The sequence below is a fragment of the Strongylocentrotus purpuratus genome, unplaced genomic scaffold (genome assembly GCF_000002235.5).
Source record: "Strongylocentrotus purpuratus isolate Spur 01 unplaced genomic scaffold, Spur_5.0 spur5_scaffold_1, whole genome shotgun sequence".
Taxonomy (NCBI): Eukaryota; Metazoa; Echinodermata; class Echinoidea; order Camarodonta; family Strongylocentrotidae; genus Strongylocentrotus; species Strongylocentrotus purpuratus.
This window is the reverse complement of record NW_022145594.1, coordinates 39885333-40029511: the sequence shown is the minus strand read 5'-3', so window position 1 is coordinate 40029511 and position 144179 is coordinate 39885333. Positions and strand designations below refer to the sequence as shown.

Here is a 144179-nt window from a genome sequence, read left to right as displayed (position 1 = left end):
ATAATGCTGTCATTGTTGCAATGTCAGGAATGCTATTATTACCTCTTTGGCAATCCACGTATTTGCCAAAAGTATTTGCTCAATGAAGGGAGGGTCGGATTTTTTTCTTCAATTCATTAATTGATGCCATGTCTGAAAGAGCTGAGTAGTTTGTTACGTAACTATTCAAAAATTTCAGGTGCAAGCTATTGAAAAGCCAAGCTTCCTTTATTCATTGGTGCCCTTTTGTAGAATTCGTAGCGTATACTAAATTGAATAGACCCGTGTTCTATTCATTATGCTATGTCAGGGCAGTGACCTATTGTCATATCACTTTAAGTTAAAGTCAGTAGTTCGCAGAATAAATGAAAATAACATAAAACCTCCCTAATATATCAGTAATATCAGTAACTGAAAGAAAAAAAATAGGGGCAATCTTGACAACATCGGACTACAAAAATAATAATAAATATGCCTCCCGAAAGCGTGAAATCAGTAAATCGGCATATTTTGTAAAGTCATTAACATGTAGAAAGTGTTAACAACAACAAACGAACCAGAGAATAGCAGTGAGGCAAAGTAGTCTCGTGGATAAGACTGAGCGCTTCACAATGCAATGTATCCGGTTCGACTCCCAGTTTCTCCTTTATTTTTTTTAAAATTATTTTTCTTCACCCCATGATATTGACTTCCCATCTCTTTTTTAAAGGGGACACCCCCCCCCCCCCACTTCCTAAACAAAGGAGTAAATGACATGTGATACTATTTTCCTTTTTTTAAAAGCGACTTTTTGAATTACTTAGTCGTTAGAATACATCTTTTGCTACATCTACAACTTCGACTCCCAGTTTCTCCTTTATTTTTTTTAAAATTATTTTTCTTCACCCCATGATATTGACTTTCCATCTCTTTTTTAAAGGGGACACCCCCCCCCCCCCCCTTCCTAAACAAAGGAGTAAATGACATGTGATACTATTTTCTTTTTTTTAAAAGCGACTTTTTGAATTACTTAGTCGTTAGAATACATCTTTTGCTACATCTACAACTTCGACTCCCAGTTTCTCCTTTATTTTTTTTAAAATTATTTTTCTTCACCCCATGATATTGACTTTCCATCTCTTTTTTAAAGGGGACACCCCCCCCCCTCTTCCTAAACAAAGGAGTAAATGACATGTGATACTATTTTCTTTTTTTTTAAAAGCGACTTTTTGAATTACTTAGTCGTTAGAATACATCTTTTGCTACATCTACAACAATAAGTATCAATATGAAAAAATACATAGAGATTGGCAGTGTGACACATTTAGTCTAGCGGACAGGCAATTGCCTGGTAACTGTAAGGTATCGGGTTCGACACCCAGCTAGTGTTTTTTTTTTAATCTTTGAAAAAGAAAAAAGTCTTTTGCTACATCTACACGATAAGTATCAATATAAAAAAATACATAGAGATTGGCAGTGTGACACAATAGTCTATTGGATAGGAAATTGCCTGGTAACTGGAAGGTATCGGGTTCGACACACAGCAAGTGCTTTTAAAAAAAAATCTTTATAATAGAAAAAATTATGTTAAACCCCTTTTTATCTCACTCAAAGTCCATATTTATTGCTATTTTTTTAATTGATTGATACAATTTTTTAAATTTTTTTATAATTTTTTGTGGTGGGGGTCGTCAGCTAGCTGGCGGTCGTCAGCTAGCTGGCGGTCGTCAGCTAGCTGGCGGTCGTCAGCTAGCTGGCGGTCGTCAGCTAGCTGGCGGTCGTCAGCTAGCTGGCGGTCGTCAGCTAGCTGGCGGTCGTCAGCTAGCTGGCGGTCGTCAGCTAGCTGGCGGTCGTCAGCTAGCTGGCGGTCGTCAGCTAGCTGGCGGTCGTCAGCTAGCTGGCGGTCGTCAGCGTGGCCTGCGGCCGGTAGCGGTAGCCACAGAGCCATGTCCATTTTTAAAACTAGATTCAAGAGCCTCCTATTGCCAGGTCAACAACGTTTTTTTACATATTCAATCATAATTTCCTCGTTTAAATCACTCTCTACTGTCCCGTACTATCCTTTTCCTGCCTGTAAACAACTCATTTGCAGCATGCATGCAATGAACGGTGTTTTACTCCTCCTATAAATTTAGTAAAAGCGCCCTAATCTTGCACGAGGTGAGACAAAGGGCCTTTTACATTTGAAAGCATTTAACCCACCTCGCCTGTGTACCCGAGCAGAATTAAATAGAGCTCAACAATAAAAACCCACAGTCTTGGGTCAAGAGGTCTATATTGGTTTATTTATTTAGTTATTTGTTTTAATTGACAGTGTACTATTACATATCAGGTATATTAGATACTCTGTTTTAAATACAATCAATTCGACTGTCGAGCAATGAATTTTCTTCTGCTTGTTGTCCTGAAATCATATCTAATTACTGGTTTTTAAAACGGTATCATTTGAATTTCCATTTTCCAGCATTATTTTTGAACTGTCCCGAAATTGTTTTCCTTTCTTGAAATCAGACTACAGCCCCAGCCTATTCTTTTCTTATGCATGGATAAAAAGCTTATTCAGTAGGCTACCTTTAGGGACAATACTTTAAAATAATGCTGTCATTGTTGCAATGTCAGGAATGCTATTATTACCTCTTTGGCAATCCACGTATTTGCCAAAAGTATTTGCTCAATGAAGGGAGGGTCGGATTTTTTTCTTCAATTCATTAATTGATGCCATGTCTGAAAGAGCTGAGTAGTTTGTTACGTAACTATTCAAAAATTTCAGGTGCAAGCTATTGAAAAGCCAAGCTTCCTTTATTCATTGGTGCCCTTTTGTAGAATTCGTAGCGTATACTAAATTGAATAGACCCGTGTTCTATTCATTATGCTATGTCAGGGCAGTGACCTATTGTCATATCACTTTAAGTTAAAGTCAGTAGTTCGCAGAATAAATGAAAATAACATAAAACCTCCCTAATATATCAGTAATATCAGTAACTGAAAGAAAAAAAATAGGGGCAATCTTGACAACATCGGACTACAAAAATAATAATAAATATGCCTCCCGAAAGCGTGAAATCAGTAAATCGGCATATTTTGTAAAGTCATTAACATGTAGAAAGTGTTAACAACAACAAACGAACCAGAGAATAGCAGTGAGGCAAAGTAGTCTCGTGGATAAGACTGAGCGCTTCACAATGCAATGTATCCGGTTCGACTCCCAGTTTCTCCTTTATTTTTTTTAAAATTATTTTTCTTCACCCCATGATATTGACTTCCCATCTCTTTTTTAAAGGGGACACCCCCCCCCCCCCCACTTCCTAAACAAAGGAGTAAATGACATGTGATACTATTTTCCTTTTTTTAAAAGCGACTTTTTGAATTACTTAGTCGTTAGAATACATCTTTTGCTACATCTACAACTTCGACTCCCAGTTTCTCCTTTATTTTTTTTAAAATTATTTTTCTTCACCCCATGATATTGACTTTCCATCTCTTTTTTAAAGGGGACACCCCCCCCCCCCCACTTCCTAAACAAAGGAGTAAATGACATGTGATACTATTTTCTTTTTTTTAAAAGCGACTTTTTGAATTACTTAGTCGTTAGAATACATCTTTTGCTACATCTACAACTTCGACTCCCAGTTTCTCCTTTATTTTTTTTAAAATTATTTTTCTTCACCCCATGATATTGACTTTCCATCTCTTTTTTAAAGGGGACACCCCCCCCCCCTCTTCCTAAACAAAGGAGTAAATGACATGTGATACTATTTTCTTTTTTTTTAAAGCGACTTTTTGAATTACTTAGTCGTTAGAATACATCTTTTGCTACATCTACAACAATAAGTATCAATATGAAAAAATACATAGAGATTGGCAGTGTGACACATTTAGTCTAGCGGACAGGCAATTGCCTGGTAACTGTAAGGTATCGGGTTCGACACCCAGCTAGTGTTTTTTTTTTAATCTTTGAAAAAGAAAAAAGTCTTTTGCTACATCTACACGATAAGTATCAATATAAAAAAATACATAGAGATTGGCAGTGTGACACAATAGTCTATTGGATAGGAAATTGCCTGGTAACTGGAAGGTATCGGGTTCGACACACAGCAAGTGCTTTTAAAAAAAAATCTTTATAATAGAAAAAATTATGTTAAACCCCTTTTTATCTCACTCAAAGTCCATATTTATTGCTATTTTTTTAATTGATTGATACAATTTTTTAAATTTTTTTATAATTTTTTGTGGTGGGGGTCGTCAGCTAGCTGGCGGTCGTCAGCTAGCTGGCGGTCGTCAGCTAGCTGGCGGTCGTCAGCTAGCTGGCGGTCGTCAGCTAGCTGGCGGTCGTCAGCTAGCTGGCGGTCGTCAGCTAGCTGGCGGTCGTCAGCTAGCTGGCGGTCGTCAGCTAGCTGGCGGTCGTCAGCTAGCTGGCGGTCGTCAGCTAGCTGGCGGTCGTCAGCTAGCTGGCGGTCGTCAGCTAGCTGGCGGTCGTCAGCTAGCTGGCGGTCGTCAGCTAGCTGGCGGTCGTCAGCTAGCTGGCGGTCGTCAGCTAGCTGGCGGTCGTCAGCTAGCTGGCGGTCGTCAGCTAGCTGGCGGTCGTCAGCTAGCTGGCGGTCGTCAGCTAGCTGGCGGTCGTCAGCTAGCTGGCGGTCGTCAGCGTGGCCTGCGGCCGGTAGCGGTAGCCACAGAGCCATGTCCATTTTTAAAACTAGATTCAAGAGCCTCCTATTGCCAGGTCAACAACGTTTTTTTACATATTCAATCATAATTTCCTCGTTTAAATCACTCTCTACTGTCCCGTACTATCCTTTTCCTGCCTGTAAACAACTCATTTGCAGCATGCATGCAATGAACGGTGTTTTACTCCTCCTATAAATTTAGTAAAAGCGCCCTAATCTTGCACGAGGTGAGACAAAGGGCCTTTTACATTTGAAAGCATTTAACCCACCTCGCCTGTGTACCCGAGCAGAATTAAATAGAGCTCAACAATAAAAACCCACAGTCTTGGGTCAAGAGGTCTATATTGGTTTATTTATTTAGTTATTTGTTTTAATTGACAGTGTACTATTACATATCAGGTATATTAGATACTCTGTTTTAAATACAATCAATTCGACTGTCGAGCAATGAATTTTCTTCTGCTTGTTGTCCTGAAATCATATCTAATTACTGGTTTTTAAAACGGTATCATTTGAATTTCCATTTTCCAGCATTATTTTTGAACTGTCCCGAAATTGTTTTCCTTTCTTGAAATCAGACTACAGCCCCAGCCTATTCTTTTCTTATGCATGGATAAAAAGCTTATTCAGTAGGCTACCTTTAGGGACAATACTTTAAAATAATGCTGTCATTGTTGCAATGTCAGGAATGCTATTATTACCTCTTTGGCAATCCACGTATTTGCCAAAAGTATTTGCTCAATGAAGGGAGGGTCGGATTTTTTTCTTCAATTCATTAATTGATGCCATGTCTGAAAGAGCTGAGTAGTTTGTTACGTAACTATTCAAAAATTTCAGGTGCAAGCTATTGAAAAGCCAAGCTTCCTTTATTCATTGGTGCCCTTTTGTAGAATTCGTAGCGTATACTAAATTGAATAGACCCGTGTTCTATTCATTATGCTATGTCAGGGCAGTGACCTATTGTCATATCACTTTAAGTTAAAGTCAGTAGTTCGCAGAATAAATGAAAATAACATAAAACCTCCCTAATATATCAGTAATATCAGTAACTGAAAGAAAAAAAATAGGGGCAATCTTGACAACATCGGACTACAAAAATAATAATAAATATGCCTCCCGAAAGCGTGAAATCAGTAAATCGGCATATTTTGTAAAGTCATTAACATGTAGAAAGTGTTAACAACAACAAACGAACCAGAGAATAGCAGTGAGGCAAAGTAGTCTCGTGGATAAGACTGAGCGCTTCACAATGCAATGTATCCGGTTCGACTCCCAGTTTCTCCTTTATTTTTTTTAAAATTATTTTTCTTCACCCCATGATATTGACTTCCCATCTCTTTTTTAAAGGGGACACCCCCCCCCCCCCACTTCCTAAACAAAGGAGTAAATGACATGTGATACTATTTTCCTTTTTTTAAAAGCGACTTTTTGAATTACTTAGTCGTTAGAATACATCTTTTGCTACATCTACAACTTCGACTCCCAGTTTCTCCTTTATTTTTTTTAAAATTATTTTTCTTCACCCCATGATATTGACTTTCCATCTCTTTTTTAAAGGGGACACCCCCCCCCCCACTTCCTAAACAAAGGAGTAAATGACATGTGATACTATTTTCTTTTTTTTAAAAGCGACTTTTTGAATTACTTAGTCGTTAGAATACATCTTTTGCTACATCTACAACTTCGACTCCCAGTTTCTCCTTTATTTTTTTTAAAATTATTTTTCTTCACCCCATGATATTGACTTTCCATCTCTTTTTTAAAGGGGACACCCCCCCCCCCTCTTCCTAAACAAAGGAGTAAATGACATGTGATACTATTTTCTTTTTTTTTAAAAGCGACTTTTTGAATTACTTAGTCGTTAGAATACATCTTTTGCTACATCTACAACAATAAGTATCAATATGAAAAAATACATAGAGATTGGCAGTGTGACACATTTAGTCTAGCGGACAGGCAATTGCCTGGTAACTGTAAGGTATCGGGTTCGACACCCAGCTAGTGTTTTTTTTTTAATCTTTGAAAAAGAAAAAAGTCTTTTGCTACATCTACACGATAAGTATCAATATAAAAAAATACATAGAGATTGGCAGTGTGACACAATAGTCTATTGGATAGGAAATTGCCTGGTAACTGGAAGGTATCGGGTTCGACACACAGCAAGTGCTTTTAAAAAAAAATCTTTATAATAGAAAAAATTATGTTAAACCCCTTTTTATCTCACTCAAAGTCCATATTTATTGCTATTTTTTTAATTGATTGATACAATTTTTTAAATTTTTTTATAATTTTTTGTGGTGGGGGTCGTCAGCTAGCTGGCGGTCGTCAGCTAGCTGGCGGTCGTCAGCTAGCTGGCGGTCGTCAGCTAGCTGGCGGTCGTCAGCTAGCTGGCGGTCGTCAGCTAGCTGGCGGTCGTCAGCTAGCTGGCGGTCGTCAGCTAGCTGGCGGTCGTCAGCTAGCTGGCGGTCGTCAGCTAGCTGGCGGTCGTCAGCTAGCTGGCGGTCGTCAGCTAGCTGGCGGTCGTCAGCTAGCTGGCGGTCGTCAGCGTGGCCTGCGGCCGGTAGCGGTAGCCACAGAGCCATGTCCATTTTTAAAACTAGATTCAAGAGCCTCCTATTGCCAGGTCAACAACGTTTTTTTACATATTCAATCATAATTTCCTCGTTTAAATCACTCTCTACTGTCCCGTACTATCCTTTTCCTGCCTGTAAACAACTCATTTGCAGCATGCATGCAATGAACGGTGTTTTACTCCTCCTATAAATTTAGTAAAAGCGCCCTAATCTTGCACGAGGTGAGACAAAGGGCCTTTTACATTTGAAAGCATTTAACCCACCTCGCCTGTGTACCCGAGCAGAATTAAATAGAGCTCAACAATAAAAACCCACAGTCTTGGGTCAAGAGGTCTATATTGGTTTATTTATTTAGTTATTTGTTTTAATTGACAGTGTACTATTACATATCAGGTATATTAGATACTCTGTTTTAAATACAATCAATTCGACTGTCGAGCAATGAATTTTCTTCTGCTTGTTGTCCTGAAATCATATCTAATTACTGGTTTTTAAAACGGTATCATTTGAATTTCCATTTTCCAGCATTATTTTTGAACTGTCCCGAAATTGTTTTCCTTTCTTGAAATCAGACTACAGCCCCAGCCTATTCTTTTCTTATGCATGGATAAAAAGCTTATTCAGTAGGCTACCTTTAGGGACAATACTTTAAAATAATGCTGTCATTGTTGCAATGTCAGGAATGCTATTATTACCTCTTTGGCAATCCACGTATTTGCCAAAAGTATTTGCTCAATGAAGGGAGGGTCGGATTTTTTTCTTCAATTCATTAATTGATGCCATGTCTGAAAGAGCTGAGTAGTTTGTTACGTAACTATTCAAAAATTTCAGGTGCAAGCTATTGAAAAGCCAAGCTTCCTTTATTCATTGGTGCCCTTTTGTAGAATTCGTAGCGTATACTAAATTGAATAGACCCGTGTTCTATTCATTATGCTATGTCAGGGCAGTGACCTATTGTCATATCACTTTAAGTTAAAGTCAGTAGTTCGCAGAATAAATGAAAATAACATAAAACCTCCCTAATATATCAGTAATATCAGTAACTGAAAGAAAAAAAATAGGGGCAATCTTGACAACATCGGACTACAAAAATAATAATAAATATGCCTCCCGAAAGCGTGAAATCAGTAAATCGGCATATTTTGTAAAGTCATTAACATGTAGAAAGTGTTAACAACAACAAACGAACCAGAGAATAGCAGTGAGGCAAAGTAGTCTCGTGGATAAGACTGAGCGCTTCACAATGCAATGTATCCGGTTCGACTCCCAGTTTCTCCTTTATTTTTTTTAAAATTATTTTTCTTCACCCCATGATATTGACTTTCCATCTCTTTTTTAAAGGGGACACCCCCCCCCCCCCCACTTCCTAAACAAAGGAGTAAATGACATGTGATACTATTTTCTTTTTTTTTAAAGCGACTTTTTGAATTACTTAGTCGTTAGAATACATCTTTTGCTACATCTACAACTTCGACTCCCAGTTTCTCCTTTATTTTTTTTAAAATTATTTTTCTTCACCCCATGATATTGACTTTCCATCTCTTTTTTAAAGGGGACACCCCCCCCCCCCTCTTCCTAAACAAAGGAGTAAATGACATGTGATACTATTTTCTTTTTTTTTAAAAGCGACTTTTTGAATTACTTAGTCGTTAGAATACATCTTTTGCTACATCTACAACAATAAGTATCAATATGAAAAAATACATAGAGATTGGCAGTGTGACACATTTAGTCTAGCGGACAGGCAATTGCCTGGTAACTGTAAGGTATCGGGTTCGACACCCAGCTAGTGTTTTTTTTTTAATCTTTGAAAAAGAAAAAAGTCTTTTGCTACATCTACACGATAAGTATCAATATAAAAAAATACATAGAGATTGGCAGTGTGACACAATAGTCTATTGGATAGGAAATTGCCTGGTAACTGGAAGGTATCGGGTTCGACACACAGCAAGTGCTTTTAAAAAAAAATCTTTATAATAGAAAAAATTATGTTAAACCCCTTTTTATCTCACTCAAAGTCCATATTTATTGCTATTTTTTTAATTGATTGATACAATTTTTTAAATTTTTTTATAATTTTTTGTGGTGGGGGTCGTCAGCTAGCTGGCGGTCGTCAGCTAGCTGGCGGTCGTCAGCTAGCTGGCGGTCGTCAGCTAGCTTAGCTGGCGGTCGTCAGCGTGGCCTGCGGCCGGTAGCTGTAGCCACAGAGCCATGTCCATTTTTAAAACTAGATTCAAGAGCCTCCTATTGCCAGGTCAACAACGTTTTTTTACATATTCAATCATAATTTCCTCGTTTAAATCACTCTCTACTGTCCCGTACTATCCTTTTCCTGCCTGTAAACAACTCATTTGCAGCATGCATGCAATGAACGGTGTTTTACTCCTCCTATAAATTTAGTAAAAGCGCCCTAATCTTGCACGAGGTGAGACAAAGGGCCTTTTACATTTGAAAGCATTTAACCCACCTCGCCTGTGTACCCGAGCAGAATTAAATAGAGCTCAACAATAAAAACCCACAGTCTTGGGTCAAGAGGTCTATATTGGTTTATTTATTTAGTTATTTGTTTTAATTGACAGTGTACTATTACATATCAGGTATATTAGATACTCTGTTTTAAATACAATCAATTCGACTGTCGAGCAATGAATTTTCTTCTGCTTGTTGTCCTGAAATCATATCTAATTACTGGTTTTTAAAACGGTATCATTTGAATTTCCATTTTCCAGCATTATTTTTGAACTGTCCCGAAATTGTTTTCCTTTCTTGAAATCAGACTACAGCCCCAGCCTATTCTTTTCTTATGCATGGATAAAAAGCTTATTCAGTAGGCTACCTTTAGGGACAATACTTTAAAATAATGCTGTCATTGTTGCAATGTCAGGAATGCTATTATTACCTCTTTGGCAATCCACGTATTTGCCAAAAGTATTTGCTCAATGAAGGGAGGGTCGGATTTTTTTCTTCAATTCATTAATTGATGCCATGTCTGAAAGAGCTGAGTAGTTTGTTACGTAACTATTCAAAAATTTCAGGTGCAAGCTATTGAAAAGCCAAGCTTCCTTTATTCATTGGTGCCCTTTTGTAGAATTCGTAGCGTATACTAAATTGAATAGACCCGTGTTCTATTCATTATGCTATGTCAGGGCAGTGACCTATTGTCATATCACTTTAAGTTAAAGTCAGTAGTTCGCAGAATAAATGAAAATAACATAAAACCTCCCTAATATATCAGTAATATCAGTAACTGAAAGAAAAAAAATAGGGGCAATCTTGACAACATCGGACTACAAAAATAATAATAAATATGCCTCCCGAAAGCGTGAAATCAGTAAATCGGCATATTTTGTAAAGTCATTAACATGTAGAAAGTGTTAACAACAACAAACGAACCAGAGAATAGCAGTGAGGCAAAGTAGTCTCGTGGATAAGACTGAGCGCTTCACAATGCAATGTATCCGGTTCGACTCCCAGTTTCTCCTTTATTTTTTTTAAAATTATTTTTCTTCACCCCATGATATTGACTTCCCATCTCTTTTTTAAAGGGGACACCCCCCCCCCCCCCCACTTCCTAAACAAAGGAGTAAATGACATGTGATACTATTTTCCTTTTTTTAAAAGCGACTTTTTGAATTACTTAGTCGTTAGAATACATCTTTTGCTACATCTACAACTTCGACTCCCAGTTTCTCCTTTATTTTTTTTAAAATTATTTTTCTTCACCCCATGATATTGACTTTCCATCTCTTTTTTAAAGGGGACACCCCCCCCCCCCACTTCCTAAACAAAGGAGTAAATGACATGTGATACTATTTTCTTTTTTTTAAAAGCGACTTTTTGAATTACTTAGTCGTTAGAATACATCTTTTGCTACATCTACAACTTCGACTCCCAGTTTCTCCTTTATTTTTTTTAAAATTATTTTTCTTCACCCCATGATATTGACTTTCCATCTCTTTTTTAAAGGGGACACCCCCCCCCCCTCTTCCTAAACAAAGGAGTAAATGACATGTGATACTATTTTCTTTTTTTTTAAAAGCGACTTTTTGAATTACTTAGTCGTTAGAATACATCTTTTGCTACATCTACAACAATAAGTATCAATATGAAAAAATACATAGAGATTGGCAGTGTGACACATTTAGTCTAGCGGACAGGCAATTGCCTGGTAACTGTAAGGTATCGGGTTCGACACCCAGCTAGTGTTTTTTTTTTAATCTTTGAAAAAGAAAAAAGTCTTTTGCTACATCTACACGATAAGTATCAATATAAAAAAATACATAGAGATTGGCAGTGTGACACAATAGTCTATTGGATAGGAAATTGCCTGGTAACTGGAAGGTATCGGGTTCGACACACAGCAAGTGCTTTTAAAAAAAAATCTTTATAATAGAAAAAATTATGTTAAACCCCTTTTTATCTCACTCAAAGTCCATATTTATTGCTATTTTTTTAATTGATTGATACAATTTTTTAAATTTTTTTATAATTTTTTGTGGTGGGGGTCGTCAGCTAGCTGGCGGTCGTCAGCTAGCTGGCGGTCGTCAGCTAGCTGGCGGTCGTCAGCTAGCTGGCGGTCGTCAGCTAGCTGGCGGTCGTCAGCTAGCTGGCGGTCGTCAGCTAGCTGGCGGTCGTCAGCGTGGCCTGCGGCCGGTAGCGGTAGCCACAGAGCCATGTCCATTTTTAAAACTAGATTCAAGAGCCTCCTATTGCCAGGTCAACAACGTTTTTTTACATATTCAATCATAATTTCCTCGTTTAAATCACTCTCTACTGTCCCGTACTATCCTTTTCCTGCCTGTAAACAACTCATTTGCAGCATGCATGCAATGAACGGTGTTTTACTCCTCCTATAAATTTAGTAAAAGCGCCCTAATCTTGCACGAGGTGAGACAAAGGGCCTTTTACATTTGAAAGCATTTAACCCACCTCGCCTGTGTACCCGAGCAGAATTAAATAGAGCTCAACAATAAAAACCCACAGTCTTGGGTCAAGAGGTCTATATTGGTTTATTTATTTAGTTATTTGTTTTAATTGACAGTGTACTATTACATATCAGGTATATTAGATACTCTGTTTTAAATACAATCAATTCGACTGTCGAGCAATGAATTTTCTTCTGCTTGTTGTCCTGAAATCATATCTAATTACTGGTTTTTAAAACGGTATCATTTGAATTTCCATTTTCCAGCATTATTTTTGAACTGTCCCGAAATTGTTTTCCTTTCTTGAAATCAGACTACAGCCCCAGCCTATTCTTTTCTTATGCATGGATAAAAAGCTTATTCAGTAGGCTACCTTTAGGGACAATACTTTAAAATAATGCTGTCATTGTTGCAATGTCAGGAATGCTATTATTACCTCTTTGGCAATCCACGTATTTGCCAAAAGTATTTGCTCAATGAAGGGAGGGTCGGATTTTTTTCTTCAATTCATTAATTGATGCCATGTCTGAAAGAGCTGAGTAGTTTGTTACGTAACTATTCAAAAATTTCAGGTGCAAGCTATTGAAAAGCCAAGCTTCCTTTATTCATTGGTGCCCTTTTGTAGAATTCGTAGCGTATACTAAATTGAATAGACCCGTGTTCTATTCATTATGCTATGTCAGGGCAGTGACCTATTGTCATATCACTTTAAGTTAAAGTCAGTAGTTCGCAGAATAAATGAAAATAACATAAAACCTCCCTAATATATCAGTAATATCAGTAACTGAAAGAAAAAAAATAGGGGCAATCTTGACAACATCGGACTACAAAAATAATAATAAATATGCCTCCCGAAAGCGTGAAATCAGTAAATCGGCATATTTTGTAAAGTCATTAACATGTAGAAAGTGTTAACAACAACAAACGAACCAGAGAATAGCAGTGAGGCAAAGTAGTCTCGTGGATAAGACTGAGCGCTTCACAATGCAATGTATCCGGTTCGACTCCCAGTTTCTCCTTTATTTTTTTTAAAATTATTTTTCTTCACCCCATGATATTGACTTCCCATCTCTTTTTTAAAGGGGACACCCCCCCCCCCCACTTCCTAAACAAAGGAGTAAATGACATGTGATACTATTTTCCTTTTTTTAAAAGCGACTTTTTGAATTACTTAGTCGTTAGAATACATCTTTTGCTACATCTACAACTTCGACTCCCAGTTTCTCCTTTATTTTTTTTAAAATTATTTTTCTTCACCCCATGATATTGACTTTCCATCTCTTTTTTAAAGGGGACACCCCCCCCCCCCCCCCTTCCTAAACAAAGGAGTAAATGACATGTGATACTATTTTCTTTTTTTTAAAAGCGACTTTTTGAATTACTTAGTCGTTAGAATACATCTTTTGCTACATCTACAACTTCGACTCCCAGTTTCTCCTTTATTTTTTTTAAAATTATTTTTCTTCACCCCATGATATTGACTTTCCATCTCTTTTTTAAAGGGGACACCCCCCCCCCCCCTCTTCCTAAACAAAGGAGTAAATGACATGTGATACTATTTTCTTTTTTTTTAAAAGCGACTTTTTGAATTACTTAGTCGTTAGAATACATCTTTTGCTACATCTACAACAATAAGTATCAATATGAAAAAATACATAGAGATTGGCAGTGTGACACATTTAGTCTAGCGGACAGGCAATTGCCTGGTAACTGTAAGGTATCGGGTTCGACACCCAGCTAGTGTTTTTTTTTTAATCTTTGAAAAAGAAAAAAGTCTTTTGCTACATCTACACGATAAGTATCAATATAAAAAAATACATAGAGATTGGCAGTGTGACACAATAGTCTATTGGATAGGAAATTGCCTGGTAACTGGAAGGTATCGGGTTCGACACACAGCAAGTGCTTTTAAAAAAAAATCTTTATAATAGAAAAAATTATGTTAAACCCCTTTTTATCTCACTCAAAGTCCATATTTATTGCTATTTTTTTAATTGATTGATACAATTTTTTAAATTTTTTTATAATTTTTTGTGGTGGGGGTCGTCAGCTAGCTGGCGGTCGTCAGCTAGCTGGCGGTCGTCAGCTAGCTGGCGGTCGTCAGCTAGCTGGCGGTCGTCAGCTAGCTGGCGGTCGTCAGCTAGCTGGCGGTCGTCAGCTAGCTGGCGGTCGTCAGCGTGGCCTGCGGCCGGTAGCGGTAGCCACAGAGCCATGTCCATTTTTAAAACTAGATTCAAGAGCCTCCTATTGCCAGGTCAACAACGTTTTTTTACATATTCAATCATAATTTCCTCGTTTAAATCACTCTCTACTGTCCCGTACTATCCTTTTCCTGCCTGTAAACAACTCATTTGCAGCATGCATGCAATGAACGGTGTTTTACTCCTCCTATAAATTTAGTAAAAGCGCCCTAATCTTGCACGAGGTGAGACAAAGGGCCTTTTACATTTGAAAGCATTTAACCCACCTCGCCTGTGTACCCGAGCAGAATTAAATAGAGCTCAACAATAAAAACCCACAGTCTTGGGTCAAGAGGTCTATATTGGTTTATTTATTTAGTTATTTGTTTTAATTGACAGTGTACTATTACATATCAGGTATATTAGATACTCTGTTTTAAATACAATCAATTCGACTGTCGAGCAATGAATTTTCTTCTGCTTGTTGTCCTGAAATCATATCTAATTACTGGTTTTTAAAACGGTATCATTTGAATTTCCATTTTCCAGCATTATTTTTGAACTGTCCCGAAATTGTTTTCCTTTCTTGAAATCAGACTACAGCCCCAGCCTATTCTTTTCTTATGCATGGATAAAAAGCTTATTCAGTAGGCTACCTTTAGGGACAATACTTTAAAATAATGCTGTCATTGTTGCAATGTCAGGAATGCTATTATTACCTCTTTGGCAATCCACGTATTTGCCAAAAGTATTTGCTCAATGAAGGGAGGGTCGGATTTTTTTCTTCAATTCATTAATTGATGCCATGTCTGAAAGAGCTGAGTAGTTTGTTACGTAACTATTCAAAAATTTCAGGTGCAAGCTATTGAAAAGCCAAGCTTCCTTTATTCATTGGTGCCCTTTTGTAGAATTCGTAGCGTATACTAAATTGAATAGACCCGTGTTCTATTCATTATGCTATGTCAGGGCAGTGACCTATTGTCATATCACTTTAAGTTAAAGTCAGTAGTTCGCAGAATAAATGAAAATAACATAAAACCTCCCTAATATATCAGTAATATCAGTAACTGAAAGAAAAAAAATAGGGGCAATCTTGACAACATCGGACTACAAAAATAATAATAAATATGCCTCCCGAAAGCGTGAAATCAGTAAATCGGCATATTTTGTAAAGTCATTAACATGTAGAAAGTGTTAACAACAACAAACGAACCAGAGAATAGCAGTGAGGCAAAGTAGTCTCGTGGATAAGACTGAGCGCTTCACAATGCAATGTATCCGGTTCGACTCCCAGTTTCTCCTTTATTTTTTTTAAAATTATTTTTCTTCACCCCATGATATTGACTTCCCATCTCTTTTTTAAAGGGGACACCCCCCCCCCCCACTTCCTAAACAAAGGAGTAAATGACATGTGATACTATTTTCCTTTTTTTAAAAGCGACTTTTTGAATTACTTAGTCGTTAGAATACATCTTTTGCTACATCTACAACTTCGACTCCCAGTTTCTCCTTTATTTTTTTTAAAATTATTTTTCTTCACCCCATGATATTGACTTTCCATCTCTTTTTTAAAGGGACACCCCCCCCCCCCCACTTCCTAAACAAAGGAGTAAATGACATGTGATACTATTTTCTTTTTTTTAAAAGCGACTTTTTGAATTACTTAGTCGTTAGAATACATCTTTTGCTACATCTACAACTTCGACTCCCAGTTTCTCCTTTATTTTTTTTAAAATTATTTTTCTTCACCCCATGATATTGACTTTCCATCTCTTTTTTAAAGGGGACACCCCCCCCCCCCTCTTCCTAAACAAAGGAGTAAATGACATGTGATACTATTTTCTTTTTTTTTAAAAGCGACTTTTTGAATTACTTAGTCGTTAGAATACATCTTTTGCTACATCTACAACAATAAGTATCAATATGAAAAAATACATAGAGATTGGCAGTGTGACACATTTAGTCTAGCGGACAGGCAATTGCCTGGTAACTGTAAGGTATCGGGTTCGACACCCAGCTAGTGTTTTTTTTTTAATCTTTGAAAAAGAAAAAAGTCTTTTGCTACATCTACACGATAAGTATCAATATAAAAAAATACATAGAGATTGGCAGTGTGACACAATAGTCTATTGGATAGGAAATTGCCTGGTAACTGGAAGGTATCGGGTTCGACACACAGCAAGTGCTTTTAAAAAAAAATCTTTATAATAGAAAAAATTATGTTAAACCCCTTTTTATCTCACTCAAAGTCCATATTTATTGCTATTTTTTTAATTGATTGATACAATTTTTTAAATTTTTTTATAATTTTTTGTGGTGGGGGTCGTCAGCTAGCTGGCGGTCGTCAGCTAGCTGGCGGTCGTCAGCTAGCTGGCGGTCGTCAGCTAGCTGGCGGTCGTCAGCTAGCTGGCGGTCGTCAGCTAGCTGGCGGTCGTCAGCTAGCTGGCGGTCGTCAGCTAGCTGGCGGTCGTCAGCTAGCTGGCGGTCGTCAGCTAGCTGGCGGTCGTCAGCTAGCTGGCGGTCGTCAGCTAGCTGGCGGTCGTCAGCTAGCTGGCGGTCGTCAGCTAGCTGGCGGTCGTCAGCGTGGCCTGCGGCCGGTAGCGGTAGCCACAGAGCCATGTCCATTTTTAAAACTAGATTCAAGAGCCTCCTATTGCCAGGTCAACAACGTTTTTTTACATATTCAATCATAATTTCCTCGTTTAAATCACTCTCTACTGTCCCGTACTATCCTTTTCCTGCCTGTAAACAACTCATTTGCAGCATGCATGCAATGAACGGTGTTTTACTCCTCCTATAAATTTAGTAAAAGCGCCCTAATCTTGCACGAGGTGAGACAAAGGGCCTTTTACATTTGAAAGCATTTAACCCACCTCGCCTGTGTACCCGAGCAGAATTAAATAGAGCTCAACAATAAAAACCCACAGTCTTGGGTCAAGAGGTCTATATTGGTTTATTTATTTAGTTATTTGTTTTAATTGACAGTGTACTATTACATATCAGGTATATTAGATACTCTGTTTTAAATACAATCAATTCGACTGTCGAGCAATGAATTTTCTTCTGCTTGTTGTCCTGAAATCATATCTAATTACTGGTTTTTAAAACGGTATCATTTGAATTTCCATTTTCCAGCATTATTTTTGAACTGTCCCGAAATTGTTTTCCTTTCTTGAAATCAGACTACAGCCCCAGCCTATTCTTTTCTTATGCATGGATAAAAAGCTTATTCAGTAGGCTACCTTTAGGGACAATACTTTAAAATAATGCTGTCATTGTTGCAATGTCAGGAATGCTATTATTACCTCTTTGGCAATCCACGTATTTGCCAAAAGTATTTGCTCAATGAAGGGAGGGTCGGATTTTTTTCTTCAATTCATTAATTGATGCCATGTCTGAAAGAGCTGAGTAGTTTGTTACGTAACTATTCAAAAATTTCAGGTGCAAGCTATTGAAAAGCCAAGCTTCCTTTATTCATTGGTGCCCTTTTGTAGAATTCGTAGCGTATACTAAATTGAATAGACCCGTGTTCTATTCATTATGCTATGTCAGGGCAGTGACCTATTGTCATATCACTTTAAGTTAAAGTCAGTAGTTCGCAGAATAAATGAAAATAACATAAAACCTCCCTAATATATCAGTAATATCAGTAACTGAAAGAAAAAAAATAGGGGCAATCTTGACAACATCGGACTACAAAAATAATAATAAATATGCCTCCCGAAAGCGTGAAATCAGTAAATCGGCATATTTTGTAAAGTCATTAACATGTAGAAAGTGTTAACAACAACAAACGAACCAGAGAATAGCAGTGAGGCAAAGTAGTCTCGTGGATAAGACTGAGCGCTTCACAATGCAATGTATCCGGTTCGACTCCCAGTTTCTCCTTTATTTTTTTTAAAATTATTTTTCTTCACCCCATGATATTGACTTCCCATCTCTTTTTTAAAGGGGACACCCCCCCCCCCCCCACTTCCTAAACAAAGGAGTAAATGACATGTGATACTATTTTCCTTTTTTTAAAAGCGACTTTTTGAATTACTTAGTCGTTAGAATACATCTTTTGCTACATCTACAACTTCGACTCCCAGTTTCTCCTTTATTTTTTTTAAAATTATTTTTCTTCACCCCATGATATTGACTTTCCATCTCTTTTTTAAAGGGGACACCCCCCCCCCCCCACTTCCTAAACAAAGGAGTAAATGACATGTGATACTATTTTCTTTTTTTTAAAAGCGACTTTTTGAATTACTTAGTCGTTAGAATACATCTTTTGCTACATCTACAACTTCGACTCCCAGTTTCTCCTTTATTTTTTTTAAAATTATTTTTCTTCACCCCATGATATTGACTTTCCATCTCTTTTTTAAAGGGGACACCCCCCCCCCCCTCTTCCTAAACAAAGGAGTAAATGACATGTGATACTATTTTCTTTTTTTTTAAAAGCGACTTTTTGAATTACTTAGTCGTTAGAATACATCTTTTGCTACATCTACAACAATAAGTATCAATATGAAAAAATACATAGAGATTGGCAGTGTGACACATTTAGTCTAGCGGACAGGCAATTGCCTGGTAACTGTAAGGTATCGGGTTCGACACCCAGCTAGTGTTTTTTTTTTAATCTTTGAAAAAGAAAAAAGTCTTTTGCTACATCTACACGATAAGTATCAATATAAAAAAATACATAGAGATTGGCAGTGTGACACAATAGTCTATTGGATAGGAAATTGCCTGGTAACTGGAAGGTATCGGGTTCGACACACAGCAAGTGCTTTTAAAAAAAAATCTTTATAATAGAAAAAATTATGTTAAACCCCTTTTTATCTCACTCAAAGTCCATATTTATTGCTATTTTTTTAATTGATTGATACAATTTTTTAAATTTTTTTATAATTTTTTGTGGTGGGGGTCGTCAGCTAGCTGGCGGTCGTCAGCTAGCTGGCGGTCGTCAGCTAGCTGGCGGTCGTCAGCTAGCTGGCGGTCGTCAGCTAGCTGGCGGTCGTCAGCTAGCTGGCGGTCGTCAGCTAGCTGGCGGTCGTCAGCTAGCTGGCGGTCGTCAGCTAGCTGGCGGTCGTCAGCTAGCTGGCGGTCGTCAGCTAGCTGGCGGTCGTCAGCTAGCTGGCGGTCGTCAGCTAGCTGGCGGTCGTCAGCTAGCTGGCGGTCGTCAGCGTGGCCTGCGGCCGGTAGCGGTAGCCACAGAGCCATGTCCATTTTTAAAACTAGATTCAAGAGCCTCCTATTGCCAGGTCAACAACGTTTTTTTACATATTCAATCATAATTTCCTCGTTTAAATCACTCTCTACTGTCCCGTACTATCCTTTTCCTGCCTGTAAACAACTCATTTGCAGCATGCATGCAATGAACGGTGTTTTACTCCTCCTATAAATTTAGTAAAAGCGCCCTAATCTTGCACGAGGTGAGACAAAGGGCCTTTTACATTTGAAAGCATTTAACCCACCTCGCCTGTGTACCCGAGCAGAATTAAATAGAGCTCAACAATAAAAACCCACAGTCTTGGGTCAAGAGGTCTATATTGGTTTATTTATTTAGTTATTTGTTTTAATTGACAGTGTACTATTACATATCAGGTATATTAGATACTCTGTTTTAAATACAATCAATTCGACTGTCGAGCAATGAATTTTCTTCTGCTTGTTGTCCTGAAATCATATCTAATTACTGGTTTTTAAAACGGTATCATTTGAATTTCCATTTTCCAGCATTATTTTTGAACTGTCCCGAAATTGTTTTCCTTTCTTGAAATCAGACTACAGCCCCAGCCTATTCTTTTCTTATGCATGGATAAAAAGCTTATTCAGTAGGCTACCTTTAGGGACAATACTTTAAAATAATGCTGTCATTGTTGCAATGTCAGGAATGCTATTATTACCTCTTTGGCAATCCACGTATTTGCCAAAAGTATTTGCTCAATGAAGGGAGGGTCGGATTTTTTTCTTCAATTCATTAATTGATGCCATGTCTGAAAGAGCTGAGTAGTTTGTTACGTAACTATTCAAAAATTTCAGGTGCAAGCTATTGAAAAGCCAAGCTTCCTTTATTCATTGGTGCCCTTTTGTAGAATTCGTAGCGTATACTAAATTGAATAGACCCGTGTTCTATTCATTATGCTATGTCAGGGCAGTGACCTATTGTCATATCACTTTAAGTTAAAGTCAGTAGTTCGCAGAATAAATGAAAATAACATAAAACCTCCCTAATATATCAGTAATATCAGTAACTGAAAGAAAAAAAATAGGGGCAATCTTGACAACATCGGACTACAAAAATAATAATAAATATGCCTCCCGAAAGCGTGAAATCAGTAAATCGGCATATTTTGTAAAGTCATTAACATGTAGAAAGTGTTAACAACAACAAACGAACCAGAGAATAGCAGTGAGGCAAAGTAGTCTCGTGGATAAGACTGAGCGCTTCACAATGCAATGTATCCGGTTCGACTCCCAGTTTCTCCTTTATTTTTTTTAAAATTATTTTTCTTCACCCCATGATATTGACTTCCCATCTCTTTTTTAAAGGGGACACCCCCCCCCCCCCCACTTCCTAAACAAAGGAGTAAATGACATGTGATACTATTTTCCTTTTTTTAAAAGCGACTTTTTGAATTACTTAGTCGTTAGAATACATCTTTTGCTACATCTACAACTTCGACTCCCAGTTTCTCCTTTATTTTTTTTAAAATTATTTTTCTTCACCCCATGATATTGACTTTCCATCTCTTTTTTAAAGGGGACACCCCCCCCCCCCACTTCCTAAACAAAGGAGTAAATGACATGTGATACTATTTTCTTTTTTTTAAAAGCGACTTTTTGAATTACTTAGTCGTTAGAATACATCTTTTGCTACATCTACAACTTCGACTCCCAGTTTCTCCTTTATTTTTTTTAAAATTATTTTTCTTCACCCCATGATATTGACTTTCCATCTCTTTTTTAAAGGGGACACCCCCCCCCCCCTCTTCCTAAACAAAGGAGTAAATGACATGTGATACTATTTTCTTTTTTTTTAAAAGCGACTTTTTGAATTACTTAGTCGTTAGAATACATCTTTTGCTACATCTACAACAATAAGTATCAATATGAAAAAATACATAGAGATTGGCAGTGTGACACATTTAGTCTAGCGGACAGGCAATTGCCTGGTAACTGTAAGGTATCGGGTTCGACACCCAGCTAGTGTTTTTTTTTTAATCTTTGAAAAAGAAAAAAGTCTTTTGCTACATCTACACGATAAGTATCAATATAAAAAAATACATAGAGATTGGCAGTGTGACACAATAGTCTATTGGATAGGAAATTGCCTGGTAACTGGAAGGTATCGGGTTCGACACACAGCAAGTGCTTTTAAAAAAAAATCTTTATAATAGAAAAAATTATGTTAAACCCCTTTTTATCTCACTCAAAGTCCATATTTATTGCTATTTTTTTAATTGATTGATACAATTTTTTAAATTTTTTTATAATTTTTTGTGGTGGGGGTCGTCAGCTAGCTGGCGGTCGTCAGCTAGCTGGCGGTCGTCAGCTAGCTGGCGGTCGTCAGCTAGCTGGCGGTCGTCAGCTAGCTGGCGGTCGTCAGCTAGCTGGCGGTCGTCAGCTAGCTGGCGGTCGTCAGCTAGCTGGCGGTCGTCAGCTAGCTGGCGGTCGTCAGCTAGCTGGCGGTCGTCAGCTAGCTGGCGGTCGTCAGCTAGCTGGCGGTCGTCAGCTAGCTGGCGGTCGTCAGCGTGGCCTGCGGCCGGTAGCGGTAGCCACAGAGCCATGTCCATTTTTAAAACTAGATTCAAGAGCCTCCTATTGCCAGGTCAACAACGTTTTTTTACATATTCAATCATAATTTCCTCGTTTAAATCACTCTCTACTGTCCCGTACTATCCTTTTCCTGCCTGTAAACAACTCATTTGCAGCATGCATGCAATGAACGGTGTTTTACTCCTCCTATAAATTTAGTAAAAGCGCCCTAATCTTGCACGAGGTGAGACAAAGGGCCTTTTACATTTGAAAGCATTTAACCCACCTCGCCTGTGTACCCGAGCAGAATTAAATAGAGCTCAACAATAAAAACCCACAGTCTTGGGTCAAGAGGTCTATATTGGTTTATTTATTTAGTTATTTGTTTTAATTGACAGTGTACTATTACATATCAGGTATATTAGATACTCTGTTTTAAATACAATCAATTCGACTGTCGAGCAATGAATTTTCTTCTGCTTGTTGTCCTGAAATCATATCTAATTACTGGTTTTTAAAACGGTATCATTTGAATTTCCATTTTCCAGCATTATTTTTGAACTGTCCCGAAATTGTTTTCCTTTCTTGAAATCAGACTACAGCCCCAGCCTATTCTTTTCTTATGCATGGATAAAAAGCTTATTCAGTAGGCTACCTTTAGGGACAATACTTTAAAATAATGCTGTCATTGTTGCAATGTCAGGAATGCTATTATTACCTCTTTGGCAATCCACGTATTTGCCAAAAGTATTTGCTCAATGAAGGGAGGGTCGGATTTTTTTCTTCAATTCATTAATTGATGCCATGTCTGAAAGAGCTGAGTAGTTTGTTACGTAACTATTCAAAAATTTCAGGTGCAAGCTATTGAAAAGCCAAGCTTCCTTTATTCATTGGTGCCCTTTTGTAGAATTCGTAGCGTATACTAAATTGAATAGACCCGTGTTCTATTCATTATGCTATGTCAGGGCAGTGACCTATTGTCATATCACTTTAAGTTAAAGTCAGTAGTTCGCAGAATAAATGAAAATAACATAAAACCTCCCTAATATATCAGTAATATCAGTAACTGAAAGAAAAAAAATAGGGGCAATCTTGACAACATCGGACTACAAAAATAATAATAAATATGCCTCCCGAAAGCGTGAAATCAGTAAATCGGCATATTTTGTAAAGTCATTAACATGTAGAAAGTGTTAACAACAACAAACGAACCAGAGAATAGCAGTGAGGCAAAGTAGTCTCGTGGATAAGACTGAGCGCTTCACAATGCAATGTATCCGGTTCGACTCCCAGTTTCTCCTTTATTTTTTTTAAAATTATTTTTCTTCACCCCATGATATTGACTTCCCATCTCTTTTTTAAAGGGGACACCCCCCCCCCCCCACTTCCTAAACAAAGGAGTAAATGACATGTGATACTATTTTCCTTTTTTTAAAAGCGACTTTTTGAATTACTTAGTCGTTAGAATACATCTTTTGCTACATCTACAACTTCGACTCCCAGTTTCTCCTTTATTTTTTTTAAAATTATTTTTCTTCACCCCATGATATTGACTTTCCATCTCTTTTTTAAAGGGGACACCCCCCCCCCCCCCACTTCCTAAACAAAGGAGTAAATGACATGTGATACTATTTTCTTTTTTTTAAAAGCGACTTTTTGAATTACTTAGTCGTTAGAATACATCTTTTGCTACATCTACAACTTCGACTCCCAGTTTCTCCTTTATTTTTTTTAAAATTATTTTTCTTCACCCCATGATATTGACTTTCCATCTCTTTTTTAAAGGGGACACCCCCCCCCCCCTCTTCCTAAACAAAGGAGTAAATGACATGTGATACTATTTTCTTTTTTTTTAAAAGCGACTTTTTGAATTACTTAGTCGTTAGAATACATCTTTTGCTACATCTACAACAATAAGTATCAATATGAAAAAATACATAGAGATTGGCAGTGTGACACATTTAGTCTAGCGGACAGGCAATTGCCTGGTAACTGTAAGGTATCGGGTTCGACACCCAGCTAGTGTTTTTTTTTTAATCTTTGAAAAAGAAAAAAGTCTTTTGCTACATCTACACGATAAGTATCAATATAAAAAAATACATAGAGATTGGCAGTGTGACACAATAGTCTATTGGATAGGAAATTGCCTGGTAACTGGAAGGTATCGGGTTCGACACACAGCAAGTGCTTTTAAAAAAAAATCTTTATAATAGAAAAAATTATGTTAAACCCCTTTTTATCTCACTCAAAGTCCATATTTATTGCTATTTTTTTAATTGATTGATACAATTTTTTAATTTTTTTATAATTTTTTGTGGTGGGGGTCGTCAGCTAGCTGGCGGTCGTCAGCTAGCTGGCGGTCGTCAGCTAGCTGGCGGTCGTCAGCTAGCTGGCGGTCGTCAGCTAGCTGGCGGTCGTCAGCTAGCTGGCGGTCGTCAGCTAGCTGGCGGTCGTCAGCTAGCTGGCGGTCGTCAGCTAGCTGGCGGTCGTCAGCTAGCTGGCGGTCGTCAGCTAGCTGGCGGTCGTCAGCTAGCTGGCGGTCGTCAGCTAGCTGGCGGTCGTCAGCTAGCTGGCGGTCGTCAGCTAGCTGGCGGTCGTCAGCTAGCTGGCGGTCGTCAGCGTGGCCTGCGGCCGGTAGCGGTAGCCACAGAGCCATGTCCATTTTTAAAACTAGATTCAAGAGCCTCCTATTGCCAGGTCAACAACGTTTTTTTACATATTCAATCATAATTTCCTCGTTTAAATCACTCTCTACTGTCCCGTACTATCCTTTTCCTGCCTGTAAACAACTCATTTGCAGCATGCATGCAATGAACGGTGTTTTACTCCTCCTATAAATTTAGTAAAAGCGCCCTAATCTTGCACGAGGTGAGACAAAGGGCCTTTTACATTTGAAAGCATTTAACCCACCTCGCCTGTGTACCCGAGCAGAATTAAATAGAGCTCAACAATAAAAACCCACAGTCTTGGGTCAAGAGGTCTATATTGGTTTATTTATTTAGTTATTTGTTTTAATTGACAGTGTACTATTACATATCAGGTATATTAGATACTCTGTTTTAAATACAATCAATTCGACTGTCGAGCAATGAATTTTCTTCTGCTTGTTGTCCTGAAATCATATCTAATTACTGGTTTTTAAAACGGTATCATTTGAATTTCCATTTTCCAGCATTATTTTTGAACTGTCCCGAAATTGTTTTCCTTTCTTGAAATCAGACTACAGCCCCAGCCTATTCTTTTCTTATGCATGGATAAAAAGCTTATTCAGTAGGCTACCTTTAGGGACAATACTTTAAAATAATGCTGTCATTGTTGCAATGTCAGGAATGCTATTATTACCTCTTTGGCAATCCACGTATTTGCCAAAAGTATTTGCTCAATGAAGGGAGGGTCGGATTTTTTTCTTCAATTCATTAATTGATGCCATGTCTGAAAGAGCTGAGTAGTTTGTTACGTAACTATTCAAAAATTTCAGGTGCAAGCTATTGAAAAGCCAAGCTTCCTTTATTCATTGGTGCCCTTTTGTAGAATTCGTAGCGTATACTAAATTGAATAGACCCGTGTTCTATTCATTATGCTATGTCAGGGCAGTGACCTATTGTCATATCACTTTAAGTTAAAGTCAGTAGTTCGCAGAATAAATGAAAATAACATAAAACCTCCCTAATATATCAGTAATATCAGTAACTGAAAGAAAAAAAATAGGGGCAATCTTGACAACATCGGACTACAAAAATAATAATAAATATGCCTCCCGAAAGCGTGAAATCAGTAAATCGGCATATTTTGTAAAGTCATTAACATGTAGAAAGTGTTAACAACAACAAACGAACCAGAGAATAGCAGTGAGGCAAAGTAGTCTCGTGGATAAGACTGAGCGCTTCACAATGCAATGTATCCGGTTCGACTCCCAGTTTCTCCTTTATTTTTTTTAAAATTATTTTTCTTCACCCCATGATATTGACTTCCCATCTCTTTTTTAAAGGGGACACCCCCCCCCCCCCCCACTTCCTAAACAAAGGAGTAAATGACATGTGATACTATTTTCCTTTTTTTAAAAGCGACTTTTTGAATTACTTAGTCGTTAGAATACATCTTTTGCTACATCTACAACTTCGACTCCCAGTTTCTCCTTTATTTTTTTTAAAATTATTTTTCTTCACCCCATGATATTGACTTTCCATCTCTTTTTTAAAGGGGACACCCCCCCCCCCACTTCCTAAACAAAGGAGTAAATGACATGTGATACTATTTTCTTTTTTTTAAAAGCGACTTTTTGAATTACTTAGTCGTTAGAATACATCTTTTGCTACATCTACAACTTCGACTCCCAGTTTCTCCTTTATTTTTTTTAAAATTATTTTTCTTCACCCCATGATATTGACTTTCCATCTCTTTTTTAAAGGGGACACCCCCCCCCCCTCTTCCTAAACAAAGGAGTAAATGACATGTGATACTATTTTCTTTTTTTTTAAAAGCGACTTTTTGAATTACTTAGTCGTTAGAATACATCTTTTGCTACATCTACAACAATAAGTATCAATATGAAAAAATACATAGAGATTGGCAGTGTGACACATTTAGTCTAGCGGACAGGCAATTGCCTGGTAACTGTAAGGTATCGGGTTCGACACCCAGCTAGTGTTTTTTTTTTAATCTTTGAAAAAGAAAAAAGTCTTTTGCTACATCTACACGATAAGTATCAATATAAAAAAATACATAGAGATTGGCAGTGTGACACAATAGTCTATTGGATAGGAAATTGCCTGGTAACTGGAAGGTATCGGGTTCGACACACAGCAAGTGCTTTTAAAAAAAAATCTTTATAATAGAAAAAATTATGTTAAACCCCTTTTTATCTCACTCAAAGTCCATATTTATTGCTATTTTTTTAATTGATTGATACAATTTTTTAAATTTTTTTATAATTTTTTGTGCTGGGGTCGTCAGCTAGCTGGCGGTCGTCAGCTAGCTGGCGGTCGTCAGCTAGCTGGCGGTCGTCAGCTAGCTGGCGGTCGTCAGCTAGCTGGCGGTCGTCAGCTAGCTGGCGGTCGTCAGCTAGCTGGCGGTCGTCAGCTAGCTGGCGGTCGTCAGCTAGCTGGCGGTCGTCAGCTAGCTGGCGGTCGTCAGCTAGCTGGCGGTCGTCAGCTAGCTGGCGGTCGTCAGCTAGCTGGCGGTCGTCAGCTAGCTGGCGGTCGTCAGCTAGCTGGCGGTCGTCAGCTAGCTGGCGGTCGTCAGCGTGGCCTGCGGCCGGTAGCGGTAGCCACAGAGCCATGTCCATTTTTAAAACTAGATTCAAGAGCCTCCTATTGCCAGGTCAACAACGTTTTTTTACATATTCAATCATAATTTCCTCGTTTAAATCACTCTCTACTGTCCCGTACTATCCTTTTCCTGCCTGTAAACAACTCATTTGCAGCATGCATGCAATGAACGGTGTTTTACTCCTCCTATAAATTTAGTAAAAGCGCCCTAATCTTGCACGAGGTGAGACAAAGGGCCTTTTACATTTGAAAGCATTTAACCCACCTCGCCTGTGTACCCGAGCAGAATTAAATAGAGCTCAACAATAAAAACCCACAGTCTTGGGTCAAGAGGTCTATATTGGTTTATTTATTTAGTTATTTGTTTTAATTGACAGTGTACTATTACATATCAGGTATATTAGATACTCTGTTTTAAATACAATCAATTCGACTGTCGAGCAATGAATTTTCTTCTGCTTGTTGTCCTGAAATCATATCTAATTACTGGTTTTTAAAACGGTATCATTTGAATTTCCATTTTCCAGCATTATTTTTGAACTGTCCCGAAATTGTTTTCCTTTCTTGAAATCAGACTACAGCCCCAGCCTATTCTTTTCTTATGCATGGATAAAAAGCTTATTCAGTAGGCTACCTTTAGGGACAATACTTTAAAATAATGCTGTCATTGTTGCAATGTCAGGAATGCTATTATTACCTCTTTGGCAATCCACGTATTTGCCAAAAGTATTTGCTCAATGAAGGGAGGGTCGGATTTTTTTCTTCAATTCATTAATTGATGCCATGTCTGAAAGAGCTGAGTAGTTTGTTACGTAACTATTCAAAAATTTCAGGTGCAAGCTATTGAAAAGCCAAGCTTCCTTTATTCATTGGTGCCCTTTTGTAGAATTCGTAGCGTATACTAAATTGAATAGACCCGTGTTCTATTCATTATGCTATGTCAGGGCAGTGACCTATTGTCATATCACTTTAAGTTAAAGTCAGTAGTTCGCAGAATAAATGAAAATAACATAAAACCTCCCTAATATATCAGTAATATCAGTAACTGAAAGAAAAAAAATAGGGGCAATCTTGACAACATCGGACTACAAAAATAATAATAAATATGCCTCCCGAAAGCGTGAAATCAGTAAATCGGCATATTTTGTAAAGTCATTAACATGTAGAAAGTGTTAACAACAACAAACGAACCAGAGAATAGCAGTGAGGCAAAGTAGTCTCGTGGATAAGACTGAGCGCTTCACAATGCAATGTATCCGGTTCGACTCCCAGTTTCTCCTTTATTTTTTTTAAAATTATTTTTCTTCACCCCATGATATTGACTTCCCATCTCTTTTTTAAAGGGGACACCCCCCCCCCCCCCCACTTCCTAAACAAAGGAGTAAATGACATGTGATACTATTTTCCTTTTTTTAAAAGCGACTTTTTGAATTACTTAGTCGTTAGAATACATCTTTTGCTACATCTACAACTTCGACTCCCAGTTTCTCCTTTATTTTTTTTAAAATTATTTTTCTTCACCCCATGATATTGACTTTCCATCTCTTTTTTAAAGGGGACACCCCCCCCCCCCCCCCACTTCCTAAACAAAGGAGTAAATGACATGTGATACTATTTTCTTTTTTTTAAAAGCGACTTTTTGAATTACTTAGTCGTTAGAATACATCTTTTGCTACATCTACAACTTCGACTCCCAGTTTCTCCTTTATTTTTTTTAAAATTATTTTTCTTCACCCCATGATATTGACTTTCCATCTCTTTTTTAAAGGGGACACCCCCCCCCCCCCTCTTCCTAAACAAAGGAGTAAATGACATGTGATACTATTTTCTTTTTTTTTTAAAGCGACTTTTTGAATTACTTAGTCGTTAGAATACATCTTTTGCTACATCTACAACAATAAGTATCAATATGAAAAAATACATAGAGATTGGCAGTGTGACACATTTAGTCTAGCGGACAGGCAATTGCCTGGTAACTGTAAGGTATCGGGTTCGACACCCAGCTAGTGTTTTTTTTTTAATCTTTGAAAAAGAAAAAAGTCTTTTGCTACATCTACACGATAAGTATCAATATAAAAAAATACATAGAGATTGGCAGTGTGACACAATAGTCTATTGGATAGGAAATTGCCTGGTAACTGGAAGGTATCGGGTTCGACACACAGCAAGTGCTTTTAAAAAAAAATCTTTATAATAGAAAAAATTATGTTAAACCCCTTTTTATCTCACTCAAAGTCCATATTTATTGCTATTTTTTTAATTGATTGATACAATTTTTTAAATTTTTTTATAATTTTTTGTGGTGGGGGTCGTCAGCTAGCTGGCGGTCGTCAGCTAGCTGGCGGTCGTCAGCGTGGCCTGCGGCCGGTAGCGGTAGCCACAGAGCCATGTCCATTTTTAAAACTAGATTCAAGAGCCTCCTATTGCCAGGTCAACAACGTTTTTTTACATATTCAATCATAATTTCCTCGTTTAAATCACTCTCTACTGTCCCGTACTATCCTTTTCCTGCCTGTAAACAACTCATTTGCAGCATGCATGCAATGAACGGTGTTTTACTCCTCCTATAAATTTAGTAAAAGCGCCCTAATCTTGCACGAGGTGAGACAAAGGGCCTTTTACATTTGAAAGCATTTAACCCACCTCGCCTGTGTACCCGAGCAGAATTAAATAGAGCTCAACAATAAAAACCCACAGTCTTGGGTCAAGAGGTCTATATTGGTTTATTTATTTAGTTATTTGTTTTAATTGACAGTGTACTATTACATATCAGGTATATTAGATACTCTGTTTTAAATACAATCAATTCGACTGTCGAGCAATGAATTTTCTTCTGCTTGTTGTCCTGAAATCATATCTAATTACTGGTTTTTAAAACGGTATCATTTGAATTTCCATTTTCCAGCATTATTTTTGAACTGTCCCGAAATTGTTTTCCTTTCTTGAAATCAGACTACAGCCCCAGCCTATTCTTTTCTTATGCATGGATAAAAAGCTTATTCAGTAGGCTACCTTTAGGGACAATACTTTAAAATAATGCTGTCATTGTTGCAATGTCAGGAATGCTATTATTACCTCTTTGGCAATCCACGTATTTGCCAAAAGTATTTGCTCAATGAAGGGAGGGTCGGATTTTTTTCTTCAATTCATTAATTGATGCCATGTCTGAAAGAGCTGAGTAGTTTGTTACGTAACTATTCAAAAATTTCAGGTGCAAGCTATTGAAAAGCCAAGCTTCCTTTATTCATTGGTGCCCTTTTGTAGAATTCGTAGCGTATACTAAATTGAATAGACCCGTGTTCTATTCATTATGCTATGTCAGGGCAGTGACCTATTGTCATATCACTTTAAGTTAAAGTCAGTAGTTCGCAGAATAAATGAAAATAACATAAAACCTCCCTAATATATCAGTAATATCAGTAACTGAAAGAAAAAAAATAGGGGCAATCTTGACAACATCGGACTACAAAAATAATAATAAATATGCCTCCCGAAAGCGTGAAATCAGTAAATCGGCATATTTTGTAAAGTCATTAACATGTAGAAAGTGTTAACAACAACAAACGAACCAGAGAATAGCAGTGAGGCAAAGTAGTCTCGTGGATAAGACTGAGCGCTTCACAATGCAATGTATCCGGTTCGACTCCCAGTTTCTCCTTTATTTTTTTTAAAATTATTTTTCTTCACCCCATGATATTGACTTCCCATCTCTTTTTTAAAGGGGACACCCCCCCCCCCACTTCCTAAACAAAGGAGTAAATGACATGTGATACTATTTTCCTTTTTTTAAAAGCGACTTTTTGAATTACTTAGTCGTTAGAATACATCTTTTGCTACATCTACAACTTCGACTCCCAGTTTCTCCTTTATTTTTTTTAAAATTATTTTTCTTCACCCCATGATATTGACTTTCCATCTCTTTTTTAAAGGGGACACCCCCCCCCCCCCCCACTTCCTAAACAAAGGAGTAAATGACATGTGATACTATTTTCTTTTTTTTAAAAGCGACTTTTTGAATTACTTAGTCGTTAGAATACATCTTTTGCTACATCTACAACTTCGACTCCCAGTTTCTCCTTTATTTTTTTTAAAATTATTTTTCTTCACCCCATGATATTGACTTTCCATCTCTTTTTTAAAGGGGACACCCCCCCCCCCTCTTCCTAAACAAAGGAGTAAATGACATGTGATACTATTTTCTTTTTTTTTAAAGCGACTTTTTGAATTACTTAGTCGTTAGAATACATCTTTTGCTACATCTACAACAATAAGTATCAATATGAAAAAATACATAGAGATTGGCAGTGTGACACATTTAGTCTAGCGGACAGGCAATTGCCTGGTAACTGTAAGGTATCGGGTTCGACACCCAGCTAGTGTTTTTTTTTTAATCTTTGAAAAAGAAAAAAGTCTTTTGCTACATCTACACGATAAGTATCAATATAAAAAAATACATAGAGATTGGCAGTGTGACACAATAGTCTATTGGATAGGAAATTGCCTGGTAACTGGAAGGTATCGGGTTCGACACACAGCAAGTGCTTTTAAAAAAAAATCTTTATAATAGAAAAAATTATGTTAAACCCCTTTTTATCTCACTCAAAGTCCATATTTATTGCTATTTTTTTAATTGATTGATACAATTTTTTAAATTTTTTTATAATTTTTTGTGGTGGGGGTCGTCAGCTAGCTGGCGGTCGTCAGCTAGCTGGCGGTCGTCAGCGTGGCCTGCGGCCGGTAGCGGTAGCCACAGAGCCATGTCCATTTTTAAAACTAGATTCAAGAGCCTCCTATTGCCAGGTCAACAACGTTTTTTTACATATTCAATCATAATTTCCTCGTTTAAATCACTCTCTACTGTCCCGTACTATCCTTTTCCTGCCTGTAAACAACTCATTTGCAGCATGCATGCAATGAACGGTGTTTTACTCCTCCTATAAATTTAGTAAAAGCGCCCTAATCTTGCACGAGGTGAGACAAAGGGCCTTTTACATTTGAAAGCATTTAACCCACCTCGCCTGTGTACCCGAGCAGAATTAAATAGAGCTCAACAATAAAAACCCACAGTCTTGGGTCAAGAGGTCTATATTGGTTTATTTATTTAGTTATTTGTTTTAATTGACAGTGTACTATTACATATCAGGTATATTAGATACTCTGTTTTAAATACAATCAATTCGACTGTCGAGCAATGAATTTTCTTCTGCTTGTTGTCCTGAAATCATATCTAATTACTGGTTTTTAAAACGGTATCATTTGAATTTCCATTTTCCAGCATTATTTTTGAACTGTCCCGAAATTGTTTTCCTTTCTTGAAATCAGACTACAGCCCCAGTCCCAGACAAGGATACAGAGCCTCTACATAATAGACTTCGTTCGTACGCCATTTGCTTTGAATATTCATTATTGTATTTCGATAGCATTACGTCATCTTTCATACGCCTGTCCGGCATGCATTGCGAGCAACTTGTACTTTTATATCGGTAGCGTATGAACATGAATAAACATGAATATATGACGTCATGATACGTCATCTGCATTTCTCAACTTGCGCTGTGCAATTGTACTGCACTGCACTGCGGTTCCGTAGCTTTGTAGCAGTCCTATGTATTTACTGAAATATGTTTCCTTGTCTAGAAGTTTAGTCAGTGTTCTTGATCCAGCACAGCATCCAGCATTGCCTATATATCAGAAAGATAATATGGAACTGTCAATGACTTCATAATTTGAATATATGGTTCTTTTGAAATATTATAGAGGTAGAACATCTAATGACACCTTGCTCTAAATAATAAACTGGATGTTTCTATAGAGAGACAGACATGAACAAAGTTCCTTGGTGTCTATATCAATGAACAACTTGACTGGCCCCCCGGCAGGCACGTAGCCACGCGGGGGGGGGGGGGGAAGGAGGCACGTGCCCCCCCCCCAAAAAAAAAAGATTTTCGATCGATTACATGTATGTGCCCCCCCCCCCCCCACTCAGTGTTTTTTAGGGTAGGCATATGCATGTCTCGGGGGTCTCTGTCATGTAGAAAAACTGAAAGCATGCGTGACCATACGTTTTCCTGACACCCCCTAAACAAGGATTTCTTCTGAAGCCATGTACCCTAAATGAGGATTTTGCGTGTTTTTTTCCCCCTGAATTCGCACCCTAAACTGGTATTTCAAAAGAGTGTAGGCCTACTCAACCTTAAGAATGAAGTGCGATAGTGGGAAGTGTGAAGTGCGATAGGAATTACCATTTAAGTTGGTGACAAAATGTGAAATAAGTCAAAATGCGCTTCTAATGTAAAGTTCACAACGTAAACATGTATTTCAAAGAGAAGCAATAACATCAACCTGTAAGCCTTCATTTTCAAACGGGTTTCATGCACAGTCATCACAACTCCTTTCTTTGAAAAAAGAAGAAATAAGTTTCAAATTTGATCCATTACATATATTACATGGTACAGTAGTGTTTAGAAAAAAGTACACAATGTACAATGGACAGTTACTATTTTACTATGCAAAACAAAATATAAGGGACCAGGGGGGTGTTTCACAAAGATCCTAAGTCAAACTTAACTCTAAGTTGGACTTAAATATTATGGGGAGCCATTTGTAGCCTTAAAATGAAATATATTCAAAAGCATAAATCAACGTATTTTAGACTTTTCATAAATTCCACATCAAGAACATGAATCTTTCATGATAATAGAAAATATGAATGATTTGAATCAACATTATGCCTTTTAAAATAACTTTTACAAAATATTTTTAAGGATGCTAATGGCTTTCCATAACTTTTAAGTCCAACTTAGGGATAAGTTGAACTTAGGATCTTTGTGAAACACCCCCCAGGGGGGTGTTTTGTAAAGAGTCTCTCTTAAAAGTCTCTCTTAGTGTAAATCATGGAAAGTCTCTCAGCTACCAGAGACTCCCGTGAAAATTATTTTTCGTTTCATAAAGATCTTCGAAGACTCCCCTAGCTTATGAGTGAATTTATGTAAATAAAAATTTGCATATCGTTTGCATACGTCATTTGTCAACAGCGAACAAAACTTCGCTTTACCGCCGCTGCAAGACAGTGCAATCTTTGGTAAGTGGACTTTAAAATGTTATATAATTTCGTCTGTATTTCTGTGTAAAGTGTAAATAACCAGTATTCGAGTCCCTGTTATAATAGTAATGATTTATCATGTACCTTTGTTAGAGAATTATAGCAAACTGTATGATTAAATCATGTTATGACCTCGTTATTTTTGCCGGCCGATATCGTCTGCAAAATTTGCTCGGTCCCATGTGTGTATTTTGGTGTGTGGCCTAAGGCTAAAAAGTCGGCACTACAGTCACTTAATTCACCTACTCCAGCAAAGCATAGAGAGTCAATGCTAATGCGTATTGACCTCTAGCACTGCATCCTTGCTGTGAGGAGGGTATTATTATACCTATACACAAATATACACACCACACATTATTGCACAGACAGTACACAGTCATGTCGATGCAGCTGTAAGCAAAGTTTGAATAGACTTACAATTTGAATTTTTAAATTATTCATTTTAACATAAGTAGATAAAAAAAAATGTATTTTACTGCTATTTAGGTGTCATCAATTGTCACTAAAGTACCGATTTTGAGTGAAATCAGTTGAGTTTTGTACAGTGGTGTTTGAAATGTTGAGAATCAAAAGCACAGCTTTTACTACACAGCCAGGATAGTGATGCTCCTATGTGTGTAATTCACCCTCGACTTTGTACCGTCTATTAACCGAATCATTATCCTAATCCTAGCCTAGGCACATAAATATGCCGGCCTTGACAGTATAGGAACAACAATTTTGCATCTTGTTCCTGCACCTGTTTTTGTAATTACTGTGAGATTTAGTGCCGGTCATTATAGCATGACCTAAAAGGATGGATGCAGTTCCTGACACTTTAAGGGCAGAAGTGCTAGATTCCCGCTCACACCCAAGCTAACGTGTAGTTGCTTGTTACGAATCTTTCAGATATCGATCTGCATAAATGATTTGTTTTACATACCCAATTTATACATATTTTTTACATAGTTGATTTTATCTTGACAAAGTTTGTTAGATGATAACTATTACTAACTCTTTAAAAAAAAAAAAATCTCTTTTAATTTAAAGGGCGTTGAGGAGGATAATGCTGCTACCAGCATGCTGGAGGACGTCATTGGAGGTGTAGAGGAAGAGGAAGGGGCCGTGGATGAAGAAGAGGCAGTAGAGAATCTAGAAGAGAGAAGGAGGGGGGGGGGGGGAGATGCTGTACAACTTGTGAAGGGTATTTGTACAGTCGATGGCTTGTTGAAGTGGGGGAAGAGCAAAATTCGAGCTTGCAGGATATCCTGCATGTGCTTCGGGAGCATTTGTATTTTTAAATTGTTTTTCATTGTTCTTATTATTTGTAAAGGATTTTGAAAACAATTTTTTTTTCTATGACGCAAGCTCAAATTTCGCTCTTCCTTCACTTCGACAAGCCTCCTGTTTTACCAATACAAAAATTGAATGTTGAGTAGCCTACATTAAAAAAATGTTTTTGAGTACTTTGGCAATATTCGTCTTCATATACAATAGTTTCAAAATACTTTTGCAGTAATGAGTTTTAATGACATCCTCTTTAACCTCAATATACATTTAGAGTGCAATGCCTTTCCAATTTTTAGAAAAATTTCCTTGATGGAAGTTCTTTGCCATGAGTGTAAACTTGATGAAATTTTTGAGCCAAAGATATGTAGATTGTAAATGAGAAGCGAGAAGATTTCTTTTATTTGGGTTCAGCACAATTTGTTATTTCAAAAAAAATTAAATAAATCTATTCACTTATGATTTCTAAACAACTGGTCAGTTTGCTCTTGATATTTGAACAGGGTTTTTCTTATGCCAAAGAGGTAACGTTGGAATATCATCTAATTGGGGAAAGAGTGTTTAAATGAGAACCATTACTTGTAATGGTAGTGTTTCCCTTTTGTAGGCAAAAACAAATTCTATAGATCATGATTTACACCACTTTGTATTTTCTGTCTGCTAAAGAGACACAGCACCTTTAAAGTTGGTAGCCCTCATTTGCACACCCACCCCAACATATTATATTGCATGGGTAAAGCTCTTTGGCAGGAGAACACACTATACACTTCATGGAATTTGATGAAAGGAGTGCAAATGAGAGCTGCTGCCTTGAAGAGGAGTTTTTAGTTGGTAGCCGTTAACTACATTCAAGATTCAAGATTCAAATAAGGTTTTATTCATGACTTGTCAAAAAGTCCAAGGACTAAAAATGCAAGTTTAAATCAACATAAAAAGCATTCAAAAACATGTGTACATATACATATAAAGATAACATAGCAAATGAGAACAAATATATAACAATGAATAAATGGTTAAATCAAAACATTAAAGTAGTAACAAACAAAAAGGATTTAAAAAAATACAACGTATGAAACATTGCTAACGAAAATGAATAAATGTTTACATTAAAACAAATAAAGTGTATACAGATACGTGAGTTCAATTAAATTAACTGTAACATTGGAAAATTGTGATAAAATGCAATACAAATTCCATTCAGAAGGTAGAGTGAGTATCAAAAAGTATTAAAAAGTATTAAAATTGGAGTATTGGCAGTGTGCTAAATGTGATATGAGTACAGTATAATATATTATTATATATAATATATTATTGGTCACAGTAAGAATAGCAGATAATTAAAGAATGTTGTACTGTAAAACCTCATCAGAGGAGAAAGAGGTGGAGAGGAAGAAGAGAGGAAGAGGCAGAGAGAGCAAAGAGAGAGAAAGAGAAAGAGACAGAGAGAGACAGACATAGAGCTGAGAGAGAGGGAATTGGAGTGAAATAAAAATAGAGGGGAAAGACCAGAACTGAAGAAGAGAAAAGGAAATTTGAAAAGTAGCAAGTTCGAATATAGAAATGGGATGAGAGTGTAAGAGGAAGGATAAAAGTACATGCCATATCAAAATACGAATGAATGGAAGAACCCGCTATGCCAATCATCATGACAGTTAATATTGCACATAATTATATTGCTGAAATACATGACATACAACATACTGATAATTATCATTACCAATTATAATTTATCATTAATTTATCATTATTTAAAAGAAATGGAATTCCTTAGGTGTTATTGGTCACAGTAAGAAAAACATGATTATAGAATGTTGTACTGTAAAATATCATCAGACGAGAAAGAGGTGGAGAGGAGGAGGGAGAGACAGAAAGTGAGAGAGAGAGAAACAGGGAGGAGGAAGAAGAGAGGAAGAGGCAGAGAGAGCAAAGAGACAGAGAGAAAAAGAGAGAGAGAGAGAGAGAGAGACAGACATAGAGCTGAGAGAGAGGGAATGGGAGTGAAATAAAAATAGAGAGGAAAGACCAGAACTGAAGAAGAGAAAAGGATTTGCACCATACTTTTAGAGCAGTTTTTAGATGCTATTACATCTTGTTTACAATCTGATTTACACACATTTATATTTTCAGCCTACAAAAGGGACAGTTACACTGTAGGTCATCATCAAGCAAAATAAATACTAAGATAATTTAAAATAAATACAAACATTGTGTGGAATTATTTTAAAGCTTTTCCTGTGCATTTACTGATGAGATGTACAACTTTAATCTTCGACAAAGTACATAAATACTAGTGCGTTGTCTTGATTTACCTGTGGACTTGCTGTTTTACTGACATTTTGATGCAATAATCCTTGTTGGAATTTACAGTATTGAATGTTTATTTTGTTACTATGTTTGCTTCAATTTAAAAATGTATATTTATTTATTCTTCTCATTTAGATATCTTAAATTAAAATAAGATGTTTCATTGTGACATTTGTTACTTACACCATTGTTTATTTTAATACCAATGTAAATTATTTTCAGTTGAGTACTAATATTTACTGCCTTAGTATGCTATAATATCTGAAATATATCTGTTACATCCATTGGAATTACAAGGTTACTGCATAATACTTTAGTGTCATTTTTTTTCTTGAAATTTAAGTAGTAATAGATAATATGTGAAAGATATGTGGAGACTTTGAATACTTACGAGAGGTAAAAGTCTCTCGAACTTTATGAGAGACTTTTGACTTAAGAGAGACTTTTATGTGTAGACTTTGCTTTATGAAACAGAAAAGTCTCTCATAACTAAAGTCTCTCATAAGAAGGACACTTAAGAGAGACTTTGGGGTTTATGTCTAGACATAAATTCTTTATGAAACACCCCCAGCTATAGGCATGAGACTTGGTAGCAGGGGCGGATCCAGCCGGCGACAAGAGGGGGGGGGGCAAATCTTGAGAAAAAGTTTGGCGCCGACTTAGCCGGCCGGTGAATAAGGGGCGGGGGGGGGGGGGGCGGGGAAGAGCACATATATATATATATATATATATTTATTTCCAGTATTTTGAGGAAAAATTCAGCGCCGACTCAGGCGATTGGTGAATAAGCGGGGGGGGGGGGGGGGGGGGATAAGAGCACTTTTTTTGTTCCCAATTCATGAGAAAATATTTAGCAACGATTCATCAAGCCGGTGAATAAGCGGGGGGGGGGGGAGGAAGGTGATGGAGGGGGGGGGGGAGAACCACAATATTGTTGAGGGAGTGAAAAATATATATATATATATTTTTTTTTGGGGGGGGGGGAGGGGAGGGAGGGGGTCCGCTTTTGTTTTTTGTTTTAAAAAAGGTTAAATTTACCCTTTTGGGGGGCAGGGGAGGGGGGGGGGTCGGGCCGGAGAAATCGTCACGTGGATCCGCGTATGCTTGGTAGGTCTGGGTCAAAATCATGGGCGTCTATCTTGATCTACTAAAGATTGATTAGGGCGATTATTACCCCTTTTTTCCTCCCCAGTCTGGCCCTGAGGGCTAGAAAAATAACCCTAACTCTATAAATTACCGTCAGATTAGCAGCCAAGACCCGCTCGCCCCCCCCCCCCCCCTGGATCCGCCCTTGCAGGGCATCTAATATATAAGACGGGATTAAGAAAAAAAGATAAACGAGTACAGCAGGATTTTGAAAAAAAGTACCTCTTTTCTTGAAAATTGACGTTTTTTAACCCCTTATCGCGGCACCGCGCGGACCGCGTCCAATCTATTATTTTTTTTAAATTCATACGCATTTTCTTGGTCACGCAGGCTTACAGTAGTTGCCCATTTTCTCTTCAGATAAGTGCCTCCTCTCACCTCTGATAATTGCCCCTATTCAAATCTTAGAAATACTCATTTTAAGTTTGACAAGTTCCCCCAATTCCCCTCCTGATAAGTGCTCTTTTCATCTCAGATGACTTAGGCCTACCCTTTTCACCACTAATAAATGCCCCTTTTATTTTGACACGTACCCCTTTTCCTTTCTAATATATTCTCTTTTCCCTTCCTATAAGTGCTCTTTCCCCCTTCTCATAATTACCCCTTTTCATCTCTGATAAATGCCCCGCTTATTTTAACATGTCCCTTTTTTTAGTTTAATAAGAACCACTTCCCCCTTTTCATGAAAGCCCCTTTTCACCTGTTATGAATGCCCCTATCAAAATCTGATTGGTGCCCCTTTTCCGATGACGAATGTCCATCTCCCATTTTTATAAGTGCCTTTATTTTCATTCGTGTTGAGTGCCTCTTTATAGGTGTAAGAAGTGCCTCTTTATAGGTGTAAGAAGTGCCTCTTTATAGGTGTAAGAAGTGCCCCATTTTCACCTCTGATAACTTTCGCTTTGTACTTTGACACGTACTCATTTTCTTTTCTATTAAGTGTCTTATCTTTTTTTGCTAAGTATCCCCTTTTCTATCACATTAAACAAGTCCCTAATTTTAAGCGACTAAGAGAAATTTCGCTCGCATTTATAGATGAAATAATCATGTTACCTATAAAATGTCTTTTCAGTCTTCAGTTATGAGAATGTGCTTATAAACCCTATCGGGATTGGGTTTTTCCTTCTTCATAAGTTGTATTTTTTCGCACTACCACTACAAAGTGAATTTTCACACCATCACACCCAACTGCAAAATATGATATTTTGTAGGCCTATGATACGTATAAAGAGAAACAAATATTGAAATCATCCCTTATAATGCAATCACAATGTAGGGGTATCTACCTATATGTCTAAAAAATTGTATATTTTCACCTTTGAGATTTCCCTTTGTTTGTGCCCTTTTTTGTTGGTAAATGCCCCACCCCCCTCCCACTTTTGAAGTCGCACCGCCGTCCCTGATCTATATATATAGCTTGTAAGATATTTTGTTATATCCTCGCTTTTTCCCCTCCCTATTTAGCTGTTTCGTCATATTTCGAGCAGATTATGTTAAAGTATAAAGTGAAAAAAATAATGAAAAATAGTCCTATTTGTTATAGTCTATGTTATTGACATCACTGTCCGCATGCACTAACCAATAACATCCCCATGAAAAGACCCTGCCATTTGGGGGTGGGCCAACTAGAAATGTGTCAGACAAAATAATGTAAGATCTTTTTATTAACCAAAATTAGCTCCCTCACCCGTTAAGCGTCAGCTAGCTGACGACCGGGGGGGGCTTGGACCCCTGGAAAAAAGTGTAAAAACACGATAAAGGCCCCCCCCCCCCCCCCCCCAAAAAAAAAAAAAAAAAAAAAAAAAAAAATGAGTGCTCTCGGGATGCGTAATTATTATTATTTTTGTAGTCCGATGTTGTCAAGATTGCTTGTAATTTTTTTCTTTCAGTTTCTGATATTACTGATATATTAGGGAGGTTTTATGTTATTTTCATTTATTTTGAAAAATACTGACTTTAACTTAAAGTGATATGACATTAGGCCACTGCCCTGACATAGCATAATGAATAGAACACGGGTCTATTCAATTTAGTATACGCTACGAATTCTATAAAAGGGCACCAATTAATAAGGAAGTTTGGCTTTTTAATAGCTTGCACCTGCAATTTTTGAATAGTTACGTAACAAACTACTCAGCTCTTTCAGACATGGCATCAATTAATGAATTGAAGAAAAAAATCCAACCCTCCCTTCATTGAGCGAATACTTTTTGGCAAATGCGAGGATTACCAAAGAGGTAATAATAACATTCCTGACATTGCAACAATGACCGCATTGCTTTGACGTATTGTCCCTAAAGATAGCCTACTGAATAAGATTTTTATCCTTGTCTGGGAGGACAAGGCCTTTCAATATCCCCATGCATAAGAAAAGAATAGGCTGGGGCTGTAGTCTGATTTCAAGAAAGGAAGACAATTTCGGGACATTTTAAAATAATGCTGGGAAATGGAAATTCAAATGATACCGTTTTAAAAAACAGTAATTAGATATGGTTTTAGGACAAGAAGCAGAAGATAATTCATTGCTCGGCAGTCTAATTTATTGTATTTGAAACAGAGTATCTAATATACCTGCTATATAATAGTACACTGTCAATTATTAAAACAAATAACTAAATAAACAAAAAAATAATGGACCTCTTTACCCAAGACTGTGGGTTTTTACTGTTGAGCACTAATTGATTCTGCTCGGGTATACAGGCGAGGTGGGGTGAATGCTTTCAAATATAAAAGGCCCTTTGTATTGATCACTTCGTGTTAGATAAGGGCGCTTTTATTAAATTTATAGGAGAAGTAAAACCCTGTTCATTCTTTTCCTGCTGTAAATGATTGCCAGCTAACTGACGATTACCAGCTAGCTGACGATTGCCAGCTACCCCCCCCCCCTCCCCCCAAAAATGTCTTTTTTTGAGGAATGATCACGCCCAAGGCTCCCCTGTAGTTTTTTCTTCATTGCTCGCCCCGCAGTAGGTCCCTATTTTCTTTCGTTTTTACGTCAACAACAACAACAACACCAATAATGATTGGAAATGCATAACAAAAAGAAGAGACTGGGGCTGTAGTCTGATTTCAAGAAAGGAAGACAATTTCGGGACAGTTTAAAATAATGCTGGGAAATGGAAATTCAAATGATACCGTTTTAAAACCAGTAATTAGATATGGTTTTAGGACAAGAAGCAGAAGATAATTCATTGCTCGGCAGTCTAATTGATTGTATTTGAAACAGAGTATCTCATATACCTGATATATAATAGTACACTGTCAATTATTAAAACAAATAACTAAATAAACAAAGAAATAATGGACCTCTTTACCCAAGACTGTGGGTCTGTATCGTTGAGCACTAATTTATTCTGCTCGGGTATACAGGCGAGGTGGGGTGAATGCTTTCAAATGTAAAAGGCCCTTTGTATTGATCACTTCGTGCTAGATTAGGGCGCTTTTATTAAATTGATAGGAGAAGTAAAACCCTGTTCATGGGTGTCGATCCCGGGGGGGGGGGTGGGGGATATATCCCCCCCCCCCCAATATTTCAGGTGGGGGGGGTGGCCTGTACAATCATCCCCCCAATAATTCCCCATAACAAAAAATAAATGAAGAGAAAAATTAATGATGAGAGCCCTATGAGAGTTATTACTCGCAAGATGACCATCAATGTACATATTTTGCTATCTCATTTTCATAATACATACATATATACGAAGTAAATGAGACAACCGTATATGAGACAAAAATCAATTGAATTCTCGCTCATACGGCTTCATCAGGAATTGATGAATTTATTCAATTTGTTCAATCAACAGCATCATAAAAATGCAGTGCGCCGAATGCGAAGACGCAGCGTTAAAAAGCAACGAGCTAAATGTTAAGCGCGAAGCACAAAAGTAGCAATGTGCAATGCACATCAGACAGTCCTGGACAGTGTAAACATAGATGAACTCTGTTACGAATTCGTGATGAGATCGGAGACAAGGAGAAAGCTTCCGCGCTTCGCGCGGGAGCGGGGAAAACTGAATTCATACAAGGATTTAGAGTCGAGAACGGTACAACGATTCGTTTTCTTTCTCTAATAATTTAATGAAACGTCATGACTTTCGCGCTTCGCGCGGGAGGGGGGGGGGGAACTGAAACTGAATTTAGACAAGGATTAAGAGTCGAGAATGGTACAACGAATCGTTTTTCTTTCTTTAATAATCTAATGAAACGTCAGAGCTTCCGCGCTATGCGCGGAGGAAGGGGAACTTGATTCAAACATTAAGGATTAGGAGTCGAGAATGGTTCATCGAATCGTCTACTTTCTTTAATAATCTAATGAAATGTCAGAAAAGGAACTTTTTTCAAACAAGGATTAATAGTCGAGAACGGTACAACGAATCGTCTTCTTTCTTTAATTATCTAATGAAACGTTAGAGCTTCCGCGCTTCGCGCGTGGGGGGGGGGAAACTGAATTCAGACAAAGATTAAGAGTCGAGAATGGTACATCGAATCGTCTTCTTTCTGTAATAATCTAATGAGATGTCAGAGCTTCCGCGCTACGCGCGGAGGAAAGGAAACTTAATTTAAACAAGGATCAAGAGTCGAGAACGGTCCAACGAATCGTCTTCTTTCTCTATTAATTTAACGGAACGTCAAAGCTTCCGCGCTTCGCGGGGGAGGGGGAATACTCCACCTCCCTGCACCCAACCCCTGGGAGCGCGCTTCGCGTGCTCACTACCGCCCCCTAAAATGAAATCCTGGCTTCGCGCTTGGGGAGGGGGTGTAACCTGCCACACGCTTCTACCTCTTGGTTGCTCTGATCCATTGCCGAAAATATTTTGGCACCTATCATCCCCCCCCCCCAACCACGAATACAAATCGACACCCTTGACCCTGTTCATTACTTTCATGCTGTAAATGAGTTGTTTACAGGCTGGAAAAGGATAATACGGGACAGTAGAGAGTGAATAAAACAAGGAAATTAAAATTGAACATGTAAAAAACGTTATAAACCTGGCAATAAGAGGCTCTTGAATCCAGTTTTAAAATGGACATGGCTTTGTGGCTAAAGCTACCGGCCGCAGATTACGCTGACGTAGCTGACGACTGGCACAGCTGCGCCAGTCCACAGGCACCCCACCCAAAAAGGGCTCTTTTGAGGAATGACCACTGGCTAATGGCCAAGGGTCCCCGATAGTTTTTGTGTACACCCCCCCTGCAATTGGTCCTTTTTGAAAATGTTTTTTGAGGAATCCTTTCCCTTACATCAACAACAACAACAATAATTATTAACTCCAAAATTTGAATAAATGTTCATTTTCTAATATCTTGCTTTTCCGGCAAAATATTTAAATTAATTGTAAACATTATGGGGATTGATATTCTCAGACTTTATTGGATTTTCTTTCCGTTTCGTTCTCTCTCTTCTCTTTTCTTTCTGGTTCTCCTTTTTTCTCCCCCCCCCCCCTCCCCCCTCCCCCCTCCGATCCCTCCCCCTCTCTGTCTCTCTCTGTCTCTCGCTTCTCAGACTCTCACTGTCTGTATGTCTGTCTCCCCGTCTTTGCCCTCTACTTCTCCCTCTCGACCGATCTCTCTGGCATTGTTTCGCTCGAAACTACAACATTTATATACAATTTGAAGTACTTACAAAAATGCGGGGAAAACCCGACATTATCTTTTGTCAATTATAAACAAAACAATTCAAAATCGTTACAAATTCTAATTCTACTTTCACGTATTGTCATGAAAAGGTTAGTAGACCATATGGGTTCAGCTATAGGGGGCACATGCCAGGGGCGGATCCAGCCGGCGGCGAGGGAGGGGTCCGAGAAAATGTTTAGCGGCGACTTAGCCGGCCAACCGAATAAGCTGGGGGGGGGGGTGTATTGAGCATTTTCTTTTTGGAGTTCGACGGCGGGGGATGTATGGAGCTCTATCTTCTTACTTAACACCCCTTCCCCTCCCTTTGAGCAAAAAAAAAAATAACGTAAATACCATCTGTTTTAAAAAACCTATTTTGGGGGGCAGGGGAGGGGGCCCGGGCTCACCCTGGATCCACCACTGGCACATGCCAAACTCCCAGACCCCTTCCCTTATCGAATGTCGAAATTGAAAGATGGGAGGGAACAACGGGAAGGAGAGAGAGAGAGAGAGAGAGAGAGAAAGAGAGAGAGAGAGAGAGAGAGGAGAAGGTAGAGAAAGAGAGAGAGAGAGAGAGAGAGAGAGAGAGAGAGGGTAGAGAAAGAGAGAGAGAGATTGAAAGGAAGAACCAAAGGGATAAATTTATTCATGGAGCCTCATCAGTATCGATGCTGTTCTTAATCCTGAAGGTCACCCTGCAATTATTACTAGCCAATCAAGTGCCAGCTAGGCTAGCTGCTAGCTCATGACATCTCGACACAATGATATGACATTCTTGCAAGATCCTAAGTATTTCATGCACCACGTATACGATCAGCATGATAGAACCCCCCCCCCCCCCCAGGCCGATCCTCCCATAACTTACTTATGCCATATGAGCATGTGACTTTATATTCTTGTAAACGAAAGTGGGAAAATGTAAAGCCGCAAAGTGCTTCCTTTTGGCTATTTCGTGTAATTTTAAAGATTAAAAAAAAAACAGAGAATCGGTTTTGATACATTCCTTTATCTTACAACTTGAAGCGTAGTCGCAACTTGAAATCAATACATTTTGGAAATATGATTAGGGTGATCATGTTATATATAATATTCTATTAACAACCAAGCGGCGTAAAAATGAATTTAATCTCGAATTAAATCAAAATGAGAGATACAGAGGAACTTTAATACATGTTAATTAGTATGTGCGAAATAAATCGAAAGGGGTTATCATTATAATAATAATAGCTAGTTCTTATATAGCGCTTTTTAGGACCGACGGCCCTCTCAAAGCGCTTTACAGATTACCCCGGTTATAGGATTCAGGCTTACCCGCACACAATGTGTGCACATTCTCCACTCCCTGGGGAGCATTCCAGCCAGGCGTATTTTTTACAAGCGCACACTTGCTAATCTAACACATTAGCTTTCGCATCCTACCGGGTACCCATTTATCATTATTATTAGGCATATATACTTCAACTATTTCAATAGTCGTATTCATCACCTATCTACATGTTCAACCTTAACACAGTCGCATTACATCTGAACATGATACAATAGGCTATTGAAATTCGTCTCGAAGTGCATGGTTTCTAAAGAGTCTTTGTGATCATGTTCATGTAGCATTATGACAAAGATCTATCTCTCTGTTGCAAATATGATTATGGTGGGGGGGGCGGGGTGTGCCACCTCCCCCTTCTTCCCCTCCTTCCCTCCTCCATCTCCCCGCAGCTCTACTTTATTATGAACAGCCGTAATTATTTGAACGAACAACATAAAGAAGAAAAAAAACAAGATCTTCCTCTTTCCCATATTTTGCAGGGATCGGCCGTCTCTAGTGTCCCTCCCTCCTGTCTGGGTCGGTCATTGTGACATGTACAGCCAATGTCGTTTCAAATCACACATTACCCTACTCGGGAGGAATGACATGGTTTGTTTTCCGATTAACCTTCAAAAGTTTGACGAACTTGGTCCAGAAATATTCCTGTTCTTCTGCGTCTTCCGTCCAAGTGAGGTATGTCCCATGGTCGCTGAGGAATAGTCTTACCAGGAACGGTAACTCCTCGTCTGGGATGTCTTCTAAGAAGATCACCACCATGTTCTCGAGTTGGTAGTCGTTGACGTGGTCCAAAGCTGTCCGGAACTTGACAAGGAACCAGTTATTCCGAACAGCATTCCTACTCACTAAAAGGATGGTTTTATAACTCTTCTCGACGACGTAATGGATGGCATCGAGATAATGCATACCGATGATGAGGTCCTCATCGCCAAAGACGTTTCTATCAAAGTCGGGAAGTCGCTCTTCCAGAGCAGGTTTGAGGTGCGCCCTCAGCCATTCGTCGTCGTCATCGTCGCACATGACGTTGAGGTCAAATGCGAACTCACTATGACCGCGGACATCCTCGATTTCGTCGTACCCCAAGACAGCAAGCTTGAGGAGGAATAGTTTATTTCTCAACGCCCATCGATTACGATAGCATATTAAGAAAAGTACGATGACACCAATACAAGCCAGAACTAGCAGGCTGATTAACATGATGTTGGGACTGCAGTATTTCTCTGGTTGGAAGGTCAGCAAGGGCTTTTGCTTCAGAGGATCTAGAGAAGCAGAAGAGCAGTATGTCTGATCAGCATGGATGACACGCACAGGGCCACTAAGCCAGTCAACCAGCCACGCAATTTCACACGAACACACGATGGGGTTATTTACCAGCTCTATAGCAGAAAGAGTGGACTTGATCACTTTGAAGGTGCTGTAGTTAAAGGTTGTCAGGTCGTTGTCAGTCAGCGTCAATGTAGTCAACAGAGGACTTTCTGTAAAGAAATCGTCAGAGATATAACTTATGTGATTATCATCAAAATAAAGTGCCAGAAGTTGTCCTAAACCTTGAAGAAGACCAGGCGAAATGTGTTTCAGATGGTTTTGTTCCAAGTGCAGTTCTTTCAAGGATCTTAAACCCGAAAACAGTCCCGTCTCAATGGATGCCAGTTCGCAGTTTTTCAGATAGAGTTTTGTTAATGAAGTTAAGTTTGAAAACACACCTCTCGGCAGACCACCGATAGGATTGTTGTTAAGGTATATAGCCCGTAAATATCCCAGTCCATGAAACAGGGATAAGTTTCTCGACGAATCCCAGAGACTATTGATAGTCACTATAGAACCTGTCAAGTCCATTAACTCGAGCAATGTTGTACTTTTAAACGTTTCTCCTGGTATAAACGAGCCATCCCCAAAGTAAGGAACTTGGTGCCAGATATTGAATGATGTCAGGAGAGGTGACCATAATGACATCACCTGAAGGTTACACCCAGGCACATCAAGAATCGCCAAGTTTCCAAGTCCGTGGAAAGATTTTATTTCCAGAGAGGAGAGATCCTCGTTATTGGACAAATCTAAGAGCGTCAAATTCCACAAACCATGGAATGAAAATGAATTTATTTCCACCAATCTATTGTCATGTAAATACAACTCATCTAAATCTATTGTCCATCTGAAGTCATTTGGGTTAATGCTGTGAATTTCATTGTACCCTAGATCGAGAACTCGTAGTTCTTTCATACCCGCGAAGTACTCTGGTTCTATTGCACGAATATCATTGCTACTCAAAATGAGCTTGTATAGGTTGGTCAAATTTGAAAACATGGAGTGATTCAGGGGATTTATCTCATTGAAAGATAGATCGAGGAAGGACAGAGGGGCATTGGAGAGTGGACTGAAGAAATTAGGTGGGATGGTTGTCAAGCCGCTTCCGATGGCTGAAAGTCCCTTGATGCCCGAGATGGCCACACCATGGAACAGCTGAGTCAACACCTCAATGGCCATTGGGAGGGCACCCACGATCAGGTTCTGAGCCTGTAGCGGCGCGATGGCTGCAGGATCGATGAACTGTATCGGGTCCGTAATGACAATGGTATCCATAGGGCACAAGATGACGAATGTCTCAGGGGTTAGTTTTGTTATTCCGTTGTAACCAAAGTTAAAATCTGGCGCTACTAGATCGCTACAAGAAGTAATTGTAATGGATGTCAGCCTGTTGTATGCCATATCGAGGCTTCGCAAGTTGGGTGACGATCTCAGAGACCCGTCTGGTACAGACGTGAAATTGCAACCATCTAATACGAGAAGTTTCAGTTGTTGAAGCCATTCAAAGGCATCACCTGATGCTAGACTCGGATTGTTGCTCAGGTCAAGGATTACCAATTTCTGAAGCGGTTTGAATGCTTCCGGTTCAATGGTGGTGATGTCATTCCTAGAAAGATCGAGGAAGAACAGGAGAGTGTATCGGATAAAGGAGCCGTTCTGAAGATTGCGGATATAATTCAGGGACAGATCAAGACGCAGTGTATCTGAGGGAAGATCGCCCGGTACGCTGGCAAGACCTTTGTTTCTGCAATAGGCCTTCTTCTCAGTCACATCATAATCACACATTCCCGAAGTGAGAGCCGATGCGACCCGAAGAGAGGCCGATTCGTTGCCGGGCGTCGTCGTCATCATCTCGTCTCGTCGGCTAATCACTTGCGGTATGAATACCAGCAATGAAAATAAAATAGTCAACGAAGCCATTCTCTTGCTTTGGAACATCAGGTGCTGTAAGAAAAAAAAAAGGAGTCACAGTTATTATAATAAATTGCATTTCCTTTGAAGCTATAGGTAAGCCATTAATAAAGGGCCGCCATCAACTGTCAAAACAGCATTAACATTGCTCACAATGATGTCACAGGGCTAAAAGCAGAAAACCGATTTTTTTTTTTTTTTTTTTTTTTTTTTTTTTTTTTTTTTTTTTTTTTTTTTTAAATAGTTTATAGCAGGTTGACTCCTGATGGACCAGATATATTAGAAAGACATAATCTGTGACAAAGTTGGCGGAGGGGGGGGGGGGACAAAGAATAGGAAATGTATGCATTTTTGAAGATTTAGAGGACCTGTATAAATTATTGGTAATGCCGGTACAACTATAATGACGTCATACACTATTTGAATCATCCAAAGTATCCCTTTTTTTTATTCGGAACATATTTCGTTTGATGGAGGGTATGTAAAGATAATTGTTCATGGAATTAAAGTTTGTTCTTAAATCATGATAACCGAACGGATGATGTCTTTAAAATAATTACAATGAAATATCATCTCTTGGTGACATCACACACGAGTACACGATTACTTCAGTAGTAATGAAAACAGTTGATTTGGCATGACTGTCCTATGCTATCAACGTGATGGGGAAAGTTCTTGGAGTGGCAATGAATCCCATTTTCACCCTCTTGCTCCTACCAGTATGCGAGTCATTCCATATTGTACAATGAAAAAGATGAAGAAAACAGGCCCAAGTGTGTCGCAAGTAGAAAAGAGGCAATGTTTATTGACGCCTCAACAGGGTGTGGTAGCTTACAAGCCCCCCCCCCCCCCCCCCCCCCCCCCCTCCCCTCCCCTCCCCCCCCCCCCCATCCCTTCGACAAGGAGAAGAGCAATAAGGGTATGATTTTAAAAAATAGGCATATAACGAAATGTTCTTACCTTCTGGTAGAAAATGGTGATCAAACTGCCTTTCCTGGCAACCAGCGTCCTTCAACTTTTGCGATGAAAGTCTCCAAGTTGATAAGCCAGACGTATATCAAAGAGGATGTAGAAAATACTACAGAGGTTTCATACTATTCTGTATCAAACTGTAATTATTGTGCGGTGAAAATGATCTAAATAAGTTGAAAAGCCAAATAGAATAAGCATGCACTTGAAGCAAAAGTAATCAAAGTTTCATACTTACTATTCTCTTTCCCAGACGTAACGCCGTTTTTTAAATCTTGAAAGAAAGTTTATATGAGCATAGAGGAATAGGCATAACTCTCTTACTTTTAAGTTTGAATAACCTTCTTAACCTCTAATTCAAGCAATGCCAAGTTTTCCTGAAATTGACTTTTAGACAAGGGAGTCAGTGGCGCATCGGAATAAAACGTACATTTAAAAGGTTTTTTAAAAACAAATATTTGATGACGCCAAAACTTTACTCTGCCTTCGAATCAGACTACTGCCAACCTGCCACACAGTACTTTCAATTTGATCATGTTTATATTAAATCTCAAAGCGATTCATCTGATTGGTGGTCCATTGTGAAGCATGAAATGTCAAGTTTATAAGTATTCTCACTGCATATGCATTTTCTTTATCAGCTTTGGTTTCTACATAACTAAAGACTGAAGGGTGGCGTATCCAGGCCTTCGCTTTAGGAGGGGCGACACATGTCTCCTTACTTTGGAGCTGTAATTCATATTGCTTATTGAAATAAAAAACTTATGTAATTGTATGCATTGTAGAGGAGGCAGGGATTACTAAACTGACTATTTGGGAAAGAGTCTGGAGAGAATATGTACATAATTATTTTGTGCTTTCCATGTGCAATCTTGACTCTCAAACGATTCCCTCAATATGCTAACTATAGCTTTATACAGAAGTGATAACACTCTTTTTCTCTGGTCTCTAATCCGTCAGGAGGGGGCAAATAGCCCCCTTTCCCCTCCTTCAAATCCGCTAGTGGCTGAAAGGCAACGAAGCAATCAAAAGTATTAAAGTGATTGGGTAACTTTGTCTCAGATTCTGAAACAAAATCCTGAATTTTTTAGCTCATGCTGCAATGATAATTATAAATCTTTAGTTTAGTCAGGAACCCCATGACATTTACAATAGCCGATCGCCTGTCCGATTATCAAGATATTTAAGACTGGAAATCGAAATTTAAAAATTCGTTTTCCTAACAGTTTTTATAGCATTACAGTCTATTGGGGGAAACGATTTTTACTTCATGAGGCACTTCAAGATCATTTTGAAGCGCAATTTTGTTTAGGGCTTTAATATCACACCATATCACAGACACTCATAACACGTTCGGCCATGCATCTCAGATTTAACATTGTTAAACGATGCCTTTAATGTGAAAAAGAGGCAAGAATCTGAAAGGGGGAAGTTCAACCTAATTTCAGGTTGAGTTCGATAAAGCATTGAAAGTAGGACATTTAGCAGAATAATCAAATTTTGAGGCTATAAAGAACGAAAATTAGGTCTGATTTAGATTTAAATACCACTAAACAAATTGGCCCGGTATCATTGAGATTCAGGATGTCATTGATCTGTAATTTCCATAACATTTTTTTCATTTCGCTTATTTCCAATAAAATAAAATAAAGTACATGGGATTGCAATGTACATGCATAGTAAAACAATGAAACTTAACAATATATTTGTAATTGGTCCACAGTGTACAACAGGCATATAAAACAGGTTGGTCATGGATGGGACTGCTGAAAAGCTGGGCTTGTAGATTGCAGCCCCCTATAACTTATAGTTGCCAAAATAGTAGGCCTATATCCATAATAAGGGAACGCACAATAACAATTGAAGGATCAACGCGATTCTGAGGCTGTTATGGTGGCCATGTACTTAGTATAGTATGATGGCATGCGAGTTAATGAGGCCAATGTATTTGACTCATGATCTTTTCTTTTTAAACGACCTATAATAATATGCTATCCATAATATATTTTAATTAGTGCCCCAAGGGAGAAAACACTAAAGACAAAAAAAATTATGATATTTTTTTACACGACGCACGAGTTGTCCTTGTCTACGTCACAATCCACTGACCTAATTGCCATCTGAGATTCGCACTTATTTATTTATCTTATATTTCAAACAATCATAATCGAAAGGGGTTGGATTGCCTTTTTAGTATACACTGTCCATTCTGACATTTTGTTTTTTTACCCGTTTTTTTTTAATAGCGAATTTCTAATAAAATCAATCAAATTCGGTTACGAGATTACAATATTCCTTTAATAGTAACATTGTAAAATATAATAAAAACATTCAAGTGGATATGACATAACATTCAATTTGATATTTCAACATGAGATAATCACGATGATTGTCATCATGAAAGCATACTTGAAGATAAGCTCGAATGATTATGGAATAGCGCCATCTACGCCATGTATTCAATGTCAGTTCGACATAGTCTGGTGAAGGTAGACTTTTTTTTGAAAAATGAAACTTCACCAATTCACAAATGATAAACCAACTCTAAATCCATCCAACCATAGGCGCCGGAAGTGGGGTGGCAGGGGGGCAGTTGCCCCCCCCCCCCCAGTCAAAAAAAAGAGGGGGGGGGCAAAACGCATTTTTGCCCTCCCAAAACGCCCCCCCCCCCCTCCCCCCAAAAAAAAAGCAGTAAAGGAGTAAAGAAGGTTGTATTTTTAACCCAAAAGTACATAACAATAATAAAAAACAGAATTAAATCACATATAAAATTCCGTTCAAAAAAAAGGAAAGTTAACAGGAATTAAATTTCCTATAAATTGCGCATGCCACCTATATTTATCAATTGAGGTTTTTATAATACCGATATGTGCATATCGTGGACATATAGTGAGAGAATGGGAAACTGAGCGTGTCTGTTTTTTGTTATAGGGGTGAGAAGACATGAGCCCCTGAACGCTGGCGTACTGATGGGGAGGGGGGGGGGGTATTTCTTATTCGATTCCAGTGATTTACAAATGTTGCTGAAATGACATGAATTTCCAGTATTTTTTCTCAATTTTTGTGTAAGTCATACCTTTTTATGCGTTTGTTCGAAAATTAGAAATTCCCAAATTTACAGTCGGGCGAAAAATATGCATGGTCTGCAAAACCGCTGGGCTCGGGGGCTCGAGCCCTCTCACTTTTTGAAAAAGTATGATACAGAGAAAAAGAAAGAAAGAGAGAGAGAAAAATTAAGTGACCTGCCAATGTCACAAATGAAGTATAAAAAAATGCTCATCTGACCGTAATTAAAACTTGAAACCCCAGAGCTTACGGGGGCTCTGCCCCCGGACTCCAACAAGGGCCCTAAGGCGGTCACCTGAATGCTCATCTGACCAGAATACCTAAAAACCACGAGCTTTCAGGGGCACTGCCCCCTGGACCCCACCAAGGGCCCTAAGGCGGTCCCCTGGATGCTCATTTGACCGTAATTAAATACCTAAAACCCCTGAGCTTCCGGGGGCTCTGCTCCTTGGACTCTCCGCCAATTAGTGACCAGCAAGCGTCACAAATAAGGTATCTAAATATGCTTATCTGACCGTAATTTAATGCCTAAAAACCGTGAGCTTCCGGGGGCTCAGCCCCTTGACCCCCTGCCGAGGCTCAGGCCCTGAACCCCAAGCCAATATACGCTCTACCTGATCGTTAATAAACCACTTTGAAAAACGTTCCGCAGGGCCTGCATGTAACGTGTAAGAGTGGTGGTAATGCAGATTTTTCTTCTGCCCCCCTTCCAAACTTTTTGGCTCATTACATCACTGCCCCTGGAAGGTGAGCCCCCTGGAATGTTTGCCACCCCAATCCCAAACTGCTTCCGGCGCCTGCATCCAACCAATGCTGTGATTATCTCAAGATGAGTTAGATATTATTTATTCATCAGCTAGATCTCATGTAAGCTTATTATTCTAATATGCCTGTTGTTCACTGTGGACCAATTACAAATATATATTGTTAAGTTTCATTGTTTTATATCTCCATGGTTTTACTATGTACAATGCAATCCCATGTACTTTGTTGGAAATGGAAATAAACGAAATGAATGAATGAATGAAAGTCCAGTAGTTCAGACCTTAATTACACAATGGCTGACAACTTGACGAGGGGTGGTACCAGCAAACTATTTGTGAGACTTGTGAAAGGGAAGGGGAAGTCTACAGACCGTAGTCCTACTATGCCATGAAAAGGGAATTTCCCAAATGTAACCCTACGTATTGTTGTGACCTGTGCGATTTACGAGGTCATTGATCAGTTGTTGCCATATTGGTATCAATAGCGTTTGGCTTTGTCCTTCGCACCTTGTGTCTATGGTCTTTTGTGTTATTGTTGTGTAGGTAGCGACGCATGTGGGAATACATTAGCAAGTCCCATCAGTTTCCCCAAATCTTTTATTGAAATCATACAAAATAAGTGATCCATTCAATTCCGTTATTGTTATCATCAGTGGTTATCACTTCACTCTTAACCCCTTAACTTTAAATCCCCTCTACTCCCCTCAGTCCGCCCAAATAATTACGCCACTCAATAATTTTATCAAGAATAATAATCAAGAACTTGATATTCCCCACAACGACGCAATTAGCTGGTAACCATGGTGACGACATGGATGTTGGCTTGCATCTCATGCACGGGTGGGTGTGCGATCGATAGGAGATCACCGGATAGAACCTGAAGAAAATATTCCCTCTTCTCGAATAATTTGTCGGCTAGGGGACTATAGCATTGTTCTGTGTAGATGAAGCATTCATCCATATGCCTTAGTCTGCAGGCACAGACTCTAAATTGACACTTACACATAGTTCCGCAAAGTCTAGAGCTGAGCCTAGCTCTGGCTTTGGCCGGCCAGCCTCTGTCAATGAGAGCAGCTTAAGTACAGAGTCTATGGGGTGCACTAGACCGTATATTCGGCATAGTCTCGGTTCAGACACTATGTTACACACTACGACCGACAAGGCCAGGGCATGGGCCTGCGATTTTGTGCTTCCCTGCAAATGAGGGAAATCAATATTTAATACTTAATCAATATTTTCCTATTGACATTAATGTTGAACTAGGTTAATGATATATGTTTATTTTGCAAACGAGTATTATTTTTGCCACGTCTATTATTGCTGTGTCATATCTACTATAGAATTTTATTTAACTGTTCTGTATAAACGTTTTGCTTTTTGATGTAAATATGTTCATGTTTATTCAGGGCACCATGGAAGACCACTACTTATTGGTGAATGGGCTACCGTGACAAAAGATTAGAAATAAATAGATAAATGAATAAATAAATGAGGTTCATCTCGAATAATCGCACAGACTTCCGACAGATCAATTAAAGGGGTAAAATTTTTCAATACCCGTTTTGGTGATACATACCCTGGTTGAAGGTACCTATGCATTATGCAATCAGGGAAAAACAAAACCCTTGTTGACACTACAGAAAAAAAAACACCCTTTCGTGTCCGATGTTTGGGTTTCGCAATACACATTCCAATGAGTGACGGACGTTCCTAAAATTAACATAACTTGATTTTTCGGTTGATCTTTGAGACCATGTTTGAGGGAAGTTGTTCTAAAATCCTTTTCTTGGAATGTAGATAGCCCTTAATTTTCAAAGAGTTTGTCGACTGATTATACACTTATTGTGAGGTCGACAGCAATGGAAATATTACGAGTACAGACGCATGTTTGCCAAGAAGTTTCATATCATATGGGTGACAAGTTGTGAAGATTGATAGGCCTAATTGGTTTGACGATGTGTATCTGAAATCGTGATAAGTCGGAACGATTAACGAAAGGATTATAATTATATAATGAGAATAAAAGGTCAGTGGAAGAAAAACAACATAAGGCTTAAAACAAAGAGTGGTAAACGCGTGTATTTTGATCAAACAGATTAAAATTTCTGCTATCTCACACTACCTAATTATCATTCAGCCATTCCGCCGATTTTAATGTCTTTACGGGGAAAATCATCAGAAACTCCCGCTCACTGTGTTCTGGCTTCATTTTCTTTACCATTACGTCATGCTTAACGCAAAGGGAAATTCCCTTCTCGTTCCCGTCTGAGCACCTATCTGCAGAACTAACCAATCAGCGATTAGAATCCCCAAATCACTGGACACAACTCATGCATAATTCATAACTGCTCTTGTTCACTTATAGTACGATACCATTACACAAGTGAAGTAGGCACGCCAAATTTCGACCTCCCTCTCCAACGATTTCCTTGGAATTTGATTCTATTTTCGTCGACGTGGTGACGCAAACATGCCATCAATTGGTGGCATTGATAATTCTCGGACCAAAGATCGTGGTTTGGAAGACGTTACTAGTCTAATTTCTGTGGATATAGGTGGAACAAATTCGTCGTCGACATTGAAATCAACAGCCATCAAGACGGCATTGCAAGGTACGTTATATAAATTGTGTACATGTAGTGATGATGTACTGTTTCTGTATTGCTTGTACACTGTGTGGATGTGCACTGAAAAGCTGTTTTGTTGACGCATGTACATGTATAAATGTGTGTGATAGAGAATGCCTGTTGTTGGTACCGGTATATATATTTATGCTGTAACAGATTGAAAATGCTGTTGTGTCATTTTCAACAAAAGATAACTAATGAGTAATGACATGTTTGGATTGTAAATGCACTTCAAAGTTCAAAGTTCAGAGCCTCAAGTTTCAAAATGAGGTGAAATATTACTAGTCTACCGGTAGTCTGGAGTAGAATTTAGAATGTACATGCACTCGCACACATCTGCAAGAATCTTCAGCAGTGAAGGAGGCAGATTATTTTGAAGAAGAAGAAGAAGAAATAAAAAATTAAGTAAGTCTAGACTATAGACCTTCATGTACATGAACACTGCATGTACAGACTAAAGTTAACAACCAAATAGAAAGTCTAGTTATTTATTTATCATCTGATCATACCGCTTGTTAATTTGATAATGTTTTTGTGTTCGTTTTGTCATAACTCAATAATGAAGGTTAGACGAGTTGGATTAGGGCCTTTGTCGAAATACATGATTTAAATGTCACTATGATTCTCAAGAAACAAACGGTAAAATCAGGAAATGTCAATATTTCACATACAGTACATGTACTTAAAGAATGGCAAAACTTGGTAAGGGTATGAATAATTTATTTTTAAACTGAATATCCATGATGTCTGTTGATTGTTTGATTTGATTACTGTCTGGATAAACCATGATTTGTGTAACAACTAGTGTACTCTGTACATGTACATCTCCATAGGCTGTATACATCATCAAGTACATGTAAGATTTGTTTGTTTTTATATCTACCGGTACACGTATACATGTACATGTACATGTATAGGTAGGAAATGTTGGTGCATGGCCCATTTGTCAAACGTTCTTTTAACCACTGACAAGATTAATATGGGGATCATTACAGTGTGAAACAGACTCACAACAAACAACAGCATGAGTAAAATTAAAACTAGACATAATAATAAATTAAATTAATTATTTAATTGGCAAAGAAATATTTATAGAGAGGTCTGTATCAAATAAATTAATAAATAAGAATTGTAATAATTGTAGTCACAGTGAGTACATGTATGAAAATAAACTGGTCAAATTAATAATTGATTAATTAATTAATGAATGGCAGAAAGAGAGAAAGGAACAGAAATAAGGGATAAAAGAAAGAAAGACGATATTATACAACAATTCCTATCAATACATTGTGTAGGAAACAACAAATGTTTAACTTGTATCATTTTAGATTCTTTTCTTTTTAAAAAAATACTCACCATCAGGCTTGAAAAAGCTTAATTTTCTCTAATAATCTATAGCTCAAAGTCTGTACTTTTGTTTTTGTTTGTTTATTTTATTTTATGGCAGGAAATAGTAATCAAAGTCAAAGTAACAGGATTCTTTGTATTTGTTAAGAAACTAACCGATGCAAACTCCTTCTTTTATGATGAAATAACTTATTCATCAATCAGGATTTCATCATTATTTCTTTAACAAAAGTGACATAACATGTTATGACCTAGAAAATTTCCAGAGAGGAACATCAATAAGTAAGACAAAATTCATAAATGATTGTTTAGGAGGGCATTAGAGTGAGAAAAGATAGATATTTTGAAGACATTCAGGCTCAATTTTTATATTCATTTATTGAATACATTAAATACCAAAGCTTCTGGAAGAAAGCCGTCTCCAGCTGCCAAGCTTCCAGGTCTAACTTCAAGGGGGGGGGGGGGGATGTCCCAGCTTCCGGGTCTTGCACCATAGTCATTTTACATCTGTATCTTGCTTGCTGGGTCATATCAGGATTGTCATAATTGAATTCATTTCTTTTCTCTTTGTTGGTACTTTATACTGTTTACAGTACAGGTGTACATGTACATGTACATGGAATAAAACATGAGCTCTCTAACATGTACAGGGTATTCTGAAAACATGTCTCTAAACAGCCAATATAATGTATAGGAAGATGATTCATAGACCATTGTAGGTGTTCCTGCCTGGTAGGGAAATGGCGGTTATTGAGTTTAGCCCCGACAGAAAACAAAAACAGGAACTCCCCCGTCGACATCGAGGAGGAGACCCCAGTTTCACACTCGATGTTTGATCGTCATTTTGGGAGATCCAGTAGACAAAGCCTTGCAGTGACTTGTGTGTGAACTGTGTACTCTCGTAAAGTGTACCGATCACCACAATTTGACTTCAAAATATGGGCTTTAAAGATAAAGACCAATTATGGTCATGCGATTGCGTTGTGAAACAAATGTTGTGGAATCGATCAGAAAAGGTTGATCATCTACATGTAGCATATACAGTGTAAGTATTGGAGTGTACTGCAAGGTTCTGGAATCATCAAAATGATAAGAAATTTGGCCCAGTCTTGGTAAAGTTACAAGCACTGTACACAGAAAGATATGGGACTACGCACACGTGCGTTTATCTCTCACAGTCCAATAGATAAACTAATTTACCATTAGTAGGCGGTTTCCCGGCAAATTTTTTATCATCATGTATTAGTCAAAACATATTCTTTCACATGATGAGAGCTTCCATTTCATTTTTTGAAATTGGGGCGTTTCCAATACTGGTCTTTACCTTAATATACAGGTACTATGCCGGATGTCCCATTTGCAGCCAACATCAAATTCTGTAGAACTACAGTATGCAGGAATGATGATTATGTCACGTATCCTATCTATAAAATTTAAACGTAATTAGCAGTGTCCTGATATTCAAATTATGCAAGGAAACCAGTTTACTTTCTAGACTAAGACTTTACTGTCGGACACGTATTGAGTGAGTGAGTGACTGACTTTTCTTTCTTTCTTTGGTAATAACATGTACATGTACATGTACATTTACATGTACAGTACATAAAATGAGCTGTAAAGGGTACATGAGCATTTGTCTACATCAATAACCCACTTCTTGTAATCATATTTTAAATATGACATGTAACAGCTTAAAAATGTGGACCACATTTTTCTGTCAAATGTTTGTGTGGCTCCTTTTCTGTGTACAGTGCTTGTTACTGTAACCAAGACTGGGCCGAATTTCTTATCATTTTGATGATTTCAGATCAACTTTTTCTGATCGATTCCACACCGTTTCTTTCACAATGCAATAGCCTGACCAGAACTCAACTTTATCTTTAACTGTGGGTTTTTTTGTGGCAGTTAGGTTTACTGTGCCATGAATGTGAACCAGCCTTACGACATGCATGTTTTGACATGTTTTTGTTTTGTGTTTAAAAACTATAAGAAGTCTAAGATGATGTATACCAGTAATTGATTAAAATCTGTTTTAAAAAAACATCATTTTCATGCTGTCAGATTTCAAGATTTTGAAGGAAACCAGGTTTTTTAGTGATTGATCTAGATTTCTTATATGTACTGTACATGTACATTGTACATGGACTTATTTTGTTTGTACATGTAAGTTGAAAATGTTATTATGTTGAGTCTTGATGACCCAAACTGAAAGACAAAGTTGAGTTCTGATCATGCGATTGCATTGTGAAAGAAACCGGGCATGGCATCGATCAGAAAAAGTTGGTCATGTAACGCGTGTACAACAAGGTTATGTAATCATCAAATTGATAAGAAATTTGGCACTGTACACAGAAAGATACAGGACTTTACACAAACATGTGGCATACAAATGAGGCCCTCATTTTTAAGCTGATAAGTGTACATGTCATATTTCGAATATGAAGGAATTTGAAGAGCCATGCTTTTCAGGGAACATTTTTTGTCTGATGTTCTTCCACATTTGCACAATAACAATGAAAACGTTCATAAAATATTTTCAACTCTGCCCAGATCTCAATGTTCTCTTTAATTAATTAAAGTGCCTTGTCATATTTATTCTGTCATTTTTAGTGTAACTTGACTAATTGCTAAGCTCTGATATACAGTATGAAGTTCCTCTCGTCAAACAATTAAGTGGCATTATTTTTAACCCAGCCACCCGAAAAAAAGGAAGAAAAAATACTTTTCCCTTCTCCTGCCCTGGCCGCCCCTGATTATTCACACAATGAAGCAGGGTATGAAAATAAACAATGAGGGATTCCAACTTGAGTTGACTTGCCTGTGGTATTTTCCCTTTTTCTCTTTTTTTTTAAATATGATTGAATAGCAGAGAGAAAACTGTGAACTGGATTTCCCCTTCCATTTCCTTCCTCCCATCATAAAGGGACACTGCAGTTTACTGATTGTCTGTGTTCATTCTACCATGGCCATCGATTACCCATGCAGTGCTTCTTGTAAACTTATTTCCCCTTTTGTAATGTACTATAGGTAGGTACATGTACATGTACGTTAGGGGAACAAGGTTTGAAGTCACATGTGTTTATGCAAGTGTTGCTGTTATGCATGACTTGTATTCAAAATCCTTATTAGGGGTTCTCCCTGCTAAGCCCCGCTTAATTTACATTTTACATGCATGTAATGTACACTGTACAGTAAAACCAAGGGAAACAGGAAAACAGGCCATCATAGGCAAGCTAGCCTTTCTAGACAGGTTCTACAACACAGTAGATTTCTTTCTAGAGAGAGACATTAGGTGGCCACTATAGACAGGTGGTCTTTGTAGGGAGGTGGCTGGATGATCCCATATTTTTAACATTCTGCATGCTTTCATACAAATTCAATTTTGACAAGGGTTCAATTACATTGTGTAATGAGGCAAGTGCAAGCTATATAGTGCTTCACGTAGGCCTACTGTACCTACATTGTACATATACAGTGAAACCTGTCTATAAAGACCACCCAAGGGAGACAAGAAAAGTGGTCTTGATAGGCAGGTGGTCTTGATGTACAGGTTCCTTTTAGTACACGTTTCAATGAGAAACTATTTTCAAAGGGGAAAATATCGTGGTCTTTTTAGACAGTTGGTCACTACACAGGTCTGACTGTACTGTCCAAACACATTACACTGTATATTTGAGGAGTGTATGACGAAATATTTTGTAGCTACATGTATTTTAATAGACTTTTAGTTCATTAAAGGTACTATGTCCCATTTGCAGGCCAAAAAAATGAAAAAGTTAATTCCAACTGCATTTGAAAGATAATACTAATTTAGAACTTCCCTAAAAAAGGTGGGGCTTGAAAATGTCTTCAAGTGGGAAAAAAACGACTATTAGTTGTCAAATCGACTTTAGGGCTATAGAGCCCAAAAGTAATAGTCTTGATTTTCAGACAATTGTACCGAATGGTCATACGTTTTATGCTGCGCAAAGATTCAATCAGTTTAATCTTGGCCATCAAAAGAAGTAGGCTATTGATGTAGACAAATGCTCATGTACCCTTTACAACTCTTTTCATGTATGTTATTACCAAAGAAGAAAAAAGCCAGTCAGTCACTCAATAGTGTCTGACAGTGAAGTCTAGCAAGAAAACGGGTTTCCTTGCATAATTTGAATATGAGGACACTGCTAAGGTTTAAATTTCACATATAGGACATACATGACATATTCATAATTCCTGCAAAGTTCTACAGCATTTGAGGTTGGCTGCAAAAGGGACATACATGTAGTATCTTTAAAAGCATGAGTTTGGGAGTTTTAACTCAAGTAGCAATCATTTAAAATCTCGTGTTTTCAAAATTTAGCAGAACCACCTGCTAGTTTGCATCAAATACATATACATGTACATGTGAAAATGAGGAAGTTTTCACACACAAACGGAAACGGAAACGGAAACTAGAGACATGTTACATGCACATAACCACAGTCAAATATTCGTTTGTGTTTCTGTATTGTAAACAAAAATCAGCAACTGTGAACTGTACTTCTACTAGACTGACTGACTGCACAACACATGACATACATGTACATACATGTATATGTGCAGGCAAAAATTATTCTGTGTTAAAGTTTTACACTATTTAATTTCAACCCTTTTCATTTTATGGAATTCAAATTTCTGTATTATTATGGACACTGTAGCTTGAAGCTCTAATCTGAAACATGCGATACACTAAATCTAATGTAAAACCAGGGACGTGATAGAGAAGGACTGGAATCAAGCCGCTCTCCTTTGACCCCGTGCTCCACGCCGCTGAAAAGTTATGCGCTAATCTGCAACTGTTGACCAGGTGGTGAGATAAAAAAGCGCGTGAAATTTCAGGACTTAGAATTCCTACATCAGAAACTGATATCACAGCAACTGTTCGCTGTCCCTCTCAATGATTTCTCATCCATCGTTGAATGTGTAAAGAGTAGAACAAGCAAACACAAACTTGTGTAATTTCATCCGTTTTTTAACTTCAAAAATACAAAAAAACACCCAAAAACATGCATTAGCAAACTTAATGTTATTGAAGATTGTAAATCATGGATTAAATAACAGGACATTAAAACATGCACAAATTAGCGCATTATCCTAAAATATTGAGTTTTTGTCAGGATGTAATTTTTCTTTTACCAACTCTGGCACACAAATTATAGGAAGGACGGAGTTCTAAATTTGAAAATTTGTTTGATGCCCTATTCCCAAAAACAATCCCCATATAAAGTTTTTGATTTACATGTACCGGTACACTGAAATTTTGCCGGTAATTTAATATTTTGTAATAAATGTAAAACTGGTGCCTGGCTTCCGAATGTCCCCGCACTGGAAGCGCGGTTCGGAGCATGGAACTTCAAAGCCAAGTGGAATGTTACACATCCCATTGTTACTCTTAGGAACTGACGAATGCGTTTGAATAAATTTCAAGAGTTTCGCCTCCTTTCTTTCACCTCCTTAATTGGTAAAACCCTATTACATTCCTATCACTAAACCTAATTTAAAACCCTATTACAATCAAACCCTAACCCTATTACAACCTATAACACTAAACTTAATGTAAAGCCACTTGATATGTAATCCTTATTTGAAACTCTATTGTAACCCGTCCCTAACACTAACCATGACTCCACATGTATTGTACATGTGTCTCTGATGAAATAGCGCCCTTGCAGAGCTCTTTCAGACCACCTCAAACTCTCAGTGTTTCTTTATTGAATAAGTTGTGGGCAACTGTTCTTCTAGACTGACCATGCTCTTGTACATGTACATGTACATGTACATGTACATGAAGTCTTTGCTCTTTGGACACCTGTCCTACAATATTTCATTTATAATTCTCCTAAAATGAACCTTAGTCCTATCCTTACCCCTATATCTTTGATAAAAATAATTCTAGAGCAAATGTTGCTGGAGCTTATTTCCTAACACCTTTAGACTAATTTCCTTTGGCAATACATTGATCTACATTTGGCACACTCCACCCAGGTGAAGTAAATGGGTACCTGGTAGGAATTTATTCCTTGAAACGCAGCCCGCGTAACAGCTGCACTGCTAAAGCCAGGGTAATTATGCTGCATTATTGTAGAGCGCTTAGAGGATTTTGATAAAGTAAGTGTTAGGCGCTATATAAGCAAGGATAATTATTATTATTCTTATTAGACTGTGCAATTTATTATTGTCTTTTTTGTCCTCTCTCTCTCTCTTTTTTTGGCTGTCCAGACAAACCAATCAAAGTGGAATCTACCATCATGGCACCAAACAAGAATGGCCAGGTGAATGGCGAGTGCAAGACCTCTTCTCCTGCTTCAAAAGAAGAGATCAAGCAAGATGAAAAGCCAGATGATCACCCCGCTGGGATGGAGAATGGCGCTAAGGGGAAAGAGCAGGACGGTTGTGAAGGTAATGATGTAAAGCCAAAGGAGCAAGTCAACAGAGGTCCAGAGGAGAACAGTGATGGTGATGGGGTTCCCGATGAGGATCAGATGGACAAGACAGCCGAGGTGAAGAGGAAGGAGTACAAGGAGAAACCGAGAGCCAGTTCCGTGGAGCTCCTGGGTTTGAAGAAGATGAAGCATGCCAGAATTCCCCATCAGGGCCAGCTGGACGAGAAGATATGCCAGATCTTTGAGAGTGAGATGAGACGAAGGAAGAGCTCACCGGCAACTTACCACTACATGGTGAAGACACCTAGGATACCTGAAGAGGATGCGACTGTTGACAACCTGGCCACAAAGATGACACAGATGGACGTGAGTGATGAGAAGAAAAATGCCTTCGGGAAAAGGATGGAGGAAGAGAAAGAGAGGAACCCTTTGACTTCAAAAGGTCGTTCTGATCGTCCCGGTCATGCCCAAGGGAGAACCAAACCTTACCCATCGAATCAACCTGGCATGGCTTATGTACAGCAATATTCTCCTGTACAGCCAGTATACCCTGGCTCGATGGCCTGTCCTCCTTGTCAGGCCTACATCAGCTCTTCGGGCAAGAAAGTCATGGTTCCTGGTATGCCGTCTGAGCAGCAGATCAAACTTTCAGATGGACGTACCATGCAGAACCTTTACGCGAACCAGCCCGTTGTCTCCAAGAAAGACCCAGAGGAATCCTGCTGGCCTCCATCTCCAACAGACAGCTCCTACCCTAGTTCTCCAGGTAGTGTGTCTTCTCTCAGTCCTGCTCATACGATGCAGCAGACACCATCGCCGGCCTACTCCCCAGCCTACTCGCCCGCCTACTCACCAGCGCAGACTCAGCCGTCCCCGCAGTCCATGATGTCACCAGGGGATGGCTACCATGGTATGTCCACCTCGCCTAACTCACCCCACTCCCCGGAGATGATGGTCATGATCAATTCCCCTCCCAGTGTCCAGAGCGAGGACTCCGGAATCTGCTCACCACCTCACAACGTCTACAGCTGCACATCGCCTTCAGGAACCAACAGTGGTATGGTCATCGACAACAGCCATCGCCCCTATGTGGAGAATCCGATTCCTGTAGAGAACATGCAGTACATCCAGAACCGGACACAACACCAGCAACACCAGCAACACCAGCAACACCAGCAACAGCAGCAACAACAGCCCTCCCAGGAAGAAGTGGCACAACAGAGCATTAAGCATATCAAAGATCAGCTCATGGACTCATCTCAAGAGTTTGAGCGGAAAACTTACATCCAGCCCGTTAATGCCAGGTACGTCCAGCAGTACCCTGTGAACCAGAATCAAGGGATGGTGAGGCAGCCACCTGTTTATCCAGTACCGAACCAGATGCAAGTGATCACCCCGCCACCAACCCCTCAAGACCAGAACCGCAACCTTGAGAATCTGGTCAACAATATGCCTCTGGATGTCCTGTGCTCCTTGGATGAAGAAGGAGACACGTAAGTAATACCCTTGCCTGACCTAGCGATCACTAAACCAATATCAAGTAAACCAAGAGCTTACTTGACCAATAGTTTCTTATGTTTCGTCAAGAAGGACAGCTTTAGGTGAATTAAAGTATGTTGATTGGTGTTTTTACAAATTGCTTTTACCCAGATTGTTGTGTTACTGAAACTCACACTATCTGTTTTGAGTCCCAAATGTAAGAAACAAAGCGGTGTTTGGTGAAAGGGCCCCTGATGTAGATCATCATTCATATAAGGATAATATGTAGTGATCTGAGGCCCATAACAAAAAGCTATTAAACAATAGCAGTCAATTTGAGGGATCAACAATTACTGCAAGATCTTGGACAATGTTGTTGCTAAAATACTTTGGTAGTGACTCTGACTTTAGGTATAGGTGTGCGGTACTAATATTCTTTGGCAAGACATTTATCTGCATTTGCCACACTCCACCCAGGTGAGATAAATGGGTACCTTGCAGGAGTTAATTCATTGAAATGCTAGAGTGCCATAATGGCAGCCACGCTTATTAAATTGTAAAGCGCTAGGAGTCCCATATCTGACAGACACAAGCGCTATACAAGAACCACTAATATCCTTTGGCAAGATATTTACCTGCACTTGCTACTCTCCACCCACATGTTAACTGGGTACCCAGTAGGATGCGACCGTCATTGTTGGTCAAACATTTTTTGAGCGTCAAGTAATGCCTGGCTGGAATGCTCCCTAGGGAGTCGAGATTGTGCCACAGTGTATGCGAGCAAGTATTGAATCCAATGACCGGGGTAATAGCATATCTGTCAAGCTCTTAGAGACATCATAGATGTATTAAGCGCTATATAAAAGCGGAATTATTATTATTAATCATCATTTTTTTTTATTTGTTTCATTGAACAGCGCTCTTCACATATCTATCAGCCAGGGTAATATCCCGCTTGTTCATGCCATCGTGAATCGTCTGTTGAAGAGCGGGAGGAAGGACGCCCTCAATCTCAGGGACAACATCGGACAGGTATTTGAATTAATTTCACTCTAAAGCCCCCAAAAAGCAGACACTATTGTGTTAATTGTTAAAGATAAAGTTGAGTTCTGGTCATGCGATTGCTTTGTGAAAGAAACGTTATGGAATCGATCAGAAAAGGTTGATCATCCAGCATATAAGTATTGATATATATATATACAGCAAGGTTCTGGAATCATCCAAATGATGAGAAATTTGGCCCAGTCTTGGTAAAGTTAGAAGCATTGTACACAGAGAGATGTATATGGGACTTCACGAACACGTGGTATAAAAATCTGTCCCGATTTTTATGATGTTGCATGCCATATTTAGAACATTTAAGGCATTTGAAGATCCATCCTTTTTAGGGAACCATAATCACCATAATCATCACTATAATCATCATTATCATCACTATAATCATCATCATAATAATACTAATACTCAGTTTTTATACAGCCCTTATTAGAATCACTAAGCGCATCCAAACCTAGAGTTTGTTACCCCAGCTTTAGCTGTGCTGCCATTGCGGCACTCTAGCATCATTATTATTACCATTTTATTTTTATTATACTCCCATCCATGCAGACACCTCTTCACATCTGCATCATCATCATCATCACTATAATCATCAGCATCATCATCATCATCATCATCATCATCATCATCATCAGCATCATCATTATTACTATCTTATTATTATTATACTCCCATCCTTGCAGACACCTCTTCACATCTGCATCATCATCATCATCACTATAATCATCATCATCATCATCATCATCATCACCATCATCATCATCAGCATCATCATTATTACTATTTTATTATTATTATACTCCCATCCATGCAGACACCTCTTCACATCTGCATGGTGACGAACCAGCCGGACCTGATCGTGTATCTTCTCAAGGCCGGAGCGGACCTCATGATTCCAAACAAGGAGCAGCAAACCGTGCTTCACTACGCCGCCATCAAGGGCTTCTCCTTGGCTCTGCGGGCTATCGGATACTGCGTCTGCCAGAACATGGTCGCCAACATTGAGATCGATGTGGAGGATAAGAACGGTGAGTCCATGTATCATTGCTTTGGCAAGGCATTAGTCTTCATGTGCCACACTCGACCGAGGTGAGGTAAATGGGTACCTGGCAGGAATTAAATTCCTTGAAATTTTGAGATGGACGGTGCTATAGAAATGCCTACTGTTATTATTAACGTACAGTGAAACCTGTGTATAAAGGCAAATCATGGGAGATAAGAAAAGTGGTCTTTATCTAGGCAGTTGGTCCTTATAGAGGTGTCATGGTCGAGTGGATATGTCGCCAGACTGTCGATCACAAGGTTCGCGGTTTGAGTCCCGCCACGGCACTAATGTCCTTTAGCAAGACATTGATCTACATTTGCCACACTCAGCCCAGGTGATGTAAATAAGTACCTGGCAGGAACTAATTCCTTGAAATGCTAGAGCGATTTAATGTCAGCCGTGCTAAAGCCAGGGTAATAGTCGGAAGCGCCAGGAGTGTCAAGTCTGACAGACATGAGCGCTATACACACTATGAACATGACGGACAAAGAAAGAGGACAAAATATGCAGTTCCTCATTCTACCCTCAACAATTGCTGCGGTGGACAAAGGAACATCCCTTCACTGCTATTATGTAAAAAAAATAGAACAGGTGTCACATGCATATTCACCTGTTCTACACATTTTTACATAATAGCAGTGAAGGGATGTTCCTTTGTCTACCACAGCAATTGTTAAAGGGTACAATGAGGAACTGTATATTTTGTCCTCTTTCTTTGTCCGTCATGTTCATAGTGACAAGAACCCACTATTAATATTATTATTATCTCCTCCTGTTCAGGCATGTCACCGCTTCAGTGTGCCATCCAGGCCCATGGTCGTCTTGCGCGTGTCTATGACGGGACTCAGTGCATGTATGTGGATAAGATGGTGGACAGTCTGGACTCCATCAGGAACCTGCTCCATCTCGGCGCTGACCCTTCCTTCCTGGTGAGTAAATTAGTCAGTAAAATATATACCTGGCTGGAATGCTCCCCAGGGAGTGGAGAATGTGCATACATTGTGTGCGGGTGAGCCTGAATCCGATGACCAGGGTAATAATATGATTGCAGGGCCCTCAGGGAGAACAGTATGAATACTGATGAGGCTACCCTAGGTAAACAAGATATTATTCTTATTGTTATTATTATTATTATTTTTCACCATTGCCGTGCTTTTAAAGAGTACCAATCACAACAAAGTTATTTTGGTCTGTGTGTTCGGTGTTCCATGGGTGCTAAAACATTTACAAATTTTTTTGCAGTGCCGTATCTGAATGAGCAATTTTAGACAGATCTCTCGTTTTGCAATCATGTAATCACGTAACCAGTACTGAAAGCACATTTTTCCAATTAACTGCAAATCTAAGCATATCGGGAGCTCTTGTAGTGCAGTAGAATATATACTTCATGTTGGATAGTTTCTGCGCTCTATAAATGTATTATTATCATTATTACTCACCTTCATGTATAAATGCCATGTCATTGCAGGACAGGAAAAGCGGTTACACGGCGCTCCACTTCGCCGTCGAGCTTCCACCGAGTGACCGGGTAGCAGCCAACACCCACATCATCAAGATGATGCTGGAATGTCCCGGAGTCGACGCCAGGCACCTGCTGAAGATAGCAAACTATGCCGGTAACACTCCGCTTCATGTCATCGCTGGGCGCGACTTCGACGAGGACCACGTGGTGAAGGTCATCGACCACCTGATGAGCTTCGGGGCCGACATCGACCTCAAGAACTTGGAGAAGCAGTCACCGCGTGATTTGGCGATCGTGAAGAAGAAGGAGAGACCTAAGGTGAGCTTTTTCTTCTTTTTCTTCTCCTCCTTCCTCTTCTTGTTTCATGCTCTTTTGTTTCTTGTGTTGTTTTTTTTGTTTTTTTGTTTTTTTGTTGTTTTTTTTTCTTCTTCTTGTTTTCTTTTTTTTTTCTTCTTCTTTTTCTTCTTCTTGTTTTCTTCTTCTTCTTCTTCTTCTTCTTCAGCCATTAATCATTAACCATTTATCACTGAACTGTGATTCTAAAGTTGGCAGGTTGATGATTTGAATTTATACTAATAGATAAATGAATAAATAGAATGAAAAATAAATAATAAACAGAACACATCCCTAGCAGAAATTGTTGTACGGTTCCATGTAGGGTCAAGATCATGGGGACCATTTTTATAATCAGAGCATGTGAGTTTAAAAGATATTAATCACTGGTAATAATATGTTTTTATTAAATTGGCCGCATCTGAAAACTTGTCCCTTTTAGAGTGCACTAGTAATGAAGTCAGAATGCATCAAGTGTAATTTTCCTGTCCCTGAGCCGTTATTGAGACAGATTAATCATTGTGTTGTCAGTTGGGAGGAACACTCGATTTCAATAAAACGGTGTTCATATGGGAGAAAGTCAACGTTGTGATGTACGTTTCATGAACAAGTCTCAAACACAAGTCCTCACTGTGTGTCTGTTCAAGTTTCAGATCTCACAAATAATGGTGTACTTAATTTTTTTTCTTCAAATCTTTATATATCAAATATGAAATAACAAAATTACAGAGGCAACACCCCCCCCCCCCAACCCCCCCCCCCCCCCCCAGCTATTTACGGAATTATACAATGCAGCATAGATTCTCCATTTTTTGAAATGCAGAAGTTGTTCAACTGAGCCTTAAAACCCTCAATATGGGGGAATTTACTTTGATATTTCTAAACATATACATAGTACTTTGGCAACAACCATTTGTAAGTTAAGAATTCATCATCATTCGGGCAAAAAAGGTCCTATAATAACTGAGAGAGTAATAGTTGCATTTTTTTCCTATTAATAGTCTTAATGATAATTATCATTCCAAATAGGCTTCACATCGTGCATATTTGGTGTGTCTTTACACAGTATTTAGCATCTGAATTGCGAGTGTGAAAGGTTATTGTAGAAGGACCATTGAAATCGAAACACAAATTCGAATTAATGTGAACACTTCCTGAAATGAAATATAACTGGAGATCACCTGGTTCAGATAATATCCGGTTTGGCCAGATGCCAACGTTTGCCAAACGATCGTTTGGGCTGGTCCCCTATTTGTTTTTACACAGTTCTGCTGATACTGGTATGGTTCTTGTGTGAGGTGTATTTCTGCAGGGTTTCGAAAAGGTTATTGTTTAGCTAGGTTTCGAGAGCCTGTAAATTAAACAAACTCAGTGTGTGGGTGGGGAGGGGGGGGGGGGGTAACTACGGAAGTAGGAAAAGATGTACAGCTGGTAGTAAGCAGAAATATTTTACTTTAAAACTTGATGATTTATTTTATTTTAATAATTCTTTTCCTTGCCCTTTTATTTTCATTTTTTAGGGGTACAAGACTAATCAGACAATCTTGTTTGATAATGGTAGTTGTATTTCCTTGTTAGAAATTATGATGTATCATTGTGAAGTTATTTGCAGTAGATTCTTGCATGTGTCAAGGACACTTGATGAACTATTTGAATGTCAAACAAAATATTGTTCTGTCAGAATTATGTATTTAGTTGATATTCATGTTATTTTAACTTTGGGAACTTTGCATGTTACCCTATACTTACCCTATACTCACAATGATGTATTATTGTGAAGTTATTTGCAGTAGATTCTTGCATGTGTCAAGGACACTTGATGAACTATTTGAATGTCAAACAAAATATTGTTCTGTCAGAATTATGTATTTAGTTGATATTCATGTTATTTTAACTTTGGGAACTTTGTATGTTACCCTATACTTACCCTATACTCACAATGATGTATTATTGTGAAGTTATTTGCAGTAGATTATTGCATGTGTCAAGGACACTTGATGAACTATTTGAATGTCAAACAAAATATTGTTCTGTCAGAATTATGTATTTAGTTGATATTCATGTTATTTTAACTTTGGGAACTTTGCATGTTACCCTATACTAACAAGGAGATGCAACTTCACTTAACAAAGTTGTCTGTAAAGTCCTTGTACCCCCCCCCCTGCTTAGTCATCAACATTCTTGGTTAATACTATTTTTTAAGTTATATGAGGCAACATTGTTTTATGAGAAGTACCTAGTAGATAATTCTAAGTGGCACACTGTTTGAAAAGTACCAGTAGATAATTCTAAGTGGCACACAGATTGTAATTGGACTTTGTAACCAGTAATGCGAAACACTTCAATGCATGCACTGTATTTACATAATTTGTATTTGTTATGTTTGCAGAACTGAGTACTTCATATTTTCATGTCTTTCGACATGTGTACACTTCCTGAACAATGCCGCATAGATACGTCCATTAATGTAGGGTACAGAATTAAGAAACAGTTCAAGTTAGAATGAGTAATTACTTTTGAAGTTTAATGAAATTCTATTCACCTCTCTTCAAATTTTCTGTCCTTAATTAAAAGTAATTTTTTTTACTTTTGTACTCCAGGGCAGTTTCTAATGATCAAATTTTCCTCAATGTTGTCCTCTACTTTCCAGGTTCTTCTTGAAAAATTAAACCATTTCCTTTTTTATTTGTACTTCATGACAATATCTAAAGCTCTGAGGTTTCTTCCTATTTTCATTTTCTAACTGTTCAGGTTCTCCATGAAAAGTAAACTATTTCCATTTTGTATTTGTATTTCATGACAGTTTCTAAAGCTAACATTTTCTTCCCTTTTCCTCTTCTTTTTTCCCTCCTCTTTTTTCCCCTCAGGTTTTTGCAAGACTGCAAGGAGACCATCTTCAAGGAAAGTGAAGCAGCCAATCAGGAGCCTTGATACAAACAAGCCTTCACCCAACATGCAGCAGGTGACCAATCATAAGTGATGTTCAATGAGACAGTACCCTTTGTGCCCTGTGTGTAATGTATCACATGCAGAAATGGACATCTTCTTGTCTTGAAATAATTCCATGCTATAAGCATCAAAAGTAAAAAATTGTTTGATGCATGAAATTCATAAATTATTGTCCCCTTTAAAATCTAAAATTGCCCAGACTTCAGGAAATGCAAGTATATTTTTTGTCCGTCAAGAAGTCTAAAACTTTCTTGATTATAATCTTGCCTTGAAATGCATTTTGGCCGTTTGATGCATTCCTTGAATTTAAACGAGAAGCTGTCCTGTTAATGAAATCAAACAATTATCACAGAGATGTGAAAATTGTTGAAAGGATGTTTTCTTGCAATTGCAAATGGATTGGTTTATCCAAAAAGGAAGTTAGCTTTGTTTTATCTATTATGTATATTTGATCAAAGATAGTTATAAAGGTGCTGTATGCTTTGTACATTAAAAAAAATATACATGTATTATAAAAACGTTTGCAGCTTGAAAATAGATTTTTAATGAATTTTCCTCTAGGTGCAAAGATTTGAAACATCAACTTCTTTTGTAATCAAAGTAAAAAAAGAGACATCAGAAATTTAAGTTTTAAATGATTTATGGTATACGATTGCAATGCAAATATATGTCAAAATGTAAATTGCATACATGTAATGTACATAAAGTAGATGTATAGTACCAAGTATGTGTCTTTATATTGCTTCCGATGGTTGTTACGCATGGGGAAAAGAAGACTTGTTAATCCCTAGCAGCTTCACAGTATTTAAAGATCTAAGGAAATCACTTTTCTCTCCTCCAATTGGTACCAATTGTTCTTATATTAAACTCCTACATGCTTCAAAAATTATAAATGTATATGAAATGAACAAATATGACTGAAAATTACTTCATTTTATCCAAAAAAAGCCAATTTGTACATAAAAATATTATTAGTGAGTACAATTAAATTGCTTTTGTGTTCATGAAAGGCACAATTATGTACAGCATGTGTCTGCAATTTTTGTTCTTTCTGTTCATGTACAATAGAATTTGCTGTGACATTGTTTGTCGATAATATTCCACTATTTCCTTGTTTGTATAGCGTAAACAAGTGGTCAATTAGTTCTATTGATGTTTTGCCAAATAATCAGATCAAATTTAGTGACATTACATGGTATCAGCATTGCATGTAAAGGAAACAGAGTCTGTTGGGAGTCAGCGAGGCGTTACATTTATACTTTAACGCAGAGATGACATCTTATTTGTGGTCATTCATGGAGCAGAATGTTTTTAATTTGTTATATGGCTATATAGTAGAGAAATGTTGTACAGATTGCTGTCAGTGTAGAAAGACAATTACTACATCCTCTGTGCCGTCAGCGGAACGTGTTAATTTGTTTACATGGCTGTGAAATAGAGAAGTGTTGTACAGTTTGCTGTGAAAAAACAATTAAAAAAGGAAAATTATGATATTCAGATATTTGAATCATTGCGTCATGTAAAATTTACAAGCAGGTAGGTCAGTGTATGCGGAAAGATGCTACAAAATATGTAATGGTTCACATGATGACACTGTACATAGGTGCGCATTTACAATAAATTTGTTTAACCCTTTACTTACGGGAACCTGGGGGTCCCTGTGTTAAGCCTATGGGACAAATACAACTCAGTAGTTAGCGGGTTAAAGCTGACAATGCAATGTGTATGTTAATCAATGTAACATATCTTCTTATATCATCTCTTTAGATGTGTAGAAAGACAATTACTACATCCTCTTTGCCATCAGCAGCAGGTGACCATACAATGTGTATGTTAATCGATGTGACATATCTTCTTATATCGTCTCTTTAGAGCCAGTAGGGTGTTAACTCTGTGTTAAAGTATATGAGTTAACACCCTTCTGTCTCTTTAGACCCAGTAGGGTGTTAACTCTGTGTTAAAGTATATGAGTTAACACCCTTCTGGCTCCGAACAGACAATACTTCCCCTCTGCATGTAGGCCGGGCTCAAAATATCAAGACTGAAAGAAAATATGATTCCATTTCCATGTTGTATAGCTTACAGTGCTATTGCAAGTCTTTCTATATAGGCATACTTCTATATATATATATATAAATCAGATTGGCCAATTCTTTGCAATGTTTTCTGTCTGATATATGTCCTTTTTTACATTTCATGTTTAAATGAAAAATATCGTGATATGACCTCATAATGATATTTGTGATGCCAGGTAGAGCTATTTATAGTCCGTGGTCATATCAAGACATTTTAGTTTTAGGAGGAAGTCGTGTATAACAGTGTTTAATATACATGTATGTCGTATGGAATACATTGGAAGACAGAATCACCCTTAAATGAATATGAATATGACAACTCCTTATATTTTTATATTTTACTTAAGTTTTTATGTGTCTTATCAAACATCCTGTCAATCATCTGAAATACCTTTACTTCATAGACTATTAAGAGTTTCACCTATTTTTTATATGCACAAAAGTGCAATTACAATACATTAGATTTTAAATGTTTTCTGATCAAATGAAATGAATGACATGGGCCATAAATAATGGTTGTGTTGATTTACAAAACTCATCTTTTATTAGTACATTTTTTGCAGGAAATTTATATAGAATTATGTAATGGATAAAAAAATAAGCAGTCAATATCTTTTTTTTTTAATGCATCCCAAGGTACAATTCCGAAAGAGAGATATTTTAACAAATGTACCTGCAAATGTGTATTTATTTTTAGCGTCAATTGTAATTTAGCAGTCTAAGAGCATTGCGTTTGTCTAACTGCGCGTATCCATAGTTAACTTCATGCGCAATCAATGCGTCCTTGGATTGTATGCGCAAGTAGAACTATATGCCGGGTCAATATTTTTACCTATACTGCCCAGCGGTCAGTAGTGAATTTCATGCCTGCAGTGTTGACCAATCAGCAGCCTAGAATCTTCATACGGGGTATATGAATACTATACATGTACGACCAAAATATACACTGGAGAATTTAGCTTCTAGACAAATTATTTCGACATATCATGAATTAGGAGAACATGATCGCAATGTATATATAACTTGCCATGAAGTAATGTAGGTAAGAACTACCCTCTTGATATTTTTAAGATGATGTACATACTATTTTTAACAAAGAAACCTATTTGGAATCATGGATTCTTAATGGAAAAAGGTATATGTTTTAAGTTAAGTAACATTGTAAATAAACATATAGATTGAATAGATGTTTGTATTCTTCATTTTTAAGATGTCTTTTTTGTAAATAATGTTCTGCTTTGCCTTCATGATAACTTTTAATATCTAGAGGATGGATGGGGGCAGAAAATGTGAATTTTTTTATTCCAGAAGGTGCCAGAGAATAGCGACGTATATCTCTGAATGACAATATAAAAATATAGAGATTAAAAGTAGACATAGAACCATTTCATACAAAAATGAAACCCTCTTTCATAGAACATGGAACCAGATAATGCACTGATACTATAAATAAATAGTACATTATTGTATCTTTTGACAAATTGTTATCACTGTGTATGGAGAATATGTACATTTGTAACAAATGTAGATGTTGCTGTACACTGTCAGTGCCATTATAAAGTTATACTGAAAATAGAAGGCACTCTTTAAGAAACAGGTATATTTGTGATTATCACAATTTTTTACCCTGGCTGGCAAGTCGATTAATTCAGTTGAATTTTAGATATTTAATCAATTGGGGGGTAATCAAAATGATTTTATGCTTATTCAAAGAAATTGGTTAAGTTTTCCTCTTTTTTTTATTGTATGTGATACTGCGATTCAAATATTGATTCATTTTTGTCTCTAAGAGTTCTTTTAATGACTATTTAATAAGTGATAAAGTATTTATTAGACCAAATTGCCCTTCAAAATAGTTTTCTCATTTTACCCATTCAAATACAAGGAAGCAAAACAGTATGATGGGGGCATAGTCCCCCCCCCCCAGTTATACTCCCGAGAACAAAAATGCTTAAAGTTATACAGAACATGATCGAGGCAGCCCATGCACATTCCACTGTTGGTGCGTTTGTCAATTTGTGGATACATTGCTGTAAACATACGTACGCTCCCCTTTCATCTTGTAAGATATATTGATTATCATATAACACTCTTTGTGTATGCTTTCAATGTAGTCCTGTATAGTAGTACAATTGTATATGAATCATATTCAAAGTAATGACGTAAATTGCATTCCATGGTTTGTTTATTTCTCATCGTAGCTTTCCATCACTATAGTATCAAATTTATCATATATTTTTGTGATCACCGGTGAAATAAAAGGGCATAAAATGAAACCAAGTGTTTTGTAACTTTGATTTGAAAGTATGAGCGAATTGAATCGGTCATGTGGATGTCCAATATGTTGTTAAGTTTAAGTTTCATTAAATAATTCCCGATAAATTAAACCAGGAACGAGGATCATAACTATTTCAAGTGGGTCGTACTTCAGATAAAGATAATTCCCCCAGATGCATAGTCAGTGTATTTTTAAGTTTTAATTGAAAAGGGAAGAGGTGACCAGAGCTGGCTGGGGGAGAGAAATATATAAGATACTTAGAATTATCTTGTTAAAATCGGAGCTTCTCATTAAATCTAAGAACATAATTAATGGCAATGAAACAGAAACTGATCCAAACAATTATATTCTAGTAGTACATGCAAATGCAAGTGGCACTTTAATGATATCATACATGTATATCCCATACAGGTATTAGTAGTATGCTAATAATGACAGAACAGTTTCCATTTATCAAATTTAATGCATAAATCTTTGTTGAGTGCCTCGTTACAAATTATTTCATTCACCTGGTGCGAATAATTGTATTTCAATAGTCAGATTGCAAATTGTATACATTACGTGGTGTTAGGTAGGGCAAGCAATAATGTTTGTCCTACCTAGCAACAACTTATTAATGCAATTTGAATTCTGATTATATTACGAAAATGGCCCTTTGCTATTTTGTGAGATGATACATGCGAACCTGCCATGTATTTGTACTGCACAGAATTTTATTCCACGGTGAAAATAACCCTTAAATCAAATTCCCCTTTGGTTCATAATAAAATGTGTGAATGTTTTAGAGAGGAACAAAATAGAAATAGAGAGAGAGGAAGTCAGAGGGAGGGAGAGAGAGAGAGAGTAAGAGATAAATAGGGAGAGACAGAGAGAGAAGGGAGGGAGTAGATATGATCGAAAGGGAAATATTTACCTTTTATAATTAATAGAGTTGTGAATGACGCGGACACGCTTTAAGGATCCCAAGGTTAATTGTAGTTTCATGTTGTTGTCCGGGATAATTAAACAGGAACTGAAACTCAATATTTGGGGAAAAATGTGTATTCATTCAAAATTATTATCCCCTAATCAAGGCTGTGGCTCAGTGGCGTAAACTGGGGGGGGGGGGACTGGTGTCATGGGGGTGGGGGCATTAGAATGTCGAGTGAGTAGATGTGCCACCTGGGGGTGAAAGAAAATAAAAACGGGGACAGGTGGAAAGAAAGTGGGAAGTTTAGAGAGGGAAGATGCATGTCAAACTTAGTCAAGCCAAATGGCTGGGAAGTGCAAGGAGAAACAAAGAAACTGAGAGACTGTGAGCTGGAGGGGAGAGAGGGGGATGAAAGATAAAGAGAGAGAGAGAGAGAAGATTAAAGAGGAGATACGAAAGGCATTGAAAGAGATGATGGGGTGAGAACAGAGATAGAAAGAAAAGGGTATATTTGGTGAGAAAACAATACAAACGATACAAACACTGCATAATACATAAATAGACATCACTATACGTCTAATTAACAAACACGTCAGCTTTCTGATCACTTGATTAAAATCTTAGCAATCAGTTAGGATGACTTGTCCAGCGTCGGGGCGGGGCGGTTGGCTTGTTATTACCATTTTCTAAACATTCCCCATCCCCAAATATTGAGTGGGGGCTTTTTTTTTTGTAATAGTGCAGTATACATCCTGTCACTGATACACTATTCAAACAGGATAGGCACCACAGAATTTAAGAACTTGGTTGAATCATGAAACGGAGAGAAGAAAGGGAAGAACCCCTCATAAATGAAGGAAATATCCTATAACATTTGATCAGAAAGATCAAAGAATAATTTCCTAATTCGATATCTGTTTTGGGAAAGGAAAATTTGAATCTTTTAGAAATATGGGGGGGGGGGGGGGGGCAACTCGTCACTCATGCATGCACACATACCGAAGTACTCAAAATGACCCTGCATGTTTATTCACATATTTCTTAATTTCTTTCTTTCTTTCTCTTGCTTTTTTGTTCTTTCTTTCTCCCTTTCTTTCTTCCTCTCTTTCTTTCTTTGATTCTTTCTTTCTTTGATTCTTTCTTTCTTATTCCCTTTTCTTATTTCCTTCTTTTTAATTCACAGATGTATACAACACACGCATGACATCACAGCCATTTACAATATCATGAAAGAGATGTGACAAAGGTCACATATTACAATGTATTAAATGAGACATACACAACATTCAATACATCAAAGTACTTCCTGAATATACAGCTTTGGCTTTATTTCTCATTGTTTGATCACACTTACAAAAATAGGATTCATCTTAAAATATAATCTTTAATAAGGCAGCATATGAGTTGTTGTGAAAAGTATATGCAGCAAAGTTTAGAAGATAGAAAAACTGATATCACCGGTTATAGCTTATAGGCGCTTCACTCATGTATGCTTTAGAGACAAACGCTGAACTCCATAATTTTGTGTAAAAGTAACTGTAAAATGTAATCTCTTTACATTGACATCATTCAATATTCTGTTGTCTTGTAGCCACAAACAAATGTAAAACAAATATTGAGAGATCTCTTTGTTGCTTTTATGAGTTTTACCATTTATGTAAATAGTCTAGCAAGGTATGCTAGTTTGCAGACACAAACTGTTGTTAATCACTGTTCATAACTGTGTCTGCACTGCAAGACTATGCCGTTAGCATACTGCATGGGTTCTGTACTTTAGATGCTATGGACACGCACAGCGAGAGAAGCAGGGCCTGACAGAGCTAGGCTCTACTCAAGGCTTTGGGATTTGTGGTAAAGTGTCTGTGCATGCAGACTAATGTCAAACCATTAAATACTAAGCTCAATCAAGCTTGGGATCCAGGCTATAACAAATGTGTGTTCCACCACAATCATATCATGTGCAATGGATTAATAAAGTCTAGCTTTTAAGTAGGTTTACTTTTCATTTTCACATTTAATGATTTACACAACCTTCTTTCATGTTATGAACTACCATTTCTAGGCCTAATTATTTCCATGTAAAGAAATGTTAATGTTTTGTAAAATGTATAGCGGTAATACTTTTTATTTTTGCATGGAACATGAATAAAAGCAACCAATCAACAACAAAAAATAAAAAATATAAGATTCAGCTTTGTACACATGCCAGCAGCTGAGAGATGTATTTTCACCAATATCTTGACTCAACCTTGCCAATAAAATACTGCTTTATCATCATACAAAGGGTAGCAATCACCAACACATGTGTGACTCTTGTTGAGGTTGTCACTGATAAAAGAAGACAGTTACAGTGAAAATAATTCTCATTATCATCACTGCCACAGAATTGAAAGGTGACTAAGAAAAAAAAATAGTTTTCGAATTGAAAGATGTCCAAGTCTGGGGAACCTGGGCAAGCCACGGCTGAAGGCAGAAAAAGGAAACTCACTGAAAAGGGATCTTTACTTCTCCTCTTTGAAACGACACATCTCCATCAAAGAGTGGTCCTCGTTCATCAAAAAAAGAAAGAGCTGTGGCAAGAATGGGTCAACCATCGTTCAGCAGTGGACTGGATGCTCCTAGTAGTATCAAGTTACAATTAACCGCATACCATTTACCAAACATCCTACAAATTGCCTAAGCTGCCCATTATGGGGAACTTAAATCAAAAGTTTGTAAAAATCTGCATTGGCGATGCACAGAAGCCAGACCGCATGGTTAAAACAATATAAAAAAAACAGCCGGAATAGGCTATATTATCAAGATAATACAGATCCAATTGATTGTTATTGATGGCATTGAATTGAACAAACAAGATGGATCATTTCACATTCTAACAAGAATTTTTTTGCAGAATTTCTGCTGATTATCCTGGCCAAGTTAATTCACCTCTGCAGTTGAGAGGTCGACCATCGTTGTCACTGGCATATCCCAAACATACAGATCTATAGCTCTGTAAGTTTGAGAACTGGGACCTGTTTCACAAAGCCTTTTTTCAATGACAAATGACAAAAATCAGTGACAAATCTGTTGATAACCAATCAGAAGCAAGGATTTCAGTAGCTTATAACACAAATTGTCATTTGTCATGATGACAAATTGTTTTGTGAAACGCCCCTCTGGTGTCTGGAGGCCATACAGATTCACAGCAAAGATTGTGGAGCTGAATTCTTTCATTCTGACCATGATTGGATGGTATCGACATACGAACAAACCTCACATAATTTGCTTTCAAGTAGTTAAAGATGCAGATGCTGCCGCTGCTGGTCCTCTTGATGCCGCCGCTGCTGGTCCTCTTGATGCCAAGAATTTCCTCTGGACGTCACAAGCGTTGTAGTACATGGTTGAGTCGATTCCATCTACACACCGGACGACCCTGGCATGGACGACCATGTCAGCATCCCTCTCCATCTCCGAAGGCATCTCGCCAATGAACTGAAACGTGGAGCCGATCCTGGACTGGAATGGCTCTACGAGACGGGTGTTGACTTGCAGGTGATGGGTGGAGTTGCGCTCGGAGGATGTTATGAGGGCTAGTTGCTCAATGGCATCGTACCGAGTGAGCCTGCGTGTAAATTGAAAATTAAAATGGGAATTACTTAATTGTGCACGATTGATCTTCTTTGGTTCTCGTAGAAAAATCACTTCTTGCTACCGGGTACCCTTCTTATTGTTCTTCAATGCCGTTGTTTTCTTCCCCCTCTCCATCTTTTGCTTCATTTTATTTTTCTTCTGCTATACCCCCTTGACCTTGTTTTCATTATCATTATCCCTCTCCTCTCCTTTACAACTTCTTAATTAATCAGTAACCATCAAAACAAATTCCATCTTCATCTTATCCCCCTTGTTTGTATTTTACTTTCTTCCTCCTCTTCCTTTCGTCTCTCTTCTTTTAGACTATTATTTCTCCTCTCCTCTCCTCCACTCTAGTCTTAGCTTCTCTCTCTTAACATTCACAGCATAAAATGCTGTTTCCATGGCCATTTGTCACAAAGATTGACATTTACAATGACTGACCTCCGTGAGAAAATGCGATAAATAATTAATAACAAGACACAATTTTTTGGAAACAACAGGGAACTAATAATAACATCAATGTGAGCTTATGGGACCGAAGATACATGTAACTCTTCCGACTTCTAATCAATGTTTCAAACTTAATCAGTTAATTCATTTCATTATTAATCCCTCACTCATACCAAACTCACTTTCCCATAACTCTGACAGATTTTCCAGCCATGAGAAGCGGCCCCCGCTCATGGATTTCGCTCAAACGGAGAATGTCACCGTGCGGAGGCAAATTACCCGCCATGCTTTTGTCTGACAGAGGGCTCGATCGGCCTCGGATAAAATACTACCGACCACGCCCACTCGACTCAAGTACTGGTAGGCCTACTATAACCGACAACGCCCATACATGTACGTTTTGAGAGATAATGAAAGTGAGAGCTGACTGAGCGATAATGTTACTGATGTACTTAATATAGAATATTGAAGTATTTTAATTCCGACTATGTTTATGAACAATACTGGTAGCTTTTTCATATACGACATGATCTGAGTGACTCGATCGATCTGACAAGAAAAAAAACTTTGTCAGGAATTGCCTCCGAAGCTAGGGGCACTAGCTTGATGCCCTGATGCACACTGCAGGTTTTACGCAAAATAATACAATTAATGACGATAAACATAGAAATATATGTGCTCTTCCGTTTCCAAACATAAGCAGTACGTGAGGCCATGGACCTCGGCCTAAGTTGCACTAGCTTTGACGAATAAAGACCAGGCTAAAAACGAAACCCAAAGTTAGAGCGTATCGGTGGGCTATATTTATATTATAAGTATCAAGTATCAAGTGTATTTATTTTCCAGAAATTACATGAAACAACATTATCATAGAGTATAATCATAACAGTACAATGTAGAATAAAGAAAGACGAGGAGACCTTGGTTAAAGCACAGCTTGTTAAGTTATAAACACATGTGTCATTGATCAAATACTATTTTAGTTATATTAGCAAAATAATTGTTTTGTTTCTGTTTTGCTTTTCATTGAAAATCAATATACAAAAGCAAAAACGTAACATGAAAAAGCGGGGGGGGGGGGGGGGGGGGGGTAAGAGGACACTTTTTTTTTTGGTCCCGAAATTTGAAAATTTGACATTTTGCTCCATTGGGGGGGGGGGGGTAGGGTCAGCTTTTTTAGGTCAGCCATGGAAATATTTATTTATAGCCTTTGTAAATTTCATATTTGTTCTGTATTTCATAACTCAAGAAAAAAAGGTGGCGTGGGTTGAATAAGGCCCTTGTTGAATTAGGGCCTTTGTTGTATACTTTTAGATGTAAGCTCTAAAGAATTATTTATTGAGACAAATCAATTTTTCAAATAATTGTGAACTATATGTATTCCCAAACTCGACAAAGGTATGAATAATCGAGTTTTTAACCGTAGTCAGAGAAGTGTTCTAAAAGGAAGGGAACATGGTAGTCTCCTAATGGGAAGTGTCATCTCATCTTATTCTCTACGCCCCCCCCTCTCTCTCTCTCTATTTCACTTCTCGTTAAAGTATATCCACTTTAATTTTTTTCTCACTCTCAACCTCAATCTCTTGGCATTCCATATTTATGTTTCTCCAAGTCCCCTTTCCAACCCTTATCCTTCAACTTCCCCCTTCTCTCTCTCTCTCTCCCGCCCCCCCCCCTCTTTCTCTCTCCCTCCCCATCCCCCTCTCTCTCCCCCCTCTCATACTCGTGTTAAATTATCACACTCACACTGAGACACGGCCATGAAACTCTTCGAAGGACTATCAAAAATAGATTTCAAATCTCTTTTTTTTTTACTGTCTTCTTGGAATTCATCTGAAGAATCACCTGAAGGTAAATTGTTTGCACAAAAACTTGGTCTTCACAAATAACAGAAACACTTGGGAGAAGAAGCAAGTAAAAAAAACAAGAAACATTAAAGGTATAGACCAGTTTTGGAAACGCCCCCCTCCCAACAAATGAAATGGAAGCTCTCATTACCAATCATGTGAAAGAACATGTTTTGACTAATACGTGATGATACAAATTTTGCCGGGAAACCACCTACTAATTGATATACACTTGTATTTGGTAAATTATCATATCTATCCGGCCTGGACAGATATAGCCTAGTCCCATATACATCTTTCTGTGTACAGTGCTTGTAACTTTACCAAGACTGGGCTAAATTTCTTATCATTTTGATGATTCCAGAACCTTGCAGTACACACCAATACTTATATGCTAGATGATCAACCTTTTCTGATCGATTCCACAACGTTTCTTTCACAATGCAATCGCATGACCAGAACTGGTTTAAACCTTTAACAGAAATAATGAAGAAAAATCAATGTGCTCAAAAAGCACTAATGATAATTGCATTCTTGAATTGTTCATAATTCCTAAAAATTAGTTTAAACAAATGAATCTCCTCATTGCCTAGCCCTCCACTACCCATTAGAGTTTACACACAGACATATAAATAAATCAGAACATTTACACCCAAACATATCAGAATGGTGCCCTATATCTGTATGAAAATGCAACAAAACAAAACAATAATCATAGCTCATATTAAAGCAAATTTTAACACATAAATCAATTAGGAAATAGTTTTGTGCAAAACATTGAACAAATCTGTGCGTCTATTAATATTCTATTTTAGTAACATTTTCACTCAAAGTGAACAGTAGTAACCACAATTCTATTCATAAATAGTATCCATAATTCCAACACACAAATTCATTTCTCACACGTACCGTGCAACATACAAAACATATATTTAAGCACTTCTTCAATCTTTTGGTCAAGTACTAGCTGTAAGCGTGGAACATTTTGAGCGACGTAATTTTGTAGCTTTATAGATGAACATGAATCCAAACGGTTTACATTTTGAAAAGCTGTAAGAGCACTAAGAAGCTATATTAAAAAAAGCCTTGAAAAACCCAGATAATTACAGATTTAAGTAGAAACATAGTTTGAGATCAATAAACTGATTGTGATAAATATTACTGGAATTTGATCTTTATATTATTACAATAGTGAGAAGGTAAGGAAGTGAATGCAGAGCAACTCTTGATTAACGGTCGCATACACGCTACAAGGCTTTTAGCAAAATTACTCATCATGTTTTGTGGTACCATACTCAAAATAAAAGAATCGGTCATGCAAAATGTTCCACCTTTACAGATTTTCTTTACCATGAAGTGTGTTCCTTGAAGTATTTCATCGTCTAGTATTTTACAAAACAGGGAAACTATAAAGTTTTTGATCCATCCTCTACCGCCAAGCACATCATCATCTTAAATATATATTTAGGGACAGCAGAAAATGTGCATATCATTATTGTAAGATCAAACTTTTGCAATGTGCAACTTTACCCGCAAGAAACTTTTTTGAATTGCACAAATTCAGAGTTTGTCAGTTGTGATTTAATTATTTCGCATCACAAAGTGTTTTTTAAATCTAAGCCAATTGAAATTCACAACTTTACATGCACATTACATTTTCTGGTTTTACAGTAAATGTCTCCATGGTGCATTTCCAAATATGTGATGTTACCATCACAACTTCTACAATTCATTCAATTCATACATTGTACATATAGTACCAAGTTTCAAAGGTACCTCTTCTCTCAGGATTGCAACTACATCTGTGATACCTCAAGGGTGTGTATTAGGACCAGTATTATACAACATAAGCGTTACTTCATATGAACTGTCATAACTACATCCAGAACACCTCAAGAGACTCACAAGATTTCATTTGGACCAATAATCTTGAACATTAACAAACTGCAATAACTACATCTGGAATACCCCAAAGAAGTGTATTAGGACCCATGCTCTTCAACATACCGGTATTGGTTATTCCACACAAACTGCCATAAAAATGTTTTAGGAAACACATGAAATCTTGTACTTTGTGAACACACTTCATGATAAATCCTGATACTCTTACAAGTACATTAACTACTGCTACAAATCCCCGTTTTTATGTGAATGTTCGGCCTGGCTTTTTGCTCCTTCTGTGGTAGTAGTTTCTTCTGTAGGCGCAGCCTCTTCTTGCGTCGACTCTGTGGCCTCTGATGAAAGAACAAAAGACACAGATGAAATTAAAGTAACTCTGTAACATTGCCTCAGATTCAGAAACAAAATCCTGGATTTAGCTCATGCTGCAATCATAATTATAAACCTTTAGTTCAGTCAGGAATCCCATGACTTTTACAAGCCAATTGCCTGTCTGATTATCAAGATATTTATGATTGGAAATAGAAATATCATTTTTCGTTTTCCTAATGGTTTTTTTAACACTAAAGTCAATTGGGGTAATTGAGTATGGTAAAACCGGTCACTCAAAGATTTTTAGTTTTTTAAAGGCACTGCATGATCATTTGGAAGCGCAATTTTTTTAGGGCTTGAATATTACACCATATGACAGACACTGATAACACGAAGGGCGATGCACCTCAGATTAAACATTGTTAAGCGATGCCTTTAAAAATAACATTCCCTTTGTTGTACAAATCACTAAAACATATGTTGCTCTTAATTATGAAAGGGATTCTATGTCGCTATAATCTTATTTCAAAGTCTTCTTCAAAGTTATCTTTCGAAAAATTCAGAATTTCCCACATTCAACCCACCTTCCACGGGTGCTTCTAATTGTAAAGGCTCTTCTGGTGTTTCCTCTTCCTCCCCAGTGGGTGTGGGTTCAGTAGGCTCTTCTGGTGTTTGCTCCTCCTCCCCAGTGGGTGTGGGTTCAGTTGGCTCTTCCTGTGCCTGCTCCTCACCCCCTTCCACCTCTACTGTATCAGGAGCCTCCTCCTGTGCATTCTCAGTGGCGCCCTCTCCCTCCTCAGGGGGAGGTATAACAACTGATGGAAGGGAGGATAAATGAAAGAGCATTAAAAGATGATTATGTTCATCGACATCTGGAAAGGGGAGGGGGGGGGGCTATCACAAATGTCACATACATTTGCTGAATCTTTGCTATTTCATATCTTCCCGCTTTCCTGATTTATAACCACATGTCCTATCTTTCTTGCAATTTATTTATTATCTAATGTACATAATTATTGCAGTTTCATTAATGTTACTTAATTATTGTATCTACATTTTCATTTTTCATTATCATGTTATTGTTATACATTGTTAGTCAAGTAATTCATCCAAATTAAGCACAATGTTCATTTCATGTTTCTTGTTGATCCTTATTACATATTTAGTTTAACCATACTTTTTATTTCATTTGTTTTGTAAAGCGCTAAGAAACTGTATTTGTGTACCAGTGCTATATAATTCTTAAATATTATTATTATTATTATTATTAATCACTTTAGGCACAATAGTTTACTGCCAGCAGTAGAAGTTTGAAAACCAACAGATCCTGCATTTCAAAACACATTAGCAATTATTTCATATCTTTCCACTATTCAAATGTTGTTCTTGGGATAGGGCTTCGTCTTTGTTCCTTATCCTCCTCATTTTCATCCCACCTAAAATGACCTCCAATAAACTAACTCCACATTCTGATATAATCAAAATAAATGAGAGACAGAAGAGCTGAAATTTCATTTTACCTTTTTCCTTTTCTTCTTTCTCCCCATCTTTCTCTCCCTCAGCGTTCCCCTCATCCGTCGCTGTTGAATTCGTCGTCTTTTTCTTCTTATCCACCTTCTTCTTCTTCTTCGGCTTTGGCGTTGACTTGGCCTTACCGACGAGGTACCTCACCTCCCTCTCGAGACTGATCAGCTTCTCTTCTAGTTCTGAAACGACCCAAGCTGGTTTCTCGGTGAGAGCTGTTCTTTTCTGCTCTTCCATTTTCGTGGTGAAAAAAAGATTAGTGTCATTGTAGGCTTTCTCCAGAAGACCGAATTCCGTTTCCGTGTAGAGTAAGTCCTCGCCGGTGACGTTCTTTGCGGCTAGCATGAAGTGATAGGAGACATTAAGGGCTGATTTGGCGGCCTTGATGGCGGTGGGTCGAAGTCGTAGCTGTTCAACCCGGTATTCCAGGCTCTTAAGCATTTTCTTCAGTGCCTTGAGTTTGTCTTTGTATGCCTACATTTGAAAGAGAACAATTGTTGCAGCGGTCAAATAAAATTGGCTATGATTTCCTTTGATTTTATTTGGACAAGATAGCCCTATTATGACTTGGAAATCGAGGTTCCCAAAGACCCGTGCACAAAGCTAAATACATGTATACATTTAAAAATTAGTGACACTTATGGGGTGTTGCAAGAAAGTTGCAGTCAATTGCAAATCCCTAATATCAAGCGTAAATCATGCAAATAATTGCAAGTTTGCAATTGATCGCAAATCATCTTTCTTGCAACGCCCCCCATTTATAGTAAGAAAGCGAGAAAGAGAGAGAGAGAGAGAAAGAGGGGGGGGGGAGAATAAAAGCTAGATCTAGTTAATTTAATTTAATGTTAAAAACTTTAATCCTAACAAAATCCTAGTTGGGCGTTGCAAGAAAGTTGAGTTGCAATCGATTGCAAATATCAGTTGCAAATCCCAACTTGCAATCAATCTCAACTTTCTTGCAACCCTCCATTAAAATTTCTATCATTTGCAAATTTTGCAACTTGCAAATTTCTTGCAATGCCCTATTAAATTTAATTCATCACTGATATTTCTGAGAGGTGAAGATGAGACTTAAAGTCAGGAAGATAAATGCAGATACTAATGTCATGATTTTCAAGCACACAATGTAGATGCACTATTGAACTTTCTTTGCACTATAATGCCCATCTCATTTCTTTCAAATAGACTGCATTTCATTAATTTTCACTGATGTTTTTACCGGTAATTGGCATTTAGCATTATCCCCATGAAAAGACTACAAAGTCCAAGTTAACTACAGAACATCAGCTACAGGAATTGGAAGTCATTAATAATAACAATAAACAATTATTACAACTGACTCATAAATGACATGATATGTGTATGCATAATCATTCAAAATCATTTCCTGTTTCGCTAGAATTGACCATGAGAAAAAAATTAAATCAGGGTCATGTCATAACAAACCTAAAGATTGCCATGCAATAACTTTGTGAATGATTGTTAATCAATCATGAGAAATAGTTGTTTAACAATGTTGTGGTGATTAAATATGCTTACTTGGCTTTTGATTCTTTGTAATTCATTTCAAGCACCGTAAAACACTGATAAATTTCCATTTACGTTGTAGATGCTTACAATGATGGATAGTTACATTTATTACGAATTATATTTTTTCTTCTATCAGGTATGTTTGTTATTGGGGAGGGGTTGATTTTAAAATATGTGTGAACGTCACTTAAAGCCTATGTGCACTAGTTTGGCCTGGAGGGATTAGACCACCCTGCATGGTCACTGGCAGGTGGTTATCTCATCAACTCAGCTCTCAATTAACATAAGAAAAAGGGGACCATGGGGGATCAACGGGTACAGCTAAGGCTGTATAGAGGGCGCAAGTAGATACAAGTAGTGCAGTCCTGCTTTAAGAGTATCTTGAATGTTAATCTACGTACCTGGACCGGAACATCGGGCTCTTGATCATATAGCCAATCAGACGCCTCGCTGAGTGTAGCTCTCATCTCTTCTCTGCTCTCTTCTGTTGAGCACTTCTCGTAATCCTCGTTATAAAGCTTATCTTGGGCGCCAAAGATGAAGGATTCCAAATTATTAAGGGCCTGCTCTCTCTCATAGCGCTCCTCCTCCTTCTTCCTAAGTTGCTTCAATCTGCAAAGATGGACAAACGTTGAAAGTACTTCTTATCTTATACCAGTATGCAAAATACACAGTTTATCTAACATTTATGCAAGCAGAAAATTGCAAACTTATGTTTCATGAAGTCTCTATTCTTTGTATATTCAAAAGATTAATCCATGACCGATTAAAGATAAAAAAGTATTGGAAAACAAAAAAGCTATGCATTTTTGAAAACACTGTTATTCAAGAAAACAAAAAGTGTTTTATTTGAAATATGTAAGAATGCTATGATGTTATTTCAATTGATTGTGCATGATTGTTATCCGGGATACCAGATATACCGGGACTCATCAATAAATTCAACAACAAAAAAGAAAGAAAAAGAAAGTAGTTAATAAAACAGGCTATAAATCAAAATAAGCCTTGAATCATTTGAGCAGTAAGAATATAATAAGCTTATCATGGGTGTCAATAAATGAAGGATTCCAAATTAATGAGGGCCTGCTCACTCTCTCTCTCTCTTACTCTCGATATGTTCCTCTTCTTCCTTCCTAAATTGCTTCAGACTGCAAAAGTTGGAAATTAGGCAAAAAGTGGGCAACATGTATAAACCAAAATGGGCAGTATTCAAAACAGCAACCCTTGGCTGGAATGTTTTCTTACCAAAAATAGAGTTTGGTGGGAATTCAACAAGTTCAGACCTATTGTGAGAATGTCTACAATTTGAATCCACTTTGACCCTCAGCCTGATGAAATAGACGATACATAATCATGTTGATTATGAATAATCATAGCATAATCATCATCCAATAATCATGATTGGATTATGATTATGCTATGATTATAGTACAATAAAGATGATGAAAATGATGATGATGAAAATATAGTGATGAAAAAGTTAATAAATATGATGATGATGAAGATGATTATAATTATTAAGATGATAATGATGATGATTATGATGATGATTATAATGACAATAATGATGATTATAAGAAGAATGGTACTGACGAAATAAAAAGCACTCATGCAATACATCTTTCACGTTTTTAAAACGCTTTTCTTTTTGTTTTTAATAAATGAAACATGAGAAGTTGCCTGACTGGAAAGCTGACAATGCATCCAAATTTCACATCAGTATTCCTATCATTCAGAACACCCAAACAGGAAAATTATATCTCTTCAACTTCAATCCCAAATGCAAATAAGCTTTCTTTGAACATGAGCTATGCAGTCGCAATCGGACAGTATGGCATGCACTAGGTATGCATACCTGCCAACATTTGAAAATAAGAATTAGGAATTTCTAGCACGGTATGCCTTTGAAAAAAAGAAATCTGTACCCTTAACAGGCGTTCGCACATGCCACGGCAGTGTAACTGGCAATACTTGGTAAATCTGTACAAAAGAGCGAATGTACGAATTCGCTGCTCGATCATGCAGCCATTCAACGCACGCAATACGTGAACTTTCAAATAAAAAACAATCTTAGTTTGGCTTAAGCAACAAAACAAAAACAAAAAATTCTAGATTTTGAAAAATCTGAAAACTCTGAATTTTAGGTTTAAAAAATCCAGAAAATCTGATATTCTGGATTATTTGGAAGGGTTGGCAAGTATGGGAATGAGCAGCAATGGCTGTCGAAGAGAAAGAAGAAGGAGTACTGACTTGTTCCTTGAGGCCTTCTTGCTGGCCTTGGTGGGCTCGTTGAGATCTAGGACCTGGATCTCCACCGTGATGTTCTCTTTCTTGGTCACAATCTTGGGCTTGGTCTCCTTCTTCTCCTCTTCCTTTGGCGCTTCATCCTTTGACTCTTCTTCCTTCTTCTCTCCTTCATCTTCAGAGCTCTTCTTCTCTCCTTCATCTTCGGAGCTTTCCTTCTCTCCTTCCTCTGTTTTCTATTAATGAAACATAATAATATTAATAATAATAATACATAAGATTTGTAAGGCACCAAATCCACTTGACAATCAAATGCTCAAGGCGCAGCTTGTGCAGAAGATGAAATACATGATAAATATATACAAAAGTGCGATAGGAAAGGTACAGACATGAAAGGTAATGGTAATCAATTATAAGCTAAATTAAACAGATATTTTATATAGAGTGGGTTTGAATTATTTTTTTTTTTCACTGAATGGACGGATTTGCTGATTCATGGAACAGTTTCTTCAAAGTTCCAAAGATGTGGATATCATCACTTCATCAACCTCTATGACATCAAGAGATATAAAAAAAAACAGTCAAATGTGCTTAGAGATGGGTAGATATTTGTATCTGAGGAATTACGTGTACAGTATGTAATGAACAATGATTGGCTTATGCAAAGGGTCTATTGTGCTGATTGGTTTTCAAATCCTACATCTCTCTCTTCAAAGGTCACTGCCATAGCAATTTCGGTAAGGGCATCTCATTAATAAATCTGGGGGGCGTTTCACAAAACTTGTCATCAGTGACGAATGACAGTTTTTGTTATAAGCTACTGAAATCCTTGCTTCCGATTGGTTATCAGCAGATTTGTCACTGATTTTTGTCATTTGTCATTGAAAAAAGGCTTTGTGAAACGGGCCCCTGGTTTACATGTGATTTAGATCTGATAAGTCTGATTTACTTGTGATTTACAAGATATAAATATGACCTACATGTATGTTATTCATGTGTTTTAACGTGATTTACATGTTACCGGTACCGGAATTTACCTGTAATATAGCAGTGGTTTTTATGATTTAAATTTTGCAAATGATCCGTTTAAAGTCCATTTACATCCAAATTCACATTTTATGAAAATTAATGATCAAAATAGCAATAACCATCATGAATATTTAAAGTTTATTCACATCCAAATCAATTTTTAGATTGATCAGATTCAAAGTTGTTTTATATGTGGATCAAAGCAGATTTCAATCTGATTGAAATTAACTCATTATGAATTTCTTACCTTCTCTGTATCTGCATCTGACTTTTCCTCCTCCTCCTCGGTCTCCTTCTCTGTCTCCTCCTCCTTCTCCTCTTTCCCTTCCTTCCCTTCAGCATCTGCAGCTTCCTGTTCCTGTGGAGCTTTATCAGTAGTCTCTTCCCCAGCTGGTTGCTCGCCATTTTCCTCCTGCTGCTCTGGGGCTGTTCCATCTTCTTCCTTCTCCCCCTCTGGTGGAGTGTCATCAGTCTTCTCTTCCTGTGGTACGACATTGGGGATGAAAGGGAATACATGACAATTGTTTTGTGTGAGGGAGGAAGAAAGAATGGCGAGTGCGAGTGTGTTTATAAAAGGAAGAGTGAAGGAGAGTGAGCAGAGACCAAATACATGGAACGGAAACAAGAGGAGGAACATTATATTGTGAAAGAGTGCACGCAAGGAGGGCGAGGAGATTCAAAATGGAGGAAAGGTAAGACGTTCCACAATAAAATTGACAAGTAAAAAAGAAAGAATAGATATTACAAGACGAAAGTATCAGACAACAAAAATATTTCAATACTTCAATGGGGTGTTGGGTGGAGTTAAGTCTTTGTGTTTCCTGGAAAGCCCACATTTTTCTGAACATTTTGAATAAATACTCATCTTGGCAAAATATGGAGTTCAGCTTTGTGTCACTGAACCCTCGATATTATGTTTGTATTTGGTCAATTTGATATTACATCATACAGTCAAACCTGCTCTAGTGACTACCTATATTGAAAGACCACCTGTAGACAAAGACCACCTGCCTATAAAGACTATTATTTTTGTCTCCCTTGAGTGGTCTTTATAGACAGGTTTCACTGTATGATGTGATATCAAATTGACCAAATACGAACACAATATAGAAGGTTCAGTGACACAAATACTTAACTCCATATTTTGCCAAAGTGAGTATTTGATATCAAAATGTTCAGAAAAAGGTGGGCTTTCCTGGAAACACAAAGACTTAATTCCACCCAACACCCCATTGAGTCAATGGCTAGTGAAACATAGGCTTAACTCCTTAAGGCCCAAGTGCTCAGTTACACATAATATAAACCACTTTTTCTCAAAATGGCCAAAATGGAGTTCTTTGTGTCACTGACCCCCTCGATAAAATAATGATCTTTACCTGTTCTGCTTCTGCTTCTCCTTCTCCTTCTTCTTCTCCATTTTCCTCCGTCTCTGTCTGAGTATCATCGTCTTCATCGGCGTTAGAACCACCGGAGAAAAAACGACTGATGGTGCTTCCCAACTCTTCAAAAAATAAGAATGAAAACATTAAAGATACTATGTCCCTTTTGCAGCCAACATCAAATTCTGTAGAACTTTGCAGGAATTATGAATATGTCATGTATGTCCTATCTTTAAACATTAGCATTGTCCTAATATTCAAATTATGCAAGGAAACCTGTTTACCTTCTAGACTTCACTTTCAGACACTATTGACTGACTGACTGACATATTTTTTCATCTTTGGTAACATACATAAAATGAGCAGAAAACAGGTACATGAGCATTTGTGTACATCAATAACCCACTCCTTTAATGGCCAAAGGTGAACTGATTGAATCTTTGTGCAGCACAAAACGAACGACCATTCGGTAAAAGGATCTGAAAACCAGACAATTAGTAGGTGATTGCAATAACTTAAGTCGATTCAACAACTAAAGATCGTTATTTTCCCACTAAAAGCCATTTTCAAGCCCTTTCGTTTTGAGGGAAATTCTAAATTAGTATTGTCTTTCAAATGCCGTTGGAATTTAACCTTTTCATTTTTTGGGTTTAAAAATGGGACATAGTACCTTTACAGGACAATCCAACCCTTTTAATAAGTTCATTTGATTGAAGGCAGAAATATCAGAGAATCATAATGGCGAAAGGTTGAAATGAATCGGACCAATAAATTGAAAGTTATGAATGTTTGAAATAAGATCACTACAGCTATGCGAATCTCATATTTTGTCAGTGGATTGTGACGTAGTGACAGATAACTGTCCTGTTTGTCATGTACAAAAATATCACTAATTTCTGTTTTTCTCAGAAGTAACTTCACCCCTGTGGGCGCTACTCAAAATATATTATGGAGAGATTATATTAGTACATGTCATCTATACAAAAAAAGTAGACCATCCTGAGTTATTCATTTTGAAAAGAAAAAAAAAAAGGTCAATTTTTTGTGCTGGAACAAATGAGAAAGCCCTCTGTCACTACATCACAGAGACAATATTGATTCAGTTAATTTGAGGAACTCGTACCTATAGTGATTGCAACTTTAAAAAAATTCCTAACTTTCTCATATTTTGTTCAATTTCATTCAAACTTTCACTGGTATGCTTCTCTGGTTTTCTGCTTTATTGTAGAGTAGCTTGCTGTCAAGGCTGTATTTCCCTTTAAATACAGTATAGGTTACCAACTGCATTTGAATAAACATCTGTCTAAATTTAAATCTATCTATATTTAAACATAATTATTAATAAGGTATGTGTTCGAAGGGAATGATGGTGCATACATGTATGTGTCATCATATGTGTCATTAACTACACACACAAACATGCAGAAAATAAACTTCAAGATACACACTACCGGTATGTATAATAATATATATTGTGTAAGGAAAAATGCCCAAAGAAATTTTCCTTGACATGGTGATGGTTATTCAAATTCTTCAGGGAAACTAGAATGAAAACACTAAATATGAGTGATTAGCTACATGGAGTGGACTTTAAAAGATTATTATTATTATTATTAATCAATCATCCAGAAAACAAACTTCCTGAAACATATTATCCAGGGCCCCGTCTTACAAAGAGTTGCGATTGATCCAAATCAATCGTAAGTCCTCCAATCAATCGCAAGTTTGCAGTCTCCTATCTCTTATGTACATAGTTGCGATTGATATCAATTGCAAATAAGTTGCGATTGATATCAACTCTTTGTAAGACGGGGCCCAGCAGAACATACAATGGGTTAAAGAGGAATTTCCAGGTTATCAACATGAAACCAAAACTTCATGAAATATTACTTCCAGAAGAAATGTTGAGGTAATGTTTCCAAAGCTCATTATAATTTTAACATTTTAAGAGCCTTGGCTCTGTATTACAAAGAGTTGATATCAATCGCATCTTATTTGCGATTGATATCAATCGCAATATGTACATAAGAGATAGGAGCTTGCAAACTTCCTCATGAACAGAACCCAACAGGTGTCAGTTAATGGTGCTCTCTCGCGACCGATGTCAACGAGCATCGGGTCTCCTCAGGGTTGTGTACGTTCTCCCATTCTTTTTATACTCTACACGAATGACTGTCAAGCTGATGGTGTAAATACAAGTATTCTTAAATACCGGTGTGCAGTCTGTTTGGATACGTTGCGAAACGTTGCGAAACTGGTCGTTTGTATCTCCTTGACATGCATTAATGAATGACTGAAAACCTGTCCTCACTATGTGCAATATCCATGTCTTCAATATTCATGTGTCTTCGTATTATTATCATTAAAATGATGAGTTCCCACTGCAGGATGTATGTACGAAGAAAATAGAGCTAAATTATTGAATGTAACTGTTTTTACTTGGAATAGCTCACACATCTTTCATCACTTTTTAAGTACAGCCAGTGTATGTATGTATGTATGTATTATGAACTATGTGCAATTATCTCTGAATTCGGGTTTGCTCGTACTGTGGGTTGGGATTCCTTCTCGATCCTTTCCTTCCACCTCCCCCCCCCCCCCCCCCCCCCACCCCCCCCCCCCCCCCCCCCCCCTCTCTCTCTACTCTCTCTTTTCTTTTCTCTTTGTTTGTATCTCTCTCTTTTATTTTCTCTCTTATATCTTCCTCTTCCTCTCTCTCTCTATCCTCGTCTCTCGTTATTTCTCACTGTCTCTGTCTCTATGTCCCTCTCTCTCTCTCTCTTTCTATGTTCCTCCGGCTGGGATGAGTTTCTGGGGTGGGGGGGGGGTGCAAGGGATCGGGGTATTGTGTACTAAAGCTATGTTGAAAATCTTGGGGCCTTTTTACTATGTATATTTGTGCATTGTGTCGATGTCATATTATGTTTTTCCAATTTCTAAACAATTTTGAATGTAATTATTTCCTATTTCAATGTCATGCTTTTGATGTCTTTTTATACATGATTTTAATGTAAACGTAATATGTAAAATCCCACAATGAATTTCCATGTTATTATTGGACAAAATAAAATTGAATTGAATTGAATTGAACTTGCGATTGATTTTGATCTTTGTAAGACGGGGCCCAGGTAATCAATACTCAAACTCTACCTCTCGAAGATGCAATACAGTATACAAGGAGATATTTGCAAAGTGATTATTTCCTAGAAATAGTGAGATAAAATTGCATAATGTGATATGGGCTATACAAGAACGACATACTATTATATGAAATATATCTCTTACTTGCTAATGTGGACTGCTCTTCTTCAGTTGTCTCAGTTACATTCTTGGTAGTTTCAAACACCGATTCCACCTGAAAAAATATGAAATCAGAACAAATATAATATATCATATAATGTATATTATTTATATATTACATTTATATATATATAAACATATTTATATATTATATTTATGTATAATATAAACAACATATGACAACATACTATTAATAGCATAATACAGTCAAACCTGATTTAGCAGCCAACTGTATAGAAAACAACTAACTCTCTATATAGACAACAGTTTTTGTTTCCCTTCAAAACAAAGTTTCCCATATTTTGATCTAAATGAATGTATAATTGATTAGCTTGTATTTTCTTATCCTATCCTCCCTGGGGCCTTTGCTAGTCCCTCCAGATGTACTCAATTAACATGTTAAGTATGTATCATTCTTTATTGCATGTTTTTTTTTCTATTGTAATATTTTGATTTCTTTTCTGCTTTGTTGTACACATTTTACTGTTTTTATGGGTTTTATAGTAATTAATGAATTGAAGAAAAAAAATATGTAAGTAAACTAGTATATAAAGAACACTTTTATTATCTCCCTAGGGCAGTCTTTCTATAGAGGTTTGAATGTAATTAAATAGATACATTTTATGTGCAACTGTCGATATGCAACTCCTCAAAGAAAATCACTGATGATATCTCACCGTATCTAAATGGAAGATTCCGCTCTCATCGATCCTGAAGTGAGCTTTGATTCCTTTGTTATCTGAGCCAGGGTTCTTCTCGATCGCTTCCTTGACCCCTTTCAGATTGACCTCAAGCAGCTTGCGAACTCCAAATGCACTGAAATGAGAGGTCACGAGAGGTCAAGAGAGGTCACGAAAGGTCATGATAATGCATATATAGTGGAAACTTGAAATAATTTTGATAATGGATGACTTAAGATTCACCTCAAGCAACTTACGGACTCCAAATGCACTGAAACAAGAGGTCAAGAGGTCACGATAATGCATAAGACAATAGAAACTTGAAAGAAAATGGATAATGATGACTTAACCCATTTCCTACTGGAACCAGTGGTCCCTGTGTATAATCAAATAGAAAATATGAACACCGAGTCATTGATATCAGAACATTGTTCACTTCAGTACCCGTCTTTCAACAAAATTATTTACCTAAATTTTGGGAGCAATTATGAACAAATGCACCTTCTAATATCACTTTTATATAGATGCCTGTACAAAATCTGGTAAACAATTCTTTTTTTCTCTGAAGTTACAAAAATGGATTTACCTCCTTTTGGAATTAAACTCTTCATTTAGAGGCTGACATGTGATCATAAAACATCACAAAAGAAAAATGTAAAATTCTTTTTTTTTCTTACAAGATGTGTAAGGCTTTAAAGAAAAATGTTGTGAATACATGTGGCTAGCAAAATTTCAAGCCTCCCTAAAGTTTTTCTCAGGTTCAAGCTTTCAAATTCTATTAAAAAATGATTCAAATTTTCACTCACTCAAGGTCATCCTCGCTCATGACCCTTTCAAGGTCACCATAGTTGACATTGATGGCAAAGTCGTCATAGTGCCTGTTAAAGGTCATGACCTTCTTCTGTGGGTAGGGATTGGCGATGCCAAACAGCGTTCTCTTGACGATACGGGTGATCTCCCGACCGTCATCGTCTACAAGATCACGCTCAAATTCCACCTGCATTAAAGGTATCATTTAACAATGTTAAATCTGAGATGCATGGCCCTACGTCTTACCAGTGTCTGTGATATGGTGTAATATTGAAGCCCTAAAAAAATTGCGCTTCATAATGATCATAAAGTGCCTCAAAAAAGTAAAAATCTTAGAGTGGCTAGTTTTACCATACTCGTTTTCCCCAATAGACTGTAGTGTTATGAAAGCTGTTAGGAAAACGCAAAATTTCATTTTGATTTCCAATCATAAATATCTTGATAATCAGACAGGCGATCGGCTTGTAAAAGTCATGGGGTTCCTGATTGACCTAAAGGTTGATAACTATCATTGCAGCATGAGCTAAATCCAGGATTTTGTTTCAGAATCTGAGACAAAGCTACCCAATCCCTTTAATCAAAGTAAAGAGGAATATTGGGAATTTTCTTATCCCACATTGACAACATGAATGAAACCTCTCTCCATCCAATACATAGCAATGTTTTTCTTATATGCTATTTGAATTTGTTTCTATCTCATGTGTGTACAGTTGTTGATATAAATATGATTAATGTTCAATGCTCCATATACATAATAAAATTGACATCAACTTCTGAACCAACTGTTTGATCTTTTGAAGGCTGAAACTATTTTAAATTTGTTCATTCATGTTTAAGTTGACTGCTTTTTGAAAATATGGAGATTTAGTAATACTTTACAGGCCTTAAATTTCAATATTTTTAGGGCAAGCCCACTTTTCTATAGGGCACATTCCTATATTACAGCACAAATAGGAAGAATTGGAAAGGGCACAAAAAATCTACACGGCCAATGAGAGGGGCATTGAGGCCAATCAAAGGGGCATCCAAGGCCATGGCCTTGGCTTAATTTAAGCCCTGCTTTATTAGTTTGAAAGCTTGAACAAGTAGGTTGACCAGTAATTTGCAAACTCATCTATTTCCGCTGTTTATCAAATTGGTTGCTTTCTCAAAAACTTACTTGTACTTTGTCTAGTAAAATGCCAGCAATTGGTAACATTGATCTTACCTGAATGGGAAAGACATTAGCATCCTTGATGAGGAACTTCTTAACCTTGAATCCCTTGCTAAGATGGGCCGCGTGGTAGACTGCCCCGAGCGCCGCCGCTTCGTCAGCGTTGATGCTCTTACCAAGCTCCTTCCTACATCACCATCAGATAATATTTAATTTAATTTTCATTTAATTTTCATTTTAAAATTTGCATTACCTGAATGTCAAAAAAAAGGCTATTACATGTCAGCTATATAGGAATTGCATATCATTAATGTTGTTTGTAATTAATTATTTTCATGTATCAGGCATAAATGTTAATTTCTATTCCGCCCTATCTCTATTTCCTAAGCGCATAGGGACTTTCTTTGTATTAGTGATATGCGCTATACAAATAACGTTCATTATTATTATCATTATTACAATGAAAGTTTATAGGGATCAGATTCCTTTACAATATAGCTAAAAGGTACAACATTTTGGGCCTACAGTATGTGCAATGTTCATTATTATTATTATTATTATAACAATGAACATTTACAGGGATCAGACTCCTTTACAATATAGCTAAAAGGTACAACATTTTGGGCCTACAGTATGTGCAAATATAAATATCACCCCTCCACCCCTCCCCCCCCCCTCTCCTAAGATAGAGATTTTAAATTGGCAATCGCCATTATTCATTCCTGAGCCATTTGTTCTGTGATTTAAGAGGTAAGACAATGGTACAGTCAAACCTGTCTATTAAGGCCACCCAAGGGAAACAGAAAAAAGAGGCCACTGTAGACAGGTTCAACAACACACATTTCTTTCTCAAGGGAATAAAAAAAAGACAGATTTGACCGTAGTTCTTTTGAGTCCCAGGGGTTAGAGAATGTCTGAAAATATTATAGAACATAGACAGCAACATTTTGCCTGATGATTTGGTAGGTATATCATCCCTGTACAATCATCCTACTTTTTAAAATCTTCAAAGCAGTAAGGTACAGGACAACATATTTAAAACATGTCCATAACACAAAAGAGCTACAACTATTAAGGTTGATTTTGAACCATCATCATTTGGAGTGATGTTTGACTCTCTAATAGGAAATTTACCATGTACACATGTTTAAACTGAGGGGTCCACAATTTACAAACTCTGCTTTTCAATGGACCTCTCCATTTCCCTCAAAATATAAATGCAGTTAAATTTAAAAATTCTATTTTTGTCTTCCTCAAATGTATAAATTACTATTACCGTAAGATTTGTTTATTACAAATGTAACTATGTTTTGTATACATTTTACATTGTATTCGTTATTATGTATTGTATTTTGTTGGAAATGAAAAAATAAAAAATGAAACGAAAATGAAACTAATATTATCATGCCGAAAGCCAGCCAATGCAAGATGGCTGCATTCAAGTCAAAGTGGTATTCCCCCGCATGCGAATATTTAAACCATATGCATATGACAACTGAAGGTTTTAAGAATTATGCATTAGATTTTCAATTTTTTTTTCTCAATTAAGTTTATTCATTTCCATAAAAATCACATTACAAAACTAGATGGAACTCCGACTGCGCGCAGTCGAAAATGATGCCTCCGTCATTGAGCAATTTTACAAACCAGAACATAAGAAATTTTTCATATTCAAGTTTGATGGTTATACATTAAAAGGTTCTCAGAATATCGTGACTACAAGCTATTTCTCATTTACATGTACATGTACATGTATGACCATTTGATCTTTGACCTCATGACCCCAAAATCTACTCAGTTCATTGGCTCTGCAAGATACATACATGTCTTGAGTTTGATGGTAATCCATCCATTGGTTCTAATGATAATGCGATCACAAGCTATTTTTGTATACATAATGAGCCCTGTGACCTTTGACCTATGACCTCGTAACCCCAAAATCGAATCAATCCATTGGCTCTGCAGGATACATACATGACCTAAGTAGGGCAGGAATCCATCAACCGGCTCTTGAGATAACGCGATCACAAGCTATTTTGCATACATAATGAGCCCTGTGGCCTTTGACCTTTGACCCTGTGACCCCAAAATCTTATCAGTTCATTGGCTCTGCAAGTTACATACATGACCAAAGTTTGGTAGGAATCCATTAGTCGGTTCTTGAGATAACGCGATCACGAGAACGGGACATACGTACGGACAACCCAAAAACATAATGCCTCCGGCTACTTCATAACGGAGGCATAAAAACACATACATATAATAACATGCACAATCTTTCACTAGAATATACATAAGTACATTAAAATTTTAAACAATAATGGAAAAAGGGAAGTTATAAAAACCCAAATAAATGAGTTTGCCGAGATTTCTCCCCCAAAATAATTAAACAAATTGTGATGAACATAATAAAGATTTGAAATTACATAAACTTATTTTGCCCCAAAGAAAACTTGTAAAACAACAGGAAAAAAAGAAAAAAAATACAATCCCTACAAAAACACACATACACACGTATATAGGGAAGAAGGAAGTGGAAGAGTCATGTTTTGCTCTGGATGATGAAACAAACTTGGTACTTACTTTCCTGTTACTTTCAAGAGCGTTTCCTGGACTTTTGGAATCCTTGTTCCACCACCGACAAGAATGATCTGGTCAATCTCGTCCTTTAAAAAAAAAACAGAACAATCAAACAAAAGCAGTGATTACAACTCAGTCGTGGATCACTGTTGCATGGTAGAAAATTTCCAATGTACAGTCAAACCTGCTTTAGTGACCACCTGTCTTCAAAGACCACCTGTCTACAAAGCCCACATCTTTTGTTTCCCTTGAAAACATTTTCTCATTGAAACATGTACTAAAGGTACCTGTCTACAAAGATCACTTTTTGTGTTTCCCGTGGGCAGTTGCTATAGACAGGTTTGACTGTATTAAGATGCATTATTGCAAATTTAATGCAATGACAGCATCATTGAGAAACACCTTTTGAAAAACATTAACAAACTTTACATGTTGAAAACAGAGCCCAAGGCAATTTGGAATGCAGTCAACAAAAAGTTGTGTTATAATAAAATTATATTTTATGCAAAAGTTTATAAAGAGATATGACTAGAAAGCAGACTAGTTCTTAATTAAAAGGCATCACTGTTTCCCATTGACAGTAATGCATAGAAAAGTTGTTGTACCGATGGAATTTGAACTGTCTGCATTGATAAATTATTTCAAGGCCCATTGCTAGGGAGAACATACCGCACTAGCTTATGAAGGTGCACAATAAGTCAGTCTTTTCAAAGCTATTACAAGACATGATTATGCCATTTGGGGATTCTGGTAGAAAACAAGAGAGTTAAAGGCATCGTTTAAAAATGTTAAATATGAGATACATGGCCCATACGTGTCTGTGATATGGTGTAACATTGAAGCCCTAAAAAAAAAATTGAGCTTCGAAATGATCATGTAGTGCCTCAAAAAAGTGACCGGTTTTACCATAATCGTTTTCCCCGATAGACTGTAGTGTTATGAAAATCGTTAGGAAAATGCAAAATTTCATTTCGATTTTCAATCATAAATATCTTGATATTCAGACAGGTGATCAGCTTGTAAAAGTCATGGGGTTCCTGACTGACTTAAAGGTGTATAATTATGATTGCAGCATGAGCTAAATCCAGGATTTTGTTTCAGAATCCGAGACAAAGTTATCCAATCCCTTTAAAGGGGTCCGTACCATTGTCATTTCTGATGACTTCAGCGCCCTCTCCACTGGTCCGCCGACCCTCTCGAAGAGGTCAGAGGTCATCTTCTCCAGCTCTGCTCTGCTCACATGACCTTTGAAGTCCTTGTCATCAAGCAGACCTTCAATCTGGAGGAAAGGATGAAAAGATGATGAGAAAAGGGTTATAACAGAGCTGCCAACCTTGTGCGACCAAAAAAAGGAAGAATTTCAAGCAAAAAAATGGAATTCATTAAATCGAACTTACAACCACGCGCGACACACTTCCAATGCAGAAATGTCCATTCCTCATGCTGTTTTTCTCTATACAAGCAGGTATTTTTTGTGGTTATTATGGTATTATCGGCATTTCATTCTTTTTAAGAATATTTTTCTCTTCAAGTATGTTTTCAAGTATGATTTAAACTTAGTTTTTTAATGAATTTGTGATCAAATCAACATTCTAGGGCAGTTGTATGATTTGCGGTATGTACAACAACAACAAAATAAAAAATAAAAAAAAATAAAAAAAAATTTAAAAAACATATTTTATGAAGAAAAAAAAAACATACTACCATAATTTGGAAGAAAAAACGGATTAATTCCGGCAAGAATGGAATGGTTGGCAGCTCTGATTGAAGTTACATCTCTGTAGCTATAGTCAATATACTGTCAAACACTTTTTGCCAGTAAATTCATTGATTTATGAAAACAGAATACAGTTATCATTATCACTGATATAGCCAATATTACCATAACTATCATCCCCATCGTCACACCACCACCACCACCACCACCACCACCACCACCACTATCATCGTAATCACCATCATAATTATCATCATCATTATCATCACCACCACCCCCATCACCACCACCACCATCATCATCATCATTATCACAGCCATCATCACCGAGACCACCAACACCACCACCACCATCATCATCATCATCATCATCATCACCACCACCACCACCATCATCATCATCACCACAACCACCACCATCATCATCATCATCACCGAGACAACCACCACCATCTTCATCATCATCATCATCATCATCATCATCACCATCACCATCATCATCACCACCATCACCACCACCACCACCACCTCCACCACCGACCACCACCACCATCATCATCATCACCTACACCACCGCCACCATCATCATCATCATCATCACCACCACCACCACCACCACCACCACCACCATCATCATCCTCATCATCACCACCACCACCACAATCATTATCATAATCATCATCATCTCCACCACCACCATCACCACCAGCACCACCATCATCATCATCATCTCCACCACCACCATCACCACCACCACCACCACCACCACCACCACCACCACCACCACCACCAACATCATCAATACCATACCTGTGAGGTGATGTCATTGTTGGCACTGAGGACCTTCTTCACCCTCTTGGCTTCCTTGAGTAGTTTAGCCATGGATCTGTTGGACGTCTCTACCTTGTTGGTCGTCTTGCCCTGCTGGTTGAACATCTCCGCGAGATGCTTCTGAAGGCGGATCTCCCACTCCAACCCACCAAGTGTACGATCAAATCTGATTATATAGACAAAGGGGTATATGTATGTATATATATTATATACAAAAGAAGAATAAATAATTTCTTTGTTTTATCATTTTCGCGCATCTCTCCCTCCTTTTTCATTTGCGTGTTCCGAGTCTTTCTTTTCTAACAGACTTATCTTGTACCTTGTTTTCTGAACTGTTGTGCTCCATTTTCAAGTTTTGAAGAACGCCTATTTTGTATCAATTTGTTATTTCTTGACAAAGGGTTTTTTCATTACCCGGTATATCTTCTTCACCATCCGTCACAGGACTATTATATATATATATATACACATAAGGTAAAATATGGAAAATAAGAATTCAGCAGTGGTGAATCCAGGGGGGTGTTTCACAAAGATCAAGTTGAACTTATCTCTAAGTTGGACTTAAAAATTATGGAGAGCCATTTGTAGCCTTAAAATAAAATATATTCAAAAGCAAAAATTCAAATATTTTAGACTTTTCATGAATTCCACATCAAGAACATGAAATCTCCCATGATAATAAAAAAATTAGAATGATCTGAATAAAAAAAAATTGCCTTTTAAAATAACTTTTACAAAATATTTTCAAAGATATTGACAGCTTTGCATAATTGTTAAGTCCAACTTAGAGATAAGTTCAACTTAGGATCTTTGCGAAACACCCCCAGAACTGTCAGAAGGGGGAGAGAGAGGCAAATTTCATGTCTTTAAGTAAAGATTGGTAGTGGTTAACCTGTTCAATTTAAATCTTTCGTCCACCCTAATATTTAGTTGGCAGAGAAACAGATCAGTAAAAGTTCAAGAAAAGTCTGATAAAGAATAAGAAAATTATATATGTAATTTGAGTAAGTTTGATTGATCACAACTTCAAAGAGTGATAATTCTCTTATTTTTAATCGGATTTAACTCAAATTTGTTGCTTCTATTTAAAACCAAATTAATATCAGGGTGAATTTGCCCTTTAAGAACTGAATTCATCCGGACTTACCCAACTCCCTTGATGGCTAACTGTGGATTGGTTTCCTCTTTGCCTCTTTCCTTAGTCTTGACCAGCTGATAACTGACGATGGTAGCGGTCGTACTGCCAGCTCCCATGTCATAGAACATGATATTGTGAGGCGTGGCATTGAAGTCCTTACGACGGAAGGCTCCGTAGTTCAGTGCAACTGCAGAGAGGTAAACAATGTTGATACTTCACTGCCGTCCAAATGAAAAGTTTGTTTGTCTTCTTAAAATTCTTAATAAACGAAGTTTCATATTATCGGATTCCCGTTCATATTTATGTTACAATTTAAGTGAAACTTTACCTTCAAATTTCTTGGGCTCCCAACACTTTTAGAGAGGCTTTAAACTTGAAAAGTTAGTTGTCTGTACGATAAGAACAAAATTTGAAAATTCACCTGCGGTATTTGCATTCATAAGCTGCAGCACTCTAAGACCAGCTAGTTCAGCAGCATAAAGTACGGCTCTCCTCTCGGCTTGGTTGAAGAAGGCTGGCACGGTGATCACTGCATCTCTCACCATTTGCTCTGTAATGAGGATAAACACTTAATCATGAGTTTCTATTGTCTTTAACCCCTCGCCTACGAGAACCGGGTTGTTCCTGTGCTAAGCCAAAATGGGAATGACAGGATTCAGTAGTTGACGTGTTCAACATGCTTGGACATATCACTATGGGAATCAAAGGAAGACAAGATAACTACCTGTAATCATCCTAACAATCAAATATTTAAAAAAAATCAGTATAATACCTTTTAATTGTAAACTCTTAATTTACTTTTTACTCTCTTTCCTTCTTTTTTTTCTTTCTTTTATTCTTTTATTTATTTTTCTCTTCATCTTCTATTTCTTCTTCTCCTTTCTACTCCTTCGATATCAATTTCACTACTGTGTGTCTTAAATTTTCATATTTCACATCATACTATTTGCATGTATCTTATATGTTGCTTTTTTTATTTGTAAATTCAAAATGTATCAGCTTTGAGTTTTGAATTTGATCTTTTTTTAAATCCATGAACCTTGTCAATTCAATTCAGTTAAAAAACACATCAAACAAGAATATACACTATACATTCCTGACGACGGATAGTCAACCTGTTTGAAACATCGAGCCACTCCCGCCACTCATCCTCTCCAAGCACTCCTTAGAACTAGAAGCTAAGAAAGATAACCAACAGTCTTTTTCAAGACTACACAAACAGTCCTTTAAAGGACTACACAACCTTAAGAAAGATTACCGAGAGTCCTTTTCAGGACTCCGCAATCCTCTCTCTCTCCCTCTCTCACATGGTGCACCCGCAAGCCTACTGTATAAGAATATACAATACAATAATACTATCAATACATCAATGATATGACAAAGAGTCAGTCGGCTTGGTGTATGTTTGGAGTAGCCCGACCATTTTGTATTCATTTACCAGTTTTTGGATGGAATACAAATACAGTGATCAGCACGATTGTTCTTTTTTGTTATGTTTATCAGTACGTGGTTTTCCAATTTGAATTGCTGTAATTTGATATTTATAAATCTAATGGGGCGTTGCAAGAAATTTGAGTTGCAATCGAATGCAAATCAAACGCCCCATAAGATTTGCAATCCATACATGTATACATATTGTCCTGTGATTAATAATAATAAAAAATATTTATAAGGCGCTTAATACTGGTGTCTCTATTAATCATAATACTCCTTTTATTCTTTGAAAATAGTTGTTCGCAGTTAACCATAAACCCTGTTAAATGAAACTGGTTTGATATCTTCATGTACATGTAGATGATTGCCATAACTCAGTTCTAGTGAATATTACAAAGTAATGTTTTACCGGCAAATGTTTCAGCACTTTCTCTCGATTTATTGAGGGCAATGGCCAGCAGCTCTTCTGGATGAAAGATGACATCATCATTGTGCTTGAAGAAAACGGTGCCTAGAGGAAAAACAAGTTTGACAGAACAGTAGTTAGTATTCTCTTCTTTCCCATGTTTCCCCAAGTCTCTCTCTCTCTCTTTCTCTCTGTGTCTGTCTCTCCCCCCTCCCTCCCTCCCCCCTCCCCCTCCCTCCCTCCCTCCCTCTCTCTCTGTGCTTTACATCGTACTAGAATTTTAAGAGCTAATTAAAATTGCAAATGTAGATGTTTATTGAGATATAGTATTTGACAGATAAGTGGGGAAATGCACAATGTACACAAAAATAAGCAAGTAATTAACAAATTATCAAATCTAATTTAATTTTAGGTCCATAGAAAAATAACAAAACTAATAACTCTAGATAAATATATGATGACAATGAAGTAATGGCTACAGAACAGAGCAACATATAATAAAGCAAAGCAAAATATTATCTATCGGATACTTTACACTACTACAAACACATGTATCCCCAAAAAATACAAAATACAAAATTAGAAAGTCTAAAAGTCTTCACTTTTTTTCTGCACTTACCTCTGTCTTCATCTTGTCCTAGCTCATAGAAAGGGAATCTATTCTGATGTAACTTGACGAGTGGGTTCTCTAAAGGTTTGGCTAACAGATCTTGGAGGTAGTAGTAGTTACTCTTGGGATATCTCACACCCTGTATAAATAAATAGATACAATTGGACATATTATAATTTATATTTATTTTTATCATCAATATCATGTTTATTCTTACTTGTAATTCATCTTACTACAAATATATTGAACAAAATAAGGGAAACGACAGAAGAAAAGAGGAAGCAAACAAGGAGAAAAAAACTCAGAATCATATTACTTGAATTATGACTATGAGTACCGTACATTAAAAAAAATACCCATCCCTCCCTAAAAAAGGGTAATCCACTATTGCAATATCAACATCATTATTATCAACATTATTATCACTACTATCCTCATTATATTCTTCATTATCACCACCATCATATCCAACCATCAAAGGATTCATCTTAAAACAAAAATATTGAACAAAATAAGTGAAATAGCTTAAGAAAAAAAATCAAACAGAAATAAAAAAATCAAATCAAATCAAATAAAATAAAAAGAGGAAGCGAACATGGATAAGAAAATCAATGTTACGTAGATTTCGACTACCTGTATGAGTGACATGTAAACATTTCTTTTAAAATATCCATCCCTCCCTAAAAAAAAGATAAATCCAATATTGCAATATCATTATCATTATTATCATCATTATTGCCACCACCAATTATCATCATTATCTTCATTATCACCATCTTCATCATTACCCACCATAAGTTCATACATCTTAAAACAAAAATATTGAACAAAATAAGCAAAATGGCTAAAGAAAAGAGAAAGTGAACATGGATACCCATGTTCAATATTACTTGGATTATGACTATGAGTACCATAATTTTCTTTATAATATCCATCCCTCTCTAAATAAACTAGTTAATCCAGTATTTAAATATAAACCCTGGCAGTCCGCAACTGGAAATCATACTCTGAAAGATTGACTGCATGCCTGTAGCAAAGTGGCTGATCTCTGGCCAGCATCAAATTACCCATGAAAATAGTCGCCCGACCCACAACAGTGATAACACCACGATGAGGATTTATGAGTCATAGAGTGTTTGGGAAAGTGAAGCATGAATATTTTAGCAGGAATAAGCTGCCTGCTACTATGAGGGCAAACCATCAAAAAAATAATTGAAGATCCATATTTAAATATGGGAATTTATCAATTATTTTAGATATGAAGTTCAAAATGTTAATCATAATGCAGCACAAAATTACAACCTGCTGGGGGGTGTTCCATGAAACAATTAGTAGGTGGTTTTCACCAACTAATATCATGTTCACCGACAATTTAGACATTTAGTCAGCGCTGACTAAATGTGACCAATCACAGGCCTGGAAAATAGTCGGTGACAAAATAATTGTTTCATGAAACGCGCCCCTGGTACCAACTTGCCTGGTACCCCCCCCCCCCCTTACCCCGATACAGTCCATTCATGTTTGCCTCTTATATAAAGGCTTCTTGCATTAACATTGCACAAAGAGTCTAGGAGTAAGAACACATCTTATGCTTTAAATAACTATTCACCTTTTCAAATAAAGTATTTAATTATTGATTTAGTAGACCTACAATTGTGACAGATTCTGAAAAAAATGTCAGAACTTTAGGAATATTCAGAAAATCTTCTGATTCACACATTTTACAACAAATATCTCATACAACAAATTCAACAATGTACAGTGTACAGAAGTTCCAACTTATCAAATTATATGAAATTCACTACTAAATTCTCTAATCCCCATAGGCTTAATACAAGCACAAACTGGTTCCAGTAGGCAGTGGGTTAAACGCTTACATTCTACTACAGTCAAAGTAGTCAAACCTGCTTTATACCCCATTCACAGTGGTTTTGAAATTTGTAGCGGCGTTGTAGCGGAGCGGCGACACTGCCATAACACCGCTACAAATGCATTCACAGTAGAAAAGTTATCCCGCTGCAGCAGCGGGATAAATATCATGTACCCATCCACGCTGCAGCGGGCGATTTTTATTACCTCCGTAACAAACACGTGTATGCATGGCTCATGACCCGCGAGTGACCCCGATATGACCGGAAATACTTCAGCGCGGGGTTTTCGATTGCTTGAAATTGCGCGCGCTAGCTGTACTTTACACACTCTTCCTCATGTAGCTAGCTCGATCATATTACTTTTTAAAAAACTAGCATTTTTATTGCTTCCAGTCAGAATATTTTAATTTTTTGAAGTGTGAAATATTTTTATTTGGATAATTATAATATCTACATAATGATAAAATCAATTTGAATCCACTGGTTACTTTATTTCTATTTCACTTTATGTTCCCCATTGCTGGAGAAAAGAGGTCAGTGATAGGTAAGTAAACAAATCACACGTGTTTGTCGCGGTGTTATAGCGGAGAGCCTTCACACTGAGTAAACATCGCGACAGCAGCGGGACTGTCCCGCTGCTGTAGCTAGGCGAACCTAGCGATAGTTTGTCTCGGCGTTATCGCGAGGCGGTGTTATCCCGCGATAGTTTATAACGGGTCCGAGCCTTCACACTGAAGACAACACCGCGACAGCAGCGGGACAGTCCCGCTGCTGTCGCGGTGTTTGAGGCCACTGTGAATGGGGTATTAGAGACCACCTGTCTACAAAGACCACATTTCTGGTTTCCCTTGAAATGGTTTCTCATTGAAACATGTACTAAATGAACCTGTCTACAAAGACCACTTTTTATGTTTCCCATGGGCGGTCGCTATAGACAGGTTTTACTGTACTGTACCAGCTAACACCAAATTTAGCAAGAAATCTCTCTGCAGTTACACTCACCAAGGATAGGGCTGGGTCTCCATAAAGCGTCTCGTCATCTCTCACGGTTATTGATACCGGTGTTTTCCTGCGACTCTCTCTGTCATGAAAATAAAAAATTTAAAGGTGTTAATATTCACCGGATTTATATTAATTTCAGGGACTATCATTTTTTGGAGGAAAAAATGAACATTTAATTTTTTTTTTTTTTTTTAATTGGGAAAAAATAATAATAATCAGGAAACCAATTTAAATTGTGAAATTATCTCAAGCCTAATAAATATCACCGCCTGAAATGGATACAGAAATTTGCTGAAACAAATTTTGCCCGGGGTAAACAGAAACCATATCAAATACAACTTGTAAAAAGCTATGGCTCACAATAGACCAGATCTAAAACTCATTTAATATGATATGTCCAGAAATGTTACAAACTGATTCAATACATATCAGTATCAAATGGAAATATCTGATAACTATTATTTATTGTCATTACAGTTGATAGTTAGTTAAGTAGCTATAAACATTCTGTTTACTTCATGTACATGTATGTGAAGCAAATTATAAAGATTAAAGAGGCAAGTCCAAACTTTTCCTCCTGTATTTTAAATCATACTTTTTTAGACGCAACACTTTCATTAGATGGGGTTTCTTTCTCAATAAAGCTTCCAAACTCACTTGTTAAGTACAATCTCCATAGGTATTCCTGGTTTGACCACGGCCACCTTGATCCATTCACTTCCGAGGTCAATGGACATTACTGCCAGACCATTGGTCAGCTGAGGATGACCGGCCAATACGGCCAGAGTGACCGCAGACAGCAGTCCAACGATGCTGGACGACTGCATAACTCTGTAGGAGATAAATGTTAAGTCATTTATATAAAGAATTGAAGGGTAATCAAATTTTGATGAAGCAAGATGCTGATTTTGATAAAAGCAAAAAGCTTTTTTAACAATGAGTGATTTCAGAAATGGAATAATCTACCATCTCATGTAGATGAAAAGCCCATCAGTGAACATTTTCAAGACCAATCTCAAGAAATGATCAGAGATGAATCTTAGTCTGACCCCCATGAATTATAATATACATCTGTCCATGTTCTTCAAGAGCAGCGTATAATTCATCTTCATGGTTGCAGATAAGTTTTGAATTACTTTCAGCCCACTTCCAAGGTATGATATGACTAAGAAAAAGCATCAGGGTGGCGTCAGTTTGAAGGGCAATTAATAAGAAAATCAGTCTTATTCTTTTTTTGTCATAATTTATTTAGCAAGCACAAAGATGTTGAAAATTAAGCACAAAACAGTGGTAGAATTTAACAAGAGTCACATGGTTGCCAGGTTAAGAAAGAGATTAACCTCCAGTTCAAATGTCTGAAAGCTGAGCTCACTAAGGCCATTTTTGGGGCCGCCTCCCTTCTTTTTTTTTGGTAAAGAAAATAAACATTAAAAACACCACCAAAATGATCTATTTCTGATTTTAAAAAAATAATTAAATGCCGGCAGTCAACTTGAAAATATAGCCAGACTGTCAGGGAAAAGTACCAAGCGGCCATTTTGAGCGGCCATTTTGAGCGGCCATTTTGAGAAGAAAAAAAGGGCCTCCTTCTTCCTATTTTTCAAAAAGGTATACTTCTGATATTTTAAACTTAAATAGTTATATGATTAGATCATCAAAAACAAAACAAAATCCAAGTCCAGATTAATGAACAAAATTGTTTATAGTTTGGCAAATATTCAAATAGATTAGTCTAGACCTAGATCTAGGACACAAAGGAAAGGAAGAAAGTACAACAAATGTTATTCAAATCACACGTCAGTGCCAAAGTACAAGTACAAATAAAAAGGAAAAAGTGGCTTGACATAGGCCAAACTTCAAACCCAACTGAAAATAACTTCAAAAAAAGTTGGGATCAACATAATGTACATGTTAAATAATTTGAAGACCGTTGATCTAACTTATATGGAGAAAAAAATTGATTTTAGGACGTCACGTATCGATCCAATTAAATTTATGTTTAAGTTTCATAAACATATTAACTGATTAATAACAAACCATGAATAGGTCTATTCATAATTTATTTACTTTTACTTTTAGGCCTAGGGCTAGATCTACAGTTTTATAATCATTTTCTTTTCTTTGTCTTGACATGAAAAGAAATTTAGGATTATAAAAGTTTTGTTGAATTTAAAAATCGGAGGTAAAAATAATGAAATAAAAGCAATTTTCTTACCAGACCGATACAGCTCAGTTCCCTTTTCACGTGTACCGTGTGAATTCACGATCTCTACACAATGGTGATGACCTCTGACTGGCACTTCGTAAATGTGCTGCTTCCGTATAATCACGGAAGTGCCAGTCAGAGGTCATCACCATTGTGTAGAGATCGTGAATTCACACGGTACATGTGAAAAGGGAGCTGAGCAGTATCGGTCTGGTATGAAAATTGCTTTTATTTTATTATTTTTACCTCCGATTTTTAAATTCAGGAGGTAATTAGGACTACAATTACAACAAAATTTATCAAAGCCACTGTCCAATGTTGGTCGGGTGTGGGAAAGTGTGATTTTGGACAAATTTGAGATGTTGTTTACCTACCTCTCCATGGGACCCTATGGGAGCAAATTAAGGCTCCCTCGAATAATATCATGAAAAAACATTTCGAGGGAGTCCTTAAGGCTAATAAAAGTACATAAAAAGTAGATCTAGACCCTCTAAATAAGTAAATAATTGTTAATGGATTTGTCAATGTCACTGTCACTAGTCAGCTTGTTCAACTGTTAGACGTTTGAGTTTGACGTTCGTCTTCAATTCAATTCAGTTTCAACTTTCACAGTTTAAGAAATTCAGTTTCAACTTTCCCAGTTTCAGAAATTCAGTTTTAACAGGTTTTGGAGAACTTGCTTTTCCATTACCGAATTTCGTTTTTTCTACTTTAGATCTAAATTAGATCTAGAACTATAGATCTACTATAATGAATAAACTCTTATCATATACAAGCACTTGCAAACGTTCTTACAAAGGCAAATCGAAACTCGAAAGACATTAATCTGTTAATAGAAAGGGTAACATAAAGTGGAACGTATGGGACTGATCAAGCTACTTGCAAGATTCAATCAAACTCTACACACACACAATCTCATCAGCAAATTTCACTATTTTATTTATAATTCTCATGAGTCAAACTTCACTCACTTACCTTGCAATTTATATCTCGCTTCTAGTGAATCTCAGAGAATGATCAAGTAAAAAACACTATGTTCCCGATTCGCCGGTGTCTCTCTTTTCTCTTTCGCTGTCTCTTTGCTAACACATGTTAAGTGAACGTGTACAAAAAGGTCATGGAGTGACCTCCGCGTATTGCAAAGTGGCGGATTGCTATTGGACATGAAAAGGGCTTGCTAAATCCACGTCATCGCAAACTCAATACTGCATAAATCATGTTTTCCTCGCCAAATTTCATCATTCTTTTTCTTCTTCTTTTTTCATTCTGCAGCAAAATCTACGTAATCAATCTTAACTGAGCATCTCCAATGATTAAAAATGTACGTGATTGATGAGTGGCTAGGCAGATCAAAAAGGGCCAAATAGCCTCACACCTTTTCGAGAGCTAACGAGCCCCAGGGTTTGAGGCGGTGTCGCTATAGATTTACCGTATCGTGTTTCAAAATATTAGTTTACGAGGGAATACTCTGTTAAAATTTAATTTACATGTGTTCATGTATTGATTAAGTCATTCTTGAAATACTAGATTGTCGTTCGTAGAAAACACAATATAAAAAATTCTCATCATACTCATAGTCTAGTCTCAACGCATCGCTAACTCAGTCAGTCAGTCATGTTTCTATTACCTGTGTTTTTCCTTGTGTTCTACTTTGTAATTATGTAAAAGCAGTTCAATGTTGCATATATTCGTCTGTAAATAGTTATGCAGAAATCAAGAAACGCCCTTGTCCGAATGGGAACTTTATAAATATAAAGTCCAATGCTTTTCAAAATCGGATATGATTAAACTGCTATATACCATTATCATTTTTCTTCACATTCATCATCACCATTTAATATTATAATTAGTAAGCGCGTCAATTCATTATCATCATTAATTATTAATCATGATGAGTGTGATGTTGCACTGTAATGTTGTATTGCTGCAGTATTTATCTTTATCTAAGCTGAGAGTTTGGGACGTATGCAGGTAGAATCATAATTTAATGCTCGCGGTGACGTGTCATGTATATATGAGAGATTATTAGATGTGGTTGATTATTTGTTGGTGTGATTCTTACTTTGGTTACATTGCAAGATCTCCTTGGAGATCTGGAAAAATTGCTACAGCCGACGGTATTTCACGTCGTCAGAGCGGGGTATTGGGATAAGTTTTCAACTAGCAATAATCGCGCCTCGGATAAACCTCATTGGCTACGATACTGCCTCTGCGCAAAGATAACGGGGAAGGTTTTGACACAAATTTAATAGAATTCGTATACGCACTAAAAACCAGTGACCGCTTCGTGAAACACCACTCTAAGTTGGCATTGATTGTTCATTATTTTTTACATATTCTGTGTATTTGTTATACTTGAAAGCTTAATTTAATACTAGTTTGAGGACATAATTTTGTATTCTGTGTTTTGTATCCAAATAAAGAGAGATTTAATCAAAATATGATAAGTAAGACTACACATCTGTCGGACAGTGCATCGCACTGTACGCACAGCGTCGGCACGTTCATATGCAAATAAGGTCATGTTTATTCATATACCGCTCCGTGTTCGCTTCGAGTTTTCTGTAGTCAGATGGTCGTAGAGGGACAAAATGAGTGTATTATTCGTCAGAAAATGAATAAAAACGCATGTGGAATAAAAGCAAAAATATCATAGCAACAAATAAAGAGGAAATAACTGGGGGATTAACATTTCAGTTCAAAGTATGTCTATACATATAATGTATTAATCTTACCACAATCATGACAATGGTTTGAGCATAAAAATAACGGTCTGCAATGTAAACAGTCCATCATTCAAACTCGACCCAGTGAGCTTCACTTGCTGACGACTGATGAGCTGCCAATCAAAGATCAGGGGCGCGTGCATGCCGGGGTGATCGTAGCCTCTTGTCGATGCCCTCGCGCTGTTGGAGTCTCTAAATTCTGACGAGCGAAGCGAGTCAGAGAAACCGAGGCGCTCGCGAGTCAGAATTTAGAGACTCCAACAGCGCGAGGGCATCGACAAGAGGCTAGGGTGATCGCCCCCAATGTCCAGTCGTCACTGTATATTTAGGTCCTCTAGGACTAAACACCGCAGTTACTGCCTTGGTCGTAAATCTTCAAAACAATCAGGAGTAACGGTCAAGCGGTCAGAGTTTTCACACAACATAATTATGGTTGACCTTGAGCAGTGATGACAGCTTAACCAGGGACAATGCCCGGGGGGCACTCTCAACATAGCTGGCTACAAAAAAAAAAAAAAGCGTCTACAAAAGGGTGTCTTTTTCAGCTATATGGTATGGCGTCGTCGACTAGTTTTATAATCTTCTTAAAGGGATCGTTTAACAATGTTAAATCTGAGATACACGGCCCTACGTGTTATCAGTGTCTGTGATATGGTGTAATATTGAAGCCCTAAAAAAAATGCGCTTCAAAATGATCAAGAAGTGCCTCAAAAAAGTAAAAATCTTTGAGTGACCGGTTTTACCATACTCGTTTTCCCCAATAGACTGTAGTGTTATGAAAACCGTCAGGCGAACGGTTTTAAAAATTTGTAATTTCAATCATAAATATCTTGATAATCAGACAGGCGATCGGCTTGTAAAAGCCATGGGGTTCCTGACTGACCTAAAGGTTTATAATTAACATTGCATCATGAGCTAAATCCAGAATTTTATTTCAGAATCTGAGACAAAGTTACCGGATCCCTTTAAAGGGACTTTGTAACATTGTTCAGATGAGAGAAAATGGTGCTACTTCAATGCTAAATGTATATTAAAGATAATCTCAAAGTTTGAGTGAAAAAAGACCACCATTATCGATTCCTTAATTCTCCCAACTATACTACAATCTAATGACATTTTGGGTGAATATAAATCGTCACCAAAGCAATGTATTGGCTCTATATACTATTCAAGATAGTATTTTCATGTATTTTCGGGCAAGAGGTCCGTCCTTCCGGCCCCCGAGTAAGAATATGCCCGTATGTCTATGTATACTATAGATTGAAAACAAATCCTCCTTTGATTTTTTTCTGGGTTGGGGTGACAGGAAGTTTATCAAAATCATGAAAGGGTATATATGCGTGACTTTGAAGAGGGGGGGGGGGAGCTGAAAAACGCTGATCTATGAGACTAAAGACCCCCCCCCCCCCCCCACACACACACACTCAGTGACTGCATGAGCCCATGCTATGCCACTGATAACATCGTACCTCATAATACAGAATTTATAGGATCTAGGAAAAATTGACAGACGGGTGCGAAGACAACAGCGGCGAGGGAGGGGCCCAATTCGTGAACAACGACTAAGCCGGCCGGCCGGCCGAATAAGCGGGGGGGGGGGAGGGGGGGGGGGGGGTAGTGAGCACTAATTTTTGTTTGTTTTTATTGTTGTTGGATCAACAGGGGAAGGGTAGACTATTTTTTAACTCAACACCCCCCCCCCCTTTAAGCAAAAAGAAAATACATATTACTTTTTTAAAACATTTTTTAGGCCAGGGGAGTGAGCCCGCTCCTCCCCCCCCCCTGGATCCGCCTCTGTAATGACCACACCACGCAGATACTCGTATAAAACAATCATGTCGATCTATTTTCTCATTCAGCTTTTCAACTCGTGAAATAAGTTGATACAGGGTGGATGTGCGCTGTATAAATATTCCAAATATATTATATGCTTCTAGATTGTTGGATTATAAGCGCCAGCACTTTTGAAGTTACTCTCCCCACCACCCGCCCAACCCCTATCTCATTCTATATCACTCTCTTTCTCTCTCTCTCTCGATCGACCCTACAATGTTAATTACATACCCGGATTCCATAATTTATCAAAATGTCAAAAGTGTTATAAGTTTAAAGCTGCATGTTCATAATTATACCAACTTCCCAGTCTAAATCATCTTTGCATTGTGAAGCGATAACTTATCCACATTATCACTCAGCTTCACTGCTAACATCTGTTTCGTGTCTATTTGGTCACACTTAATCCTGATAAACATAATAGTGTGGTACGGTATGTCACTGAAACAGCTCCCATAGGATTTGTGTGCCAAAGTTGATTTGTGTGCATTTTTGGATTCATTGGGGTCCAAGCTATCAGAAATTGATGGGGTTCAAATTTTCCCGAAGACACCAAATTTCCCTATTGCGCGTTATATATGCCATTTTGGCGCCCAATATGGAACCCCAGGAAATGAAGGAGATGTCTGAAAATTTGAACCCCATCATTTTTGGCCAATTGGGACCCTTTTGAAGCCAAAACAGCAAAAAAAAATCCTAAGGGATTAAATACCATACCGCACTATAAGTATAAGGACTGGTGCTGATTTATTGATTTTACGTTTCGGGCTACTTTATGGCGAGGAATATGCCTATATTTGACCTTTATTCGACTGCACGGTTCAGTACAACAATTCGTCCTTGTTTTCACGAAGTGACGGTAGTGAGGAAAATCGTAACGCAAAGTGAATGATTTTTTTCACTACCGTCACTTCGTGAAAACAGCGACGAATTATTGATCAAGCTGAATGAGAGTAGAAAACAGTTATAACCTGCGAGAGTTTCAATACTTCAAAACGACAGTTATGAAATGCACATAGGGCTATCATTACAAAGGTGTTTTTTTCTTCCAGTTTTGTGATATCAAATCTCATTTAGCTCACCACCGAGATCCGCGCGAATAATTGGTTGATGATCTATAACAGGGCTTTCTATAATAATACCAGTTTTCGCCAATCAGAGAACTGGAAAGATCGACGACCCTTCTAAGCCTTGCAGATCAAAATCCTAATTCAGAGCGCATATTTTGTGCTTAATTTCTTAATTTCGACGTCCTTTTAATGCACTGCCTTGAATGGACGTCACACGTACCAGTCCACGCAAATCTAAAAGTCCCTATTGTTGTCATGCACCACCGCACTATTGGCATTCCGTAAAATTTTAGGGATTCCCCATGACGTAATCAAGCGCACGCCCGCCCGCGCACCCCCGCCCGCTCGCCCGCACGATGTAGGGCGTGGCATTACGGGGTGTAAACCACACATATGCATACCGTAGGTGCATTACTATCCTGGCTGTGTATTAAAAGCTGTGCTATTGATTATCAACATTTCAAACACCACTGTACAAAACTCATCTAATTTTACTCAAAATTGGTACTTTAGTGACGATTGATAACACCTAAATAGCAGTAAAATATTGTTTTTTCAACTTTCCGATGTTAGAAAGAATAATTTAAAAATTCAAATTGTGAGTCCACTGTCAAACTTGCCGATCAACCGCATCGGCATAATTGTGTGCATCTGTGTTATGAGTGTTATGACTATTCATGTATTCAAATGCTGCCTATTAACACGTATTGCAGTGCTAGAAGTCAATACGCATTGACTCTCTATGCTTTGCGGGAGTGGTGTAGGGTCTAAACATGCAATCTCAATGTCGCAGTCATTGCGTCGTATTTTCAGCTAATTTCTCACTATTGACGAGGAATCTAATTGATTTGCATCATCCAAGCCAAGCTGCCCAAGCTGTGCCTGTAGACAGAAATGACACTTTCGTGAAATAGGAAACCATGCACCATTCGCTCCGATCCGCACGTACAGTAGCGCTTCACTGGGTCGTTTATAATTTTGTTTCCTTCTTCGAACTTCCCACCACGCCGGCCCTGGCCCTATAGCTTGTGCATGCGGCCGCACAAACTCGTCGTGCATCGTGAGTGCATGGTTTTCCAAACCACGACATATTATAGGCACTGAACATTACCATCTGATCTGGTAGTGGTAAATATATGGGGAAAACTTTCTTATAACTAACATTTGTCAACCTTCTTTATCTTTTAAGGCTTTATTGTTGACCCATGATTCTCGTATTAAATCATTATTTGTTTTTCTTTACACGTATTTCATTTTTGGTTTACCTTCATTTAATTACCAGAGAATCTAGCTAGGGCCTACAGGGCCATTACTCAAAACTGACATAAGTCTAAGTTCGTGGACGTCCCATTGAAACGTGTGTTATAGAATTAACACGTTTTTATCACGCATTCCTATGGCCAGTATGGATGTCATTGTAGAGTTTTGTACACAAACTTAGACTGATGACGGTTTCGAGCCCCGGCCGGCCGCGCGGCCTGGCCCTGGGCCCTGGAAGAATGCTGTTGATTGTAGTCATGCAAGCTTCCAGTTCCGACTCGTGTATTCATCCTTCTCATATCTTTTAAAGTTTGGTGTCTTTGCTTTGCTTTGTATTGTTTTTTATACCAACGATGCTCTGCTGTCTATATTTCACATTTTTAAAGTTTTTTTTTTAACATTGAGAATGAAAATAAAGACTGAACTAATACTAGTAATAATAGATCAAGTCTCTCATTGTATTCTCGGTGGAACAGCCTTTGATATAAAATACTGAACATTTCGGTCTACCCTAGCGCCTAGCTGTAGCCCAGCTTTTACTGTTGAAAGGAAAATCCAACCTTCATAGACAAATGCTCTGAAAGAAATCAGAAAAAAAAATCAAAAAGTGGATTGGTGGAAAGGAAGAAATTGAACAAAGCATGTAAAAGTTATTGATTTTTTAAAGTTGTAATCACTGTTAGTATGGGCGCAACAAATTGGCTGAATCAGTAAGGTTACTGTGACTGTATAGAGCCTGACAACTTTGCAATTTGTTTCAAAACACAAAATTGCTTGTGAATGTCAACTTTTCCAATGTGTTCTCAGAAGAGTCTTTTCTTTTTGAGAGGACCTATGATGGTGTGCTATCCATGATATATTTTGAGTAGTCCCCCAGTTAAGAATGAGAAGGGGAATAATGATTATTTTACTCACAACGAATGGAAGAGTACGTTGTTCTTGACTTAGTTAAATATGTCATAATCTACTGACAAAATTGCCAATATGAGATTCACACAGACTTAGTGATCTCATATTTCAAACATTCATAAGTCTCTTATTATTGGTCTGATTATGTTTCAACTTTCGCCTATCTGTATGGAAATCATCCAGGTATGTTATTTCTTTATATATATATATATATATATATATATATATATACACCCTATATTCTCCCAATATGACATTTAATTAGCTTAAATTCATTAACATTTTTAAATGTGTATTTTGTCTCTCTGAAGCAGAGATGCCCCCTCCCCTCCCCTTTGAATAAAGTTCAGTATTAAATTGCAAGAATCAAATCAAGAGGCAAATGTTTGGATGGGGGGGGGGGTGAAAAAGGTGAACTTTACACTGTACATGCATGTCACTAATAAAAGACGTTCACTTTGGTAAACAGAATCCCCCTTTATGTCAATTACAGGATGTCTTGCTGGGGATATCATTCATGTACCTTTCCAACGGACTGAGTTTCTGTCGAAAGAGAAGGACGTCTTGCACCATGGATGGATTCTGCCTTCTCTATCTGCTCATGATTCTCCTGAAGAAATCTGGTGATGTTGAAACCAACCCTGGACCAGACAGGTCAGTCTATATGTATTTGAAGCTTATTTCCAGTATTGCAACAGTGAGGAGCAGTAGGGATAATAAAGTACTTTTCTTTTTATCCCCTCGTCGACGAAGTCGGAGGGGATATAGTAATGCTGCCGTCCGTCTTTCCTTCCGTCCGTCCGTAACAAATTTGGTTTCCGATCGATCACTTTTGACAGATTTTAATAAAATTTGATATGAAGGTACACTATATCAAAATACAGGCTAAGTTCGATTTTGGAGTATGTAGGTCAAAGGTCATAGCTCATTAAATATGCGAAAATATACACATCTGGTTTCCGATCGATAACTTTAGTAATGTTTGACGGATTTTAATGAAATTTGATATGAAGGTTCATGGTATCAAAAAACAGCCTAAGTTCAATTTTGGAGTATGTAGGTCAAAGGTCATAGCTCATTAAATATGCGAATCTGGTTTCCATTCGATAACTTGAGTAATGTTTGACAAATTTTAATGAAATTTAATTTGAAGGTACATGGTATAAAAAAAAAGGTACAGCCTAAGTTCAATTTCTGAATATGTAGGTCAAAGGTGAAAGGTCATAGCTCATTAAATATGCAAAAACACCTAGTTATTATATGAAAATGTGGTTAACTTCCTTGCCTAGTAATATAATAGTATAGTCCAATGGAGGTAACTTGTTCTGACGGATTTGTACCCTGCGAGGGGATGCTATGCTTTGCGTCGACTTGTTATTATTCAAAAGCATAACACCCCATACATGTACATGCATGCAAAGTTTTCTTCCATAACTGCTTTGTGAGGTATAGCCTTGTGTGTTTATGCCTCAATATACTTTTAAATACATCTTCTTCGTACATGTAAATGTAGCTTAATAATATCAGGTAGGTATGCGTATGAAACTGCAGGAACTAGTAACAGTGGTCAACTGCAGGAGCTAGTGTACATATTTGAAGTTTATTTTAGAGTACAGTAGTTTATTCTTCCATGTAGTTAGTTGTACAGTCTTTTTGGCCTAAATGGTCATCAGCAACTGAACTAAACTTACTGAGTATGAAGATAGGTAGTGCTGAAATGAATGTACAGTAGGGCTGACAACACAATAAGAGATATTTGATGAAATGTGTTTTTATTACAGGATTGTCAGTGAGGCAGAATTCATAAAGCTGTCTAAGCTAATTGAACCTAGCTACTACAAAGAGGTGGGCGTTAACCTGGAGATTTCCAATGCAGAGCTTGGTCAAATCATCATGCAGCATTTGCAACATACCAATGATGCATTGATGACAGTGTTCACGAGATGGAGAGACAAACAGCCTCCAGGTACAGACATCAGGACTCTTCTTGCAGAGGGATTAGAAAGAAGTGACTTGGGATCTCTCTCTGGTGAACTACTCGCTGGCAGTCTAGTCCCCAAAAGGACAGGTGAGAATAAAAAGCAAATCATGTCGGCTGCCCTCCAAAGGGCCCTTACTGCTATTGCTAATGGGTTGCTCTTGCAGGCAGCCAGCAAACACTGATTTGACACTTTCTCATTTGGTACAAATAGGATTATTTAAAGCAGGACATCCCATTAGATGAACAGCCCACAAGACTGATACTGCCGGTCTGCATGGTGAACCCTCAAAATAGTTATCAGAACCTCCATGAGACTGACATGTCAGTGTAATGGGCTGTCAGTCCATGGGTCGTTGGTCTCATGGGCCTTCTGAAAACTTTTCAGAAAGTTTGCTAGACAGATATTGTGGGTCTTGTGCGCTGTCAGGATCATGGGCTGTGGCCATTAATACATGGTTACAGACCCACCCACTTTGTGCTGCGTAAGGGAGATGATGAAATTAGTTTTACATGAAGCTGTACAAGGATTGTCATTCAAATTTCTTGCATTTCAAGCCCAGCCACTTTCTGACTTCTTTTCTCCAAGTCATGCTCATATTTTGACACCAATTTTATCAAAATTGTACCGTGACACAGTCGTTTTTATCTTTTGTGACCTTATATGTCAGCCCCAAAATGGAGAATTTCTGATTTTTGTATACAAAACAAAATGAAAACTACATTTCTCTCAGTACTTTGTATATCGCGTAGGTAAATTGTTCTTTAGGCTGTAATTCATTGGGTGTATAGGGTTTGTCATTATTGTCCACACTGTGAGCGATGGAAATTAATGATATTTACATATTATATACATGTATGGATACAAAAATAGATATGTACCTGTAAAGACGTTCATACACAAAGACAAATTCTATTGATATACTTTTAAGTTAGAAAAGAAAAAAAACATAGACATGTCAGCATCAACAATAGTATATGGTACGCTCAAAAATGAAGACAGGACTAGGTTTCCGCTTGGTTGTATATGAACTCAACGATATGCCAGTTGAGCTATTTTATTCAACCTGAAAGTAGAATAAAAATAAGCATCCTCAGTATACATGTCTATAACACATAAAATGTACTGAACTAAATCAGTATGCATTTATCCGGTAATGTATAATCAAAAGCCTTAAATAGCATTCATTAAAAGTCTTGACTCTATATCCAAAAACTCTCTAAAAGGCCTAAACCCCCATTAATCTCTACGTCAAAATAACATATCTTGACTGAAATACTGCTTTCATAAAAACCCGAGTAACCAAGGTCCTCAGCCTAGATAAATTCCTAGTCAAGACTACCTTTAAATATATGCTTAATAAATAAATCCCATCTTACTCAAAGTATGTCAAACTTGTCTTTCTTATTTAGACTCATTGAACTTTCATTATAAATTCCCAAAAACCTGACTGTAATTCAGTCTTTTTCTTTCATAACTCTGATTTATCCGACACTTATTTCATATGTCAATACCATACCAATATTTATAATTTGTCAACTAAAACAACCTTAAATCAACCTCTGACTAATGTCATTATAAGTCGGTGATTTAATAAGCACAAAATCCCTCTTTATAAATGTGTGAATTAAACATTAACTAAATACCGCACATACTTTCAATGTAAACGTACACATTACGCTGCACACTTCTATACACATTAACATGCACATTACTAACACATCTTCATACTCGAATGTGACACCAAATAATCATTAATTTCCACCAATTCATTATCATACACTTTATAATATCTTATCCAAGCTTTACTCACTTGTTTTGCGGAAATTGCTAGCGACTCTGAAATACCGTTGCCATTTTCCTAAACCTGGAATTCTGGCCTCTAAATAAGCATCTGAAATGATATGTCAGACCACATCCGTGGAAAAATGTGCTCTGCAACGTATACACTTACTTGACCCTAGAAGTAGGTCAGGGTCAATACGGTATCTTGCAAAAATCTTGGAAAAAACAAATAACTTTCATGTTTCGCTGAAACAGTATACATGTACGATATGTAGAAATTGAACTGCAAAGAAGATAAATTATCATCTGTTCTCATTGAATCTTGGTCCAGAGAACATCTTCAAACAGCGGGACTAAACAAATGTAAAGTTAACAAACAATAAATACATTTGTTCTTATGTTGTTCATGTCTATGTTATGAATATCCTCAAACAAAACATTTTGAGATTCAGGAAAATTGTTACATTTTTGTTTCTAAATGTAAAGGTGCACCTGTTACAATGCCAAGAGCACAGGCCCAACCACTTTCTCCTGACCTGATCAAGAGATGTGCAGATGATTTCAAATCCAAATACCGGACAACTCTCTGTAAGATTAGAGCTGATCCTCTCATCCCAATTTCCGTTGTGCAATTTGACGACATGTACACAAACCTTGTCCTGGCAGAGGAATATCGACAACTCAAGCGACCACTTGAGTACAAGAATCTCTTTGTTCTCAAAGTCAATGGAGAGTTCCCCAACCGGATCATGGTTCAGGGAGAGGCTGGGGCTGGAAAGACAACATTCTGTGCTAAGATTGCCTGGGACTGGATAAATGGCAGTCCTGTTCTCCCAAAGTTTGTATGGGTACTTGTTGTCCCTTTGCGTGAAGCCAAGCAATACACGATCGGTGAGATTGCCAAGTCGTATCTCTCCAAGGACAACCCATCAACAGCCTGCCAGATCACTGAGTACATTCGTTCAAATCCAAAAGATGTATTCATTGCGTTTGATGGATTAGATGAGTTTGATGGCAAGGTTGTACAGGAAGGGGAAGCGGGTTCAGAGTCAGAATGTCACCAGCCAAAGTCTGCTGATCAAACCAAGGCAAGATCAAAATCAAGGATGAACAAGAATGTGTGGCCAAAGTTAATGCAGCCAAAGTCATCGAGCCAAACAAGTGCCACTTACCAGCCAAGAGTCCACAGTGCAGAGGCAAGTGGAAGTTCTCCAGAGAGAGGTGACATTAATATAAGAGACATTCTTCGTTCAGATGAACTTGCTGCTTGTCCGGTATTGGTGACAAGTCGCCCATGGAAGGTCACAGCGATTAGGTGGAATGATAGTCTGAGCAAACAGTACACTTTCATGCATGTGGAAGGTTTTAGCAAGGAGAATGTGGAGGATTACATTCACAAGTACTTTGAAGAAGATGAGGCCACAGCAGATCAGCTTATCCAGCTAATCAAAGACAATGACATCATATCTGAGAATATGGCCCCGTATCCTATCTACATAGCTATGCTCTGTCTTATGTGGAGAGAACTTGGTGACAAAAAACGAGAAAAGTTTAAGTCATTTCAAACCTTTTCTCAAATATTTGATGAAATGTTTGAATTCTTGAAGGTACATTATGCTCAGAAAGAGATCACAGATTTAGGGAGCCCATCATTCAAAGACTATCTCTCTCAAATTGAGAAGCTCATGGAACCAGTTGCCAAAGTTGCTTTCATTGGGCTACAAGAAAAAACGCTAATTTTCAAAGAAGATGATTTTGGACAGTGCTCAGACTCCATGGAAACAGCCTGTAGAGTAGGGGTGTTATCTCAGGAGAAAAAATTGTCATCTAGATATGATAAGAGCAGTCTGTTCCTACAGTCTACTATCTTCTTTCCTCACAAACTCTTTCAGGAGTACATGGCTGGGGTCCATCTTGCTTCCCTGTATGAATTAGATCACAATGAATTCAACAGGCTGATTGAGCAAGTAGTGCTGCCTAGGAAGGAAGAGTTTAGGTATCTCCTGTACTTCACTGTATCACGGGACAAAACCATAGCAAACCATGTCATGAAATGCATGGTACAAGGTGATACCCGAAACCAAAGGGACAGGAATTTCTTGGTTGATGTATCCTTTGAGAGTCAGGACCTAGATACCGCAGCCTTGGTGACAAGTGGAGAGCAATCTGTGTTAAGAATAGACACATATATGAAAGCACACACCGTAGCAGGTTATGCATTCACTGGAATACATTTTGATGTGGTAAGTATACATACATTTACAAGTAAGCACAAATCAATTGTGGATTTATAGACACACATGTTTTATTAATGGAACAATAATATGCATATTTCCCACTCTCTAACATCTATTACCTAGTACATGTACCTGATAATCTGAACTCTAATTAATACTAATGATCTTCTAAAGTGGCCAAACACTTATGATGGTATTGACTTGCTATTGTTTGCCTTCATCCAGATCAGGCAATGTGATACTACTTGGGAAATATAGTTTCACATACCCATCACTGGTATAGGCATATATTTTTTTTATTTTTTGAATAAGTTTTATTAGACTACCAACCCTATTCTGGTCAGAAAATAAGCCATCTTGAAATGGCATTCTGCACAGCAGTTTTGCGGCAACCTTTCCTATTGTTGATTTGATGCTCAAACAGGGTAACCCTTTCCATGGAGGGTCAATTTGGAGGCTCTTTGAAAATGGCCTTTCTTGCCATGCTGCATTACAGACAATATGTTATACAAGACCTTCCTGTGCAAAAAAAAATAGATCATAGCACTACTCTCTAATGATATGGACCACTTTAAAAAAACATTCTGTAAGCTTTCAATGTGACAATTTTGGTGCAGGACCAGTGACAGAAGCATTGACAAAATTCCAGGTGGGGACTATAGCAATGGACTCTGATTTTCTCATGTCATAACTTTGTGTTTATTTTTTGATATTTTGTTGTTTTGTTTTAAGATCATGCTTGAGGTGATTACTAGAGAATGTGGACCAACCATATCACATGATGTGGCGGAGATTATATGCTCTGCTCCCTCTCTAGAGGATGTTTCACTAAGGAGTACATCCTTCCACAGTGACTTCTATGTATTTCTTGATAAAGAAGGAAACAAGTCAAATGTGAGTGAAAATACATATTGCAATGTCTTAGTCTAGACTATTGTGGGGGGGGGGGGGAGCGCTTTTTCAAGATACAGAACATCAATCCTTTGAAAATCTAAGACATCACTGCGATTTTGGTTGGAAATAAAGTTAGGTTGGGTCAGAAATTCATGTTGTCCTCTAGTTGCCCCTTTAGTTGCCATGGCAACTTTCATGGCAAAATAAATATAAAAAGGAGGAATTTTCTCAAATTGACAGATTAAATTTAAGAGGAAATGAAGGTTACGAATGCATTTATTATTTACACGTTTTTGAAATTTCTTTGTACTGCTTGGAAATGGAAATATCGGTACATGTAAATACATGTTATTTGTTACCTTTAAACTCTATGAATTTCATTCTTTAAATGTTTTTACAACATCTCGTGATTATATTCTAACAAATCTTGATAGTTTTATCTTTGCATTATTATACTGTATGGATTTTTTCATATGAAATGTATTCAGGTACTCATAGTGACTGTTGTCATATAATATTTCTTGTATTATTTGTATACTGTATTGCAACTAATGACATAAGTGTTCTTGTTCTTCTTGTCAGGTGGGCTGTATCTAATACAGACCACCTTATAATTTTGTTAAAATCGCCTTTATTTATTTATTTCTTTATTTCTTTATTTTTCTCATTTCCACCCACTTTTTTGTTAGCAAGATAACTTTGTAATGGTTCTATCAAATGCTTTGATATTTGGCACACATATGTATAGGTATATGAACAAAACACGGTAATGTTTTCAACCTTGACCTTGACTGATGACGTCATCTAGGCGCCATTTTGTGAAATTTTCTGAAAATCAACTCATGATCATATCTTCATAACCAAAGGTTATTTCTCCTTTATATTTATCATGATCAAGGTCAATATCAGTCCGGTCAATTTCAGGTAAAAAAACGCGTGCGTGCGCGTACGTCCGCGGGTCAGTGCGCGCGCAAAATTTAAAAATGCTCAAAGTCGTCTCAAATTTATTTTGCATACGTTTCAAGTCATTTTAAGCATTTTATTAAAAATCGCACACACGCGCGTAACACCATTACAAAACATAGAATCGCCATTTTTTTTTCTTTCATGATATTTCTCATATTTTTTCGAGGAATTTGATACCATTTTTATCTCTTTATGACCATTAATAACAAGATGAGCGTCAATTCAAGATAAATGTCTGTGCGCGCGAGCTCTTTTAATACATAGCATATATTGGCAAAAACATGCCTATACAAAAATCCATTATAGCTCTTTGGAATGAGCAGTGACCTTCAATTTGTTTTCATATTTAGATTCAGTATGAGTCGGAGATATGATTCCATGTCTCATTTGGCCATTAAGTGTATCGTGACATCATCATAATGGCCTTGGAACTCAAAATACGAATTTGCATATTATGACGTCAGCATATTTATGGAAAATCGATTGTATCTCTGTAAATATTGATCGATTTTCTTCCAAATTTCGATATGTTGTAGCTAAGACAATTCTCTACAAGCTCAGTCACACCATTTTTCATTTTGATTACGTCATTATAGTAAAACTTACGATTAAGGGCACATATCAGAAATTTCTTAAGTTGCGTGTTATGCCTATGGAAGGTGAATTTCGTTCACATCATTAATCTACATGACATTGTTTTTTAGCAGTATCTCGCTTATTTTTGCTCTATTTTGTTTCAAATTTTAGTTGACCAGCCCACCTATACTTGTTCCAAACAAGTATTATATGTCTAGTTATTAGGTGATACGTACGTAGACGTATCACCTTTTGATTTCGTCAAGATTTTTATTATTTATTTATTTATTATTATTCTTCCTCGAATTTGTTCGCAGGATATCTCAAGACTGAACGAAGCCATTGTTATGAATCTTTCAATGATGATAGATCTTAGTCTAACTTAGAACTGCGTGACTTTTCAAAGACTCAAAGTCATCGTGACGTCATCCAGGCGCCATTTTGTGAAAATCAACTAATGATCATATCTTTATAACGAATAATAATTTTTCATTCATATTTATCATGATTAAGATCAATATCCGTCCGGTCAAGTTGAGGTCAATAAACGTGCGTAAATGCGCGCGTGCGCGCTCGTCCGCGCGCGCAAAAATTAAAAATGCTCTAAATCATCCCAAATTTTTTTTGCATACGTTTCAGGCCATATGGAGCTTTTGATAAAAAAATTACGCACACGCGCATGCGCACGCGTTTTCGCGCGTACTGGCATTTTGCAACATAGAATCGCCGATTTTTTTCTGTCATCATATTCGGTACATTTTTCCAAGCATTTTGATAATTTGTTCACCTTTTATTAACGCAATGAGCGTCCGTCAAAGTTGACAGCACGCGCGGATTTGCGTTATCTTTATCCACAATACATGGGCAAAAACATGCCTATATAAAATTCATTGTAACTCTTTAGAATAGATAGAAACTCCTAATATTTTGTCATATTTAGATAGATTATGAGTCGGAGATATGATTTCATGTCTCATTTGATCCTCAATTAACTCATGACGTCATCATAATGGCCTCCAAACTCAAAATTTTAATTTGCATATTATGACGTCAGCATATTTTTGGAAAATTGATTGTATCTCTGTAAATATGGATCAATTTTCTTTTTAATTTTGATATGTTCTAGCTGAGACAATTTTCTACAAATGTAATGTTCACAATTTTTATTTTTGACAAAAGTATCATGGTGTATTTTTGCGATTAAAGGAGGCATGTCAATTTTTCGCATTTTGCGTGTATTCTCTATGGGACATGACTTTTTCTCAAAACTGGATTCTACACTCCTGTCTTTCGCGAGCAAAATCTCCGTTGTTTTAGCTTAGTTTTCGCTGAGCTTCGGATATGTTGTAGCTGAGACAATGAGCTATCACAAGTGTGCCCTTTATTTTTCGATTAGATGCCGGGATCATGCTCATATTTCACTTGCAAAGTAGGATTTCTGAATTCCATTTCCTGTTTACGTGTAATCGCTATGGGAGATGTTTTGGTATATCGGTAACGCACTTGACTTCCAACCTCGAGATCCCTGGTTAGAGTCCGGGTGTCTCCAACACTTTTTTTTTCACTTTTTTTTCCTTTTGACCTTCACTGTACCATCTCCTTTGATTATTTAAACACGTAGATTCGCAAATAATGTCATAAATAACCCTTTTTACTTTATTATTACCCTATTTTCACTTAATCCATTACTTTTTGCGTGTAATCCCTATGGGAAATAACTTTTTCTCAAATCTGGAGTCTACATTCCTGTCTTTTGCGAGCAATATCGCCGTTATTTCGGCTTGGATTTTGTTGATTTTTGAGTATGTTGTAGCTGAGATTATATGCTATCTAAATCAACCCTCATTTTTTCAATAAGATGTCATGATCGCGCTCATGATCATGATCATGATCATCACGATCATCATTATCATAATGATGCTAATCATTTATCAATTACATTTTCATTTCTTTGAATAAGATAAAATCGTCAAAAGGTGTTCTTCATGATGTAAATTAGAGTCAAATGTGTAACTGGTTACTGCACAGGGTCAAAGGTCATATATTGTTTCAATCTATCTTCCCTAGATCCATGATGATCAAGGAGACACAATTTAATCTTGACATATGAATAGATCATAATGGGAGAAGCATATGAATGGGAGAAGCAAAATAATATATCGTGTAATGCATTATTCGTTATGTAAACCATTATCATACGTATCACCTAATTCGTCTAAGTGACGAATTAAAGTCTAGTTATTCTTGTTGTTATTATCCCGTCGCCGACGAAGTCAGATGGGATATAGTAACGCTGCCGTCCGTCCTTCCGTCAGTCCTTCCTTCTGTCCTTCCGTCAGTCCTTCCTTCCGTCCGTTCTTAACAAATTTGATTTCCAATCGACAACTTCAGTAATGTTTGACAGATTTTAATGAAATTTGATATGAAGGTACATGATATCAAAATGCAGGCTAATTTCGATTTCGGAGTATGTAGGTCAAAGGTCATAGCTCATAAAATATTTGAATCTGGTTTCCATTCGATATCTTGAGTAATGTTTGACGAATTTTAATGAAATTTGATATGAAGGTACATGATATTAAAATGCAGGCTAATTTCGATTTCGGAGTATGTAGGTCAAAGGTCATAGCTCATTAAATATGCGAATCTGGTTTTCATTCGATAACTTGAGTAATGTTTGACAAAGTTTAATGAAATTTGATATGAAGGTACATGGTATCAAAACACAGCCTAAGTTTAATTTCCCAGTATGTAGGTCAAGGGTCATAGCTCATTAAATATGTGTATCTGGTTTCCGATCCATAACTTTTGTATTGTTTGACGGATTTTGATATACTAAAATCTATTTCTAAATCTAGATTCAGTGTACTTTTAAGCACAGCTACATGTACAGACCCTCCATATTCATGTATAATGAATACTTTCAGTCGTGAATGTATAGCACATATGCAATGTCACTGATGTGTCTAAATAATAAACCAGGGTGATAGTTCTTTCAATATTTATTTGATTCTCCGAACCCAAATGCAGCTCAATTAAATATAACCAGTCATATGAGTTAATAAATACATTCTAAAATGATGAACATCAACCAAAGTTCACATAGAGGCGTAAGTGGTCCAGTGCATAAGTCTCTGTACAGTTATAGCGATCAGGCATGGGGTTCAAATCCCTGCAGTTTATAGCACTAATGTTGTTTGGTAAGATATATGTAGTATGTAGTCACTTTAAATGCACCCTGGTTGTAATTGTCAGTCATCCTGTTTTTTACACATGTTCCGTCAACCCTGAGCTATCCAAATTCTTAACTTTATCCCTGCAACAAAAAGTATACCTATCACTTAATCTAAGCTCAAACTTATTTCCAGCCCATATCCAAATCCTATACATTTGACTAAATACAGTGCGTCCCAGAAAAAACGAAACCGAGAAGTATCGATGTTTTATCATAACTTAATCACAACCATAATTAATGAATGATACATATTTGGAAAGCTTAGAGTCTCTTCTTTCAGTTGATGCTACTCCGATGATGCATATTTCACGCATGATTGATTAAAAGCAATTTGAAGGAAGGAAACCAAAAAAGACATTGGGCGGGCGGTACCTGAATTTCGAAGAAAAATTCACATTTCTAGAAAGTTGAGTTTCTGCCCTTTCATATGACACCTCAATCAGGAAAAATGAGCGAGGAATAACAAAGTTCTGTTTGTTCAAAGTAGCCCTTACATTTTCATAATTTTAACAAACGAATTCGTTTTCACTGGGTGCCTGCCGTAGCAAAAAGCAGATTTGACAAAAGACTTAACTCCGTTTCGTTGACAATCAGCCATGCATGAAGACTCTCGTCTACGGCTGATTGTCAACGAAACGGAGTTAAGTCTTTTGTTAATTTCGTTTATTGATACGACAGGCAGCCAGTGAAAACGAATTCGTTTAATAAAATTAGGGAAATGCAAGCACTACTTTAAACAAACAGAACTTTGTCATTCCTCGCTCATTTTTCCTGATTGAGGTGTCATATGAAAGGGCAGAAACTCAACTTTCTAGAAATGTGAATTTTTCTTCGAAATTCAGATACCGCCCGCCAAATGTATTTTTGGTTTCCTTCCTTCAAATTGCTTTTAATCACTCATGCGTGAAATATGCATCATCTGAGTAGCATCACATGAAAGAGGAGACTCTAAGCTTTCCAAATATGTATCATTCATTAATTATAGTTGTGATTAAGTTATGATAGAACATCGATACTTCTTGGTTTCGTTTTTTCTGGGACGCACTGTATAGCCCAGAGCATTTGTCACCATGAGCATAAAGCCATGTATACACATACATGTATATTGGAGAACCCAGTTATATTTGCAGTCATTCACGAAATACATGTACTCTGGTATTAAATGTACTTGTATGGATCACTGTTTGTATACATGTAGGTCCAAACTCTCAAGCTATTGAGTGTTGAGTGTCCAACATCCGCCTCTTCAATTAACCTAGCAGAAGCGTTTTGTTCCATGCCTAACCTGACTAAACTGAAACTAGAGAGTAGCAATTTCCAGGAGGAGTTCTATTCTACACTGAATGCAAAGGCGCCGACCTTACAGGTATGTATGTATGTTTTTACTCTATATCCATGCCATGATGAATTCATGTACACATGTTGCAGTGGAAATGAGTTTAAGGAGTTCTGATATTTTAGTAATACCAGTAGTCAATATATTTTCAATGTGTGTAATGTTTTGTATGAAAATATATAAAAATCTTAGGAGACAAAGAAACCTCATTTATGAAGAGGGTCTTTCATATGCAGTGTATGATACTGAATTTATATAGCTTTAGTTGAAAATATAATGCTCTGCAACAAAAGAAAAAGAAAAAAAAAAATCATTTTTAAAGGTTTACCTCCGGAAAGGTATTTCTTTTTTTGATGAAGACCAACTGAAGGTCTTCAAGTAAGCATTTTTGGGAGAAAAAAAGTGTTGTGTTGCTACTAAATGCAGAAATACAATTTCATTATAAACGGATTACTAAAACGCTCTAAAGACTAGTAGATACAAATATTTGTTGTTTTGTAAATTTTGTATTTTTAAGTTCAGAGCATTCTTAAGGTTGGAATCGTGTCACCATGGGTCTGAAAGCAGTATCAAAGTATACTTCAGATGCCATACTCACTAAACAAGAATGGAGATCTAGATCACAGTGTTTTTATTTTGAGCACAACTCCATGTACTCACTCTACATACTCTACATACACATTCATGTTTAATGCATACTTTTAGTCATGAATGTATTATATTGTCATAATGCTTTTCTGCTCTCACTTAAATAATCTTCATAATAGTTTGTGCAATATTTTCTCTTCAATTCTTCATCTCTCTTTATTCCTTTCCTACTCTCCTGCCCCCTTCTTCCCTTCTCTATCTCCCTCTCGCGTGTGTGTGTATGGGTGTTTGTTTTTTCACATGATTTTGTATTACATAGCACCGGTAGGTGTTCATTGGATACACTGAGGCGCTGCCTCGACCAGGTCAAGTGGGCTTAGTCTGCTGAGCCCATTGTTCTGCCTGTGCGGTGTAATGTAATAGCCGGTGAATGCTGACGGGTGCAATGGTTTAGTTTGTTTTAGCTTACTAGTATTATCTGGATTTTGCCATTCATTTTTACTTGTTTATTGTACAGGGAACCCCACTTACAAGCTTAAGCTTCTCCCCCTAACCATTTTTTTACTTTGTATGTCCATCATGCGTTGTATATGTCCTTCGAACATTGTTTGTATTTCTGAATGTTGTTTAAAAAATGGTTGAACCAATAAATGAAATGAAATATAGCATTTAGGCAGTGTCAAAAATGTGTCTAAATAATCGACAAAGCGGTAGTTATACTTCTTTGATTATTTATTTCTCCAAACACATCTACCACTCTATTTATTTTAATCAATCTTATGAATCATATACTTTTTTTTTTAAATGGGCATCAACCATGGTTCATGTAGAGGTGTATGTTGTCCAGTGGATAAGTCTCTGCATGGACATTGAACCAAGAGGTATAAGGTTCAATCCCTGCCATATGTAGCACTAATGTTCATATGCAAGACATTTATCTACATTTGCCACACTCAATCTAGGTGTAGTAGTGGCTACCTGGTAGGAGATATTCCTTGAATCCATCACTATGTCATATGTAGTAATTAAATGCACTCTGGCTGTAATTGTCAGTCCTCCTGTTTTTTGAAAAATGCTCCGTGAACTATTTTCTGTGCATACTATCCTGAACTAACCCAATTCTTAACTTTATATCCCTACACCAAAAAGTATACCAATCACTAAACCTCAGCTCAAACTTATTTGCAGCCCGTATCCCAATCCTATACATTTGACTAAATATAGCCGAGAGCTTTAACCTGAGCAAAGCCAAACACAGACATGTATACCTAAGCACCCAGCTTAATTTTAAGTCATTCAGGAAATGACGTGTTCTCTGGTAGTGTACTTGTATGAATCACTGTTTGTATACATGTAGGTCCAAACTCTCGAGCTATGGAATGTTCAGTGTCCAACATCCGCCTCTTCAATTAACCTAGCAGAAGCTTTGTGTTCCATGCCAAACCTGACTCACCTGACACTAAGTGGAAAGGAGTTCAAGAAGGAGTTCTTTGCTACACTGAATGCGAAAGCCTTACATGTATGTATGTGTGTTTGTACTCTACAGTGCATATCAAAAAAAGTTTTACCAAATTTAGGAGCTTCATATAAAAAGTTATAATCGTTGTGGTCATGCAATGTATGTCATGATAAAGAGAAACTCATATCCTATCCAATGATACCCTATTCATGTAATTCCTAACACAGATGACTGAACGCCAGGGTTTTAACAACAAAATGGTCAAAATCTCCTTGTACCAAGTTTCTATTAAATCAAAGCTTCTGTGTCAAAGCAATGGCCTCGTAACTCTGAGGCCCCAGTATCAAAACCGTGTCGATGTGCTATATTAGTGCCCTTTTGTGGGGCATTAATCCTCATTACTGTCATTTATGACTTACTGGCGTAGGTCCCCTAGTTGATAAGCATAGTAGCATACACATGTTTTAGCAGTCACGCAAAACACACATTGTCAAATTATTGTTCAATAAATCCTGAGAATGTTTACTATTATCTAGATCTATTATTTTTAAATTATTTTTAAAATAATTCCATAAATTGGGGTAAAACAAAAATATTCCAACTTTATGAACGACAGTGTAGTAGAAACAAACAATTTTGTTTGTAAATTTTAAATTTTTAAGTTCAGAGCATTCATAAGGCTGGAATTATGTCATGGGTCTTAAAGCAGTATCAATAATTGAAGTATACTTCAGATTCACAGTGTATTTATTTTGAGCTCAGCTCCATGTACTCTACATACACATTCATGTATAATGCATACTTTTAGGCATGAATGTATTATATCATTCAGGCAGTGTCACAAATGTGTCTAAATAATCGTAAAAGCGGTATTTACTTATTTGATTATCTAATTCTCTATACACAAATACAACTCTATTTATTTAAATCAATCATATGATTAATATACATTCTAAAATAATGGGCATCCACCAAGGTTCATGTAGAGGTTTATGTTGTCCAGTGGATAAGTCTCTGGTCATTGGACCAAGAGGTATGAAGTTCAATTTCCTGCCGTACGTATGTTCGTAGACAAGACATTAATCTACATTTGCTCACTCAACCTAGGTGTAGTATTAAAGTGGCTACCCGCAAGAAGATATTCCTTGAATTCATCACTATGTCGTATGTAGTAATTATATGCACTCCGGCTGTAATTGTCAGTTTTCCTGTATTTTGACACATTCTTCATCATTTTCTGTGCTTACTACCCTGCACTAACCAAATTCTTAACTTTATCTTCGCACAAAAAAGTATACCTATCACTAAACCTAAGCTCAAACCTATTTGCAGCCCATTTCCAAATCCTATATAGGTTGACTAATATTAGCCGAGAGCAATTGTCACCTGAGCATAACCAAACACAGACATGTATACCTAAGCACCCAGTTATATTCTAAGTCATTCAGGAAAAAACGTACTCTGGTAGCGTACTTGTATGATTCATTGTTTGTATACATGTAGGTCCAAACTCTCGAGCTATGGGATGTTCAGTGTCCAACATCCGCCTCTTCAATTAACCTAGCAGAAGCTTTGTGTTCCATGCCAAAGCTGACTGACCTGACACTAGGTGGAATTTTCCAGGAGGAGTTCTTTGCTACACTGAATGCAAAGGCCTTACAGGTATGTACATGTAAGTGTGTTTGTACTCTACAGTGCATATCAAAAAAAGTTTTACCAACTTTGGTAGCTTCATATAAAAAGTTACAATCTTTGTGGTCATGCAATGTATGTCATGATAAAGAGTAACTTATATCCTATCCAATGATACACTATTCATGTAATACCTAACACAGATGACTGAACGCCAGGGTTTTAACAACAAAATGGTCAATATCTCCTTGTACCAAGTTTCTATTCAAGCAAAGCTTGTGTGTCGAGGACCCATTGAGCAATGAAATGAGTTTGAAAATGATTGCAATGTAAATTTAATTTTAAAATTGATTTGTTCATGTGAGTAGCAAATGTGAACAAAAATGTCATTCATTGTGATTCATACCTCAAAAAATAAATCTTAACCCGGTAAATATTATTATAATTTCTCAATCCTTGATTAAGGTAACCCTTCTTGAATTAGTCATTCAAGGTGAACAAAAAGTTATTTTAGGATGCTTTCTTTGTCATGACTTGCTTTGGTATTCATCAGAATCCTCTGGACGGCCATGCATTATGGCGCAAGGCATGGACACACAGAGGATTTTTTTATGTTGGGAAGCGGGGTAAAATGCAATAAATTATTGAAAATTTATTGCACTTTCTTTTTTTATTTTTATTTATGGAAACTGCCCCCTACCCTAGCCCCCGCTGCGTACAGTCATGGTTCAGTGACAAAGCAATGGCCTCGTAACTGTGAGGCCCCAGAATCAAAACCGTGTCGATGTGCTAAATTAGATGGTTGGTTGGTCGGTCGGTGTAAGGGGGTGTCAGCATAAATATTTGTTGAAATATTGACCAGTTCAACATAGCTGTTTTGTTTATGTGCATTTGGTGGGGGAGGGAGGGAGGAGGCCGAGGGGTTTAGCGTAAAGTTTAGTTGAAATATTGACCAGTTCAATATAGCTGTTTTGTATGTGTGTGTATTTGGTAGTGGGGGGGGGGGGCGTACTGGAGGTGTCAGTGTAACAAGGACACTAAGTCTATATGCCAGAAAGAGTACGTACTGACCATGTATATGGTATGAGTATGTCAAGAAGACTGGAATGGAGGAAAATTACATGAATCACTATCACTAATCTTGCTCATATATCAATATTCTTTTCAGGGTTCCTTTCCTCAAATCAGGAACGGAAATTTCAGGTTCAATGGAGATTCCCAAGCGGATATCGATTCATTCCTGCAGTCGCTCACTGACTGTCGATCGTAAGTGAACCAAACATAATGAATTACAAATTAACTTTATTATCCAACTCTCTCCTAGATCCTAATCAAATGATTGGTGAAACGTGATCACATGTGATTCATTTACTGAGAATATCACATGTTTTTCCATGAAAAAGCATGCAGTAGTTTCCAGTACTATTTAATGACCTTTAAGTACACAATATGCAGCAGTGCATGTAGAGTTTATTGTGCTTTATATACTGTGTGTAGATTATTACATGTGTAGCACTGTGCATTGATGCTTGGAGAGGTAAGTGCGCCTATATCTTTGTGTGCACTAAATTAATAATAACAGAAAGCAATCTTTAAATTAAGTCTTTCTACATCAAATAACAAGGATCTAGGATTTGTGTTGAATAAAACAAATGATGCATGTTTTCACGTATTCATTACAGGATCTATCCCCTCTTGTTGAGGTTGTTTATGCACATATCATACTCTGCCTGACGTCTTTGTATGATAGATGCATACAGCATCAACTCGAGTGTGGATAGATCCTATAAGTAACTCATTTTTATATTATCATGCACATTATATCAGTTTTCATGTATTACTTTCTATTAAGCACTTTTGCTTCATTTCCCCTCTCCTCATTTCTCTATGAATGCAAGGCTTCCCAAAAGTTATTATTTTTAAATAGTGAAATTTATGTTAATTATCATAAATTGAAATTTCATGGAATAGACACTAAATATAGGTGTTTGTGCAGATTTATCTCTTTAATTTACATTTACATAGCCCTCTTTGTGTAGAAATTAACCGATGGCTTTTCTTTTTTATCTTTGCTATAATACACAGGAAACACTCTTTCACTAGCATAAAAGATAACATCAATTTCAAGATATCAAGCCTGGGGCCTGTAACATGACAATTATGATAAACAGTATCTCCCTAATGTTGATTGTACATGTAATTCATTCAATCAATCGTGATATTATAATAAATAGCAACTTACCAATAATTTCATGTTACAGATGCTTAGTCAGATACAATAAATTGTAGCAAAACTGAAGATACAACAAATTTTTCCAATTGATTGTCAGTCACTTCATATGTTACAGAGCCCAGATCCTATTCCCCAAACATATATTTTATCTTCTTTCCTCAACATCAATTCAGGGTGAATACTCTTGCACTCACATTGCTGAAGCATGAGTGAAGAATTCGGATATCACAGCCATCAGAATACCTTCAAGAGCCACATCAGTTCAGTGACGATGCTCATGACTTCTCAAACGAGGAGCATGAACTAAGTAGGACATCACAGTCATCAGAATACCTTCAAGAGCCACATCAATCCAGTGAAGATGCTCACCATCTCTCACACGAGGAGCATGAGCTAAGTAGGACATCACAGCCATCAAAACACCTTCAAGAGACACATCATTCCAGGGAGGATGCTTGTGACTTCTCTCACAAGGAGGATGAGCTAAGTTTGACATCACAGCCATCAGAACACCTTCAAGAGCCACATCATTCCAGGAAGGATGCTAGTGACTTCTCAAACGAGGAGCATGAGCTAAGTTCGACATCACAGCCATCAGAATATCTTCAACTGCCACTTCATTCCAGGGAGGATGCTTGTGACTTCTCATACCAGGAGGATGAGCTAAGTTTGACATCACAGCCATCAGAACACCTTCAAGAGCCACATCATTCCAGGAAGGATGCTAGTGACTTCTCGAACGAGGAGCATGAGCTAAGTTCGACATCACAGCCATCAGAATACCTTCAGCCACATCAGTCCAGGGAGAATGCTTGTGACTTCTCACACCAGGAGGATGAGCCATCACTCATGGGTAGTGTACAACCATCCAGATCGCACAGCAGGATAAGGTGCTGCTCTATCATATAGAACTATCTCCAAGACAGCTGTACGACAATTGCTCCTGCAACGATTTTTCCAGCAGGATTAGGTGCTGCTCGATCATATAGAACTATCTCCAAGACAGTTGTACGACACTTGCTCCTACAACAACTTTTCTACTTGGGTTTCCTACACTATCTTCTGAGTTCAGCCTCAGACCTTACACTGTATTTTAAAGGTAAAGTGAAATGATATAACACTAGTAGTGAAACACCACATTTGATGTAATTCAGAGATATGCTGATCACACATTTAGTAAGTCTATATTTTTGGAGGCGGCGCGTATTATACGTCTGCTTATCACCACATAGCAACGTTATATTCATACACAGTAGATATATCCTATTATGTGTACATATTCGTAACCCTGAACATTATTGCCTTAAAGAGATAGTTGAGTTCTGTTGCAGAGGGCGCTACACAAAATAATTTTTTTGTGAGATAATGAAAAACTGAGTGTCAAATTTGAAAGAACATAATATTTAAATGACAAAATCATCTTTGTTTGATCAAAATCGGTTCAGAGACGGCTGAAATATAACGATTTCTAATACACTTGTACTTGTGTACCACCACAAATATTAGATAATTTGAAAAATTTGAAAAATTAAAAAAAAAAAAACGTTGAAAAAAATGAAATAACGCCTTTTACGTCGTAATTCAGTCAATGCCGATGTTGGCTTTTTTGTTAGCATTTTTGTGTTGCTTATATTACCCACAATGAGCCAGCTCATGTATTGTTATTTTCAATTAAATCATTAATTATCAGTCACCATGTTTTTTTTTAAAGTGGAGCTGAATTGGTATGATCGTATTGGCTAAATTTCACACATTTTGGGGTCTAAAATTACCTTCATAGCAATTTTAGGTTCTAAAAGGGCACTATAAATGTCATAGATAATAATAAGAGCAATAACCATGCACTTTTAAGGCATTTGCGGTCTGAAAACAGAACTCAACTATCCCTTTAAATGAAAATAAAGTGACACCCTAACCCTATACATTTCATGAAGTAAAGCCTGGATCATAGGATCAAATGTTTACCTACCATCACAACTTTTGTGACAAGCACTTTTTTTTCCAATCCACAGGGTTCCTTGATTATACAATAGCAAACTTTCATGTTAAAACACACAACATATCTACAATCATGCAGAGTTTCATAGTGACATCACTTGATCGAAAAGCTTATAGACTACCTAAGCAAAAATAAATTATATACCGCTATTGAATTGTTAAATTGTTTTATATGACTGACAATGACTTTAAACATTAACTCAATAAAAAGCATTCAATGAAATAAACACCAAAAGCAATATTTTTCATGATTTCTTTTCTTTTATATTTTTTAAGCAACATATTATTGACATCACTTGGTCAAACTAAAATACAAGAAAAGCTTATACCTGAGCAAAAATCAATCATTCAATTAATAACCGGTACTCTGATAGAGTTGTTCTAGCAATACACTTTGCGGCCGTTTCATTATAACATTTTATAGCTGACATTATATTGTCAAACAACAGTAAATTCTTTTTTTACACTTTTCTTACCACCTGTCACAAGCATCTGGTCAACTAGTAGTGTTACTTGATATTCCAAGATGTAATGCTCGATCCTTAGCAATTAAGAAAAAACTAGCTCTGAAGGATGACTTACTGAAGTTCTTTATTTTTGTGTGCACTTGTTATAGTAAGCTAAAAAAATGAACACAAAGCCAGAATCAGAAATTTGAAATCGGGTCCCTGTTTCATGAAACTTGTTATCAATAACAAGTTGCAATAACTATTGAAAGCTAATGAAATTGTTGCATTTGATTGGCTGAGAGCAAATTTGTCATAGAAATGTGACACTTATTATTGATAACAAGTTTTATGAAACAGGGCCCAGGGTTAATATGAGCTAGTTTGTCTGGAAGTGGGATTCTATTACGAGGGCCCACTTGCTTTAAAAGTTGCAATGTCAAACACAACTCAAAAAGTAAATTCAATTACTAAATATGCGACCCTGATTGGTTGAAAATGTCATTTTGATTCCAACTTTTTATAGAAGAGTCCCCAGAATGCAATATTGACCAGTGACCACGAGGACATTTTGTATTGTTACTGTTTTTTTTATTAAGTATCTACATTACCATGTTGTACTTAATTGTATGCATTCTGTTCAGGTTCACACAAGTTCAGTATACACAGTGGGCCCGAAAGTTTACATGCACCTGGAAGAAACTCATTTTACTCAGATTTTCTCGACTGCACTCATTCCCATCTGGAGTCACTCGTCTCTGAGTGATTTGTGATGTATATACTATATATATTGAACAGAGACCATATTTTTCTATCTTCCTGAAGTGAAAAGTTGGCAGGAATGAGTGAAATTGTGATAATGTGTATATTGGGCCCAACTGTACATGTATGTATATCTACATTACAGGGATTAGTATTCCAGTACTTGATAATGTTTTTTTTTTTCTTTGTCTTCTTTCATTTTAAGTATCAGTAGATGTGTACCAAGCTTTGTGTGCCTCAATGCTTTGTATATACCATAAACAGAGACAACATTTTTCTATCTTCCTGAAATGAATAGTTGACAAGAAAGAGTGTATTGTGATACTGTATATCGGGCCCAACTGTACACGTATGTATATCTACAATTCAAGGATTATTCCAGTACTTAATAGTGTTGTTGTTTTTTCTTCAATGTTAACTATCAGGCCTCTGAGTAGATGTGTGCCAAGTTGTATGTGCCTTATGCTTTGTATATATAAACAGAGACCATATTTGTCTAACTTCCTGAAGTGAAAAGTTGGCAGGAATGAGTGAAATTGTGATAATGTGTATACTGGGCCCAACTGTACATGTACCGGTATGTATATCTACAATTCAGGGATTATTCCGGTACTTGATAATGTTTTTGTTTTTTCTTT

The 144179-nt window shown here is 37.4% G+C and overlaps 6 protein-coding genes and 1 non-coding gene across 8 annotated transcripts; 3 read left to right on the top strand and 4 right to left on the bottom strand.

Annotated features, from left to right (window-relative positions):
* Positions 1-46638: 46638 nt before the first annotated feature.
* LOC592383 (toll-like receptor 13) lies at positions 46639-56304 on the bottom strand. Its single transcript, XM_030978791.1, has 4 exons — positions 56248-56304; positions 55086-55277; positions 48291-49317; positions 46639-47543 (listed from the first exon to the last, which is right to left on the bottom strand). The coding sequence occupies exons 1-4, from the start codon at positions 56302-56304 to the stop codon at positions 46639-46641; spliced, it is 2181 nt and encodes a 726-aa protein (XP_030834651.1).
* Positions 56305-56442: 138 nt separating this feature from the next.
* On the top strand, positions 56443-77139 carry LOC100889594. Its single transcript, XM_030978219.1, has 7 exons — positions 56443-56695; positions 64298-65954; positions 66858-66972; positions 67814-68027; positions 68825-68973; positions 69513-69824; positions 72707-77139. Exons 1-7 carry the CDS (start codon positions 56554-56556, stop codon positions 72746-72748), a joined length of 2631 nt encoding a protein of 876 aa, XP_030834079.1. The 5' UTR covers positions 56443-56553; the 3' UTR covers positions 72749-77139.
* A 2215-nt stretch (positions 77140-79354) lies between these two features.
* LOC115918432 lies at positions 79355-82608 on the bottom strand. Its single transcript, XM_030978218.1, has 2 exons — positions 82299-82608; positions 79355-81655 (listed from the first exon to the last, which is right to left on the bottom strand). The coding sequence occupies exons 1-2, from the start codon at positions 82400-82402 to the stop codon at positions 81322-81324; spliced, it is 438 nt and encodes a 145-aa protein (XP_030834078.1). The 5' UTR covers positions 82403-82608; the 3' UTR covers positions 79355-81321.
* A 1834-nt stretch (positions 82609-84442) lies between these two features.
* Positions 84443-114725, bottom strand: LOC592339 (hypoxia up-regulated protein 1). The gene is made up of 21 exons (XM_030978217.1): positions 114593-114725; positions 112069-112242; positions 111412-111490; positions 108548-108677; positions 107932-108033; positions 106510-106638; positions 106098-106275; positions 104930-105116; positions 103548-103682; positions 102407-102489; positions 99878-100010; positions 98667-98857; positions 97858-97996; positions 97166-97235; positions 93878-94002; positions 92749-92982; positions 91479-91708; positions 89630-89840; positions 87695-88172; positions 86759-86989; positions 84443-86197 (listed from the first exon to the last, which is right to left on the bottom strand). The coding sequence occupies exons 2-21, from the start codon at positions 112236-112238 to the stop codon at positions 86091-86093; spliced, it is 3342 nt and encodes a 1113-aa protein (XP_030834077.1). The 5' UTR covers positions 112239-112242; positions 114593-114725; the 3' UTR covers positions 84443-86090.
* A 972-nt stretch (positions 114726-115697) lies between these two features.
* LOC115921526 lies at positions 115698-115838 on the bottom strand. Its single transcript, XR_004062934.1, has one exon. It is a non-coding gene; the product is annotated as a U4 spliceosomal RNA (small nuclear RNA).
* Positions 115839-119979: 4141 nt separating this feature from the next.
* On the top strand, positions 119980-124216 carry LOC105437114. Of its 2 annotated transcripts, none has more exons than XM_030978216.1 (3): positions 119980-120306; positions 121909-122069; positions 123197-124216. In XM_030978216.1, the coding sequence occupies exons 2-3, from the start codon at positions 121933-121935 to the stop codon at positions 123576-123578; spliced, it is 519 nt and encodes a 172-aa protein (XP_030834076.1). In that variant the 5' UTR covers positions 119980-120306; positions 121909-121932; the 3' UTR covers positions 123579-124216. The 2 variants fall into 2 exon arrangements, with proteins under 2 accessions (XP_030834076.1, XP_030834075.1); XM_030978215.1 differs by having other exon boundaries at positions 119980-120368.
* A 10073-nt stretch (positions 124217-134289) lies between these two features.
* Positions 134290-140594, top strand: LOC105439649. Its single transcript, XM_011668867.2, has 5 exons — positions 134290-134453; positions 136369-136530; positions 137974-138132; positions 139271-139368; positions 140509-140594. The coding sequence occupies exons 1-5, from the start codon at positions 134364-134366 to the stop codon at positions 140546-140548; spliced, it is 549 nt and encodes a 182-aa protein (XP_011667169.2). The 5' UTR covers positions 134290-134363; the 3' UTR covers positions 140549-140594.
* Positions 140595-144179: the final 3585 nt, after the last annotated feature.

Bases quoted from the DNA above. Each gene is read 5' to 3' on its own strand.
- LOC100889594 (XM_030978219.1), top strand. From the start codon at position 56,554: ATGCCATCAATTGGTGGCATTGATAATTCTCGGACCAAAGATCGTGGT. The intron at 66,973-67,813 runs GTATTTGAATTA...CCATCCATGCAG, and splicing joins TCAGGGACAACATCGGACAG to ACACCTCTTCACATCTGCAT. The intron at 69,825-72,706 runs GTGAGCTTTTTC...TTTTCCCCTCAG, and splicing joins AGAAGAAGGAGAGACCTAAG to GTTTTTGCAAGACTGCAAGG.
- LOC105437114 (XM_030978216.1), top strand. From the start codon at position 121,933: ATGTACCTTTCCAACGGACTGAGTTTCTGTCGAAAGAGAAGGACGTCT. The intron at 122,070-123,196 runs GTCAGTCTATAT...TTTTTATTACAG, and splicing joins ACCAACCCTGGACCAGACAG to GATTGTCAGTGAGGCAGAAT.
- LOC592339 (XM_030978217.1), bottom strand. From the start codon at position 112,238: ATGCAGTCGTCCAGCATCGTTGGACTGCTGTCTGCGGTCACTCTGGCC. The intron at 108,034-108,547 runs GTAAGTGCAGAA...TTTTTCCTCTAG, and splicing joins AGGACAAGATGAAGACAGAG to GCACCGTTTTCTTCAAGCAC. The intron at 92,983-93,877 runs GTAAAGATCATT...GTCGTACCACAG, and splicing joins GAGAAGCAGAAGCAGAACAG to GAAGAGAAGACTGATGACAC.
- LOC105439649 (XM_011668867.2), top strand. From the start codon at position 134,364: ATGCCTAACCTGACTAAACTGAAACTAGAGAGTAGCAATTTCCAGGAG. The intron at 134,454-136,368 runs GTATGTATGTAT...GTATACATGTAG, and splicing joins CAAAGGCGCCGACCTTACAG to GTCCAAACTCTCGAGCTATG. The intron at 138,133-139,270 runs GTATGTACATGT...TATTCTTTTCAG, and splicing joins TGAATGCAAAGGCCTTACAG to GGTTCCTTTCCTCAAATCAG.
- LOC592383 (XM_030978791.1), bottom strand. From the start codon at position 56,304: ATGGTAAAGAAAATGAAGCCAGAACACAGTGAGCGGGAGTTTCTGATG. The intron at 49,318-55,085 runs GTAAGTGTCAAT...TTTTTCTTACAG, and splicing joins TAGACTTTGCGGAACTATGT to CACCTGATGTTCCAAAGCAA. The intron at 47,544-48,290 runs GTATGAAAGAAC...ATTTCTTTACAG, and splicing joins AGAACCAGAGTACTTCGCGG to AAAGTCCTCTGTTGACTACA.
- LOC115918432 (XM_030978218.1), bottom strand. From the start codon at position 82,402: ATGGCGGGTAATTTGCCTCCGCACGGTGACATTCTCCGTTTGAGCGAA. The intron at 81,656-82,298 runs GTGAGTTTGGTA...ATTTACACGCAG, and splicing joins TCTGTCAGAGTTATGGGAAA to GCTCACTCGGTACGATGCCA.